General features: G+C 35.8%; 2 protein-coding genes and 1 pseudogene across 7 annotated transcripts; all 3 read left to right on the top strand.

The window, feature by feature from the left end:
* The first annotated feature begins 55778 nt into the window (after positions 1 to 55778).
* Positions 55779 to 60485, top strand: LOC308338379 (annotated as a pseudogene). The gene is made up of 4 exons: positions 55779 to 55961; positions 57148 to 57292; positions 59512 to 60182; positions 60339 to 60485. The product of its transcript is annotated as an uncharacterized misc_RNA (transcript).
* Positions 60486 to 73286: 12801 nt separating this feature from the next.
* On the top strand, positions 73287 to 97095 carry SULT1E1 (sulfotransferase family 1E member 1). 5 transcript variants are annotated; one of them, XM_080797819.1, is made up of 10 exons: positions 73391 to 73432; positions 73962 to 74034; positions 81790 to 81849; positions 83042 to 83204; positions 85715 to 85840; positions 87514 to 87611; positions 91173 to 91299; positions 93208 to 93302; positions 94442 to 94622; positions 96518 to 97095. In XM_080797819.1, the coding sequence occupies exons 4-10, from the start codon at positions 83057 to 83059 to the stop codon at positions 96628 to 96630; spliced, it is 888 nt and encodes a 295-aa protein (XP_080653945.1). In that variant the 5' UTR covers positions 73391 to 73432; positions 73962 to 74034; positions 81790 to 81849; positions 83042 to 83056; the 3' UTR covers positions 96631 to 97095. The 5 variants fall into 5 exon arrangements, with proteins under 5 accessions (XP_080653944.1, XP_080653945.1, XP_080653943.1 ...); XM_080797818.1 differs by lacking the exons at positions 73391 to 73432; positions 81790 to 81849 and adding an exon at positions 73287 to 73320; XM_080797820.1 differs by lacking the exons at positions 73391 to 73432; positions 73962 to 74034 and adding an exon at positions 74970 to 75025.
* A 10284-nt stretch (positions 97096 to 107379) lies between these two features.
* LOC308339296 (sulfotransferase 1 family member D1-like) lies at positions 107380 to 141706 on the top strand. Its single transcript, XM_080797816.1, has 8 exons — positions 107380 to 107507; positions 126830 to 126987; positions 130799 to 130924; positions 131726 to 131823; positions 134088 to 134214; positions 135086 to 135180; positions 138604 to 138784; positions 141337 to 141706. Exons 2-8 carry the CDS (start codon positions 126840 to 126842, stop codon positions 141447 to 141449), a joined length of 888 nt encoding a protein of 295 aa, XP_080653942.1. The 5' UTR covers positions 107380 to 107507; positions 126830 to 126839; the 3' UTR covers positions 141450 to 141706.
* The last annotated feature ends 2473 nt before the right edge of the window (positions 141707 to 144179 follow it).

The following is a 144179-nucleotide window of genomic DNA, read 5'->3' as shown; positions in this document are numbered from 1 at the left end:
TTAAACTGATGGCTTTATTTATTAAAAAAAAAAAAGACTTATTTATTTATTTGAGAGAGGAAAGAGAGAGAGCAAGAGTGGGGAGGAGGAGTAGAGGGAAAAATCTTCAAGCAGACTCCCCACTGAATGTGGAGTCTGACGTGGGACTCAATCTTACAGCCCAGGAGATCTGAGTGGAAACCAAGAGTCAGACTCTCCACCAACTAAGCCACCCAGGTGCCCCTTAATGACCTTATTTCTATAGGATTCATGACACAAGAGAAATAAAGTATCCTTGAGGGCTCAGGAAGTGATATGATGACAGGAGTTGGTAGATAAATTTTACAAAGACACGGGGGTCTACACTCCCCATTAATTTCTTGCTGGTCCAGTAGTCTGAGTATGTGATAAACTTTCTCTAGACAAAAAAACAAGTTGTTTCACCATGTACTTCTTAACACTGAGAGAAGGTGGAAGACCCAATGCTAAATGGCTTTCTTTTCATTTTCAAGGCAAAAAAATTCATGTTTGGGTGTTATGCATATATAATATATATTATAGGTAAGATGCAGAGACATTGATGGCTTAGGCCGTGCTACAGGAGGCCTTCTCACATGTATGTTATTGCCTGGTAAATACAATAGTTCTTAAAGGGTCATAGCATGTTGGATTGGTTGGGAATCTGGAATATACCCCCAAAAGTACATCTCACCTGGGGCTTTTAGGATATCAGAACAAGTGAGGATTGTTGTCTTGAGAAAGAGCTCTTCCTTGGGCTCTGGAGGATACTATTCAGCCCACCCGAGCTACGAGGTGACTGTGTGTGCTGAGGTGACTCTTTAAATGGTTATGACCTAATCTACCTACATATAAACTCAGCTATGATTAGGTGGGTTGGGCCCAAATAGGTCCTGTTGGCATAAATAAATTGTACAACTGGGCTATTCAAATTCCCAGTGCACCCACAAGTGCCACATTGCTGTCCTTTCTGCAGCCACATCTATGTTCTCATGGGAAATATTCTGCAAACAACTGACTTCGAATGAACGATCTTTATCCATGTTTATAATTTGCCAACATCAATCAGAAGTGACATTTTAATTTTTTTCATTAAAATGTAATTGAAAGTATCATTAAAAAATTAGTGAAAACAAAATGTTATATACATACTCTTAAAAGGATTGTGTAAATACTGGTGGATGGAATAATGACAGAAAATATGGACTGTGCTTTAAAATTGTAATTTATTGGAAAGAAAAGGAAAAAATCTCAGTCACTGCACACAATTATATGGAATGATGGCACTTACAAAAGAAGTGATTCAAAGGCTTTTTACACAAAATTTCTGTACTAGAAACTTAGTAAAGACTTCAATACCCTCTGATTCAGTGGCCTTCAGACTGGCATGATACAACTGGAATTTAGACAACAAACTGTTAGGAAAATTTAGATTAAGGAAAATAATGATAATTCTATCTAATACACAGTAGAGAACTGAAAAAGAAAGATTGCCCTCAATTTGGGATTGTCCTATTCTAACATAACAGTCAAAGCCTTTGGATAGGATGGTTTTACATGGTAGATCGGAGAAATTTAGAGAATGGGATTTTCAGTCACATCTGTAAATAGAAAAAGAAATACATGGTTAGCTATACTACATGTTAGTTGAAGAGACACTTTTATGATATGCAAATTTTAATTGTCATTTTCTCTTCATTTTAAGATAAAGTTCACAATGTTATTTGTGCTTTCCTGTTGCTAACAAATATAACCATTGCTCCTGATTTTTAAGTTTTGGAAATAATTTATTACCAGATAGAATTTTCCTTTGCAATAATATAAAAAATACAACAAGGCAATTAGAAGAAAAAGCTTTCACATGGGTCAGAGTTTTATCATTTTCTTTAGTTTGATCTGTTGAAAAGGAAGTTTCCGCCATTGTGAAGGGAAACACATATGCACACACAACTAAAAGCTCCAGTATAATGGATGAAGGCAATTTTAAAAAATTTGTTGACATTTCAGTCTGTTTGCCTGATGAGAGATAATCATTTGGTTTCACTATGTGACTTGTTAAGAATTTCTACTGCAGTGACCACAAAGAACAGGATACAACTGTTGGGTTCACCATTTTCATGGAAAATTAGTAAAAACCATACTCCTATACTTGTTTAGGAGTTTCAATATGATAAATTATATTAGTTAAAATTAGGTAATTTTTAAATTGATGTTTAAATATAGTATGAGTAGGACAAAAAATTCACAACTTTCTAAGCAGTGTAATTATTTAAGTGATAATGTGTTCAGAGTAGCTAGACTTCAGCAAAAAAAAAAAAAAAAATTATAGCCTACAATCATATCTTTGTACTTTGTCTTCAAATGGAAATGAGATTAGTTGTTAGTTAATTTCCACACTTACTCATAGCCATAATTGTGGAGTTCCTGAGAATTTATTAACTTTTCTGAAAGAACAAAAATCATTAAAATTATGTGATCAAGGTAGTCAGCAATAAAATTTTATTAGGTAAAAAAAATGACTGCTACTTATTTTCTGTGTTTATTTTCCAATCGCTACACTTTGCAAAGATGATTAATCATCTTCAGAATTATGAAAACTAAGCATTGTTACATTATTTTAAGTAAGCAAAAATGTCAGGATTTGAATTTAGGACTATTGGATAGCAAAATCTATGCTCTATTTTTATGTATATCATGGGTATAACCAAAAGAAAGTCATTCAAAGATTAATAAAAGTACAAGGAGAATAAAATTGAGTTTTATATCAGCGTTCTTTTTATTTTTAATTTGGAGAAAAAGCTTTCTTTTCCTACCATCATAAAGAATGAATTTCACTTATAGAATAGATAGCACTGCTCCACATGATTCATTGGTTTAACATTAGCCATAGGTACCACAGAAGATATCAATTTTCCATGTCAGTTTATGAGGCACTAAACACTGATTTGTCATGTTGATTCTACATCTGTTTCTTTGGCATGTTCTGTAAATGATTTCTTTTATGTCTTTCGGTAGAACACTAATATGCAGTAATTTAAAGGAACTTACCACCACTCTGGCACAACATCAACGTTTTCAGTACTCTCAGAGGCAATGGGTTTAGTGATATCGAGGGATGGCGGATAAGCCACATATGGCATGATTTGTGGAAGAGAATACCAAGCGGCAAAAGGAAAAGCTTCAAGTTGGTAGAATTGTTGGAAAGGCTAGAAGGAAAGACCATTCATTGAAAAACAACAATGTATAAACAGTTGCTGTTCTGAATCTCTGAAAAGGAATCATTTCATTTCTGACATAGCTATTAGCAAAAAAAGAATGATTACTCTGTGAGATCTCTGGAAAGAAAAAGAACCAGAGTTACTTTAGAAGGCTGAATAAAGCTTCAAAGTTGGAAGAAGTAACCAATTTGAAATACTTTTTGTGTTAGAGATTTGGGCAGTGACACTGATTTTGCCAACCATACTACCTAGAGTCAATTTCTTCTGGGACATATGGAACATCCTCAACAATCTTTATAAGATTCACTAAATGGCAAGTGGTGGTTGGAGGGCTCCATGGCTGGTATGGAATTGGCCAGTTCAAAATGTCGAACTGTTATGGCGGCACATAGTTCATGATACTTGCTTATTGCCTTAAAAATGAGATCAGAATCCCTAGGAACACTGAGAAATCAGTGGAATTTAGGGCAGAGGAGAAACTGGCATCTGTTATGTATTACTGAGAATCTCATTTCACAGGTGAGAAAACATGATCAGAGTGTATTTGGGCAGAGACATTCAGTCTCCCTCCAGATGGTTTCTTCAGAAGAAAAGTGTGTCAACCAGCTTGATAGTTTGAGATTCCTAAATATAAGCTGAATTTTAGAAACAGATCATGGGCATAAAAATATAAAATTAAGAAATACATTAAAAGAGAAATTAATGTAACCATGGAGATTAACACTTCATAGTGCTTATAACTCTAAATACAATGTTCCCATCAGCTGAGACACAGACTGGCACAACTTCCATTCCAAAGAATAGTAACAAGTAGTTCTAATCTCTCATACCAATTAATATAAATTATCACTGAAGTTGGGAGTGAGAAGTAACTGCTGGGGAAGAAAACAATCACTTCTGAAGTGTGAGGTTATTTAAAAACAAACATATTTAAACTTGACAGTATTGTATTATTACTGTGTAATTTATTAAGCAAAATATTACCAATTGGAGGAGGTTGTTTTCATTCACTCTGAGAAGTTGTTGCTGTATAAAAGGAAATAAAGTACATTCTGAATTACTTAGACATTTGGTACAACACATTCGTTTTACAATGCACTAAGAATATAACATCATCTGTGATATTTAGGATAAACTGTACTCTATGCCAGAATTATGAAGAAGTATCAAAACCCTTTTTATTTTGCAACTTTAGAAAAAATGTTCAGGTAAGGCTAGGCTTACTATAGTTTGGAAAAACAAAGAGTTTTTAAGGTTCAAATACTGGGGAAAATGACCTACTAATTTTCTAAGACTACATATTTTCTGTTCATGGCTATTTATTAATCATCTATTTAAATGTGATCTTTGGTAAATTTTTAAATATTGTCAGGTTTGGTTAGTAGAACAATTTATCTCTTGGGATATATTTCTGTTAAAAAAAAAGAGAAGCACATATTATAAAAACATAACACATGAAGGAAATATCAAAATATTCTTGATTTAATAAATAATCTTACCTGGGCATGAATAGCTTCCTAAGGAAGAGAAAACATTTTATTTAGTGTATTGATTTTATTCATTTATGAATAACAAATATTTAGTAGGTACTTTCATTCATTCAGGAATGACTATGCAAGCACTGAAGACACAACCATGACATATGATGAATACTATCAGTGAGACCAATAGTTGTGAAGGTTAGGGTGTAGTCACATCATAACTAAAATAATAAAAAAAAAATCATTCCAGTAATTTCTTAGATCAGTAATGGTGAATTCCAGTGGGGGTACTGATATATTTAAATTTATTTGGGTTTTATTTTAAACACAAGCAACTTGGACACCAATATAAGAGTAGCAATTGGGGCCCAAATTAAATTCATTATTGGCTTGACTCTTCCTACACTGATAACAGAAGGAAATGAAAAATGTAATTTTGCTAAACTAGGCCAGGGCTTTTTCCCTAAAGTCCTAATTAAGTTGATTTGCTGCAACTAAAAGTGAAGGGTTTTTTTTTTTCCCTCCCAAGTGAGTGACTTTATAATAATTAAAAGGATCAAAACTAAATAGTTGTGCTGATTGATATGTTTCTGATCTATTCATACACTCAGCAAAAGGAGTTTAAGGCATTATAGTTCAAATGCATATCTTGATAAAAGACCTTCATAATGCTGTCAAGAAGTTCATGAGGACAGCAAATTTTACAGAGACTGATAAGTTGAGGCAGGAGGAGAAGGAATGGACATTTTATTGGACTTGCTAAAAGCCAGACTCGGCTAGCTGAATAGGAGATTGCTAATTCAATATTCAGAATAACATCAAGAAGCGAGAATAACTATATTTCAATTTCACACACATAAGGAAACAGGTCCAGAGACAGTTAAGTTCAACTTGACCTTTCTTTGAGAGCTTTAACAAAAACAATTTGAAGGTTTAGGACTTATGATTCCTCCTACAGAGTCTATACTGTTTCCTTAAATGAAGTGTTTAATTGGCACATCTGTGTTCTCATAAGCAGGAATGTTTATGGAGTTCCCCACCAGGGCTGGACTTGGGAAAATAAACACATGATAAAGTCCTACTATAATGCATTGTCAGAAAGACTATAAAAGGATTTGAAAAAGGGGCTCCTGGATGGCTCAGCACTTAAGTGGCTGCCTTTGGCTCAGGTCATGATCCCAGGGCACTGGGATCAAGCCCCGTATCTGGCTCCTTGATCAGCAGGAAGCCTGCTTCTCCTGATCCCACTCCCCCTACTTGTGTTCCCCCTCTTGCTGTTCACTGTGTCTCTCTGTCAAATAAATACATAAAAACTTAAACAAAAAGAAAGAATTTGAACTGGAATTTAGTCAAAGTAAATTTCTCCTTGGTTAGTAATTACGGATACAATAGACAGCATTACGGATATGATAGCATTAGTCTATGCACAAATTGAAAGAAATGGCTTTGACAGAAAATATATAGGCAATCATATGAATAGTTTTTCAATTATTATTAATGACCAAGGCTAGAATAATTTTTTGAGAAAAATGAATAAATCTTTTGAAGTGAACCTAACCTAAAATTTAATGTATTTTAATTCTGCAGAAGATGATTTTACATTATAATAAATAAAATATTACCATCTGTTGTTGGTTGTGTTTGCTCAGTCTACGAAGCTGTTCCTATTCAAAAGAAGAAAAATTCTCAGTTGCTTGGATACCATTCAGTACAACCCTATCATTTTCAAGTAATGAAGCTAGAATCCTACAATGTTTTTCCCAGAAGTAAAGAATGAGGAAATACTAATCGTATTTCGGTGTTATTTCTACCACAAATAATTTGGACTAAATCAATTATTTCCTTTCAAAACAATAGAAAAACTACTTTCTTAACTTATTTTAAGCTTAAAATAAGTTAAAGTACAGTCAGATATAAGTGAGTATTCAGGAAATTTTACTTATAAAGTATCTTGTTTCAGAATTACTAAGAAAATTAAAAATGATATTTGCTTTCTGACCAAAGATTTAACCTTGGTCAAATGAAATAAAAATATTAGATGAACTAGGGAAAAAATGATGTTTCTGATATTAGCCACATTTATTTATCATTTACTTTGCTTTATGGATTGTATTAACTGCTTTCACATCATTTAATATTTATTATTGTCATTTTAGAATTTAGATTATAGACTTACAGCAGGTAAGTAAACTGTCTAACATCACATTCTGGGAAAAGCTAAAACTTAGGGGCAAATTCAAGTCTGGCCAAATTCTATAGACAGTCATTTAAATACTAAGATATTCGGATCCAAAGCAGACTATACAATAAAAATATTCAACTGAAAGTGTGAATTAAATACCTGAGATAAAAAAGTTGTTAGTGTTATTTTCAGAGAGGAACCAGCCAACATCTACAGTCCATCAGACTACTTGTTATGGGTTTAATTTTAGCAGATAATGAGAAGGAGAAATAATTTATCAATCTAACATTCTTATTCCTTGGTACATTTGCCTTTGATAAGCTTTTAATGATATTTTACCAGATGGCTTTGGGAGAGTATGTCTTCTCTTGGAATTTGTTTCTGCTAACCAAACAAACAAATAAATATATTAAGTAAATTATAACATATCTTTGATAATAGTATATTTTAAATTTAACAAATATATCTTACCTCAGTGTTATTGGGAACAACTTCCTTCAAAAAAAATAGAAACAGGCACACTTTTAATTTTATGACTTACTAATTTATATTTAAGGTAAGAATACTAATTAATCAGCCACTGTTACTAAATAACTGTGGTTAATTGATTTTAGCCACAAATTCCTGAATAACTGAGACAGGATGAATAATTTGAAGTACATGTTATATCAAGAATTCCTTTTCTCTTCTCCCTGCTTTCACCAGGGAGGTTATTCAGAATGTTGAAGGTGGATATAAAATATTCACCTTTACTGAATTCACAGAAACTCCACATAATTGGGTTAGTTTTATTCTGTGATCCCAAAGTTAATGACAGGACCTCAACACCTTTTATGCCTGTAATTTTTTTTTTTTTCTATACGTTAACAAGAGGCAAAGAATTTATGATTAATTAACCTAGAATTGGTTGATTTCTACACAGGATATAACATGTTTACATATTTGATTTAGAAGCATAGTCATTATTATAATTTTTTTTTTTTCATTATTATAATTTTTAATGACAAGATTGAGTTCTACCAAAATCTGGTAAGGGCAAAACAAATAGGAAAAAGAAATGTCTGGACACTACAGATGGCCAGATATGATTGTTTGCCCAAAAGCAATTCCGTAATTTTGTCTCTGACAAAGAGTTGTTTTCTTAAGTCTGTTAGGCTGATAGTCACGTGTTAAAATTAGAATCAAGTGATATACATAGCACCTTGTACAATGAGACCTTATAAAATATGTAACCTTCATGGTGCAACAAGCTTTCATAAATATTTCCTAACTAATTTGGATATTGAATTAACATAAAAATCATTTACCTCACTTGATGAACTGCTGCTAGATAGCCTTTGCTAAGAAAAAGAAAACCAGTGTTACCGACCGTGCGACTTTTATAATTGGAAGGAAACTAGTTACACTTTCATTCTGGGTTGCTAACTCTTGGTTTCAGGTTTGAAAAAAAGCAATTGAAAAAACTCAGGGCGAATATAATGTATTATTTTGTGTGTCAGTTTTATTTAAAATATATGGAGGGAAGAGAACAATAACTTACACAATAACTTAAAATGTTTTTTTTATTAAAATAAACACAGATGTATGATGGAGTAGCACGCAAAGTGTATGTGGATTTTTGTGATAAAAATGAAGTTTAATTGTATATTCTTGGATATAATAGGACTGTTTGAGAAGTTTAATCTTGCTCACTTTGAGAAGACAGTTTTGTCAAAATAAAGTATACAGCATATACTACATATGATGTATAAGTGGTGTTTATAAAAATAAAGGTGTCTTACCTCAGTGTGTTCCATGGTCTGTCCCTTAGGAAAAGAAAAAATAATTTTATGTTTCATGATAAATATTCAAATGCGAAATAATAATTACCAAATAATTTTAAAATAAAGGATCATTCTTCAGTTGATTTATTTTTAGTATTCTGCCAAGAAAAGATAATCATTCAGGTATGAAGGGTAGGAGATTCATTTATTTTATAAATTTTGAGCACCTGCGTGGTCTCTTGATACTAAATCTATTAAAAATCTAGTAGACAATCCAGATTTTAAAAGTCATATTTAAATAAAGTAAATCATCAGTCATGATAATGGAAAACATTCCTGGAACAGATATACTGCTTCATGTAATACCCAGAATGAAGCATTTCTGTAGCTTTGGCAACAGGTACAAACAGTTAGCTGTCTATAAGTGCATCCATATATGCACACATTCCTTCCTTCCTCCCTTCATCCATCCACTCATTCATTCATACCAATGTTTTTTCTCCTCATAGATATAAAATAACAGCAATAAGATCAGTATTCTTTAGAATTCTCAGCAGAATTCATTAGTTAATTGAATGTTTGACTGAAAAGTTCAAGGAAACTATAAATGCCATAGAAAAACTAATTTTTTTTTCTAAATTAAAACAGGTTTTCTATTGCAAGACTACATTATTTTTTGCCACATTATTTAAAGAAAATTCTTGTTACCTTAATTACTTCATTCTGTTTTTCTCTCAGAAGTTCTTTCTGCTGAAACCAATAAAAGCATAGCTTATGAAATCTAATTTTGAAAGGACAAACTTTTAAAATAATTTAATCTCATTGGTGTTCCTTACCCTTCTCAGTTCACTGAGGTATTCCTGAGGGATACAAAAGAAAGAGAAACAACATTCATGAACAGAGACATAAATGAATGAACATCTGTAAAAAAATGTACTTTGCATTGTGCTGCTGCAAATTAAAATATAAATGTTTTTATGAATGTACTAATATTTCTTACTTTATCACTTCTAACACTAGTTTCTCTTTGCTAAGCTTTTGTTGCTTAAGCGGTACATAAATATGCACTTAAAATAATAAAAAAAAATTTGTTTCACTACACTTCATTGTTATCTTTCATCCTGTTTAAGTCATAATTCTGAGTTCTCTTGATCTTGTCTGTCTGGTTCAATAAGAAATATCTATTTCCATAAAAAAGCAATAAACAAATGGACAGCAGAACACTTGCTTCTCTTGGTTAACTTGACAGTGTATCTTGTGGAGACTTCCTTACCTCTCTTAGCTCTTTTGGTGTAGGCTACAAAAAAAAAAAAAAAAGAAAGAAAGAAAAGGAAGGAAGGAAGTAGGGAGGGAGGAAGGAAGGAAAGGAGAAAAGGTTAAAAATCACTCAAAGTTGGGTTGCCTATTAAACTTTTTTTTTTTTTTTGCCTATCAGACTTTTAAAATAGCAGTCTTGAAGTAAAATTTCTATTTGCATTTTATTTGACAAGTCACAAAACTACAGAAAACAATACATAAAGGGGGTATGATTTAGAGATAGAGAATGTTCCATCAGAATGTGTATGGAAATTATGTGTTCCAACTAGGTTATGTAAAGGAAAACATGAGTGTTTGCAAAGAGGCAAATGTGCAGGCACAAATTAAATTTAAAACAGCTTTTTAGTATTTGAATATCTGATTTTAATATTCTTTGTGGGTGCCTGGGTGACTGAAGGGAAGATTTGATCAAGCCAAGTGAAAAGACTTATAAACTAAAACTAAAGTAAATTTCCCAGAAAAACATGTTTGTCTTTTAAGAAGAATAAAAGGATAATACTCACCAGAGGAGACCTGGGAACCTGTCTTTCTTTGAGAACTTCCTGTAGAATTAAATTGTGAATGATAAAAAAGTGAAGAACGCACCCAAAAAGGATCATGTTTGTCCATTTGACAGCAAGTTATCAATTTTAATCAGGTAAACCAGCACATTTCTTAGGTAGAAGAGAAGATAGTTTTAGTCTTATGATCTAATTTTTAAAACTAAAGAGACACCCTATTTGGTTTCTTTTTTTTACCAGGCCTAGAGATTTAGTAAGTCTATACTTCGTAAAAAGTTAAAGGAGGAATCGAATAAGGATTTAATCAAAACAGAGATTTGAGAGAGTAATCCAAGTAGCTGAGTACTTGGATACTCAGAGAAATAAAATTGGAGTGAAGAAGACATTCGTCATTCATCACAGCTAACAAAAAAGGTTGGGGGCTGTAAGAGGCGGGGGACAAGAACCTTACCTCTCTGCTGTCTGGTTCATTCTGCAAAGAATAAAAAAATCAATAAAAACATTAGTTCAATCAGTGGACACAGTGGAGGATCAATGGCTCTTGCAGAAATGTGTGATAGAGGTATCTAATTCAAGATCCAGTGTGTAAAATGAAATCAAATTATAAATCGCATGTTAGAGTGCAAGCAGAAGAGAAAGAAGCAAGAATACATTAAAATAAATCATGTTAATAAATTCTGTTTAATATAATAAATATATTCTGTTTAATTATTTCTCTTGTGTATTAAGGTTTTTATTAATAATAAATTTTTATGTAAGTCCATGTTCCCTCTCCTCTAACAAAGTTTGTGAAAACAAAATTTGTCAGCACATCAACAGAAGATATTGTATCTCAGTAAATGTGAAACTGTTTTATAGAGAAGAGAGGAATAGGTTTAGAGTCAATGTGTTATCAATACATCATCACTTAAACCATAGTTAGAGGGAGTTCTTGGAACACAGAATACTCACTTGAATGAGTTCTAAGTGTCTAAAAGGGAGTTTCTGTGAAAAACAATAGAGAATTGTAAAACAAAGCAAAAAAAGCAATCAAAATACATAATAACAATATCACAATACACATATACTCTGAATTTAAACATTGTTATTTAAGAAAGTTTCATATTTTAATAGTAAAAAGAAAAAAAAAGGACCATAACTATTTTATTAACAAAAATCAAAGCAAGATAGGTTAATTATTTTCTCTCTTTAGGAAATGGCAGAAAATTGAGAAAACTATATAAAAAGACTAAAAAACATTCTTAAAATTAATCCAGAGTGATAAATAAGTGATTTAGTTTCCTGGACTACTTAGATTACATGATAGCTCTAAAGGTGATTTTAAACCATTATAAATTTGTGGAACAAAATATATGTTTTTCTAATTAAATGTTATTTGTCTGGATATTGTTTTTATCATCAATTTCATTATACAAACATTTTTCTCAATCTGCATTCTGACCTGGAGATAAGACTTAGATTGATTAAATGATAGCATAAAAAAATCTGATATTTTCTTTGGAATAGGGGAGTAGAATCTGTTTTCTGAGGAAACTTTATTCATTTCATTTGTAGAAGGACAAGAGAACTACTCCAATGACACATTTCTGGGGACTTGGGTCTTTTCCCCCCAGCTTTAAGTCAGAGATTTCTTTCTATTGGTGCTTAAAGTGTACCACAAGCAAAATTCTATTGGGTAAGAAGTTGAGTTACTGGTGATTCTTCATTACCCTAATAGAGGTTTAGAGAGGCAGAGTCTCACCAACAGAATCATGTGTCAGCCCTTCGGAAATGTTTTCTTTATATTTGATAGTTGCAATGTCCAAATACCACAGATCATTATTTTATGAGTTGTTTTCTTGTCAGGTGGTCTTTGTTTATTCCTTCCCCCTTCATTAGTTCCACATTGCAAGGGAACAGAATAACATGCTGCTTCATGTAACTAATGGAATTGCTTTTTAAAAAAAATTGTTTTTGAGAAGAAAGCTTCTTTTCATTTACCTTATCTAGTTTCACTATCTATGGTGACCATAATAACTTGATCTCTGAATCAGAAGAATCAGCCTCGTTTTTTATGCACTGGGAAAAAATTGGTTGACACAGTCTGGCTCAAATGAGGGTTGACTTTGGTTCCAAAAGTAAAATGCACAGAACATGTGTCTTTATGTTATATTTTGTAAGGAAATACTGAGACCTATTATATGTCTATAAATATCCTAATTCTGTGATGGACCCAGGGAAAGAGCCCAATTCTATTCTTTGACCTTATTTATTATGTTATGCAATACCTTTTTTTAAAAAATTTTCTTTAAAATTTTTTTATTGACTAGTGCTTATATTTCAAGGCAGACATTTTATTGAGTTAAGACTTGTGAAGCATTATCACGGTTTTACTATTCAGACTTTAATTAGAGATCACCCCATGCTTTAAGCTCATTATTCTCTGTATTTTATATTTGGTAAGATATCAGGTCATTTATAACAAGAATCTACAACCTTCTAAGTTCTCTACTATACTCACAGGCCTGGCAAGGGCAGCAGCCACAAGGCAGGTAAGGATGAGAAACTTCATGGCTGTCAAGACCCCTGTAAGAGAAATAAAAAGAGTTAGATCTTCTAATAAGATGAAAAAGAAATCCTTGATTTTCCAACAAAGGAAAATTGACGCTAAGATATGTTACTCTGAGAAGTGATATTTTAATTAACATGATTTTTAAAATGTTGCTATTCAATATAAATCCAGTTTCTGGTTCCAGTTATCTTGATCAGTGCTTATTTTAAGAAATACAAATTTCTTACCACTATTTTTATCCACTAACATTCTATAGCAAAACATTTGATTCTTGAACAGGGTAATATGGTTTTGTCAGAGGAATAGGGAATAATCAATATTTAAGCACAATTTTAAAAAAACCCAAACTTTTCCTTCTAGGTCATCAGATTTGCTGGCGGGGTGGGGGGGGGGTGCTGGGTACTGAACTGAAATCCAGTAAGAGCTAGCATTTAATTTTATCTGAAAATTTTGGAAAATATCTTCCTCCTTTAAATCTACTTCAAAGCATCCTTCTCTTTCAGAATCTTCATGAGAAATTATATCAGTGCATTATGTAGAAACTATTAATCTCCATCAGTAATTTTTCAAAAGAATCTAGCTATCACTTCATGTTTTGCTACGCTGATATATCCATGACATAACTGTATGAAGGTGATTAGACGGAATCATAAGATTCAGATATCTTGTTATGTTGATTTCCAGAGTCCCATCAAATTGCAATAATCTACAACTACTGATATTTAAATGTGATAGGAAAGTGGTTCACAGAGAATGTTTTTAATAAATCATTTTACATATGCAATTTGTTGATGCCTCCGTCAACAAATTAATACTGACATTTTTATATATACTGCTTCAGTTTACAAACTGTACAATCTAAACACATTAGTAAAGAAGGCATATTTATAAGCCCAAAATGAATTTATATCTTTATGCATTCACATCCTTCCAAATACCCAAATTAAACCATCTTTACAAAAAGTAGTCTTTTATATCTATCATTGATATACTCTTTATAGAATTAATTTTTTTAGCCAAATGACATGAGATAAAACTTGCCTTGAAATACTGTACCAGAAATGGCCCTTGTTACAGTAATTAAAAAGACCAGAAATTATTTTGCATAATGAATTTCCACGGAATGGTTAAAATAATTCAAACTACCTCCCCACAAGTCTCTACTGAAATTATGTATTTACTTTTTCAATATATAAGGTTTTAGTTACTAAGTCATGAAAAAAATGATTTGTTCTTTGTAACACTATATTAATTTGTCACCTAAAGATCTGAGATGGATGGTGACAAAATTTGCAAATGCATCTTTAAACTATCAGTATCAATGTGTCAAGAAGGTATCGTTTGCAAGCACATAGAAAATTAACAAATGCATCTTAATGAAGAGTGAAAGAAAGATAGGCAATGTGAAATCATAGATTTTGTCAAATGTTAAAATCATACATTTTGTTAAATGTAAAGACAATACCTTGAACCCAAGACTGGGAAGAAGAAGCAAACTTGGTTGATGATTAAGGTGATGACAGATATCTTTGCTCCACAGCTATTTAAACCTAGTGATTAGTAAAATGCTAATTTTGTGGTTTAAGTTCAACCCATAGGTCTATTTAAATTCTAAGAATTTTCTCAAGTAGGAAATTAATTTTCAGTCTAATTTCTCTCCCCAGAAATTCTGAGGAGAGTTTCCAACAAAGAAGTGATTCATACTATAACAGATTATAGAGGAAAGGGAATAACAGTATTCAAAATTAAAATACAAAAATTTCTAGATTTATGGTTATGGTAGGAACATGATTTTATCATGATTTTATGTTAAATGGATAATTGGAAAGACTAATATAGCAATAAAATTCTCTTTTTTATCTTTTGAAAAATCCATTATCTATAAAGAAAAGTCTTGGGACAAATTAGGGTCTTCAAAATTTTTCAGTTTTTGCCAACATACTAGATCATGAGGAGAATTCATTATTCATTTCCTCTTTTAAAACTCAACTTGTCATATATTATTTATTTTAATTATTCACTTTATGGGGTAACTGACATAGTATGTGCTCACATCTTTTTTTTTCCAAAACAAAGAAAAATAAAATGATCCTATAAATTTTGGTAGCATTTTAATTACATCACATAAGTTTTTGTTTGTTTGTTTTGGGAGTACTAGTTGTGATAGCATTCATTAATTCAGTTATTAGATTGTTTAATTAAAAGTAATAATTATTCAAGAATTAAATTTTTAAGTGTTGTAAAAAGTAAACCATATCTGTGATTTCTCCATCCCTTAAAGTAAATATAAGGGAAAAAAATGAAAGTCCCTCTCTCTAATCCTTAATTCTACTCCTAGAATGAGCTGGCATTATATATTTTAGAAAAAAATATTATGGTTTTTAAAAGTTACTACTTTTGATTATCAGTGAGTTTTTCTTCTGGAAAGGAATCATACCATATATTTTTGAATTAAAAAATAAGCTACAGTAATATTTACAGCCTAGTCACAATCGTAAGACAGGGACATTATTCAGAGTTAAAAGAAATACCGAAGAGGTTCAGTCTCTCTACACCAGGAATCAGAGGAGACAGTGGTTTTCCATACTGAAGCTCTCTTTGCATAGTATCTTCCTTGTTGACTACATCATATCAATTTTAACAACTTACTAGTGTTTTCTATTTACAGGCCTACCTTGGGGATATTAAGGTTGGATTCCAGACCACTGCAATAAAGTGAATATTGTAATAAAGCAAGTCAAATAAACTTCTGGTTTTCCAGTACATATAGCAGTTATGTTTACACGATGCTGTTGTCTGTTAAGTATAACAGCAGTATGTCTAAAAACAAATGTATATACCTTAATTTAAAAAAATACTTAATTGCTAAAAAATACTAACCATCATCAGACCTTTCAGTGAGTCATCATCCTTTGGCCAGTGGAAGGTCTTGCCTTGATGTCGATGGCGGCTGACAGATCAAGGTGGTGGTTCCCAGTGGTTCAAGGGGCCGTAGTTGTGCCACATTGGTTGACTCTTCCTTTCACACATGATTTTTCTGTCTTGTGCAATGCTGTTTGATAGCATTTTACCCACAGTAGAACTTCTGTCAAAACTGGAGTCAATCCTCTCAAACCTGTTGCTGCTTTGTCACCTAAGTTTCTTAATATTCTAAACCGTTCGTTGTCATTTCGACAATCTTCACAGTATCTTCCCCACGAGCAGATCGCATCTGAAGAAACCACTCTCTTTGCTCATCCATTAGAAGCAACTCTTCAGGGGCACCTGGGTGGCTCAGTGGGTTAAGCCTCTGCCTTCGGCTCAGGTCATGACCTCAGGCTCAGGTCATGATCTCAGGGTCCTGGGATCGAGCCCCGAGGGGGGCTCTCTCCTCAGCAGGGAGCCTGCTTCCCTTCCTCTCTCTCTGCCTGCCTCTCTGCCTACTTGTGATCTCTGTCTGTCAAATAAATAAATAAAATCTTAAAAAAAAAAAAAAAGAAACAACTCTTCATCTGTTTAAATCTTATCGTGAGATTGCAACAATTCAAATACAGTAATAAGGAAAAAGTTTCAATTATTGTGAGAATTACCAAAATGTAACACAGAGACATGAAGCCAACAAATGCTGTTAGAAAAATGACTGATAGACTTGCTGGGCTCGGGTTTGCCACAAACCTTCAATCTGAAAAAAAGGAATAGCCACAAAATGCAATAAGGTGAAATGCAATAAAATGAGGCTTGCCTGTACTCTGATTCATTCATGGCAGTAAGGACAAGCACCCTCAGCTACATTGTAACATCATATTTTTTGTCTTTTCTCAGTAGTGTATCCAGAACGGTTGACTTATTTTATGCCTTACTCAGAGTCGCGCTATAGAAAAATCGGCTGTAATTTATACAAAGCTACTGTATCTTCGTTTGCTTATTTATTTTTATTCACTTATTTATTCATGGAGGTGAAGAAACTGGGCAAGGAACTGGGGATATAAAAGTTGAGCAAGACAAGATCTTTGGCCTAGTACTATGGTGAGTAATTAACACACAAAAAGCCAATAATTTTATTATTTTTGATAGTACAAAAATAGAGATTTGAATAGGACATCCAGAGTACCTATGAACAGTTCTGTATGGGGGCCATACTTTTTGGAGGCATTTGATAATAATAAGGCTTGTCATCAAAAGGAAACAATCAAATCTTTAGGAGTGTCTAATCTGCCTCATAGGACAAGGCATCCCTCAGTGAATTTGTGTATCAACCATGGGACTTCTCATGAACCCAAAATCTAAATTTTTCTATCTATAATCCCCAGTGGGTAAGGATTAATCTCTACTTTGTCTGAATTAGGTATTAAAGATAGTTAATTAGGTTTTAATTTTTAATAAATCATTCTAGTCATTGTAAAATATAATCTGAGAAAACATGGTATCATGTGTTCGTTGTAGATTTGTACAATGCCAGGTCCTACAAAATTTTAGCCTAAGTTCACTTGCTTTTATTGACATTTTTCACTTGCTTTATCAGTTAATTTTGACCAGTTCTAACAGTTAAAACAAAGCTTAGATCTGAAACATATATTTGGACCATTTATAGTCCGATGGGCATTTGCCCGATGAGTAAAGAAAAAATGACATTGTTACCTGGATATCAATTTTCTGTTATAATAGAGTCACATTAAGGTGAACATATAATTGATCATTCAACAATGAACATTCATAATAATGAAATGTTCTGCTCTTAGTAATTATAATAGAAAAACAGACATAAGCTAGGACTATTTTAGGCACAGAGTGGTATGGCCACTCTAATGATACCACACAACTGGTTTTGAAATTCCAGGAGTCCCTAAGCAAGTCAAAGTGGAAACAAGTTCTAAGGGACAACTAAATAGAAAGCTTTTTTGTTTTCCAGTTTTTTGATATTGGAAAAATTATTTCTTTCTTGAATTCATATTTATTAGGAAAACTAATTAGCATGAAAATGAAAAGAAATATCATAGCAATAGACATAGGTTTTGAAAACTTACTAAGTGGTAAATTTACTATGCAAGGTTTTGTGTCTTATTGCAGCATGTTCTCCTCCAGACTCACATCTCTTTGGAGGACTCACTTGCCTGAGACAGTCAATAATTCAGAACATAAAGTTCCAAAATTAGTTTGTCGTGATTCTCTCAGAAACATTTGGCTTTATGGCTGGTGAGTCTTCTAGGAAAGTGCCTTTAACTATGTAACAAACAGCTAAACTTCCAGAAGGAAATCTACTGAGAAATGTGAAAGATACTTTTGTTTTTCTCTGGAAACCCACACATCACTTGGAACCTACCAGAGGATTCACAATGGATGCTTAGTAACTGTTCTCAGGTATAGTATGAATAGAACCTTGGCACCCAGAAATTGAATAAAGTTCTTTTCAGGAAGTCGTTGTCTAGTATGACTATATGGTATCACTAGAAATATGGAACCTATGTTTACTTTTGTGTTTGTATTTAGAAAAATCTCCTTTTCAATTCTTCAGGGGCCTGTCAATAGGTTTCTGGAGATCTAAAATAAAACACACAGTCTGAGTAAAGTGGTGTAAGGGGTGGTTGCAAGACAAGGCTTTGGGGTCGAATTGTAAGTTTAAATCTTGGCTCTTATTAACCTGCTGTTATCTGGGGTAAATCACTGTGCCTCGATGTTCTCATCTGTTCAGTAATATCCACTTCCTGCAGGAAGGAAAAAAGTGAGATTACACACTTCGAAGTGTGATATACCTGAAATAAGGTGCTTGTTTAAAATTATCCATGATTGGAACATGATTTTTAAAGGCCTCAACTAATTATTTTGTGCCTAAATTATCTTCCTACCTCATAGATTTGTAAACTTTTGAGAATTTATGACTTACATTTGTAGATTTGCGTGTGCATAGAAAAAGTGTAGGAAGGTAAAGACAAAATTTCTAACAGTGGCCACAACTAAAGAATGTTTAGGTTGGGATATGAGAAGAGAGTAGAAAAGAGAGCTTAGAATATATATATATTTTTTAGCTTTTTAAAAATAAAGTTAAATTTAATTTTTTTCTATGTGTTCCAAAATTCATTGTTTATTTATGACACCCAGTGCTCCATGGAAGGAGGGCACGTGTTGCATGGAGAGCTTAGAATTTTTATTAATAAAATCTTGTCTTATTTGATATTTTCACAGAACAGTGAATTAGAAGGTGCTTCTCAAATTTTAATGTGCTTATGAATCATTAGAGTATCACGTTAAATTTCAGATTTATGCTCAGTAGGTCTGATGTCTGTCCTGAGATCTTGCATTCTTAACAAGTTTTCAGGTAATGTCATTGCTGGTGATCTATGGGACACACTTTGAGTAGCAAGCAACTAGGAGATTTGAAAATGTAATGTATAGCCTTCTTCTTTAAACTTACCAACAGTGAAAGTTGGCATATAAAAAAATTTTAAAAATACTTAACAATGTGGAAAAATTATAAAAACATGTAACATACATAGCAAAAACAGATGTTTAAAAATGTTGAATAATATTTCCATGAGATTGTTTACCTTCATACCAATGTTAAGAATAAAGCATTTTCTTACCAACCCTAGCTTTTTGTAGGTTGGATGTTCTATTAGTAACAATTTGTCTATGTAATACTGATATTACCATCTTCCTTCCACATCCAACCAGAATTCATTCATTTTGCCACTGATGAGTCTTTTACTTACTCAAGATATCTGGGAAAATTGAGCTAAAATTTAACTAAATGCTACCTAGTGAGTTATTTCTAAAAGACCATGAAATTTGATATGTAAAGGGAGTTTTACCTATAAGAAATATATCTTCCTCTGGCTTTACAGAACATAGTTTTCATTATTGATATGCTTTCCTGGGACTCATCATTAGATGTCCTTGCTTAATAATGTTACTATAGACAAATAATGGCTTTGACAGACGTATTACTTATCAGAACCAAATGTAGTTTCCCGGACAGAATAATAAGCCATCCACCAATAGAATGGAATATATTCATTTGTTAATTTATATGGTTCTTAACAATGTTTAAAGTCTTACAGTTACTATTCTATTTGCCCCTCACAAGAACCATGCAATGTGGGGATAGCAGGATAAGAATACCAAACCTTCCCTAAGTTAAGTGATTTCCATACAATGTCATGCATCAACTAATGAGTAAATGGTGCCTCAGATCTTCCAACACTTGAGCCTGTGTTCTGACTAATAAACCACTCAACAGGAACACTTCATATATATGAGGTATTGTATCTGTAGATAAGCAATAAAGAAAGTAAAATCCTAGCAAGAGAAGAATGCCTTACATGCATGTGAGATGAACTGATTTAAGCCATCAGAGGATAGTGTGAAAGTGAGAAGAACTAGCCAAATAAAAAATGTCACAGTGTTGCTAAACACAAGCTTCACACTACTTCTGGAGAAGTCTGGCCACTGTCAAGATATGCAACTTCCTAACTCCAGCATTATCCAATCACATTCTTCTGATTCTTTTTCCTTTTAGTAACTGCGACTTTATCAGTATTAATGTTTCTCCATTGATAAGATAGGATTTAATAGCTAGTAAGAATGTTTGTCACTTATATGGAAGTACAGAAGTGCCCCAAGGTGAAAATTACAGCAGAGAAGAAAATATTAGAATTGAAAAAATTTAAAGGTAAAGTTCTTGCTAATGGCAATAAGAGGCTATCTGGTCAAGTGAGGTGAAGGTCTTCTTTATAACTGAAATATAGTTGACATATGTTGATATATTAGTTTCAGGTGTACAACATAGTGATTTGGCAAGTCTATACCCTTCTCAATCTCACCACGATAACTATAGTCACCATCTGTCACCGTACAACATCATTACAATATTATTGACTACATCCCCTATGTTGTACTTTTCATCTCCATCACTTTATAATTAAAAGTTTGTACCTCCTAACCCCCTTCATCTCTTTCACCCATCCCACCACTCCCCTCCCCTCTGGCAACCGCCAGTTTGTTCTCTGTATGTGTCTTTTTGGTTTTTGCTTGTTCTTTTGTTTTGTTTTTTAGATTCCACATGTAAGTGAATTCGTAAGATCTTTGTCTTTCTGTCTGACTTATCTCCAGGTGAAAGTCTTTTAAGTTAAAGTCTTTAGAGTTAAAGTCAGGAGTTGGATTGGACTATTTGTGTGGGCCCTAATACAGCCCAGGATCATGACAGGTTTCAAGATGGAATGAATATGAAACTCGGAACAAGGATAGCACTAGGGAGCCCGATGGACAGTAGATGGCAGCAGTGAGACAAGGAAGAGGTCGAACTGCAGAGTAGGAGACTTCAAGGTCAGGAAGCCTATAGAGTCAGCGCAGGAGGTCCTCCGCAAGTGGAAGTGGTGGTGGAAGGACCATTCCTTCTCTTTCCGACCTCCAGACACAGGTGGCAACAGGGAGGAGACACCTTCTCCGACTTGAGAGAGTTAGAGGGTATTTTTATCTGGGAAGGTTCAGGTTCAAATTTGTCTTGGAAGTCAAGGAGATGAAGGAGTTTCTAGGAATATAACTGAGTTTTTTTAGACACAGTTTTTTTAGACACAACTGAGAAGCTGCGGAGCTGTGGTATTTCAGAAGAGGGATACCTTTGAGTAAGTGAGGAGGAGCCTAGAGCAGGCGGGAGATTTTGAACATGGCCGGTGATTAAGTTACAGCCCTGAAGGGTGTACCAATGTGGAAAAGATTTCACAGAAGCATGTGGAAAGTCATAAAAGCTTGACAAGTAGAAGTTATTTTAAGATTTAATTTCTAGACAGCTGATACAATAAGGGAAATACAACGGAAATCCAGAAGACAGACAGCATATGATGGGATGAGATGGTCAAAAATTTAAAACAACGACTAATATCAGGGTGAGATTCGGAAAATTGAGAAGTGAGAGAGGCTGACAGATGAGGGCAGTGCTAATGACATGTGAATGGAGGAGTTAAAACTGTAAAATAACTCTGTTGGGGAAACAAACTTATAAATTATTAAATTTTATCTATTGAAAAGTGCTATGGTTGTTGAAGAATACAAGAACTTTGAAGGCACAAAAGAGGATATGTTCTTCTTGACATGAAAAGATCAGGAAAGGAGTCTTGGAAAATGGGTAGAAGCCTGTGAGCTGAGGAGGTGAGGGAAGAGGGGAGGCAGGGAAGTGTGTTAATGGCCATGGTTGGAAGTGATAGTGCACATCGCAAGCAGGACACGGAAGGCTACGTGGTACCAACAGGAATTTGGACTTGATATTGAGAATCGAAATCTCTCCTCCTTAGGAGGAAGGCAGAAGCCTGAAAGGCTGGCACTGTCTTTGCGGGCCTGGCAGTGAAGCTCTGCCATGTTCTTTATCTTTGCCCAGCCCTTCCCACACCAGCTCTTTCCAGGATGTTGTTAACTTCCTCTTGTGGCTTCAGATCAGGATGGTCATGGATTGTCCCAGCCTGAGCACCTCCAGGGCCTTCCTCTTCCTCTGAGAAGGGTAGAAGAGTTCAGTCCTGCCCTGGTCCAACAGTTCACATGCCAGGTTTCTGGCTTTCAGGTTCTCTCTTTTCTAAGCACTTTGCTAAGATGACACAGAAGGACATCGACTCTCCTACTGTTGGTTGTAGAGCCCGTCTTCTAACGCAAGCAGATTCTTCCAACAGTAATAAAACCTGACATTTGTTTAAGCACTTTTAATAAGCCAGGCACTCAGGCACCATGTTAGCACTTTTTTTTTTAAAGGTTTTTAAGTTTTTATTTAAACTCCAGTTAGTTAATATACAGACTGTGTTAGCAATTTTTAAAGATTTGCTCATTATGAAGATTTTTCACATGACAATCCAAGGAAATGAATATTATTTTAATTTCAATTTTAGAGATGGAGAAACTAAGACGCACAATAGTTAGACAACTTTCTTGCTCTAAGACAAAAATGGCTAATCTGGCTTGAACCAGCCTATTTTATTCCAAAGTGCCCCCTTTTAAGTACTGTGCTTTATTGTTAAAAATTCACCCCCAAAAGACTTTCTGTGCTCTAGATAAGAATCCAACAAATGACCTTATCGCACTGTTTTATTATTTAAATTTTCATAATCAAGTAGATTAATGAAACACCGAGGTCAGTTTTACAGGTTTCTGACATTCAACTTGTAAATTGAGATATATTAAGTGACAGCTTTCACTTTTGTAGGACAGTTGCAGATTCGAGTTTAGTGGCTATTTAAATATTTACAGAATTTTTAAAAAATCAATAAGAAGAAATGAAAATCTGTTAACCCGCAACCCAAAAATAACCAATCATTGGTTAAAAAAAAAATGCGAAGTATGTTTTGGCTATATATATGAGTGTCATGTATAGTAAATTCCATTGATTTTATAAACTGTTTTTCCACCTTTTGTTATAGCATCATTTTCTCACACTGCCTTAGATTTATAGATTACATTGTAATATTTAACACATTTTAAGCAGTTGATCCTGTTCTTCAAAGTTCAAGACCTAAATTAGGTAAATGTGAGTTTACCTGTTTGGAATAGTTCCCCACCTGATGGAATATTCTCCTTTCCTTCTCTGGGACTCTGGACCACTGGTAGAAAAAAACAATAGTTCTATGTAATCTTCTATAATGGCTCCACAATATTTCATCTTATTGACATGTTACAATTTATTTAGCTATAAAGGGGCATTTATTTTTTCATAGTTTAGGTTTTGTTTTCTGCTATTATACATACGTATGGTTGTAACATGCATACCATGTCTGCTCATTTGAATTATTTCATATCCTTTGTCCTTCTCTTGGGAAAGGCTTTTATAGTTTTATAGATTTTTATTTAATCATAAATATATTTTTCTTTTGCCATTAATTTTACGGACATGTTTTCACAAATGCAGTTTGCCTTTCGTGCTATGACGGGTTTGATGTTGAGGAGTTTTCAATATTTAGATATATTGACATTTTCTTGTTTGGTGTTTCTTTTTTTCTGTATTACATCCCTCTCCCTCTGCTCTTCTTCCCTTGGCCCCCTCCCCTACTCTTGCTCAAATAATAAATAAATAAATAAATAAATAAATAAATAAATAAATACATTTAAAGGAAAAAATGAGGAAAAGTCATGGAGCACCTGGGTGGCTCAGTTAGTGAAGGGTCTGACTCTTGATTTCAGCTCAGGTCATGATCTCAGGGCAGTGTCATATTGAGCCCTGCATCCCTCTGCCCCTCCCGGCTCTAAAAAAAAGGGAGGGAAAAAATGAGAAATGAGTCTATCTTCCTAGAAGATTGAGGACAGTCCCCCGTGGATCTCTTATTTTTCTGAATGTCTTACAAGTGGAGACACTGGCTGCCTTTGTTGTGAACTATCTTTTCAAGAATGTTTTTATAACAAACACCCTAGGAAGATAGTCTTCCTTCAGAATAAAGGGCAGGTTTGTTTGCTCTTATAATAAAGACAATGACTCTCTTCAGAGTAAATATCAGCTAAGCTTTCGTGCTCATTCTGAAAAAACTGAGTTCCTGAAGTTGTGGCGTTCCTCCCCTGTAAACACACAACCTGCTGTGTATGCAGGGATCACCTGCCCCCTTCATGGTAGAAATGGGGAGGAGGGACCAGTGCAGATACTGAGACTCTACGGTGATTGCTGTGTATAATAAAGTTTGTTGTCTTGTGTTCAGGAGTCTGTGATACCTCTGTGGCAGGCTGTCTCCTTATCTTACAGGAAGAATAAAGTCACAGACCCTTGAAGTTTCTGAAACTGAAGTTCAGAGACATTTTGAAGTACTTAAGAGTTCACTCCATGGGAATCTTTTAAAGCAAGCTAAGTTTGCAAATCTTGTTTTGGGCCCTTGATTTTGGGAAAGAAGAAACTAAGGAAGGAGACGAATACCAGAAAGACCATAAAAAATGAGGTCAAGCTTTTCTCTGATGGATGACTCTGGAAAAAAAAATAGACAAAAGGAAAATAATGAAAGAGCCCAAGACTGAAGGTGCCACCGGACTAGAATGTCATTGACTAAAGTCAATTACCTTGCAAAATGATAGTCATGTAAATAATTTCCCTGAGTGTTTTGGAATATTATTGATATGACAGTACCAAATCAATAAACCAGTAAAGGGGTTTTTCAATATGACTCAAGAAATTGTCAATCTCTTGACATCTAGAAACTAATATGATAAGTGTGACAATTTAATAAAATTTTTAAATAGGAAACACTCAAAAAAGTTATCAGGACTCTTCAAAAAGTTATGAATCAAGACTTTCAGTTTTATTCATAATTATATCACATTTGGTCAGTTAGAGTTAAGTTTTAGGGACCCCACGACCTTAATTGTTTTTTATATTAATATGAACAGAAATGAGAATGGAAAAGTCTTAAAATGAAGGCTAGAAAGAAGCAATAAAAGAAAACAGGAATAGGAATACACAAAGGAGGATTTTTAAAAGGATTAAATGGGCCATGAATTTATAGTTGTGAGAAGGCTTTCCTTCTATTTACCTTCTTTGGTTGTGTGTCTTTTTTTTCCCTCCTATTCTACCATTGGTTAACCTATAGTCCTTGCTTTTTTGTATTGCTTTCAGTTACTTTGTTTCATTTTTTAACTTTACTCTCTTTCATCCAAAATTCTGCATGAAGGGACCTATAAATACAGAAATGTTAGGATTAGTACTGAAAACATATAAAAACAGCAAATTCATTAAACAAATAATAGACATATAATTAATAATTAAGCCCTATATAGCTATAATAATGTGACATAAGCATGGACTCCCCCTCCTTACAACTTTACCTATTTTAAATTCTGAATTTTGGTAAAGGTATCTTTCAGCTAATCACTCCTATTAAGTTATAGATTAATTTTCTATACGCAGTAAACTTTGTTTTGTTTCATTTTTTTAGACTAGATAATTTAGAAGAAATTGAGTTATGTCAATGAGAGCCTTAGGGCACCTAGAATGTGGTGGACAGGAACGATTTCGAAAGGTTAGTAGCAGAAGGAAGGGGCTGGGTTGTGTGGATTTGTCTGGGGTGTACTGCTCTGGGAGTACGGGATAATGAAGTTATTCAGTGTTTGGTGAGACTGGCAGAATAATGTCACCTATGTGATCAGAGAAAGACTGGAAATGTGTCTAACTTGAAATTTCATCATTTTGTCGAATTCTAGCTAGTCTGAGCCCTACACAGCAGCTGGGTCAAAATATACAAACTTGTCTCCACTTTGGGGTTATTCAATCAAGAGTCACAATTCCAAGTGAGAAGTTCTGATTATCCCACTTGGGTCATGTTGGTTATAACAAAACATAAAGAATTAAGATCTCATTCTTTGAGCTTCCATAGTGAGAATCAGGTATGTGCACATGCCCTCACACTGACTATGTGCACATGCCCTCACACTAAGACTAAACACAATTGAGGAAAGAAACATTTGCAAATGGAATTCAGAGAGCTATTTAACAGTGGACGTTTGAAGATTTACATAATATAAACCCTACTCAAAAACATGGATGGAAATGATCTCAGTTGTACCGATAAATCAAATAATCAGTAGCTTTATATTTCTTTTTTAAAAAATATTTTATTTATTTATTTGATAGAGAGAGATCACAAGTAGGCAGAGAGGCAGGCAGAGAGAGAGGGGGAAGCAGGTTCCCTGCTGAGCAGAGAGCCCGGCACGGGGCTCGATCCCAGGACCCTGGGATCATGACCTGAGCCGAAGGCAGAGGCTTCAACCCACTGAGCCACCCAGGTACCCCAGTAGCTTTATATTTCTATAATTATCTATATTTGATGCTTGTAGCAAATCAGGATGCATCCACTATAGCTAGAATTGCATTTATCGGTAAAGGGAGTAGCTAGAATTGCATTTATTGGTAAAGGGAGTAACTAGCACATAAAGAAATTTTAATATAGATAACATACATCTGCATGTTACTTATAATCTGTTAATCCTGATATATGTTTATTCAGTTTTTATTTCCTGGATTCTCTATTGGAATGTAGGCAGGAACCTTTTTTCATCTTAATCTTAGTAGCTAACAACATGCTTGGAAGTGTATGTGCCAGATTCAGAGGTAATTCATCTCCTGGATAGATAAGAAATAAATAATAAGTTCTTTGAATTTCATTTGCTGAGTTCTTCTGATATTATGCAATAATACTCTCACTCTAATTACTTTAATTAACTTGAAAGAAACTGAAAGTCCCCCCAAATCACATATGCTTTTCTGGCTTTCTGGCTTTCATTCCCACAAGAAACAGTGCTCAGGAAGTGCTTTGATTTGAATAAATGTGGTTGCTTTTCAAATCTATAAAAAGAAATCACTAAAACAGTATTTATAGATTGCATTTATTATAGAAAGTTTTTCTTATCCTTATAACTGTGAAAGTAATTACCATAAGATGGGGTTTTCTCCAAATTCCAAGAAGATTAAAAGCCCCGGAGAAACCTAACAAGGTTTGACACAAGAAGGACCTTCTTTCTTGATTGTCAGGGTTATTTCACTTTAAGAATCATGCATAAAATAAATAAAGTTGTGGCACAATCAGTGGTTTTCTAGCAATATTGGGGAAGTTAACACATTTTTTCTGCCGAATTCAGCTGATAACGCTTAATTTGCATTTTGTAAACTAAGTAGCACTTTGCAAAATGTTACCAGGTAAGAAAAGAAAAGAAGAAAAAAAAGATCTGTGATCAAATATACTTGGTAAGTGTTAGTTGAAGACTATCAAAGTCGGGGCTCCTGGGTGGTTCAGTTGGTTAAGCACCTGCCTTTGGCTCTGATCATGATCTTGGGGTCCCGGGATCAAGCCCCTCATCAGGCTCCCTGCTCAGCAGGAGCCTGCTTCTCCCTCTCCTCCCCTCTTGTGCTCTCTCTCACTATCTCTGTCACTATCTGTCTCCCTCTTTCAAATACGTAAATAAAATCTTAAAAAAAGAAAGACTATCAATTGATAGTCTTTTTTTTATGGCAAAAGTTTTCAGATCCTTTAATTCACTAATCTGCCCTACAAATTTCCAAGAGAAGGTTATACAGCGCAATATTTGTAAAACATGTTTGATAAAGGAACTTTTTCTTTTTTGACCTACCGATTACAAGTCCTTGAAAATTTGGGGAAATACCAGTACAGATAACTAAAAAGAGGCCTTGTTGATGCATCTTAGTTTTTTAAATTAATTATTTGCTTTAATTATTACACACTCTCACCCATTGCCACAAATTCTGCACAGGCTTCTGTTTTGATAGTGATTTTCCAGCTCCTCAGTGGTTTATATGGTCCGTTTCCAGGTTGCCAAATACATTTTCAATGGTTATTCTGAAATAAAATGATGAATCCCCCAGTGGGATAAAAAAAGTTTTAGTTAGCAAGTTGAGGGTTTCCAAGATATAGAGTATTCTTTGGCCATGTTGTAATCCAAATGTAGAATACACCACAGACTACATAAGAGCTTTGAGAATTTGCTTGACATGATACAGAACTTTACTTTTCCAGGATCTGTTGTAGTCTATAGGCTGAGAGAAATTATAATTCTGATGGCAATAAAAACAAATCAGTAGTTGTTCAATAGTTGTCAATTACTACACAGGGAGATTCAACTAATATGTTACTGTTGAATGAATCAATAAATGCATGAATTGAAGCCCTGTTAAAATACTGAGATCATAGCCCCTGAGAACAGAAGGTCAAAAGAATGTATATGATAAAATTGCTTATAGGGATTTAATGTCTAGTACTCATATTTGGTCCTTAAATTTAGTATTCAAAGAATATTCCAGCTATAATATTCCAACAATAACAAAATTTTATGTGATATTATCATAGTAATCATAGTAATAGAATATATTCACACAATGTAGCAATAAAATTATGTCGGATAGGCAAAAAGAGTAGAAGTTATTAATCCACTCTATAGAATATTCTTTTAACTTTTAAAACAAAGTTTCCTGGGGTGCCTGGGTGGCTCAGTTGGTTAAGAAGCTGCCTTCAGCTAGGGTAATGATTTCGGGGTCCTCAGGATCCCTGTTGGGTGAGGTGTCTGCTTCTCCCACTCCCTCTGTCCCTCCTCCTGCTCGTGCATGCTCTTTTCTCTCTTTCAAATAAATAAGTAAAATCTTAAAAAAAAAAAAAACCCACAAAGTTTTCTGGCAAATATTGCAGAGATAATGCTGATCTTCTTTGCAAAAGTAATACCCGTAAACTCACACAATACAAAAAACATTGTACAATGATCATTTTTTCTTAGGAAAAATTTTGTAATCTACCAAATGTTCCTAGATTGCCACTACACCATTGAGTTAGTTAAATTTTTTTAAATGTGGCATTTAGTTAATAATTTTCCAAACTTTTGAAATGGGAAATCTTACAAATCTTACAAAAAACATAATGTCTAGACTTACTAGTAGGACCATAATACTCCCCTTTTCACAAAGAAAACTAAGAAAACACACACACACACATATTCTCTTTTACAAAGGTAATTTAGCAATACCTGAATAAATGTTTCTAATCTAATCCAGAGGTTTTATTCTATTTGATTGTTTGCTTATTTCTATCAAAGCAGCAATGGCAGAGGCTTCACTGACATTTTGGACGGTATTAAGATGAAGACAATGTTGTTGACATACTCTGGGAAGGGAAAAGTAGAAAAGTTCATCCTGACTTTTTATGTTATTGGGTATATTACGCTGAATTAAAATAATACAATTTCATCTCCAAATTTTGATATTATATTAAGAGGTCTGAAAGAACTAGAACTATGAAGGTTAAGACTTAAAATTATAAGCAAAAGCATGGATATATATTTGTGCTTGAGCCCAGTTTATTCTATAGTTAAAGTAGGTAAAGAAACTGGTTAAGGAATATAATGAAACAATAGGGCATACAGAACCATTCTGAGGAAGCCTAGAAACCATAGTTGAAAAAAATTGAAGAGTTTAAAAAAAATTAAAAATTGAAGAGATCATTTTTTTTAAAAAAGTAACTGAACACTTAAGCATACTGATTTAACACAACTTTTCTGAAATGAAGCACACTGCTTCATTCATTATTCAATTTTCTGTCCAAGGCTACTGGTTAGGTAGTCCAGGGCAATATTGGGGAGCGAAGTACAATCTGAATCCTCTAGTCTACTATGGCAAAGATAGAGTAGGTACTAAATCCAAAAAGAAAATATTTCACTAGTGCCTACACTGTGTATAGACTATTGGTTCAAAAGTTGGGAACAAAGGCAATGGGATCGGTGTGCAGTTACATGGGATTCCATGGATGAGCGGATACTGCTCCAAGCTGGTGGTTTGGACACAACTGATACAGCTCCGAATTCTACGTTAGGCCGTGGAACTTTCACATCCAGCTTCTTGTATCCTCGCGAGTTTCTATTTTGTTGGCTACAAAAGGTATTAAATGTGGCATTTAGTTAATAATTTTCTAGTTCTTTCAGACCTCTTAATATAACATCAAAATTTGGAGATGAAATTGTATTCTTTTAATTCAGCATAATATACCTGATAACGTAAAAAGTCAGGATGAACTTTTCTACTTTTCCCTTCCCAGAGTATGTCAACAACATGGTCTTCATCTTAATACGGTCCAAAACTTCAGTGAAGCCTCTGCCATTGCTGTTTCGTTAGAAATAAGCAAACAAACAATCAATAGTTATAGAATTTTTATTTTCTTAGGAAAAATTTTGTAATCTACCAGATGTTCCTGGATTACCAAGACGCTGGGTTTTACACCATTGAGTTAGTTAATTTTTTTTTTTTTTAATGTGCCACTGTGTTACATGGCACCTGGTAAATTATGTCAAAATATTTCAGTTTTAATTATTCACATATGGAGTAAAACTGAAATTATCTTTCCAACCAATTCTCACAATACTATTCTTAATGGAACCTGTGTGTCATTCAACTGGCCGGCTGTTATTTCTCAAACGTACCTTTGGGTCCCCCCCCCCCGCCCACTTGTGACTCTTTCCCAAACCATTGAAATATACTTACCTTCCTGTGAAAGAAGTAACTTAATGAAAAAAGAATGAGATCCGAAATACACAGACCTCAGTTCAGCATCAAGCTCCATAGAGGGCCATAGTTGTTTTTCATACAAAATTAAGTGCAGACATTTCTGCTTTCCTTTGTCATTCCCCAAAACGTGTTTAATTTCATTTACTTCAGTAAAATCTTAGGAAAATCTTGATTGGTCAAGTTTAGGTTAAAGAGGTGTTGAACTGTTTTGTAAAATGATGTAAAAGAGTATCTGTTAAGGGTGAAAAACATAGAAACATGCTAGTTCATTTTATGGCTTCCATTAGGCACCTTAGGACAAGGATACAAGGGCCTTGAATCCAGCTAAGTATGACAGGTGGTGAGTAACTCTGATTTCAAAAGAGACAAACAACAGCATATGACAGCTGATTGGTGCCAAGACAAATGAAGTCTTGTGAAAGACTTTGTTGGAGTTTACCTAATGGATGTCAGGGTCATTTATGATAACCTAGTTTCAGAGGTTTTTTCTTTTTTCTTTTTTTTTTTTTCCTTTCCTCTGCACTGTAGTCCCCTTTGACATTATTAAGTGGTAAGGGAATTCTGACAAAGCCAACAACCTTGTGTAATTTACATCTCTGGGAGCAGAGGAAGCATGTGTTCATGCTTGGACGAAAATAATAAGATAAGAAGAATCCAACATGAAGAAGGTTTGATGCAATCACCCGGGGTTGATGCCAGCAACAACAGTTCACAGTAAGGATTTTAAAATGCTTAAAAACCATCAGCAATATTCTGGAGGGGTCTCAATTTCCTATAGTGATACAGGATGTGATTTTGTGGTGTCTCATTAAGATATTTTGAGAAAATAATAGTCTTTGAAAAAGAGAGAACTCAGTGTGTGATTCTGGGAAGTTAGAGTTTATGAATCTCCACTGAAAATTGGAGGTAATGACGACTCTTAGTGTTGTTATGCAGAGGAAGGGAAATAAAATAAAATGTAAGTTCTGGAAACCTTTCATGAATGTGGAGGTGCTCAATAACTTTAAATTCATTATTCCTCACTCCTCTCCCGTTGAAGAGTGTTGTGTTCTCATTTCCCTGATTGCTTCAGTAGGAAGGAATTTATGCTCACTTTCAACTTTTAAAGCACATTGAATTTCTCTTAAGGTAGTTAAAGAACTGTAACATTTATAATGATCAATTTTGTGAAACTTGTCTTCAAACTTCCCCTTCTCTCCTTTACTACCACCCTCCCTCCCTTCCTCTCCTCCTCCTACTCCTGGTCCTTCTCTCTTTCTTTCCCTGAAAGGTTAAACATTATCATTTATTCTTGTCACCCTCATAGTATGTTGCTTCTAATAGAGATGCAATATTTCTAAACAGATATGGAAATAAATATATTAAAAACTTGGAAGTATTACATTTCCTGGAATGAAATATACCATGACTTCTGTGTCTCAGAGACAGCAACTACCAAGCCATAACTATGGATTTGAACTTATAGGCGTAAAGCGAACGTGATAATACTGTGCAGACATAGCTATTCACATATTTTCCATCTTTAGTGCATGTCACTTTTATCAACCAGAATTATTCAATGATTCAATCATTTAATGATGAACAACCTGAAACCTGGTAGGTGTGTTAGCCAATGAAGAGACAGAGCAGGAAAGTAAGGTGAGAAGAGATACAAAAAATAATAAGTAGATAAGAGAAGTAATCCATTGTAATCTTTGCAAGTTCTAGTCAGCATTCTACGAAGACCATTTAACTATTTTGTTATAAAATTGAACTGCAGAGACGAACCCAATTGATGATACCATAATTAAAATTTGAGTTGTGCTATTGGTCAAAAAATTTGCCACTCAGAACTAGATTCTAGACTTTGTTAGATGGGTAGATAAACAGGAATAACCCTCTAGTATTTATTTAAAACCAAACAGATACTATTTCACATGCATATACTTAATCCTAGAACTTGAAAATAAAATATAAAAGTGATAACCTTTGAAGTAGGAGTCCATGTGATCAAATCTACTCTTTCATAAAACATTGTTTACCCTGGTGTCAGACAGACCTAATTTTACAGAAAGACTGTGTTACCTGAAGTCATAAATAATTGGTAACAAAGGGAATTACATTTACCATTTGACAAATGCCTTCTGTGTGGCGGACACCTCATTCTCACAAGAGTCCTTCACAGTTTTCTTCTTCCCTGACCATCTTACTATAGTGATCTCCACCAGCCTTTGTTCTTTCCTTTTCTTTTTTCAAAAGATTTAATTAATTAATTAATTTGAGAGAGGACATGTGTATGCGTGTGAGAGGCGTGCACAAGATGGGGTGGGGGGCGAGGGCAAGAGAGAATCTCAAGCAGACTCTGAGCTGAACAAGCTGAGTGTAGAGCCCAACATGGGGCTTGAGGTGGGGCTTGATCTCACAACCCCGAGATCATGGCCTGAGCCAAATTCAAGTTGAACACTTAACCTACTGAGTCACCCAGGCATCCCAAGTTCTCTTTTTTTCAACAGCTTGCACCATACTCTAATGTAATGTATAATTTTTATTATATCTATTAAAAGTTTATGGTCTGCTACGTCCCTGTAGAATTCAAGTGCTAAGAAATGGGCATCTTTGCCAGTGCTGTTCACTAATGTATCCTAAGTACCTAAGGAAGTGCCTGACCCACAGTACATAGCCAATAAACAGAATTTCAGTAGTTAAAAGAAATAAAACATGGTTATTAAATGGTAATTTAGAGATTCTTAAATAATATAAAGGTTACTTTTCCCTATACTGATATGCCATACCTTACAAGTCTATTCTTATTCTAAGAAATCATATTTAGTTTTCTCTTTCTTTTTTTTTTTAAGATCTTATTTATTTATTTGACAGACAGAGATCACAAGTATACAGAAAGGCAGGCAGAGAGAGAGAAGGGGAAGCAGGCTCCCCGCTGAGCAGAGAGCCCGATGTGGGGCTTGATCCCAGGACCCTGGGATCATGAGCTGAGCTGAAGGTAGAGGCTTTAACCCACTGAGCCACCCAGGCACCCCAGTTTTCTCTTTCTGACTTATATTGCTTTAAATAGTGTTCAGCAATGGGCAATGCATGAAATTGTTGAGTCGCTGCATTGTACACCTGAAACTAATATTATACTGTATGTTAACTAATTGGAACTTATACAAAAACCTAAAAAAAAATAAAGCAGTGTTTAGATGTGTGCATTTCAGGAGTACACTAATTGCTTTGTGATCTCTAAATACATTAAGTTTATGGATATCTCTTTACAAAATCATATGAGTTTTATAAAAAAGGGTTAAAATTTAGATACATGATGAGGAAAATAGTGTATGTTTTTAGGTGTTTAAACATTCGTGAATTTGAAATAATAAAAAAGGTTAAAATGAGGCATTAGGAAATTAAGATGTCACAGATAAAGTGCCTAGAAAGTAAACACCATACAGTTCTGAGAAATGCTTTTTTTTTTAAAGAGGATTTTATTTATTTATTTGAGAGAGAGAGAGAGAGAGCACAAGTGGGGTAAGAGGCAATGGGAGAAGCAGACTCCTTACTGAGCAGGGAGCTGGATGTGGGGCTCAATCCCAGAACTCAAAGATCATGACCTCAGCAGAAGGCAGATGTTTAACTGACTGAGCCACCCAGGTGCCCTTCAATAAATGTTTTGAACTAACTGGCAACTATTTAAATAAAGGTGGAATTAGAACCAGGGGATTCTTTGCTAAGCATAGTTCAGTGACATGAGGTCTATGGTTTCAATATCTTTCTTCAGCCAAGATTAATGTGTAAATGTCAATAAGAACATACCAGTCTTTGACACTATAACATAATCTAATTATACTATAATCTAAAGGCAGACTACAATCATTTCACACGTGCTCTTTAAACTTGGAATCTCAGAATATTGGAAAGGAAAGGACTAGAAAATTATTACATAATTGAATTATATGGTGTGATGGAATTCAGTTCTGTTACTGATCTGCTAATATTGATATATTAGTTCTCACAGTTAAAAAATACAATTTGGTGAACTTTATAAATACTGATCCTTCTCAAGATTGGAAGCCATATTGAGCTCAGAAAAAGAAATCTATACTTAATTCTTTAATATTTGGAAAAGAAATAGAGGCACAGAAAAATGTTGATTGTAATAGAAAATATTATTATACCTCATGATATGAATATGGGCACTGATGAATGGCTTAGCCAATGGGAAGAGAGACATTTGCATTTTGAAAATATAATTCTAAAAGTGATATTTATATTTACTATTCATGAAACAAATGTGGTTGTTAAATATGGTTGATATTTCTAATTAGCAACCATAGATCATACCTAACTAGTCAATATCAAACCAGTAAACGGCTAGCAAGGAACCACAGCAGCTAGGAGGTCCCTGGCAGTTTCAATCAGAAATCAGTTCCACTGAGTTCTGCTTTTGGACTTAGTTTTTTTTTTTTTTTAAGATTTTATTTATTTATTTGAGAGAGAGTGAGAGAGAGAGAGCACAACCAGGGGTAGAGGGAGAGGGAGAAGCAGCCCAACGCAGGGTTCCATCCCAGGACCCTGGGACCATGACCTGAGCAGAAGGCAGATGCTTAATGACTGAGCCACCAGGGAGCTCCTAGTTCTTTGTTTTTTGTTTTTTGTTTTTTTCTTTTTAATTCAATTCAATTTAATTTTTTTAGTTCTTTGTTCTTAAAATGTATTTTTCCTGGGTCGCCTGAGTGGCTCAGTTGGTTGGGTGACTGCGTTTAGCTCAGGTCATGATCTTGGAGTCCTGGGATTGAATCCCGAATCAGGCTCCTTGCTCAGCAGGGAGTCTACTTCTCCCTCTGGACCTCCCCTTTCTCATGCTCTCTCTCTCAAATAAATAAATAAATAAAATCTTTTAAAAAATCTGTTTTGTCCTGATCTCATTGTTTGGTCCATGGGGTTCAAACCTATCCTTTCCCCTTACGAACTAGATGAAATTTGTGCTGTGCTTCATCCCCTCAATTCAGCTGATGATCCCAAGTCTTCCTTGTTCCCTTGAGACTTCATCCTCAAACTCCTCTTTTGGAACCACCTCTTTGCAGATCATGTATTCGATTTTGTGTGTGGCTAAATGGTCATAACGACCCTAAATAAGCTTACTATCCTTTTGGGCTCAAACTAGAAAATATCAGAGATGGAAATAGAGGGAATTTAAGGGAAGGGAATTTAGAAGAAGAGAACGTATGGAGTGGGAATCATGGGGAGAAGGCAGAAGGAGAGGAAATGGGGAAGATAAATTTTTGAGCTTCTGACTTACTCAGCACACTTACAGTATCTGAGATGGCTATCTGGTATCCCAAAGGCTGAGTATTTTCTTTCACTTGAAATGTTCAAATGTTCGCAACATTAAAAACTTTCATACATAATTCAGTAATTGTAGCCTCTCTTGATATGGCAGATAACTTGACAAAACTGGGTCTACGTTCCTACAGGGTTAAACTGACAGATTGGGTTGTGAGTGTGTGCTTTATAGAGGGTATGACTTTCATTTTACACACGAACCACTAAACCCTTTTAAGCCTCTATAAGACTATCAGTATTAGGCATTAGATGAAAGTAATTTAGGTTAATTTATAGGATATGTATATTAGTATATCATCTGTATATAATTTATGTGTGCACGTTATATTTATATGACATATTTGTATGGTCTATATAGATACAGAGATTATATTGATATTAATCAGTCACGCATCTGGGTCTGTGTATGTGTGTATTGGAAATTTTATTGGAAAATCTCCAAGGTTTTTAATGATTATATTGTACTCTCTTCCATGAGCCTAAAGAAACCCCATTAGATTGTTTATTAGAATAATTATACATGTTTGTTGAATGAAGTTCCAAGTATTTTATATAAATTACACTTTTTAATCCTTACAACGACCAATGAAATTTTGTCTAGTTTATAGATGTGGAGTCTGAGTCTAAGAGAGGTTAAACAACTTGTCTGTGGCAAGATAGAAAGTGGTAAAGCCAGGATTTGACCTAGATATGGAGCCCCAGAGGTAACAGTACCATGATATATAATGACTATATTTGCAATAGTAATTTCTTTTATCAGTGGAAAAGAGAAAGCATTCAAATACAAGACCATCATAACTCAACAACTCAAGGACACATACTTTTCTCATCCAGTTTGTTAATATCTCTTGAACCTTCTTCTTAGAAATGAATAGCACCCTCATACTCCCCTGAATTCTCAGGTGAATGTGATTAAAAAATAAGTAGGTAAAATATACAGGAGTTTGAAATATTCTGGAACCTATCCTCTTAAACATTAAATTATTCACTTGAAATAAGAGGAATTACATCTTAATAAAACATAATATGGCATGTTAAATAAATGGAAATTTAAGGAAGAAAATCATGTATTTTATTAATCAGCCAGGTTAGTAAAACTGTATCCTTTGTGATACTATTCTTTTTAAAAATCATATTTATTTAAAGTAATATTCACACCCAATGTGGGACTTGAACTCACAACCCTGAGATCAAAAATCACATGCTCCTCCAACTGAGCCAGCCAGGCACCCTCTTTATGATACTATTTTTAAAATTTAGCATATATTTATTGATCCATTCATTTATTTCACGTATTGTAGGTGATGTTGAAATACCAAGGAACAGGACAGACATGGTCCTAACTTTTACAGAGCTTACATTTTATTTGTCCAGCAAAGTGGGCTAGTGAATTAGTGAAAGCCAACAGTGAATTTCAATGTCTTGGTGGCTTGGTTATCAATCTCTCTCTCTCTATCTTTCAATCTATCATCTATCTATTTAAATGAGTAATTGGACCAAGCACATAGGTTGCTATAAGAAGTAGGCTTAATTCTCCCTGTCTTTGCATCCCAACCTGGAGCAGGGCAGTAGGAAGACTAGGCCAAACTGGAAGTGACCATTTTTTTAGGACTCCAGAAAATAAGAACACAGAGGTAGAGAAAGGGCTAGCAAAAGGGAAAGGGTTACAAAATTGATCAGAAAAATTCCTTTGGAATTAAAGCCAAAGACTGTTTGGTAATTCTTTTTTTTTTTTTCCTCTCCGATAAAAACAAGTAACTCTCAGCAATATAAGTTCAAGATAAGAGAGCAAATAGTTGGGTAATTTATTGATGTTTCATCATTACCTTTAGAGATTTTGGAGCCTAAAAACTGGAGCCTAAAAAGACTGGCAAGTGCCTTAATTTATGGTAATCAAAATATATTTACCCACCAAGACAGAAAATGAATTCGACTAAATAGATTCTTCGTTTTTACCTCCCATGGGTTTTTGCCATATTTCTAGTTATGATGGAGAAATCAGAATGCATGTTTGAAATACTGATATTTCTGGAACTTTTTTATTAACATATAATAAACTATTTGTTTATTTTATATATATATATATATATGTATATATATATATATATATACATATATATAAACTATTTGTTTCAGGGGTACAGGTCTGTGAATCATCAGTCTTACACAACTCGCAGCACTCACCATAGCACATACCTTCCCCAGTGTCCATCACCCAGCCACGTCATCACTCCCACCCCACACCCCAGCAACCCTCAGTTTGTTTCTTGAGATGAAGAGTCTCATGTTTTGTCTCCCTCTCTGGTTTCATCTTGTATATGATCACTGACATGAAGAATTTGAGAAACAAGACAGAGGATCATAGGGGAAGGGAAGGAAAAATATGCTATTCTTAACAATGAATGTCCTCAGGAGGCCAAGGGATCTTTGATTTATCACTTTTCAGTAATCCCTACATTCAATTAAATACAAATTTATCAGAGCTACTGTTTAGTCTCTTGCAAATCAGCCTCCTCTCCATTCTCTTCAATGTAAATTTCCCACCTTTCCACAGGCTCCCTTTCTTTCCAATTGCTGGAGTAACCTCCTGACTGGATTTGACTTTTTCATGGTGTGGCTTCGGTGCTGTTTCTAAAGCTTCAATATGAAAATGTCACTCTCCTGCCTAAACTCCTAAAGCTTCCATAATCCCTAGGCTATTTAGGTGTCTCTCCTCTGTACTCTTTAACTTCTCATGCTTGTCCTTATCACAAGTATCTCACTCCAGGACTGTGAATTTCTTTGGAAGAAGCAGAAACAAAGTCTTCTTTGATCCCATATTTTACTGCTAGGGCTCCAAAAGTTTCTTGGAATGATGTCCTACACTTATGCTGCTTGCTTACATTCTTACCTCCCATTCCTTATGTACTATAAATTCACCCTTTGCCTCATTATCCCCAGTAACTGCCTCCTCACTAATGACCTCTTTCTGGTTGGTTCCCAATGGATACTCCTAGACTACCCTGCTAAATTTCTGTGCAGTATTTGTGTCACAAATTCTCCTATTTTCAAAGAACACCCTCTTCATATGTCATCTCTAAGAGTACATCCTTCTGATTTTCCTCTTCTCTCTCTAGTTTCCTTAGCTGGTTCTATTTCCTTAACCATCTCTTATCTATTGGTATTTTCAGAGTTTTGTTTTTTTTTGTTTGTTTTGTTTTTGTTTTTTAATGAGCCATTGTAGGAGATGCTTCTTATGTATGAGTGATACTCAACTTCTTTGGAATCTCCATATTTTGCTAATTTCTCATGACTCCTCATCTTCTCATGATGGAAACCTAAAAATTTGCTTTGTGAGCCTCCCTAGATACTACCGCAAGGCATGTGACCTAGGTTCTGCCCATCCAATTAACTCTCAAGGTACCACAGTTGGAAATTCAGCGAACATGAAGAAGCAGGTATCTGAGGAATTAACCTCTTAGTGAGGATGATGGATGAGGGCTCTAGCTCTTTGCTGGCTGGGTTGGTAGAACTTCTGGTGTTTATTCTCTAGTATCGTCTATATGAACTATAAGTCCTCAGGGGACTGGCATACACTGTGTGAGCCTCAGTGTTTTCCCAAGAAATGCCATGTTTTAGGTTTTAGCACTGCTCTTGTTTAGTGCTAGACTTGGATCGCTGGACCAAATTCTGTAAACTACTAAAAATCTTTCAATGCATTCCTTTTCTGCTTAAACACAGAATAGGTTTTTATGTCAGCAACTGAGAATAGTGATCAATACAGCCTTGATTTTCATCCTTCTTCCCTCCCTTCCTACCTTTCTTTCTTTTCCACTCTCTGTGCATTTTTTGAGTGATCCAATTCACTTCCATGACTGTGAATTTTATTTTTGTTTTAAAGACACCTGAATCATATGACCCATGTAGACTTGTTTCTTAAGCTTCACATCTGTCTATAAAGTATGCTCTGTACCTCACTGCTTCATTGCTCCATTCAGCAAGTAAGAAGTATGTGTTCACCATCTGCCAACATCAGATTGGGTTCCAGAAACCCAAAGATGAGTTAAAGTCAGACTCAGTCTTGTCCTCGTGAAAGCTGACACTTAGTGGGTCAGGAGACACGATCAGCATAAACATACGCAGAAGTGCAATTTTGACAAGTTTAGCAAAGGAGAAGTGCACGGTGCTCTGGGTGATGTGAAAGAGGTGCTTGATTTAGACAGGTCAGTCAAGGCGTCTTTCCTGGCAAACTGGCTTTTACAGCTGCAGTCAATGGAATGAAAGAGTTGAAAAGAGGATTGAAGAGCATTTCTGGCAAAAACAGAGCATGATGTGCAAAGCCTGTTGAGGGAAGATCAAGATGCAGCTGAGGATGGACAGGACCAGTGGTTGGTTGGAGTGAAGGTAAATGGGGGAATGGGAAGCAGAAAGGGGATGTATGATATATGAGCTTGGCCATTCGGGGATTTGTGGGCTAATTTAAGGATTTGGCTTTAATCCTGAGAACAACAGGAAGCTATCGAAAGGTTTTAAGTAGGATTACGTTGGGAGGTGACCAGATCAGATTTATACATTAAAAAGCTCACTCTGGCTTCAGAGAGGAGTGAAAGCAGGTAGACCAGTTCAGAGTCTTTGAAGTTATCCAAATAAGGGATGATAATGTTTAAATAATAATGTTGGTGGGAATGGAAAGAAGTGAACAGATTAAAGAAAGCTCGGAAAGGAATACGTGTATTGAACTTTGCAGAAAGGATATGAAGGAAAGGGGGAAATAACACAAATGTGGATGTTAGAGCCTTTCATTGACCCAGCCATCTTTCTGAGGAAAAGATCAGGAAAGCCTTACAAGCATGTCCAACTCAGTGTCTAAAAGGAACATACCACCTTTTGCCTGAGCCTAGCTCTTGCTTTTTAGATCATTCCAATTGTTCTGTTCAGACACCTCTATCTCTCTCCCCAACCACCAATCTAGCACTAAATGGTTTTGAGTGTACCTACCAAATGTCCCAGGTCTAGGTGAGGGTCATGAGCATGCTATGAAGGCACACACATGAGTTGTGTCTTTCTGCAACATCAATTTTATTCAGTCATAACGCAAAGTTAATTGGAATTATAAAGCAGGTTCAGAATTCCAAACTCAATGACATTTCACCATGTGGCTGAACTTGGCTTCTTACACAGCACACAGAACGGGGCACAAGACAAACCACATAGCCAACGGCATAACAGAAGGGCTTAGGAAATTAACGAACCAAAGGTGGAGTCGGTCTGTGCGCAGGCAGTTGAGATAAGACCTCTGTAGTCTGGTCTGGGTCAACTCTTGGCACTTACTGCTTTTTATGGTCAAGCAATGAAAAATCTTGGTTCTGTTCAGAGAGCAAGTGAGCAGAGCCTTGGGTGGCAGATGCCTTTTTTAAGTGGTCAGACAGAGAAGTCACATCTGAAGAGTCTGACAGTTTGCTGTCCAAACTTCCCCTTTTTAAAGGGATTTAGTGAGTCTCAGGCCCCTACAGACCTCTTCCGGTTCTGCTTGAGTGTCAGCTGATGCTGACCCCAGAAATATATGGTAGCTGTAGAACCTTTAACTACTTGTGTCATTGCTTGACCCAGGACCCTTCTTGACATGAAAGACTCCATTTTTCTCTCTACAGTGAGCCACCACCAACTCCCTGGAGCGGCCGTCTCTTCACTCCTCTCACTGTCTCTAATGTTGCTCCTCTCTGATCTGTGTTCCACACCTGAGCAGCAATGAGTCTCTCAAAATACAAAGCTGATCATGATACCTGTTTTTCCACTGGCTCTCCATTGCTTATAAAATAATTGTTCACCTACACTCACCTATAACCCCTGCATGATATGAGCTTTGCTGATTTAGCTCCGCTTTCGCCAACCAGCATAGTCATCTTTTCTGAAGGACACATCCACAACAAACTTCTTTTGGTTACAAGAATGCATGAAGCTCTTCCTCCTCTATCCCTGGGCACCTCGCTTCCTTCACATGGACTATTTCCGTGTTCTATTACTGCGCTACCTCCCTGCTCTTCCTGGCCTACACCTGCTTTGTCATCACCTCCCTTCCACTGTTTAAGTGACCCTTCTTTGAGTCTTTTGGACAGTGTTTAATTCCTACGTGAGCAGTATTGTATTCCATCGGCACCATATTTTAGTTGCTTACTTACACTTTTGTCTTTCCTTCTCTTTTGTGAGATCTTGGAGGGCAAGGACAGACATCACTGTTTCATCAGCAACGTGCAGTACTTGAAATAGAAATGGAACTGAAATGGAATTAGCTCTTCATCCCTAACCCCATAGCCTTGACATAAACTCAGGAAAACAAGTAAGGACATTTATGAAGGTAACAAATTCATTTGTTCATTTTGATGTCTAGTAACTAATGATTTTAAATATCTAGGACCTGATCCATTGATGATAGAAATATCTAGACAAATTAAAATTAGTAATGCTTATTTTTTAGCAAACATAAAATAATTTAGGGGTCCCTGGGTAGCTCAGTGGGTTAAGCCTCTGTCTTTGGCTCTGGTCATGATCTCAGGGCCCCTGAAATCAGGCCCTGCATCGGGCTCTTTGCTCTGCATGGAGCCTGCTTTCCCCTTTCTCTTTGCCTGCCTCTCTGCCTACTTGTGATCTCTGTCTGTCAAATAAATAAATAAAATCTTAAAAAAAATAATTTATATGATAAAGTCATATAGGCCTTGTGGAATTTTTAACTGAAGTATTGTTATGATCTTTAGTGATTGACAGGTTATCTTTCAGGAAATTTTAATAAATCTGTTTAACCTTATTTCAGTCCAGTCCTGCCTGCCTAATTAAAGATGATTTATTACAGGACTTGTTCTGCTTTTCTCTTACTTTACATTTATCTGAGCATATTATGTTGCTCTTTGGTGACACCTAATGATCAAAGGAGATACTTCTTTCTTGAAAAGAATGGAATCGAAATAAAAATAGATGTCCCTTCTCAAATCCTAGAAGGTACAGAGGGGATTAAGTCTCCCTTAGTTTTGTGTGTGTGTGTGTGTGTGTGTGTGTGTGTGTGTGTGAGAAAGAGAGAGAGAGAGAGAGAAGGTAAAGAGAAGGAAGTGGGAGGGAGAGGAGGTAATACTTCGTAATTTCCCCTAAGTCCATTCATTCAACATTGCTTTGCCACCACAACTCTTCCCAAGACACAAAATTTAAACATCTTTATTTAGAATGGTCAGAAAACACCTAACCTAGAAAGCAAAACTTTGTACTGCATCACGACTTGTAGTATGTTTGACAAAGGTGTGTGGAATTAAATCTTAAGGCCTGGGTTTCACCTTAGCTTTCAATGTTTCTTCTCTGATGCTTCCATTTAAAATCCTTAGGTCTTACCTCCTCCTACTGGAACAAAAGAGAATATCACTTGCAACACCACTAGAAATTGAAGTATCAATTTTTCTTTGAATATTTAATAGACTTCTCCTGTGAAACTGTCAAATCTGATACTTATTTTCCATAAAGTACTAAATAGCTTATTAAGTTTCTTTAAAGGGTATAGTATTATTTAATTGGTTATTAAATTATGAAATTTCTTAATGTGGTAAATATTCAATAATCATTAAAGGAACTATAATCAAAACAATGTTTTTATGTTTTCTCTGTATTTGCTACTAATTAAAATCAAATTTTATCAAGGATGTCCCCATTTTGTCTATTTTTTAAATTTACTAACAAAAACACAGGTGTTCATAGATGTCTTCATCAGTTTCATGTTACAAATCACTTGTTCTCATTTCCAATATTGTTTATAGGTGTGATATTTTTATCTTTGTCCATTTTGGTTTGATTTCTTCCATTTTAATCTTTATCTTAAAGACAAAGATTGTATGCCTTTGCTTTTCTTCTCTAAGCAGTCTTCCATGCTCATGCTCTTGTTTGTAATTGAGTTCTCCATACTTGAAGTCTATTCTGATATATTATTTTTTCTAACTTTTAAGTTGAATTATTACTTCATTACTTATTTTAATTTTAGAACAGTTTCATATTTATAGAAAAATTGTGAAGATAGTAGATTTCTCACATAACCCAACCTGATTTTCTCTTCTAGTAACATCTTGCTTTACTATTGTGCATTTGCTACACTGACTAGACTAGAATCGATACCTTATTATTAACTGAAGTTCATATTTGATTCAGATTTTCTTAGTTTTTATGCAATATCTTTTTTCTGTTCCAGGACCCTATCTAGGATACCAGATTACATTTAGCTTATATGTCTCATAGGCTCCTCTTGGCTATAACAATTTTTCCTGTTTATGATGACATTGATAATTTTGAGGAATAATTGTCAGGTAGAATGTAGATGTGGAATTTGTCTGATGTTTTCTCATCATTAGACTGGGTCATGAGTTTTGGGGAGGAGCACCGCAGGGTAAGTGCTATTTTGATTTCAGCATATCAAGCATATACACTATTAACATGATTTACCACTGTTGTTGTTAAGTTTAACAAATATGACAAGTGCTTTGTGCTTTGGATCTCATCCCCTCCTGAGTTTCTGATTTGATAAGACCTGAGTAGACTAACAAGTTTCCAAGTGATGCTGACACTGCTAGCAAGTCCGGGGACCACACTTTGAGAACTGTTGTGAAGGAACAGAATGGATTGTGAGCAGTGACTGGCCCATAAAAGATGGTGAATTTCTCTGTCTATACCTTATGCTTCAATAAGCTGATTTAAACAATTAAAACAAACAAAAAAGAATTTTAAATATTATTTAGAAAAACCACTACTGTGGAATCTGGAATAATTATCCTGGCTCTCTTACTTTCTAGGTGAAGAATGTTGTGTGCATTCCTTATCACATCTGTGCCCCTATTTCCTCATATACAAATGTAAATGATAATTCTGTTGGCTTTATAGAGTTTTTCCGAGGATTGAAATAGTACTTGGCACATGGTAACATTCAATCTACGTTAGATAGTAATATGATACAGTGGTAATGTCTCATTAAAATGAAAGGAAAACTATTATGTCAGTACATTTTCCTAGTAAACCTCAGAAAAAGAATAAATATGATTTCTTTTTATTTTTCAAAGACAACCAGGGTTAATAAAATGATAGAGCAGATTACTAACCATGATTTTATTCCTAATAAAATAGATGTGAAAAAATGTAAATAAGATATCTATTTATAACCGAGCTGTATTCATGGAATTGTTTATGTCTGAAATTGCAAATAGCAAGTTTTGCTCAAGCTGTGTGATGTCATATAATTTGACTTAATATATGATATAGATATTCACAAACAACTCCAATTGTCACGTTGATAAAAAGTATTATTATAACACCTTGAGTGGGTTGATACTAGGCCTCAGTTTGTGCCTCTACTTAATTTATCTGTTGATGTGATCTTTGGATGAGTTAGACTGGTGGTTTTCAAATTTAATATGCTTTGGAATCATCCTGAGGAATTAATTAATTTTGAGGGCTAATTAAAACACAAATCATGAGCCCCACCAAGAATTTGCATTTTTCAAATTGGCTGATGATATTGATGCTGCCGGTCCAGGGATATCATATTTTGAGAACTGTTCGATTAAAATTATGTGCGAAGACTATTAGAAACCTGTGGCATCCTACAGTCCTTTAATAACTCATGGATGCCTTTTAAGTTATGGGGTCTTTGAATAAAATGCCATATCAGAGAGTTGTAAAGACTTACCTTATTCACCTACTGTCACAACCCTTTGGGAGAGAGACTGGAAGGTAACCTTCCTGACATGTTGTTACTGTAATGGGGGTATTCTCTCTGTTCTCACTTACTCGTCAAGCTTTGCTCTCGCCGTTGCTCCCAGGAAAGCCGTCGATAAAAGCGGCCGATGATCTCAGCTCTCTTTCCCTGAACCCACAGTCACATCACAAAGGAGTAAGGGTCAAGCCTTCCTCCTCCTACCTCAGACTTCTCTATTCTGTCCAGAAATTGGTCCTGGAGCCACTTAAAAAGTCAATCTGAACATTCAACTTCTTGCTTAAAAACCATAAAACTCTCCCGAATCTCCTGCCCGTGCAACAGACACAGACCACTTCACATTTTGTCTTTGCTCCTAAGACTCGCTAGCCTTGTCTTGCATTGTGGTGATCCAAGATGTGTGAAGTTCCCTTTGTGCCCTGGTGTAGTTTCCTCATTGCCCCTTATTCACACTGCTTCATGGCCTAGGGTGATGTTTCTCCCCCACTCTCCATCGGACAGGTGAGGGCCTTGGATGCCGATTCTTGGCTCAGACATCTACTTCATGATTCTCAGTTTGCCAGGTAGAAGTCACCCGACCTTGTGCACCTGACCATGCCCAATCTTAGATCTGTAACACTGTATTTTATTTACCTGCATACTTGTCTATCTCTTCTAAAAGGAATGTGGACACTAAGTCCTGCAAAGAGGACTTCTTTCAGATAATAAACACGTATTTGTCCACATTTTCAATTTTGTGAGCCTGTGTATCTTACCAATGGAGTATTTCTGCAACTTTCAATAGTGTGTTGAATGTTTCTGTTTCTTTTTTTCTGCATAAACCAGTTTCTTCAGCTATTAATGCTTCTTTTTGTAACTTGGGTGTCTCTCTACCAAGCTTTTGTGTGTCTGTTTATACTAGAACATGATTCACTATGTTGCATATCATTATTCTCTAAAGTATATTTAACAGTATTCTTGAGGTATATTGCACAATTAACAACTAGAGAGAATAAGACATGTATTCATGTGCTTTTCTTTACGGTGTACATCTAACTTCTGTTTGACAAAATCAGTTTGTTTTCTTTAGTGGTCTTTGTTGGGTCGGAGCTCTGGGAATGCAGGAGGAACAGTAGAAATGACCGCCAGGGCCGCCATCTTCCAGCTCCCCCCTTCCTTAAACCTTGACTCTCCCACCAAAAGGATGTATGCCCAGGTCACAGTCTTCATAGGTAACCCGATACCTATGCAGGAAACAGGAGTATCAGGAGCCCCCACCCCATACCCTCCCATCACTAACCAAATACCTTACCATGTATGGATGTGAGCCCATGCCCTGCCTTGGCCCGATGAAAGACCCCCGCTGACTCCCTCCCAGCACGACTTCCCTGATTTCTCTCCGGAGTCGCAGAACCTCACCCAAGGGTGCTGACCTCCTCCCGGCACAACTTTCCTGGCTCCACTTCTCCTGAGCCCCGAAACTTCGCCAAGATGCCTTTAATAAATCTTGCCTTGCGCCTACCTCGTCTGGTGTTGTGTGTTCCTTGCCTGCAAAACTTTACAGTCTTGTTACTAGGGTTGTGCTTCTCCATCTATAGTATTTGTTCTAGAAATTTCTGTTACCAACTAAAATTTGGTTATTGTAAACTCTGTTGTCAATTGAAATTTCTGTTGGAAAAACCCATTTTAGATAGCTTCACTCCCAGCTTTTGTCCAGGGGAAATCTCCACAATCAGAAGTGGAGCGTTAGAACAGCTATTTGGCTACCCGTAGGTTAAATGCATAGGTTAAAATGCATAATGTTAAAACACAAATGTTAAAATGCATAGGTTAAATGCATAGGTTAAAAGCTGCCTTAACAGGCATCTCCTTCTGTGCACTTCTGCCCTGTCTGATCTTGAGGTTGTCCTGTTCTGCTGAGATAACTCAATATCTTTGAAGACTTGTCTCCAGAGGATTGTAATTCTGCTGATAATATGACCTCACTTGTTTTATGTACTCCATCCTGATAGTTGCCCCTGTTTTGGTCATTTGGTGCTTATCAGAATTTGAGGGAGTGTGTGCTTATAGTTATTCTATGATTTCAACATTATTTAAGGAGAGTGAGTACATAAAGCTATATTCTCAGTCAGCCTTCCTGACTCAACAAGTGTTCATTTCTTTTCCAGGTGTTTAAATATTTTAACATTCTGGACATAAGACATACAAAAGCTTACAGGACTGATTTTTTCATTCTGCTTACATACACTATTCAATGGCTCTGGGACATAATGCATACCCCCTGCCAACTGAAGCTACAATAGAAGAATTGGGCTGTAATAGTAATCACCGAATTTTATTTCTAAAAGGATTTGCCTTCCAGGTAATCTCTAGAAATCATAAACCAGAAGTTAGTTGTTTCACCATTTAACAAATAACTGTACTACTATCTAGCTAAATATTGTGTTCCTTTTCTCTCCTTAAAACATGAGATTCCCCTCCTTACACACCACACCACAAACCATCATAAATAAGTTCACGTCCTTCTTCCTTCCCATTTCAAATCTTATGTTATGTTATGTTATGTTATTTTTATGATATTATGTTATTTTAATGCTTTGACCATGCTTTTTAAAAATTCTGATTCTATGCTTTGTTCCTCAATCTCCCCTAAACAAAACAACTCATGATATTTTTATGGCAATAAAAAAAATTACATGTGCCTTACATTGAGTATAAAAGACAGTCTCAGTATCAGTCTTGAGAAACAGTCTCCCACTGGTTGCAAGTTCTTTCATTTGGGCCTGAATATATCCCCAAGGACTTTTCTGTTCTAGCAGATAACCCATTGTGGTTCCGAATATAAAGGATGCGATCTTTACTTGCCATTCAAGCATCTGAGATTATTTTCTAGACATATTTAGGACTGGGAAGGATAAGCTTACACATCAAGCTGATTTCAGAGTTTTGGAAAAAATGTTTAAGGAAGTTCAGTATACCTTCTGAATTAATAATCTTTGTTAACAGATAACTGTCAGTGCAGTCAACTCCTGAGGCTCCAACACAAGTCTAAACAAGACTGAGAGTGTTCTAGAACATATAAAAATCTTAAACACAGGGGCACTTAGGTAGCTCAGTCAGTTAAGCTTCTGCCTTCAGCTCAGGTCATGATCTCAGGGCCTGGAATAGAGCCCCGCATTGGGCTCTCTGCTCAGGGGGGAACCCGGTTCCCCCTCTCTCTCTGCCTGCCTACTTGTGATCTATCTCTCTCTGTCAGATAAATAAATAAAATCTTTAAAAAGTTAAAAAAAAATCTCAAACATAGGTGTAGAATCAGCAAAAATACAAGGTTTGTGTAAAATTAAGAACATACCAAATTGAATGGAACTAAGATTTTTGGAAAATGCCTTGGAAGTAAAGCAAAACTAAAACAATGACTGAAACATATTATGGAAAGTGTTAAACACCAAAGATTTTTAAAAGTATATAAAATGAAAAATTAAAATCATACTCAAAAGCAAAGATACAGCAAGTTCCATCTACCTACCAGCCATCCACATTTTTCAAACCTTGTTTTACCTCCCATCCTCAGTTTGATTCTTCTTGGAGTAATTTTTTTTAAGATTTATTTAAATTATTTATTTATTTGAAAGAGAGAGAAAGAGCACAGGGGAAGGGGCAGAGGGAGACGAAGAGAGAGAATCCAAGCTGTCTCCCTGCTGAGCGCAGAGCAGGTTGCGGTGGAGCTCAATCTCAGAATCCTGAGATCACAACCCTGAAAACATGACCTGAGCCAAAAATCAAGAGTCGGACACTTTGCTGAACCACCCAGGTGCCCCAATTTTTCTTTGAGTATTTTAAAGCACATCTCAGATATCACACCATTTTGCCCCTAAACACTATAGTGTGAATCTCTAAAAAGCATTATAAAAAAGTACAACCACTGCTATAGACTGTTTATATACTTCTAAAATTGTTGAAATATGTTGAAATTTTAATTCCTAACATGATGGTATTTGGAGGTGACTTTTGGGAAGTGATTAGGTCATGAGGGGAAAGCCCTCATGAATGGGATTAATGCTTTATAAGAGAGGGCCCAGAGAGCTTTCCTGCTCCCTTTGCCATATGAGGTCACGGCAAGAAGACAGCCATCTATGATATGGAAGAGGGCTCTCACCAAACACTAAATCTACCGGCACCTTGATCCCGGACTTCCCAACCTCTAGAACTGTGAGAATTAAATTTCTGTTGTTTATAAGCCACCTAATCTATGGAAGTTTGTTATAGCAGCCAAAATGGACTAAGACAACCACAATGCCATTTTATACCCAATAAAAATTAACAATCTTTTAATAAATGATATTTAATGTCAAGCACTTATTCGAGTGTTTCTGATAACCTTTAAAAAGTCATTTTTTGAGCCTATTTTTCAAATCAGGATTCAAACAAGTTTCATTTTTAGTATCTCAGTTTTTTTCTTGAGTTCTTTTTTAAAATTTTTTTCATTTTTTTATAAACAAATAATGTATTATTAGCCCCAGGGGTACAGGTCTGTGAATCGCCAGGTTTACACACTTCACAGCACTCACCATATCACATACCTTCCTTTTTTTTTTTTAATGTCTAGAACAGTATCAACTATTTTCATCATTGCTACTGAAATATGGAAAATTATTTTTAATTATTCTATGTATTTTATTATATAGAATGCAAATTTTTCCTTAAAAATACTCTGAGTTCTCTGCCACCGATAACATGATTGAGATACTTATTTTATATATTCAAGTCTTCTTGTTATCTAGTACCATTTTGTTATAGTGCATCCCAGAAATGAAAATAAACAAAGTAGTTTTAGGAACATATGTATTTCCACCCACTAGCATATTTATAAATCATATGAGATACATATCGTCAATGAAATCAGTTCATCACATATTTACTAAGATAATGGAAAGAAAATTTTATGGAAAAATAAAAATTGAAGGAGAAAAATTATTTTCAACTTAGATTTTTAATGTCTTAAAATAACATCAATTCTACAAATCACATCGTTCCCCTTCCAATCAGTCATGTTAATAACAAGACATAGAAATGGCTCTGAATTTGATAAATGGATTTGTTATATTTTAAACCATTTTCTTAAAATAAAGCACAATTTAAATCCAATTCTACATCTCTGCTTAAGTTAATATTGCATTAAAATGACTTTACATGAAACACTAGTTCTATCATAGTGGTAGTATGCCTAAAGAAATATTCTTTAGCATTCATAGAACTATGTTACAGATACCTCAAAATTCATTTATGTCTTTTAGCATATACGAAACCTTCCACTAAAAAAGATAAAATTTGACAATGTTAATCTCTATCTTGAGAGCAAATGTATTTAATATTTATTATTACTGCCTTTGGAAAATACACTTTCAAAAACATATGTAAATCACCCATAGTAACTAGTAATAAATTTGAGTAATGCTCAAAAATTTATCACTTGTGGTTGAATTTCTACAAAGCTACTACTTTTTGTTTGTTAAATGGATGACTTTTCAAAGAGAATTTCCTAGGTTTCCAGAAAAACTGCACAGAAAGTACATAGAGTTCAAATGAATCCTCAGATAGTTGGAATCATACAGGTTGCATCGATTTTGGACTGGTTTCTTTCAATTAGCAATATGAATTTAAGGTTCCTCCATGTCTTTTCATGGATTGATGGCTCATTACTTCTTACTGCTGAATAATATTTAATGGTATGGAGGTGTCACAGTTTCTTTATCTGGTCACCTATTAAAGGACATCTTGGCTGCTGCCAACTTCTGCTGATTATTAATAAGGTTGCTATAAACATTCATGTGCACATTTTTGTATGGACATGTTTTTTAACTCAATTGCATAAGTACCTAGGATTGTGATTTTTGGCTGAAATGTTAAGATTATGTAGAGTTTTGTAAAAAACTGCCAACCTGTCTTCCAAAATGACTACATTATTTTGTATTCTTACCAGCAATGAACAAGAGTCCCTAACGCTCCACATCCTCACCAGCACTTGGTATTTTCATTGTTTTGGATTTTTGTTACTCTAATAGGTGAGGAGTAGTATATCTCACAATTGTAATTTATAATTTTCTAATGTCATGTAATGCTGAACATCTTTTCATATGCTTATTTGCCATCTATATGTTTTGTTTGTGGAGATGTCTGTTCAGATCTGTTATCCACTTTTTTTTTTTTTTTTTTGGAACCAGGTCATTTTTTTTTTTAATTTTAGGTTTTGAAAGTTCTTTGAATATTTTAAACAATAATTATTTACATGGCTAGGTTTTATTTTATTTTTTAAAGATTTTATTTATTTATTTGAGAAAAAGAGGGAGAGAGAAAGAGCTTGGGAGCTTTGGTAGGGGAAGGAGCAGAGCGGGAATTAGAGGCGGAGAGAGAAAGAATCCTCAGCAGACTCTGCATTGATCTGTGGGGCTTCCTGGCTGGCTGTCATGACCCTGAGTTCATGACCCTGAGATCATGACCTGAGCTGAAACCAAGAGCTTGGCGCTCAACCAACTGAGTCACCCAGGCACCCCCCGTATAGCTAACTTTTAAAGCAATATTTACTTTTGCTAAAAATGTTAAAAATATTTTTTAAAAAGGTATTCTTTTATCTAATGGGGTACAATTATGAAAACAAAGAATAGGATTTCATTGTTGGTTTGTAAGCTGTGTTCTACTAAACTTAAAAATTCAGCACTCACGTTTTTTTGTTGTTGTTCAGCTCTCATATTTCTGTGCAACATAACCATAAGTATTTATTTTCATATGAACATACAACATCAGAATGTTTTAAAAATTGTGACTATCATGAAAATCTTGGAATAACATTATTTGCTAATGGCAACAATTTGAAATTCTACTTCCACATAGCACTTCAAAACTTTTTTCTAAAAAAAAAGAATTATCTGGCATCAACTTAAGGATTTTTCAATATCTTAAACTGCAACTTTTGGATTAAAAAAAGTATAGGAAATATGTTTGATTTGTGAGGAACAAAGAAAGGAAGAATAAAAAGGAAAAAAAAATGAAGGAAAAAAAAGAACTAAAATAGCGGTGGTTCCTATAACCTGGTAAATATTCAACTAAATGTTCCATCTAAATAACATCTTATTTCTCTCTGACAGCTTATTAACGGGGTGTGGGGGTGGGAGGCAGGATATTATTTCTAGTCACGGTGAGAAAACTGCTTCATGAGTTCATATGTTATAAGGTCAAGCTTGCGAGGGAATGCCCTGAATGTCATTAAGAGATAAACCAGGTTATAATCTCTTTGGAATTCCTTGATGTCCATAGACATAGCTCATTTGTTTCTCTCATGATAAAACACTTCAGACTCTGCCCAACAGTTCTGAATTGCATTTGCCTGTGTTCACGTCAAATGCTCTAGCAGGACCACAGCAAATCATTCCTACCTGGCGGCATTCCCCCTTCACTTGCATTGCTAGTACTTCGACCATGGCAAGAAGAGAAGTGTCATACCTCGTGGATCCAGTGATTAATCTGTACCCATAACCAGAAATCCCCACCTTTGTAGTAGTGAATGTTTTATAATGTTTGGATGCCAGAATTTGGATTGAGCTATAGGGAAAGATTAGAATCATAATTGCTTCATTCCCTTCCTATGATGTCAGGTCCTGCCTTTTGGGGAACAGCTCACAAAGCAGAAAACACCAGGAGTGGCATCATGGGAGGGGACTAGCCACTGCCTGGGCTGCTGCCAATAGGGAACTGTAGTTCTCAAGGCGTAACCCAAGGCCATGGTTACCGGCTGCCTACTGCCTGATGGTCCAGACAACTCACTTACCATTTCCCGATCCCATTAGCTCTATGGTCATTTCTTAGCAAATCCCTCACCTTAATTTTCTCCAAGTAAATGGATCATGGCCTGGATAGTTGCAAAAGCTCCAACTAAATTTCTGCTCTGCTCTCATCTCACCTCCAAGCTCATCTTTGTTTTCGACACAGTGGTGGATCTCTTAGTCCTCTGCTTAGATCCTTGTGATGAATTCTCCCAGAATAGCCAAAGCAGTCTCCCTGGGCTACAAAACTCTGCATCTGGCTTCCCATCTTTCCCACCTCATGCCTTCATTTTTGTCCCTTTTCCTCCTGAATCCATACTAACCTTGTTATTCCCCAAACATACCGGCCATGTCCTTGACTTGGCTCATTTGCATTAGCTGTGACCTCTTTTCTGAAATGCTCTTCCCCAAAATACCTTTAGGACTCACTCAATTTATTTGGATCTCTATTCAAAATCGACCTCCTCAGAAAGGGTCTTCCTGATCACCATATTTAAAATAAACTCCTCACCCTACTACCCTGCCTTCCTTTAAAAATTAAAGCTAATCACTGTTTGACTTTCTAAATGTTTACTGTTTGTCTTTTGTCTACCTCATCCCAAAAGATTTAGATTTAGGTTTAGGTTTTGGTCTGTTTTTTGGTGCCTACTAAGCCCTTAATAGATACATGTGAAATAAATCAAGTGAAAACAATGTCTTTAAATCTCTGTACTGAAAATGATGGGATTTAAAAAACCAGCTGGGAGACAGCCACCTTCAACCCTACCACAGAAGTTTTACTCTTCAATGGAATGAATATTAGTGCTGTGGTAAGTGTTTAATACCTATATTTGTTTGTGCTCTCTGAAAGTAAACATGAAATTCTTGGTGCAGAGATCAGAAGTACTATTAGGGTGACAATCCCACCAGTCCCTTCTGCCCCTTCTCTCTGCCTTTCTCCCGAAGCAATGTGACAGGCTGTAAATGCAAAGGCAATTTTTGCATTACAGGAGAGGAACCCTCCCAAAAGGATACATTTGGGAGTTTATATACGTGTCATTGTCATCCTTCTCTGGTGCTGAGAGATGTAAGGAAGCTTAATCTTCCAATCGAAACAAACTATAACTGGGACATGAATAAGAGGGTTTCAAGGTACTTAACCTTTGGAATGCCAAGTCCTGCAGTTCGGCAAACCCAAGAAAGTTTCCTGATTCCGGATTTTATTCACCTTTGAAATGTAAACACATAAGTCCACGGGAGAGTGAATCTCAGTTCTCACTCTCTATTCAGCCATTTTTAAACTTTCAAGGCTCGTGTCTTAACCTAGGTCCTAGATTTATTTATTCAGAAACCCTTAACCACACAGAAATACAAAAATATTTTCTCTCCATCCTGCCATCCAAGCATCTTTTCATCTATGCTCTTTTTTTCTACTGAGCATGTTTATTCTTTCTTCTCTACAAGTTGTTCTTAATTTCCCAAGGAATACACTAATACACACACACACCCACACACAATTCTATTCTATGACAAAATACAAATTCAAACAATTAGATAAAGCAAAGTCACTATTTGATACGGCCCAATTTCACAACTTTTTTGGAGGTCCTTGAAGATCAATTTGCAAAACTTTGCTTGTAATGTATGCATACAGTAAGACACGTATACATATACCAAGAAATATGTAATATTTTATTTTACATTAAGGAGAATACACTCTATGAATTGTTTCTCCCCCAGTTTTTGTCACTCAGGAATATTTGGAGAAAATTTATTTCAATAGACACACATCATTAAGGACTAAGTCATCAAATACCTTGGGTCCGCTCTTCTCCCTCATTAAAATGCTCTTTCTCCCTTTCCTTCTTTCCCTTTTAAGAGATCTGAGCTGCCCTTTGAAGCCACTCAAAGATCATCTTTTTTATGAAGGCTCTCCTTCGCACTCCGTCCACATTAACTCCTATTCTAACAGGCTGGGAGGCAATGAGGAATAGAGGAATAACCACAGGATTAAGGGAACTGAACCCTGTGCAAGGTTTGTCCTCCTGGATGAGTGTTCATAAATCAAGGCGCAGTCTATTGGAGCAGGACAAACTGGCAGGTGGTTGTGGGCAGTACACTTACCCGTGGGGGAAAAGGGTTTTAGGTGGGGAATCTCCAATAGTGGTACTATTTCTAAACGGGGGGAAGGTGGGGTGTTTGGGTTTTAGGGCTATCCTTTTTTGAAAAAGGGTTTTTTCCACTAATAGGAGTGACTAGGGAAAGCACTGGGTCTATCTCCTTCTCAAGGAGATAGAATTGAAGTACATGTCAGTCTCTTCTAGTTAATTTGAAGTTCAGCACAGAATACCAGTCCCCGCTATAAGGATTATGGAGGAAGTAGTTTCTTGTGGATAAACTTTTGAGGTTAATAGAAAAGGCTGCAGGAAACACAGTGAATAATGGGAAAAAACTTTTCTGAGTATTAAAAAGCAAAGATGTAATTGATTAAATTTGATGATGAAATTGACTTTATTCAGCAATTCATGAATCTAGCAACACCCCATCTAGCAATGAGCTATAGAAAACTGTAGAAAAGGAAAGACTTTCAACAGTGGAAAGGGGGCAGAAAAAGGAAATTAGTTGCAAAAAATGTATTGTCTCATGAAAGGTTGCCTTCCTAAGCAGAATGGAGGGCCTCTGGAACGGGTAACGTCACTAGTGCTAACAAGGTAATTTCAGGTTGACTGGTTAAAATTTTACATTCCTGGCTGGGCGGGGGGAGGTCGGAGGTTGAAAATGCAATTAGCTTAGGTAGCAAGTCCTTGGTTTGCTGAGGTGGTGTTTAGTAGAGGTGACTCTGTTCTGAACCTGTATCTCCTCTTCAACATAAGGAATAACATAAAACAAGAAAAATAATTAAAACCCTCTTCTCCTCTACCAAGTTGTAGCAGATTTGGTTCAAAAACTAGACATTGTTGATGAAAATCTTTTATCTGTAACTGATCAAGGATGAGGAGAGTGAAGACATTTACTCTTCTTCTCTGTACTTCCTTTGTACTTTACTGTTAAGATAAATGACCTTTTCTGATAGTGTTTTATTACTGTGTGAGCTTCTTAAAGGTAACATCTACTGCTCACCAAACTATGTGTGTCCAGTGACCAACATGATGTCCAGTACTTAGTTGATGCTAAGAAATTGTTCCTTGGATTAATTTTTAAATAATTACTTGAATTGCATAAAAAAAATAAGCCTTAGATTCATTTGCTCTCAACACAGCTTAAAAAAACCCCAAAAACAAAAAACAGAAAATTAACTGAATTGACTGCCTTCAAACTTTCTGATCATTTTTGGTTTTTATTGGGCTCCAAGCCCGAAATTCAAAAGCAAATTAATGCTTCCTTGTCAATCGTCACAGATGCTCTGTGTGACTGGAGAGTAGCACGATCCTATCCTGTCAGAGTGACGAAGCCGCTCTCCCGGACCGAACTTCCCTCAGGCTCCTCGGAGCCCCTCAGTGAGACCTGGTCTTGAGCTTCATCTCAGTGCTTGTGGAGTCTAGTTTTGACAGGAATCCTGCCAAATCAGTTTAGTAATATCTGATCACCCTCAATATCTGACCAAATTCCTCATCCCCGACTATCCCCCAGGGTAACACCTGGTAACTTTGGCTACTTTCAGCAAGATTCTTGTTCGGTTAGTTTAGCAAAGAATGGCATTCTACCGTCTTAGTAATTTTCCATCCATTGACCCCTTCCCACATAGTATGCACCTTATAAATCCCCATCCTGCCTTGCTGTATAGCAAGGGGGCTCTCTCCCCTACTGCAAACCCTCGTTGCACGAATCTCTGTACCCACTGCAATCGTCTGCATCTGCCTTATAGTCTTTAACAAGTTTCATGAATAATCTTTTTCTTTAAAACTAGCTTAATCCAAAACCTCAGGAAAATCTGGAGTTGGTCAGGTGGTACAAAGTTTTCAACAGTAAATTCTTTCCCTCTTTCTTTCTTCCTTCCTTCCTTTCTTTCTTTCCTTCCTTTCTTTCAGTAGTCCCCATGCCCAACATGGGGCTTGAACTCACAACCCAGAGATCAAGAGTCACCTGCTTTACCAACTGAGCGAGCCAGGTAGCCCTTCTACTTCTATATATATAGAAATGTACTACATGGATAAAAAAAAAATTCAAATAATGAAAAGATATAGTGTTTACCCTCATAGAGCTGATATTTATATAACTAACCAGTGAGCTTTTCTTTTTGTTTTGACCTTGCAACAATCTTGTTCAAACCTTCTTGGATAGTGAGACTTAAACAAGATCCTAAATACTGAAAGTATAAAAGACTTCATATTTGTTTATTCATGTGCCTTCTTTTTCTACAATATATATCACAGAAGAATAAAAATTAATTAATAAGGGACTGTTTCTAGGAAGTATAAAGGATGTTTTCATCTCATCTATTAAAATGTTTTTGGTTTGTATGTTGTTTTTTTTTTTAATGCAGTGACCATGCATGTCTTTTTAAGTTAAAATATAAACGAGGGGGAAATGCTTATGACATTTGGTGCCAACTTGTTTGTTTGATAAAAGGGCAAGGAGAGTGCTCACTGGTGACGGCTTGGTAACCACCACCAGTGTTCTACCTTCTAAGATGAAAGGTTGGCTCCAAAATTCAACTATCAGTGCAAGAACTTGCAAATAATCACGGAATCACCTGCTAGAAGAGACAATTAATTAAACCAGCTGTTCACCTGGCAATAATAATAACGAGAATAACCAAGATGAAATATGCCTACCCATACTGCTGGAATCATGTAAGACTTAAAGAAAAACAAACAAACAAAAAAACAAAAACCAAAACCATGAAGCCTACAGAAGGATGCACATGAAGACTTATGTAATTGAAAGATTCTATAATTTTACACAGGAAGACACAAACTCATACACTTGACAATTTTTTGTAAGACAGCTCATAAAGCATCCAATCTAAAATAATTCAGTTTAAGTACATAGCTCTTTGATGGCTGGCCTAATCCAAGGGTAACGTCTTAAATATCCAGAGGAACAGATAGAACCCACTCCCTTCAACAACTCTCCATAAATATTGCTTATCCTAACCAGGCTTTTGATAAGTACTGGACAGCAGAGATTTCAAAATTACTATTTCTGGCAAGTTAAATTTAATTTCTTTTCTATTTGAGCAAGATGTGGAGGCAAGCATAAGGCAGAGGAAGCAACGTGTTCTAACAAACTAGCAAAGAGAGAACACGGGGCTCTTCTTGTCCCCTTGTATCTCTACAGCCAATGTTCATCCTACACATATTAAAATAACATGTGTGATGTTTTTCAGTTTACAGAAATTTTTAATAATAATTACCCTTTTCCACTTAGTAGGGGAAGTAAATGTTGTAATCTTTTATGTTAAGAGATACTAGTTAAAGTAATTACCTGGTTAGCTCAGTTCATAGCAAGTAGGGCAGGCAGCCTCATTATCAGGTCTGTTTTCATTCACTATCCTGTGTTATACAGTATACCATGGAGGGCACTGTGACCTCTTGAACATTTCATTCCTTATCTCAGTGTATTTATAATTTTGTGATATTGCTGATGATATTGAACTTTACCTGAACACCACGTTCCTGGAAAAGAAGGGAGGTTGAAGGAATTCCTTCACCATTTTGTGTCCCAGAAAAGGACTTACTGCAAAGAAACCCCTTGGGAAGGGTCTGACCATCAGTGTCTGCATCCGTGTCTACCCATGCAACGGCTCCTGGGAGCTTTGCCTCCAGTGACATCTCAACATCCTCAGCGTCCTCAGCCCCCTTGCCCTCCACAGTGGGGTCGTCCGGGCTGTCTGGGTCTGAAGAGCCAGGTCTGAGTTGCAGCGCCATCCAAGGGCCTCGCGGCCACCACCCTGGGCTGCGCATGGTCCTGGAGGCACTGCAGGCGGGAGAGCAGCGCCGGGGCATCTCTGTGGCCGCCATCAAGCGTTACATCCTGCAGAAGTACCCTACGGCGGACAGCCTCCAGTTCAAGCACCTGCTGAAGCAGGCCCTGGCCACGGGCGTGCACCGTGGTCTGTCATCAGGCCCACCAACTCCAAGGCCAGGGGCGCCACTGACAGCTTGATTCCCATGCTTGGTTCCCAAGCATGAAAGGAAAGTCTAGCCCAGGAAAACATCCACCACGGCAGCCCCCAGGAAACCCAGTGAGGCCAAGGAGAAGGTCCCTAAGAAACCAAGAGAGGCAAAGAAGGACCCTCCCAACCCAGCTGAGGTGAAAAGGGGACCGAGGAAGCCTTCAGAGGTGAGGATGGCTCCTCCCAAACCAGGTGCAGCCAAAGAGAAGGCCCCCAAGAAAGGCAGCCAGACCAAAGACCAAGAGGCAAGAGTGAGTGAGGTCAGGAAGGTATCCCAACAGCCAGACTAGGCCCCATGGGCCCTTCCCAGTGCCACTGGGCTCAGTGGGAAGTCAAAGGTCAAACACAGAAGGAAGAGCCAAGGTGGTGAGGCCCCCAGGAAAACAAAAGCTGGGAGTCAGAGTGTAAAATCCATGGTCCCTCAGGGCAAGAATGGTGCAGTTTCTCCAGCCAAAAAGAAGGACAACCACATCCTTAAAGAGGTCATTGCCCATGTGGCCAAGGAGGATCCCAAAGCCAAGGTCTCTGCTCTCCCAGGGGTGGCGGGTCTAAGACGATACCTGAACCCCTGACCAGGAAGACAGAGGCCCCCAAGGGCCCGAGGAGGCCGAGCATGCCCACCAAGGCCTCATCATCCAAACTGGCCAGTTGGAAGGCGGAGGCTGAAAGCTAGAGCTGGGGTGGAGACACAGAAATCTTATCTGAGTTTTTATTCCCCAAAAAACTGTCACTCTATTTATTTCATTGTAACCTATTTATCAATAAAGACTTCTTTTTCCATCATAAAAAAAAAAGGTCATCTTTTTTTCTCATAAGAAGAGGACTTCTTCCCCATAGGACTCAGATTAAGACTCAGGGATGGCCCTTTGTTTACAGACAAGCCAAGACACAGACATTCTAGTTTCCTATTCTTTGCCATGTAAATGGTGTCCCATTGATCAAGGGGAGCAAAATATTTGTTAATTAAACTTTGGTTAAGATTCCCTCCTTCCATTATGAAATAATAGAAAATATATATTGGTTTCTGCTCCTGGTTCCTGGCATAGGGCTCTTAAAACCTTTATCATTTCCTGAGTGATGGAAGCATCTGACATACATCGACTAAATCCATTGGAATTTCCCGGGTGATTGGAGCATGTTGTTTCTAATGATGTGAGTCTGGCCGGGTTCTGGATGGTTCGTGGATGGGGGGCTGTTTACCAGAAAGACCAAGCCATGATTAGAAGCTTGGATCTTTCAGCCGCATCCCCCATCCTCTAGAAGGGAGAGTAGGATAGGCAATTGAGTTAATAATTGATCCCTGCTAAGTGATTTAGCCTCCAGAAAAATCTCAAAGTAGGGGGCCATAGAGCTTCATGGTAGTAAACACATTCACCTGCTGAGGGGGGCACACCTCAAATCCATGGGGACAGAAGCTCCTGTGCTCAAGACCCTTCCAGAACTCACCCTGTATATCTCTTCATCTGGCTGTTCATTTGTATCCTTCCCAGGTGGCCAACAGACACATGAAAAAGTGCTCCACATCACTCGGCATCAGGGAAATACAAATCAAAACCACAATGAGATACCACCTCACACCAGTCAGAATGGCTAAAATTAACAAGTCAGGAAATGACAAATGCTGGCGAGGATGTGGAGAGAGGGGAACCCTCCTACACTGCTGGTGGGAATGCAAGCTGGTGCAACCACTCTGGAAAACAGCATGGGGGTTCCTCAAAAAGTTGAAAATAGAGATAACCAGCAATCGCACTACTGGGTATTTACCCTAAAGATACAAACGTGGTGATCCGAAGGGGCACATGCACCCAAATGTTTATAGCAGCAATGTCCACAGTAACCAAACTATGGAAAGAACCTAGATGTCCATCAACAGATGAATGGATAAAGAAGAGGTGGTATATATACACAATGGAATACTATGCAGCCATCAAAAGAAATGAACTCTTGCCATTTGCAACAACGTGGATGGAACTAGAGGGTATCATGCTTAGTGAAATAAGTCAGTCAGAGAAAGACAACTATCACATGATCTCCCTGATGTGAGGAAGTGGAGATACAACATGGGGGGTTAGGGGGGTAGGAGAAGAATAAATGAAAAAAGATGGGATCAGGAGGGAGACAAACCATAAGTGATTCTTAATCTCACAAAACAAACTGAGGGTTGCTGGGGGGAGGGGGGTCGGGAGAGGGGGGTGGGGTTATGGACATTGGGGAGGGTATGTGCTATGGTGATTGCTGTGAAGTGTGTAAACCTGGCGATTCACAGACCTGTACCCCTGGGGATAAAAATACATTATATGCTTATTAAAATAAAAAAAAACAACAAAAAAACCCCCATAGATCTCTATGACATAAAGTGTTGAACAAAGACAATAAAAAGTATACTAGCTTTCCAAAAAAAAAAAATTAAAAATAAAATAAAATATCCTTTGAAATAAACTGGCAATAGCAAGTTAAAAAAAATGAAACAAAACCATTTCCTCCTTCCCCTAGGAGTCTGAACTTTCTCTTACCTTCAGCTTGAATCAATTAACAACCCCTCCCTTAACAGTCCATTATGAGAATAGATAGACGGGCCTCAGGATAAACATTCTCTCATTGGCTCTTACCTCAATGCCACCCTCTCACCCAACTATTCCATACATGGATCTTTCTAGCCTTGCTGACTTTGTATGAAAGAAAATCCCTTTTGTGTAACTCCTCCCACCCCCATTCTCAGCTTTAATGAGGCATAACTGACAAACACAATTTGGGTATATTTAAGGTGTGCAATGTGATGATTTAATTGTACACTGTGACATGATTACTGTAATCAAGCTAATGAACACTTATATCACCTCATATAGTCAACCCTCCCCCTCTTTTGTGTGTGTGTGGTGGGAACGCTGAAGATCTGCTCTTTTAGCAAATTTCAAATATACAATACAGTTCTAGTTACTATAGTCACCATCTTGTATGTTAGATCCCCAGAATTTATTCATTTTATAAACTGGAAGATTGTACCCTTTGACCAATGTCTCCCCATGGCCCCCTAACTTCCAGCCCTCTGGTAACCACCATTCTCTCTGCTTTCAATTCACGTATAAGTCAGATCATACAGTATTTATTTTGCTTAACTCTTAGAATGCTTGCTAATCTCATAGTCAGAATGTTCTCCCTAGTGTAATAGACCCTCCCCCAACCCAAGGCTCCCTTGCACCTTGCAATAATTCTTTCAAATAAAATCCCTTCTTACTAAGTCCAGATTTTTTTTTTTGGTTTGGGGGGTTCTTTTTGACATTACAATATTACAATCTTGAAAGATCATTCTCTCTGTCACTGCCTGGGTAAATGTTTTTTAGTATTAATCTGACCTTGATATTTATTCACATATTCTTAGCTCTAAATATTGGATTACTTGCTGTTGCCAAATCATCAAAATATCAGCTCTGAACTTTCATAACATTTTATAGCTCCATACTTCTAAGTACATATACCTTATAATTCTTAGATAAAAGAAACTTTTGACGTACTATAGAAATAAGTTTTCTTTCTTAAATCTGTGCAAAAGCACATAAATCTTAGATTACTTTAGTGTCCTCTACAATATTTTGCTAAAATGCAGTGTTCTTCCCTTAATCTACAGTACATACATTATGGCCTATGTTGATGTGACCATTATTTATTTAATCTTTTAAATTCATTTGGAAACTTAATCTTTTAAGTTCATTTGGAAAAATTTAACTTTATTTTTTAGGACTCCTATTTTAGTTGGCATTTTTGGAAAGAAAAGACAATTACAAAACATCAGTGACTTACAATGAGAAAATTAATTTCTTTTTTTTAAGATTTTATTTATTTATTTGACAGAGAGAGAGATCACAAGTAGGCAGAGAGGCAGGCAGAGAGAGAGGGGGAAGCACACTCCCTGCTGAGCAGAGAGCCTGCAGAGCTCGATCCCAGGACCCTGAGATCACGACCTGAGCCGAAGACAGAGGCTTTAACTCACTGAGCCACCCAGGTGCCCCGAAAAATTAATTTCTTGATCATGCTACTTGAGGACTGCCACTCAATCATGGCTTAGCTGGGCTCTGCTGAATTTTACCTGTCTTCTCATTGGGGGACTGAAGGTGAAGGAAGAATTATTATCTGGGACATTGTGTTCTTATAGTAGATGATTAGAGCAAGACTGACAACCAAAACACAGAAAGACTTCCCAAGCTTTTGTTTAGACATAGCCTATTGTCATGTCTGTTCATATTCAATTGAACAAAGCAAGTTACATGGTCAATTTGAAGATTATCGGAGCAGAGAACTATATTCTACCTGCAAGTAACAAAGGCAGGACGTTAATTTCCTTGGGCTGCCATAGCCAACGACTATAAACTGAGAGGATTAAAACAGCAGAAATTTATTCTCTCCCAGTTCTGGAGGCTCAGAGTCCAAAATCAAGATGTCATCAAGACCATGCTTCCTTTAAGACTGTGGACAGAATCTTTCCTTCCTTCTTCCTTCTTTCTGTTGGCATCTATCAAGCATTGGTGTTCCTTGGCTTGCAGCCCATAACTACAATCTCTACCTCTGTCTTCACCTCATATCTTTACCATTGTCTTCTTAGAAGGACATTATCATATTGGATTAGGAACTGCCCTTCACTATAGTAAGATATTATCTTGACTAGTTGCATCTGTAATGACCCTAATGTCACATTCTGAAGTCCTAGGGTTAGAATTTTAATATCTGTTTTGGAGAGACACAATTCAACTTATAACAGGTAGGGAGGGAAATACCTTCTTATAAACATTACAAATCTACCACCATTTTTCTTCCTTCTCCCCTGTCTCTGACCTTTCAAGAATATAAACTATAACCTACAAGAAATTGAGGAAGTAGGGAATGGATTGAGATTCAAAATGGAATCTTTTCCTAAGAAGTGGCTGAAGTAATAGAAAGTGGGCTGACTACAGAGTGGAGATCAGAGCAGAAACCCACAGGTGCTGCGGAACTGCATGAGTGTAAGCTATTTCCGTAGCTTCAGATCTTCAGGACTTGCCCCTGGAGTACCAGTCCCCTGGTCTTGTTGGATCTAAGAAAGGGTCTTGAGAGGGTGGGGTGGGGGGTGGGATGCAATTCAGACATGGGAAATACCCAAGGCTTTCCACATGGAAGCGAAAGCACTTAGGTAGGTAGGTGAGAATGATTCTGATGCTATGTCTCGCCCCTTTCAAAACTGACTCAGGTCTAACTGGGTGATTTCTTCAGAGATAGAACTATAGGGAATTGGAACAAGATAAAAGACATGATGCAGAAATTCAATATTTTAAATGTCACCAGGTGTCACCAGGGTTGAGAATTACTGGACTAGACTAAGCAACTGGGAGAAGTCTAAGAAGCAATCTCTTCTGACCCCCCAAAAGGATTTCTGTATCATCGCAAAGATCAGCAACAGGAATCTGAGAGAAGTTCTATAACGACACCCTAAATCTCAGGTCTTTCTGGTTTCCACGTGGCATCTTCCTATGCCCTGAGGCCAATCCCACTGGGAATGAGGAGGAAGTGAGAAGTGGAGGGACAAAGCTAGGGATGGTACAGGGAGATTAAGTGTACTTAACTGCTACAGTCCTTTGGTACAGGGGTCTACGATTGAGTTCTTGGATTAATTGATTTAGGTTCAAAACCCAAGTCAGCCACCTAGTGGCTATAAATTTGTGCAACATAACCTACTCATTGGGCTTAATTTTTGCATCTTACAGTGAGGATAGTAGTACTAATTTATAAGGCTATTGTTGTGGGAGGCCTCGCAGTAGCTTGAGAGAGAACCAAACCAGGCCCTGACTCGCGCCTCCTTGAAACCTAAGGGTTAAAGCAATCCTGTGGTTCATAAGGTGAGGTGCTTGAGAATGGGCCTGTGCTATGGTTATCACGCTCTCCTATGCAACCACCCTCTGGGGCTTATCTGGAACAGGACTTGCAGGCCTAAAGCCGTGAATCAGTAACTTGACTTGCTGTTCCGCACCTGATGCCCTTTGGCCCTTCTCTGTCTACTGATCTATAGGGAACTCATCTTTAAGCAGCCCTCTTGGCGTCAGGATGTTTGCACAAGAGCCTTAAGAAACCTTCTAAGGGGAACCGGTGGAAACTATTTTAAGAATGTAATGGATCACTTCTTCCTTGTGATTGTCTCTGTATGATATATATATATCAGAGCACTCTTCTGAATAAACTGGCATTGCTTGGACATCATTCACTTTGCCCCTTCTGTCCCCATCTCTTTGCTAACAGATTTTAACAAATAACACAAGCTTATTTGACCAAAGTGAAACTTTGATTGAAGTGTCATGTTTACTGTTGATAACTTAAAAGACATGTCTACCTTAATTAAACCAACAAACTTAGTTCAAATACTGATTTACGTTCCACCTGGGCCCACTCCACTTTGAATGTTTACTTGAGACACGGGTGGGAAGATCTGGAGTGGGGGGATGTTAGGTCCAGGGGGTGCTCTTCTTGCTCTTTGACAGTGAAGAGGGAAGGAGCTGTGGTACATGATTTAGAGGCTAGTCATGCAGGCTGCACGCACGTTGGTGCAGAAACACGAGAAGGGGGAGACAGAAGAAACAAAGTGCTGCCAGGAGGCAGAGAAAGGATTCCCGGTTTTAGAGCTCATCAGCCCCAACAGAGGAGCAGACGCCATGCTTTCCCACCAGTAAGGGGGGGAGGGTTAAGCAGTCCAAGTCGGGCCAGAGAAGACAGGGAAACTTCCCTGAAACAAAGAGAGTTTCGGCAGCTGCTTGGGAATATTCCTTATGATCTCTGTCTTGAGTTAGACTAACCCCAGTTGGCTCCAGTTATAGACATTAACACGGGAAATGAGTGAGGGAGAAGCCCCCACATCTATTAGGAGGAACAGAGAGAGAGAAAGTCAGAGGCCCCTTTGGAAGATGATTAGGGAAAGACTGCGGGTAGCCTGCTATAGGAAACATACAAATTGAATGGCTTGAGGAAGGACGAGAGTTCAAAGTCTGTTCTATAAGCTCTGTGGATGGCAAAGGTAGATCAGCCATCAAATCCTTTGTGTCCTCTGTCCCTTTAGGTAATATCATGGACTTCAAGCTCATCTGCAGGTTCTTGGGAGGCTATCGAGATTATCTCAGAGGAGTGTTGAGGGTCTAATGCCTCTCGAATATCTTCCCAAACCTGCATGGTACCTGGAGGGCAGGCGGTGGGGACCACGTATTTTAATTTGATTTTTAATTTCTTGTCCCACCTTCTGCCATGCATCTAAACTTACTGTTCCTTCCTTTGAAAACCAAGGACACAATTCTGAAACCATACAAAAAAATTGTTGCAAGGCCTTTTTAGAGATCTTGGACCCCTTTTGCTTCCTAAGGGCCTGCAAAGCGGTCATAAAGAAGACCTGTTCCATAGACTGCTACTGCCCCATAATTTTTTTACTCCTGTTGTGGCCCTGAAAGACCGGGCTCCTCTTACCTAAAATGCGGTAACTCCTTACCTAACTGCGCACTCCACTTGATCATACTCAGGTCCCTGTTCGGGTGCCACTTGTCACAGCCGGTGCGACAACACGACCAGGGTCAAGAGGGTAAGAGGATGGTGAAATGAAGATGAGATGCAAAGAGATGGGGACAGGAGGGGCAAAGTGGATGATGTCCAAGCAATGCCAGTTTATTCAGAAGAGTGCTCTGATATATATATCATACAGAGACAATCACAAGGAAGCAGTGATCCATTACATTCTTAAAATAGTTTCTACAGGTTCCCCTTAGAAGGTTTCTTAAGGCTCATGGGCAAACATCCTGGTGCCAAGAGGGCTGCTTAAAGATGAGTTCCCTATAGATCAGTAGACAGAGAAGGGCCAAAGGGCATCAGGTGCGGTTTATGGCCCCTGCAGGGACGGCAAGTCAAGTTACTGATTCACGGCTTTAGGCCTGCAAGTCCTGTTCCAGATAAGCCCCAGAGGGTGGTCGCGTAGGAGAGCGTGAGACCCATGGCACAGGCCCATTCTCAAGCACCTCACCTTATGAACCACAGGATTGCTTTAACCCTTAGGTTTCAAGGAGGCGCGAGTCAGGGCCTGGTTTGGTTCTCTCTCAAGCTACTGCACGGCCTCCCACATATTGTGAGGATGAAAAGAGGTAATCCATGTATGGTACTTAGCAGATTCTGAGAAGCAATAAGCCCTTGTGAAACATTAGGTATTATTATTGTTATTTAGCTATGATTTAACAGTTTAACAAGTAAGGCACTTTTTCTTATGACCCCAAACCTGCTTTGTGTCCCAGATTTCTCACACATTTTTTTTCACATATCCGAATCTTCATCTGAGCCCCTTATCTCCTCTCAGATAGGAATTAGACTTGCATTTTTTTCTGTCGTTCTCGGATTAGCCCTGCTCCTGAGCGACAGGCTTGTGGCAACACCTCTGTCACAGGCTTAGCACTTTCCCAACCTGTCTGGAGGCTGTCCTGCCTGACCCTTAGAATACCACAGATTCTTCCACGCTCCGGCTCCTGGCTCCTGACACACAGACACCTATTACCTATGACACCGTGCTCTCTCCATTCCATGGTCCTAGCACCTTCTGCCTGTCTGCTGTGTCATTATTCTTGCTTATTTTTATCAAGATATCTAATTCAAATCTAAATCATTTTAAAGATGAAGAATATACCTTGTTGGAAGGGTTTACAATTATTCTGTCTTCTCTCTCTCTCTTTACTCTGAAGTTTCTTCTTAGAGCTGGATTCCAGTATCACAATATCATCCTTCCAGTATTCACCTGCTGACAAAGTCTCAGAATACAGTTCTAGGACCTACCTCCAAATGATAAATGTGATGATCACAGGTAACTATACATAAACTGCATGACACATAGTAGGTATATTTCTACTTTTTCCTCTTCCAATCATTGTTGCTGTCACAGATGGATGAATAAAGAGCGAGCCCAGTAACTAGTTATAGGTTAACATGGTACCAGTAACAAGGTTGAGTTATTACAAAATAAGTATACTGGGTCACCTGGGTGGCTCAGTTGTTAAGCGTCTGCCTTCAGCTCAGGTCATGATCCCAGGGTCCCGGGATCGAGCCCCCCAACAGGTTCCCCACTCAGCAGGAAGCCTGCTTCTCCCACTCCCCCTGCTTGTGTTCTCTCCCTTGCTGGGTCTCTCTCTGTCAAATAAATAAATAAAATCTTACAAAATAAGTATACTATTAATATTTTTTCAAAATATTTTATAATTTGCCAAGGATTTGGAATGGAGAGTTTGAGAAGGATTAAAATGAAAAGAACTTAAACCTATGTATTGGTATTGTCTTTGAGGATTAGACTCACTGAGGAGGAAAGGAATCAAAATAATAAAAGAAAAATGTGATTTCACAATCTTCCCACATGCTGATACTTGCTTGAATTCAAGAGAAGGAAATCCCTACAAAATAAATAGACCCACAAAAAAATAAGTGGTGAGGATTTTCAAAAGTCTTTACCAAATGATCAGTGCCATTTTTAAAGATACAGCAATGATACACTAATTGTGTGATGGTACAGGTAGTAAAAGAATACAAATTATAGCCTATTTTACACATAGTTTATTATTTTTTAATGCATGAATTTGTTAAAATAACTGGATAAGTCTAATTTGGAATCAACAATGTAATTTATAGGCCCAAACTCCTGTTTTTAGCTTTAAGATTAACTCTAGGGGCGCCTGGGTGGCTCAGTTGTTTAAGCATCTGACTTTGGCTTAAATCGTGATCTCGGGATCCTGGGATTGGCTGGCATCTGTCCTGGGTCAGGCTCCAGTGGGTAGTTGGCTTCTCCCGCTCCCTCTGCCACTCCCCCTGTTCATGCTCTGTCTCTCTCTCAAATGAATAAATAAAAAAACTAACTCTAATAATTGGATAACAAAACTGTATCTGATAGGAATGACAATGAACGATAAACTAATAAATTTGACATTGACAAAATATGAATTTAAGATTTTCTTTTGCTAAGATTACATGAAGATGTTGAGTTTTGTAAATTATTTCAAAATTCCCAACATTAAGTTATCTGGCATTTCAAAGTACCCATATGCTCAATTACATGCTACTAAAAAGTTAGTGTTCATGTCTTTCTTTTGTGATAAGACTCCCAGGGACTTTTCCTGAGTGAGAGAAGATTGTAGTCACTTACTTTTTTAGGCTCATGGAATATTAAAAAGTGAGGCTACATCAATGTATCAGGGCATAATAATGGTGTCCCTAGTTTCAGCTATGGCACATAGTGAACTTTAAATAGTCCCTTGCAACGATGACAAAAATGGAAAGTGAAAGGGGGTCACAGGGAAGACTGCAGCTCCAAATACATAGAATGAGAGCCAGTGAGAGTAGAAGCCTGTGGGACCTTAAACTGGTGGGAAGAGTTAAATGAAAACTGGTGAAATGCTAGAGGCTAAGGGTGGATGAATTTAAGACTTAAAAACTCCAGGAGGCTCAGTCTTAAATCCGCTCCATGTTTCCCTGAGTTTGACTGCTTGGAGTCTTACCAGCTTATGGTGGTGAAGAATGAGCAGAGAAAAATCTCCTTGAGCTTTGGGCAGAAGGAGGGGGTTGGGGGTAGCCATTTACAAATAAACCTAATATCCTCTCCACCACAAAGTCTTACTCACTATGGAAAAAGTCATTACCAGAGACTTATCTAACCCAGAAGAAAAGAAATACTTAACTATAGCCTTCCTGGCCTTTCTGTCTCATAAATGGGGAGAAAGCAAGACAAAAGAGGAGATAGGTCAAGGACATTAGAGAAAACTGAGATCTGTGAAACTACAGCACACGGTACCCTAAACTGAGAACACTAATGCCGGTGACGATGTGGATCAATAGTAATTTCTACTCACTGCTGGTGGGAATGCAAAACAATACAGCCATTTTGGCATTTCCTTACAAAACCAAAAGTAGTCTTACCATATAATCCAGCAATGGAACTCCTAAGTATTTATTTACCTGTGAGGTAAAAACTTCTGTTCACATAAAACCCTACGCATTAATGTTAGTAGCAACTTTGATCATAATTGCAAAAATTAGAAACAGCCAAGGTGAAGGGATAAACAAACTGTGGGGTATTCAGACTACTGGATGATATTGAACAACAAAAAGAAATTAGCTATCAAGTCATCAAAAGACAGGGAAGAACCTTGAATGCATATTGCTGAATCAAAGAAGCCAGTCTGAAAAGGCTATATAACAGATTACAATACTGTGACATTCTGGAAAAGGCAAAATTACAGAGACAGTAAAAAAATCTGTGGTTGTCAGAAGTTCAGGGGAAGGGAGGCAGGATTGATTGGTAGAGCTCAAGAGTTTATAGGGGATTGAATCTATTCCAAGTGATAAGGTAATGGTGGGCCCATGACATTATGCATTTGTCAACACCCATAGAACTTTACTGAACAAACAGGAAATCTTAATGTAAACTATGGATTTTATTTAATATTAGTGTATCAATATTGGTTCATCAATTCTAACAAATGTTCCACACTGATCCAAGATGTTAATAACTAGGGAAAACTGTACAGGGGAAAAGAGCTATATCAGACCTTTCTGTATTATCTGCTCAATTTCTTTGTAAACCCAAAGCTATTCTAAAAAATAGTCTATTAACAATAATAGTTTTTAAAAAAGTCACTTACCTTTTCACAATTAATTCTGAAATCTTGTTTATAAAACAGACCCTCAAACTTGACCCAAAAGAAATAAGTGTATGATACAGAAGGAGAAGAAAAAGTTTAACAGTCACACATAGGGAATAAGTAACTGTTGCCTTGGGAACACTTGATCACACAGGTATTCCCATCCCATTTATTTTCAGTGTTTTAGAGAATGATGGTGGTATGATGGCAATTCTACCCAAATTCTACTAGTCAAGATAAGTATTAAAAAAAAAAAAAAAGGTCCTTATCTGGGTTTTTATTTTCCTAGCATGGGGCTACAGAGGAAGAAAGCTCAGACCAAGGACCCGATCACTCTGTAAGTTCTCTACTCATTGCTCCTGGAGAAGGATGAAAGGGTAGTTAAGGTGGCCATTTTGCCTAATGTTTTATTTTGATCAGCAAGTGAATCCTCATTTATAAGATTTTCTAAGGCTCAGTGTGTTTTTGCCTTTGGAGTTTACCAACATCACGTGATTCTGAAGCATTTGTAATCTTCCTGTGGCCAATTGTCTACAAGAGAAGGATAAGAGAGATGGCCTGAGGTTAAACCTGCTCAAGTTAGCTTGTATTTGTATCCTGACTTTTTGAATAAAAGATTATTTTTGGTAAACAATAAAGTAAGTCTCACAGATCCTTATTATTATTATTATTTTAAGATTTTATTTATTTATTTGACAGAGAGAGACACAGTGAGAGAGGGAACACAAGCAGGGGGAGTGGGAGAGGAAGAAGCAGGTTTCCTGCTGAGCAGGGAGTCTGATGTGGGGCTGGATACCAGGGCCCTGGGATCATGACCTGAGCCAAAGACAGACGCTTAATGACTGAGCCACCCAGACGCCCCCAGATCCTTATTATTAAAAAATAATAATTAAAGGTTAAACTATGCAACAGGGTTAAAAATTATCATCTCTATTAAATGTGTATATTTAATGATTACATTTTTGAATGATCAAATCCTTTTAACACACGTTTTATTTAACTCAAAAATAGAAATATATAAATGACCAACCACAGAAAACCAAATAATATAAAATCTGTATTCGAGCCTCTGTTACTCCTGTTGTACCTTGATTTTGTATTGTGAAAAGCCTCATTTCTCAAAAACCATGCAACTGTTCTTTTTTACTTTTGGTAGGGCTAGATATTAGTAACTTATATAACTAACAATTACTTTTTTTTTTTTAACTTCTGCTGTCTCGAACACACCGGCCACTTTCATTCAGTTAGTATGCATTCATGCCAGCAGCATGCTAATCACTGAGTAAAAACCCTCTCTCTAAGTTGTGTACTATCAGAAAGCTACGCAAGTAAATTCTAATTACAGCATAATGGGTTAAGCATTAATGAGTAGTGTAGGGTTTGAAGGTCACTTAAAGGGTTGCTCATTTCTGCAAGAGTCGTAACAAACCTTCTAAAGGAAGTGTCTTCTCATTATAATCAAGAGACAAATGAAAACTAATGAGGTTTGGAACTAACTGGGTTAGAGGTATTGATTAGGGTAGAGGGGTGGGAGCAAGGGAAAATTTCCTCAGCAGGTGCAGAGGCCTAAAACGAAGAAAAGTGAAGGATTCTTGGGCTCTAAAAATCTTTAGAGTTTTGTTTTTCATATTCTCTTATCTAAATTGGCGTCAAAGGTTAACATCACATGGAAATACCACACTATCCTGTTATGCGTGTGACTGGGTGCAGAGAGCAGTGAGATTTTTTAAATAATAATTCAAAGGTGAGTGATGTCTACATTCTTTCTTCAGCTGTCATCTGTTTTTGATTTTCAGGTCCGCTTCAGAGTTGAAAGTAGGAGGTGTTTTCCAATTGACTTGTTAGGACACAACCAGGTACTACAAAGCCTTCTTTGACATCCCTCAGGAAACTGAGCTATGTCTCCTGATCCGGGGTCCTCACTGCCGTCCTGGTTTTTCCCTCCTTTTCTTCTCTCTTCTCGCTCCCCCAAGAAGTTTATTCTTTTGAAGGTCAATCTCATTTTATTATTCAGCAGTGAATAAATAAAGAACCTCCCCTTCCTAGCATATATTTTGCTCCAAACCCCTTCTCCCTCATTTCCTCTTCACTTCCCCTCCCTCCCTCTCCCTAACCCACTGATTGCTATTGGCAAATTTAGGAATTTGATTATGAGCCAAGAATGAAAACTAACAGCAGAGGCTTTTCACATCCCTGTATGAATGAGCATGACTCTGTGGCTAAATCCATCAGCAGGTATGTATATGTATTTCTGATCCTCATTGCATCACAGACGCTAGAAAACCAAGCCCCACAAATTAATCTCCGCCTCCTTCTCTGGCATTGGGAATAAAAGCTCACCAGAAACATTTCAAATGCTTAAGTGGTTCTCATCTTTTTTGGCAGCCTAAAACCTGAGTGGAGATCGAAGAAAACTAAATTGGATCACCCAGTTTTTTTCCCAGGATCATCAGGACAGGTTGTATTTTTACTATTATTATTGATGTTAATATTTATATTTTTAGATGTAGGAAATTTAGATACAAAGTGTACATCACAAAGCTGTTAGAAAAAGAAACACAGAGAGAATAAAGTCCTTATTAATACTTCAGTTACTTAATAATGTAAAACATTTCGAAGCCTTTTTAAATCACTTGTAACTAAAAATAAATCTTGCATTATATAGTGCTTTGGTGTTTAAAGAATTTTAACATAAAACTATGGTATCATAGCGACTCTGCAAGTTCTGCATGCTGGACATGTTCTCCATTTCACTAAGGAGGAAACAGAACAAGCAGGGTAGAAACAGTTAAAGTGGAGACTGACTTCTAGTGTGGTGATCAGTTCTGTGAATCGTGACAGAAGTAGTTGAATGCCACCATGGGCCTTTATGTATATTACTGTTACTTTTAAATGAGAATATAGCAGAAACCCAAGTCCTCGGCCTATCATAGACGGGTAGATTATTGGCAAAATAGTAGCTATTTTATCTAGGACTCCTTAATAGAAATGAGAGAGAGCAGAGAGATTCGATTTGGCAATTAAATTTAAGAAGTATTTTTGAACATCTGCTTTGTGACATAGTATAGAGGCCGGATGTTCACTGCTTTCAACAATTTTTCCCAAATCTGAGTAAGTAGAAGACGGTGAGGACTAAGTGAGCTCTAGTCATCTGCACTCACCATGTGTCTCCGACCCTTAACACTGCATCTGAGGTAGGTGCCCACACACCTAATAGCTGCTGGATGAGGCAGATTAGGGGATAGAGGAGGGAAAGATAGAGAAAAGGAGAAAGAAATAAAGAGGAAAAAGAAAAAATTCTTTCTGAATTCTATTGAATTTACAAGCAAAGTTCTAATGATTTTTCTTGGTTGGTGTTTCTAGACGACAGTAACCTTTATACTCAGAAAATAAAATCGACAATTTCTAACAGAAATACATCTTTTGAGAAAGAAGAGAGTAGCTGGAGGGTGAGTCCATACATTGTGATATGAGATAACTTACTAAGAAAAGTTAATAAGAAAAGAGATTTTATGATTTTATTATATGCCATTCAGCTTAACTCTGACAAAAAAATTGACCATGAAGGGGTAAGCAGAAGCCAGCCAACTGCTGAATGATAAAATCGGCTACTCCCAGTTGACTGTAAGCCAATATTTGCAAACTTGGCAGAACACCAAGAAAGTTGTTCACATGAATAAACAAATCAATAGGCTGGGCAAGTAACATCTGCTATACACATTTCTTCTAGTGAAAGATTTCTGTTTCTGAGAACAAGAAAGGTTTAGGGAACAAGATGATTTATTTTATTATTTTATTATATTTATTTTATTTATTTTTATAGATTTTTAAAAGTTTATTTGAGAAAGAGAGAGAGAGAGAGACCATGAGCGGGGGGTGGGGGGTAAAGGGAGAGGGAGAAGGATACTCCTCTCTGAGCAGGAAACTGGATGCAGGCCTCCATCCCAGGACCCTAAGATCATGACCTAAGCCTAAGGCAGACGCTTCACCGACTGAGCCACCCAGGCTCCCAACAAGCTGATTTATTAACAAGACTAATTTTTCATCAAAATCTCATAATTTTGGTGAGATGACATCTAACCTACCTGAGAGGGAGGTCTTCAGAGAGTTGAATCTGCTATTGACTGGGATTTTTTTAACTTTTAGTAACAACATGCAGGACTAGTGTTGTTCTGTGTTTCCAAAACACAGGCTAAGCCATTCTTTAGTCAAAAACAAATGAAAAACTCTCTTCCATTGTGTCTGTCTTCTGGTGTGTAATCTGAGGCCAAATGAAATAAATATATTGGGTTGTCCCAAAGAACTTAAGAGAAGCAAACAAATAGAAGTCATGTGTTGTAAAAATCATATTGGACATTTACAGATTTTACCCTCTCCAGTGAGAAAACAGGTTATTGATTATCAGTTTCTCCAGGTAATTTTGTATTTATGAAATATAGTCTTGGGAATTTTTAAAAAGATTTTATTTATTTATTTGGCAGAGAGAGACACAGCGAGAGGGACAACACAAGCAGGGGGTGGTGGGAGAGGGAGAGGAAGGCTTCCTGCCAAGCAGGGAGCCCGATGCAGGGCTGGAGCCCGATGCGGGTCTCAATCCTAGGACTCTGGGATCATGACCTGAGCTGAAGGCAGATGCTTAATGACTGAGCCACCCAGGTACCCTTATTCTTGGGAATTTTAACAACATATATTTCCTCTGCTTTTAAAGGAGATATTACCGTGTTATGCATATTATTTCTAACTGAGAGTGTCCAAAGTGTCTGGCTCCTTATCATGAGCATGCTATGAAGGTGACACATTATGTCAGCTTTATTCAGTCAAAAAGCAAAGTTAATCATAATTATAAAACAGTTTCAGGATTTCAAACTCAATGACATTTCACCATGAGATTAATGTGGATTTTTACACAGCACATAGAGCGGAACATAAGACAAGCCACATAACAAACAAGAGAACACCTGGGTGGTTCGGTTGCTTGAGTGTCCAACTCTTTTTTTTTTTTTTTTAATATTTTATTTATTTATTTAACAGACAGAGATCACAAATAGGCAGAGAAGCAGGCAGAGAGAGAGGAGGAAGCAGGCTCCCTGCTGAGCAGAGAGCTGGATGTGTGGCTGGATCCCAGGACCCTGGGATCATGACCTGAGCCAAAGGCAGAGGCGTTAACCCACCGAGCCACTCCGGCGCCCCTAGTGTCCAACTCTTGATTTCAGCTCAAGTCATGATTTCAGGGTTGTGAGATTGAGTCCTGCGTCGGGTTCCTCACCAAGCACGGAGTCTGCTTGGGATTTTCTCTCTCCCTCTCCCTCTGTAGTCCCCTACCCCACTTGTTGTTTCTCTCTTTCTCTCTCTCTCTCCTAAACAAAAACAAAAACAAAAACAAACAAACAACAACAATAGAAGGGTGTAGGAAGTTAATGAACCAACCTGAAGTCAGTTTGTGGATGCGCAGTTGAGATAAGGCCTTGGTCCAGTCTGGGTCAGTTCTCTGCACTTACTACTTATCATATTCAAACAATGGAGGGTCTTGGTTCTGTTCAGAGAGCAAGTGGGCAGAACCTTGGGTGGTGGCTGCCTTTTTAAAGTGGTCAGACATAGAGAGATCACCTCTGAAGATTCTGACAGTTTGCTGCCAAAATTTTCCCCCTTTTAAAGAGATTTAATTGGTTTGGGGGCCCAGAAGACCGCTTCTGGTTCTGCTTGTTATCATTTGTGGGATGTCAGCCAATGCTGGTCCTGACACCTGACATATCTCCTAGATGCAGTACCTTAACTGCTTGCATCATTGCTTGACACAGCCCCCTGCTTGACATGAGAGACTCCATCTTGCTCTCTACACTCCTCCATATTACCATATGGATTTGGTATAATAACAATATAAGCTCATAGTTATTAAGAATTTATAATGGGAATTCATAATTTCCATTCAGTGTTGCCGGTAAGTATTATCATTTTTATCATCCTTAATTTATAGATGAGAAAATGGAGCATAGTTGACCTGAAGTAATTTGCCAAGATCATAAATTTCGAAAAGCAGAACTAGGATTTAAACATGGTGGTATACCTTAGGACCCACACGCTGAATAACTATATTCTATTCTCTGTTGTGTACACATTAATCCTTTAAACTAATATGATTATATAAACTTTAAACATATATATGTTTCTCATTGTATGAGCACATTTAAATATTTAAGGAACCATACCAACCATAAGGCAAAAATTTGACACGTTGATTATGTGAGCAATAAACTATGCAACTGTATCAAAAGAGTTCTTTAAGATAGTTTAGGGGAGGTTGGGTGGCTCAGTTGGTTAATTGTCTGCTGTTGGCTCAGGTCATGATCCCAGGGACCTGGGGTCCAGCTTAGTATCAGGTTCCCTGCTCTCTTCTCCCTTGCCCACTTCCCCTACATGTGAGCACTCTCACTCTCTCTCCGTCAAACACATAAACAAAATCTTAAAATAAAAAAGACAGTTTAAAGATTACTGACATATAAAACAGAAAAAGCACATATATCTTCAATATAAAATCAACAATAAATTACTAGCTATAAATCAGTTAGGAAAAAGCAAAACTCTTGATGGATAAAATAATAATAATAATAAGTTTAATAATTAATTAAATTTAATTAAATTAAACAATTTAATCTATTTTATTTAAATTAAAAATTAAATAAATTTAAATTAAATAAATTAAAATAAATAAAATAAAAAATAATAAAGTTATCAATTTAATAAAATTAAAATAATTAAAATAACCAATTAACTTATGAAAGATGAAACATGAAAAATTATAAAATATCCCTGAAACACAATTTTAAAAACATATCTTCAATTATGAAAGATTATAACAAATAATTTCTAATACTGGTGAGGATATGAGAATACAGGGAATTGCATAGAGTGTGCAAATTGGTATAATTTTAGCAATTAAAAATATTTAATGATATTTTATATGTGCATACATTTTACTTTTGCAATTCCATTGTCACTGCAGAGGTAAGTGTGAAAATACATATGCTTAAAAACATTCATTGTGGTGCTACTTATATCTAAAAAATGGGGAACAACAGAAATTTCCCTCAGTAAATAATTGTGTTATCTATGTTACACCCATACTACGGATTGCCATATGTCATTTATAAGAATAAAAACAGAATTTATGTATTAATAGAAAATTTTGTTCACACTACATAGTGAAAAAATAGAGTGCGAAGAGAATGTAAACTATAATACAAATTAAATTAGACATGTAAGTATATAGGCTTTATATACATTTAAATATTTGGAAGCATAAATATAGTGCTATTAGGAGGGATTATCTCTTTAGAGTAGAATAAAGAGGGCATTTTCATTGTCTCTATATTGTTTAATTTGTTTTCACCAATCATGTGTCAAAAATAAGAATATTTATATATGCACATTTACATGTATGCATAACTGTGTGCATATTTGCCCTCCCTTCAGTAAGACAAATACAGTTTCTGTCTTCAAGGTCTGTTACAGGACAAACTTAATAGATAATGATGTCTGCTTTTTCCTATAATTTTATGACATATAAATAAGATTTTAAAATAAGACTTCAAATCTGGCACAAAGTAAGTGCCTCGTAAAGAATATCCATTCCTTTTCTTCTGGTGATTGTAGAAAGAAGAGATTTGTACTTTTCACAGAAAGGCCAGTTGAAAGGCTACTCTCATATTCAGTCAACAGTTGGGAGAGGCTCTAAACAAGGGCAGTGATCACAAAGATAGGAATATGATTGATATGAGAGGGATTGAGTCTGTGGGACTTAGTGCCAGGTGCTGGTGATGGGGAGTTAGGAGGCAACATCTGAAAGTCTCCAGCTATAATGTGCAGCCTAGAAATATAGTAGGGAAAACATGACGGGAAAAAACCTTCAGAATAAGTCAATGGTCTAACCATTTGGTTTAATTTGTAGGATTTATCATCCTAAAATTTTACACCAGTTATTTCTTATGTTGGGATAATCGATCTGTCACGGTAACTGAAATTTCATTTTTTATAATGCAGCTCTCATGAACTGGGATTCTTTGTATTAAAGGAAGCACATTAAGTGTCTAAAAGAACTACTACCTCCAGAAGGCTCTTATTATACTACAGGCTCTCTGAAAAAGACAATAAAAGTCATAGTTGTTACAAATGGATAAGCATATAACTTACCAGGTGGCTTTTGGGCAAGGGCGATATTTGTGAAAGGGAGGTACATGAAAACAACCTCTAAAGGCCAAAGAAACCATAAAACCAAAGAAAAAGACCAACTCCAGCTTAACAAGAAATGGTTTTATTAAGGGGCCTTATGGACTGAAGTGTGTCTTGGGTCATGAAGGATGAGTAGATCTCTGCAACCCCACCTCCCTTAAGACTTGCTCTTGTAGACCTAGAGGCTGGGAGTACTGCGAGGGGACAACCCAAGAGGAGAATGTTTAAGAATGTGTGTGTCCAAGGAGAAACCTCTTTGACTTCAACCATAGCAACTTCTTACTAGACACATCACCACAGGCAAGGGGAACAAAGCAAAAACGAGCCCTTGGGACTTCATCAGGATAAAATCTTCTGCACAGCAAGGGAAATAATCAACTACAGTAAAAGGCAGCCTCAGAATGGGCTGATAAATGACATATCTGGTAAGGGTTAGTATCCAAAATCCACAAAGAACTTATCAAACATAACACCCCCCAAAACAGGTAACCCAGTTAAGAAAGAGGCAGAAGACACATCTAAAAAAGACATCTTCATGGCTAATAGACACATGAACAGATGTTCAAGATCTCTCAGGGAAATACAAATCAAAACCATGATGAAGGATGCCTGGGTGGCTCGGTTGGTTAAATGTCTGTTTTGGTTGAGGTAATGATCCCAGGGTCCTGGGATGGAGTCTCGCATTGGAGACAGGGGGGAAAAATCTCTGCTCAGCGGGGAGTCTGCTTCTCCCTCTGCCTGCCACTCCCCCTGCTTGTGCTCAGTATCTCTCCTCTTTCTCTCTCTGACAAATTAATAAAATCTTAAAAAAAATAAACGTGGTGAGATACCATTCACACCTGTCAGATGGCTAAAATTAACAGCATAAGAAACAACAGTTGTTGGCAAGGCTTCAGAAAAAGGCTAATCATCTTACATCATGGGTGGGAATGCAAACTTGTGCAGCCACTCTGGAGAATAGTATGGAGGTTCCTCAAAATGTTAAAAATAGAACTACACTATGATCCAGTAATTGCACTACTAGGTGCTTATCCAAAGGATACAAAAATACCGATTGGAAGGAATACATGCTCCTGTTGTTTATACCAGCATTATCAACAATAGTCAAACTTTGGAGAGAGCCCAAATGTCCAATATCCATGGAAAGATGAATGGATAAAGAAGATGTGATCTATCTATCTATCTATCTATCTATCTATCTATCTTGGTATCAAAAAGAATGAAATCTTGCCATTTGCAACAATATGGATGGAGTTAAAGAGTATAATATTAAGTGAAATAAGTCAGAGAAAGATAAATATCATATGATCTCACCATATGTGGAATTTAAGAAAGAAAACTGATGAACATATGGGACGGGAAAAAGAAATAAGCCATAAGAGACTTTTAACAATAGAGAGCAAACTGAGGGTTGATGGATGAGCTAGATGGGTGATAGGTATTAGGAGGGCACCTGTTATGAACAGCCCTGGGTGTTGTGCATAAGTAATGAATCACTGAGTTCTACTCCAGAAACAAATATTGCACTATATGTTAACAACCTAAAATTTAAGTTAAGAAAAAAAATTTTTTTAAAAGAATAAGTGTGTGTCATAGTCTTATCTCCAGAGCAGACCAAAGACATTTTGCCTTGAGGGTGTACTTAAGGGTGTGGTTATACAAAGGGAAAGAATGTAGGGAGGTGATGTGCTCAAGAAGGTTTCAGATCACAGAGTAGTCATCATGGCACATGTGCACTAATCTGGTTGACACAGATGAATAAAAAGGAGATCTAAAGAGGCTAATATCAAAGGACTAAATTTGTTGAGATGCTATATCACAAACTCAGAATGGAAAAGGAAAGATAGTGGAAGAAGTTGAAAGTCAATGAAGGAAAGTTTGCTTAATTAAAAATCCTGTGACCAATGCTGAACATGAAATGAGTTGTCATGGGATCAGGAAATGAATTATCAGCGATAACCATCTTGTTTAACCTTATGTGTTTCAGACAAGTCATTCAATGGGAATATGTACTACTTTACTGATCAAATGAGAGAGAAAGGAGAAGGTAATGTGAGAGGTCCCAGAGGAATCTATTATATCCTCAAGAACCCCTGTGTTAGATATATCCATTACAGTGTCATTAATTTCATCTTTTAAATACACTTATCAAACATTTGAATTTTTTCATTAAATGAAACATTCAAGAACTAAGGAAGCTATGACTTTGAGATCGTGCAGTGGCTATCAAATGTGACCATCCATCTTTTCATGTTATTTGATGTATACATGATTAATCACCATGATTATTTGCCAAAATACTGTTGTATTTTTTAAATCTCTTAGTCTTTTTATATACTCCATCAATTTTGACAAAGAAATGGAAGGTTCTGTTTTTATTCATCATGGAATTTGCTATGCATAAATATAATACAAATTTTTAAAAAGATTTTATTTATTTATTAGAAAGAGAGAGAGAGAGAGAGCGCATGAGTAGGGGGAGGGGTAGAGGGAGATGGAGAAGCAGGCTCTCTGCTGAGCAGGCAGCCTCATACAGGCTGGATCCCAGGACCCTAGGATCATGACCTGAGTGGAAGGCAAACACTTAACAGAATGAACTACCCAGGTGCCCCCTAGTGGTGCTTTTTTAGGTCCATGGAAGAGAGTACAATACAATTGTTAAAAATCTTAGAGATTATCCATGGGTGCCTGGGTGGCTCAGATTTTAAAATCCTTAAAAAAATTAACATAATACAGGCACTTCACATTATTTTTTACATAGGCTTATTTTTTGGGGGGTGGATTTATTTATTTATTTTAGAGAGAGAAAAGAGAGAGAGAGACCGTGGAGGAGAGGGGTAGAGGGAGAGAGAATCCCAAGTAGACTTTGCACTTCATGCAGAGCACAATATGGGGCTTGTTCCAATGATCCCAATACCATAACCTGAACTGAAACCAAGAGTCAGACACTTAACAGACTGAGCCACCCAGGTGTCCCTATTTTTGTGTGGTCTTAAACACTTTATAGTGCCTTGTATTTTCTTACTCTTTTATATTGTTAGACTTACCTTCTGAATGGGATTAGAGATTCTTAAAGCACCAAGACTATGTTATATACTTCTTAAACATGCCTTTACTCTATATACTCAATAGCTAAGAGATGCTAGAAACCCAAGAGAACCTCAATGTACAGAGCTATTATTAATTTTAAAACATTTTAAAGTACATATAAGTGGAAAAATATACATTTTTTCTTTCAGTGCACGACCCTTAGGATGGATTCTTCCAAATCTGACTATGATGCATACTTTGGCAAAGTCCACGGAATTCTAATGTATAAAGACTTTATAGAATATTGGGATGATGTGGATACTTTCCAGGCAAGACCAGATGACATCGTCATTGCTACGTATCCCAAATCTGGTAAGTTTCCTTATTATCTCAGTGCTGTTCTCTTTTCATCTAGAAATGACAAACCCACCTTGAATGGTGAATATTAAGCTGTTCGCTTCTTCCACGCTGATTCTTCATATTAAAGACAGACATAGTGGTTTTGGTATAGACACAGAAAAAGTGGATATTATAGCTCTGTTCTAAGAGCACGTTCTGTACCTGTGACTTGAGCAGCACAGATTCCATGTACCTTTAGAAAATTATTAATATAAATGCATGAATATAGAGCCATATTGTCATTTTGTATAAACAAAGTACAAACCATTTTTTCCAGACTTTTAAAAAATTGTTTTTTCAGCTAACTAGCTCTCCTTAAGTTTGCCCCCAAACTCCTTTTTTAAGTAACATATTTTTTCCTGAGATTAGCTCAACTTAATCATAGTTCTGGAATCTCACAACCATAGATCTTTAGAAATTAGAAAGATCTGATTGAGACTTCTCTATTTGGTTGTTACATTTAACACTTATATATGTGTTAAATTTATTGTTATCTTACTGAAGGAATTCTTCCAAAACAGAGTCCTCATAATCTTGCTCTCTTGCTTAATGTATGTCATTGCCTTTCCAGAACTTCTAAAAAACTCGAACTCTAATATGAACTCCAAGGCATTTTATGCTTGCCATCTGCTTGCTTCTGCAGCCTTCTTCCCACCCATTTCTTCTTCCATTTAGGCTTTATAATGTATTTCCAATTCTTTTCCTCATCACTATACTATTCTTAAGTATCTGACCTTGGTGGGGGGTTGGGGGGAGATGGTTCTGCCTGCTAGAATCCTTTTCTCACAAAACTGGTGAACTAATGCCAATAATGTGTTAAGTCTAAGTTCAATTCTCATATTGTCTTGAAGGCATTTCTTGTTGATACGTCACAGCAGCCGAAGCACACTGAGTTAAATATTCTTCCTTTGTAGTCCTTGAAATTCCTGTGCCCACCTGTATTATAGCATCTTAAGAAAAAAAGAAGTTTTGTAATTATTGTGCACTGTTTCCAACTCTTAAACATGACTTTGAGCACCAGAAGGCAAGGATCAAGTCTATTTTTTTCTGCTTCCTCTGTACTGGGGCTCAGCTTGAGGCATCAGAAGTTAACAGTAACTTGGTTGAAGCATGCTTGAGTGCATCATCTATTATTCAAGTCTCTTTACTTTTTTTCTTTTTTTCAAAATTAACAATTTTATTTTCATGCAGTATTTGTAGGTATCTAATAGACCAAAAAGATAGTTCAAATCCTGTGCTCAAAATACATGTCTTTGGAGTATAAGTCTCCATAACACATGAAACACTAGCATAGTGAACTGTGTATTCTTGACATTTAACATAATGACCAGCATATTCTCAATATACATGTGTTGAAAAGAATGAATGAATGAATGAGACCTTCCTATGCACATTATCTCCCCTGAAGTACAAACCCTCTATTCTCATTGACCTGCCTCTTCACCATTTCTTTGCATGTTTTTCCCATTTCTGTTTTTTTCAGTTGTTCATTCAGCAAATTTTTATTGAGTTTCTGCTATGTGTCAAAGGTGGTATTAGCCACTGGAGATAAAATGGTGAATAAAACACATCTCATCTCTACCGTCTCAGTGTGTATAATCCAGAGGGGAATATAAATAAACAATCCAGAGGGGAATATAAATAAATAAAGTGGCAGATATGATATAGTATGAAAATGTCATGGGTGAAGGAGGTCCATTAGGGTATTGTGAGAACATATAGCAGGAGTACTTTGCTTGGGGCACTTCAGAGGCTTCTTGGGGTAAACAAAGCAAAGATGTGAGAGATTCAGCTCCTAGAAGATTGTTCCGGGCTGCAGGAATAGCACGTACATGATGTGGGAGCCTCCGAGGGCATGCTTGCTCTCTGGATTCTCCAACTTGTTCAGTTCTTCTTTCTTGCCCATCTGTGTTTAGTCCATTCTTCAAGACTTACCTGAAAGCTTTCCTCCTCCCTACTTGAGTACTCATCTTTCCTTTCTTTAAATTTTAAACTCAGGATTCAATTGTGCCTTATTTTCACTTGTATGACTTTAGTCAGCTTGAATATATTTATGGTTAATGTGTCCTAGATGCCAGGAACTGTATCTTATTCCTCTTTGTTTTTCTTGATAATGTCTAATTAAATGCAATGCTTTCTATGTAGTAAGAATTCAATAATTCAAGCATCCTAACTTTTTAGATGTAAAAATTTAAATCCCAAACTGTTACCAGCTTGCACAATGTCCCAATTCACTGTGAACAAATTTGGACTCCTACCATAGGTGTGTCTTACTATAATATTCATCTTCATTTATTGAGGTTATTTTGAGATCTTGTAAGATTAAGTATGAGAAGAAATATTTCTTGAGTTCTAAAGTTATTCTGACATCTTTAAAATTATATTGCATTAGGACACTTTTGCTTTATCCAGCTATACAAACACTACTTGCATTGTCAACCTGAATGGTCGGTGAAACACTGAGATTTGTCTAATTTTTACAGGTACAACCTGGGTTAGTGAAATTGTGTACATGATCTACAAAGAAGGCGATGTGGAAAAATGCAAAGAAGATGCCATTTTTAATCGAATACCCTATTTGGAATGCAGAAAAGAAGAGATAATGAATGGTAATGTTTTAGTAGATTTTTTAAGTTTAGATTTTAAAAACTATGTACGTATATTCTAAAGTGTGGATATAGACAGTGCAAGGAAAGAGACTGTAAACAAAAGTGGCAATTAGTATTATGTCTTTTCCATGAAAAGCATGTAAATTTAAATTTAAATCTTGACAGAGTTTACATTATAACATTAGACTGAAATAGATTGAATAAGGATAGCTCTTACATGTCTTCATATGAGAGCCTAGTAATATTTAAGCATTTGTCCCTATATGGGTTGAATGTGATAATACATTAAAAACTAGAAAAATATCCATAAATTTTTCAAGGATATATCTAAAAAGATATTCATCACAGATTCTTTTAATATTGTGAAAAATTAGAAACAATGTGTTGATCAATAAAAGAATAAAGTGACATAATAACTCTTTGATATCATTAAAAATTTTAGGATGTCTTATGTTTCTTCACATTGCAGTTTCAGTATAATATATTGAGGAAAAAATCAATTAGGAGGTATTAAAAATTCTATCTGCATGTGTGGTATTTAGATGGCTCTGAGTCTAATCATACGGATCCACAGTTGACCCCTGAACAATCGTGGGGTTAGGGATGATCACCCCTCACACAATAAAAAATCTGCATATAACTTCTGATTCCACCCAAATTTAACTACTAATAGTGTACGATTATATTGGAAGCATTACCAATAACATAAACAGTTGTTAACACATATTTTGTATGTTATATATGTATTACCTACTGTACTCTTACAATAAAGTAAGCTGGAGGAAAGCAAATGTTATTAAGAAAATTATAAGAGGTGCCTGGGTGGCTCAGTTGGTTAAATGTCTGCTTCAGCTCAGAGTCCTGGGATTGAGCCCCAAGTCAGTCTCCCTGCTCAGTGGGGAGTCTGCTTCTACCTCTCCCTCTGTCTGCTGCTCCCCCTGTTTGTGCTATCTCTCTCAAATAAAATAAATAAAATCTTAAAAAAAATCTTAAAAAAAATAAGAGAAATTATATGTATTATATATAATACATTATATTTATTTATTATATTTTATTATATGTATTATATATAATATTAATGTATTATATATATTATACATTATATATGTGTATATATATAGTATATATATACTATATATGTATATATATAATGTATAATATATATAATACAAAGTGTATTTATATTATATTATAAATTTATACATCTATTTGTACCAAAAATTTGTACAAAAATATATTTATACATATATTTGTACAAAGTGTATTTATATTATATTATAAATTTATATATAAATATATATTTATATGAATAAATATATATTTATATAAAGTGTATAAATATAAATTTTATATTTATAGTACTACAAAAAAAAATCCACATATAAGTGGACCTGTACAGTTCAAGCACATGTTCAATGTGGAATGTTAATAATGATTGTGTTAATATCTTACCAAAATGTTAATAAAGATTTTTCCCAAATGGTGAAATTTTACTTTATCTTATTTTTTCTTAATAATTTCCTCTACCTAAACTTCTGTCATGATATGTACTATTATTATTACGAATATATTTAGAATCTTAAAGTTACTTTTATTTTTTAAATGTCTATAAAATTCATATAAATATTTCTAATTTTTTTAAGTTATATAACCTTTAACTTTTTAAAAATCAGGAGTAAAACAATTAAAAGAGATGGCATCTCCTAGAATAGTGAAGACTCATCTGCCAGCTGACCTTCTTCCAGCCTCATTTTGGGAAAAGAACTGTAAGGTAAGCAGAATCAAATATTCTTAAAACTTCACATTTGTTTATTTGTTCTTTTATGGAATCTACGGACATTTAATAAATAAATGTGTATTAAGGTCAATATAGTCAGAGTCTAGCTTTCAACTCCAACTTTCGAGGTGATTTGGAAAAAAACAAGTGAACTCCAAGCCACAGCTTCCTTATGTGTAAGAGAAGGATAATAATACAATCTTCCTCGTGGAGTTGTTATAAGGATTAAGTAAAAATAATTCTTGTTATATGTTTAACACGGTATCTAGTATATTGTAAACATTCACTAAATGGTAGCTACTTTTCTATTTGTTGCTATTTTTTTTTAAGATTTTATTTACTAATTTGAGAGGGAGAGTGCGAGTGCCCAGGAGCAGTGGCAGGGGCAGAGGGAGAAGCAGACTAGCTGGGAGCCCGATGCGGGGCTTGATCCTAGACCCTGAGATCAGGACCTGAGCTAAATGCAGACACTTAACTGGCTGAGCCACCCAGGCGCCCCTGTATTTGTTGTTATTCCCAATGATGCTGAATGTATTCCTTTTTGCAAACTATTGTGCTTGGCGCTATGAGGTGTGAAAGTGAACTAGACAGAGATAAACCAGACAACACATACAGTAATTATTTACTGACTGCCTATCATGTGCCAACAATATAACAATTAACAAGACCCATGCAATCCTTGCCTTCATGATCACGTGGTCCAATGTAGGACGGGACAAATAAGCAGACAATGAGGAAAGTGCCATAAGTCAAGTAAGAGAAGAATTCTAACTCAGACAATGAGGGCGGGGGAGGTATCTAAGAGCAAGTAACATCTCGGGTGATGTTTAAAAGATGTGTAAGAGTTAGTCTGTACAATCCCAAAGGCAACCCCAGTGGGGATCTGAAACAAGTTCAGTTTAGCTGCAAGTTTGAGTGTACACATTAGCTGAATTAATGAAGGGAGGTAAGCTAGGATTTGATCACAACAGACATTGAAGCTGAGTTGAAAAGTCTGGACTTTATTTAATGGTAATGAGTTACAGACATTTTAAATTGATGATTTACATGATCAGTTTTGCTTTTCACAAAGAATGATACATGAAACCCTAAAACATTAAGTCTTGGATCATTCATGCTGTTTCTCAAGACCTTTTAAGTTTTTTTTAGGATATACTATGACCCATATATGCTATACATATGAGATATTAAAGTACTATATGTAGTCTTAATAACAAAATAAGGGGTTTATCATTGTCATGAAACATTTTATTTTGTACTCTAATGTTACCTGGTGTATTTGACATTTTTCTGGTGATCCATGGTCTAAAATTCTGAAGATTCTATTTTTTGTTTGTTTTTTTAACTTTTATCAAAAGCAATACTAGATAGAACATATGCATCCTGCTGACATCATTCCATACATAAATATTCTCTCATTAGCTAATGCTATTTATATATTTGGCAGGAGATGTGTCATCACCATTTTTTCAAGAGATTCGTAAAGTCACTTTTTTCCTTTGGGGAATGGGTTGTAGCCCCTTCACTTCTCAAATGAAAACAGAAATATTTACAATAGTCTAAGTCTTCACTAAACTGTTCAGTCTTCACAAAACTGCCTACCTTAGGGATTCATGAAACAGTTAGATGGATTCATTTCCTGAGGATTTCTGGGATAATTCACTGGGGGACAGGAAGATAGATGGATGGATTGAAAGTACTAGTAAAAATGTATTTGGAGTGGTGAGCTAGAAACTATAAGTGATTTTTTAAAAGTGGGGGGAGAGGGATCGAACTAATAAGAGAAACAACTGATGCCAATAAATTTGAGGCTTTGGAATTGTTGCAGGACAAGTATATTGGGAATAACTGATAAGGAGGAAGGGAAGAGTAAGACTGTCTTGAGAGAAAACATGATGTTCCAGAATAAGGCTTCCGAAGTAAAACCTTTAGAGTGTTAACAAGATTCATGATTTGGACATAAAAGTGGTTAGCTGAAATAAAATAAAAGCGAAAATCAATGAATATAAGAAGCTCGAGAATCAAATGGTTCACACATACAGATACTAAAATTATGCTGGATGAGGACAAGATTAGGAATGGAGAATAATACTATGAGGCAGACCTTCACATTTTCAGTTAAAGCCAGGGAATGACCACAAGCTTAGAAAGGCTTTAGCTTTCTAGAGGTATGAACTGAGAATCACAGGAACAGGGGTTTTTCAAGTGTAGGATTTTTAACATGGATTATGATCCCAAGTGAATTGTATGTCAACTAGAAATTTTGACTTGAGAGAGCTGCGGGACTAGCTTTTCCTCGAAGACAGAGAGAGCATGTGGGGTAAAAAGTTTGAGGTATTGAGTGGTATCTGCTAAAATGGAGATAAAATAAACTAATGGGAGTTTAGGGGAAGGAGGATGGCTTTTGTTCACACCTTATCCCCATCTGGGGAAATAAAAAGTTTCATGGAGACCTGGAACCAAGCTTTGAATATGGACAGCATTTTGAGATGTAGAGAATATTCAAGACAGAGGGAACAGCCTGCAGAAATGCAAGGAATGAAAGTGCTGAAGGATATAGTGGCAAAGAGTTCCATTCAGCTAATAGGCAAAAAGAAGTAGGAAGAGTATTTAGTTAGGTTGAAAAAGTTCAATATGGTTAATGATAGCTTTGATAAGAAAAGAAAACTCACTTTTTGGGGGGAGGGCAGAAATTGGAGGTTTTTCTAGCAGGAACTTCGGAATGAGAACCATATATTTTTTTGGAGATTTTATTTATTTATTTAAGAGAAAGAGATAGTGAAGAACCACATTTCTCAAAGTAAACTAGAAGATTTCTTCAAAATAGTTTGAAAGTGTAGAAACCTGCGAAGTTAAGACAGGCTAGTGAGCCAAATGAAAGCCAGTAAAGAGTGCAGAGTCATGAGTAGCCTTCCCTGACAGCATTACTCAGGTGGCTGAGGGAGAGAGTGGAGACCACAGGACATTGGAGTTTACTTCTGCAGACTGACTAAAGACCCCAACTCACTTGTTTATTGGAGAGAAAATTGGATTTCTATTGGATGGAAAATTTCTATTGGATAGAAAATTTAGAACCAAAATTGGTGCTTTGCACAAGATGATAGAACTTTTTAGTGCCAGACTGACAATGAAAACAAGGCTTCCTGATTGCTGTGTCTGATTGGTGCTTCTTCTATATGTAATATGGAAACTCAAAAATATTGGTGAAGATTATATTTTTACTGAGATAATTGTGCATTTAAGTAAACCCTCAGTAAACATGTTTTCTCTCTAAGATTGAATGAAATTTGTGACATTAAAATAAGTTATTATATGTGAAAATGGCATGAAAAATGTAAAGTGAGAACTAGCCCTGAACAACCGTACAAAAGATGCTATCATTTCAGGTTACTGAAGAATTTTTCTTCTATATAATTTCATATATTTTATCCGCTTTCTACAATGAATGTGGATTATATTTGTAGTTGAAAACATGAATGTTTTCTTTTTACATCTTGAATGAGACTATGTTTGAAAAAAATTAAAATGATTTCATATATAATTTCACCATTTTAGATGATCTATCTTTGCCGGAATGCCAAAGATGTGGCTGTTTCTTATTATTATTTCTTTCGAATGGTAGCTGCTCATCCAGATCCTGGATCTTTCCAAGAGTTTGTGGAAAAATTCATGGAAGGACAAGGTAAGAGGAGCTTCTTTACTCGCAGCTCCGTCAAGGTAAATAATGCAAGACAAATGACATCTCTGAGCAAAAATTTTTGTTGTCTTGTTCTGGTCTGTCATCTTCTCTGATCCTTAAATAAAACACAGAAATTCCAGAAGATTCTGAACTCTGAAGCAAGCACAGGGTTTCCAGATGTGGGTGGCAAATTGCAGAATTTGGACATTCCAGTACAGTGCCTAAAGATAAATATATGAAAGTGTGTTTGGAGGTTGGATGTAACAGATTTTCTGCTCTATGACTGAGATTCAGTGTCCAATTTTCTCTCATTTCTTTTTATTAGCAAAGTGTTTCACAGTATTACAATTCTACTGAATGAAGGGCAAGGAAATAGAGAAGAGAGAATGCCCATTTGTTTCCAAGGAAAATTTCAAGTGTTTTCTGGGGTCAGAATTCATAAAGAAGTCTGAATATCTACAAAGTTCTTATTCTTTCCACCAGGGTACAGTCTGAATGTGTCAGCTAGATTTCTTGGAACCATACAAGGGTTACTTGAGCTGAAATTCTGGGAAATTTTACCTTTTTCTTTAACTTCAGACTACAGCAACTATCTAAGGTTGTGGAAGAAAGAGTTCAGCAGAGTCCAGTATTATCTAAAGAAGGCCATTCTGATCCTTTAATAATAATTGCAAGGAAAATAAGAATAATATCATCTTTATAGTCATAGAAGATAGTATTGACTTAATAAAACTAGAACACATATACTTTATGTTTGTTACATTTTGGGAAGAAGTTATGCTAAAGCGTCATGAATTAAACAAATGCCACAAGATCATCAAAATCCCCATTGTAAGGCAGAGAAAGACAGTATTACTTTTCTGCAAAACGGATGAATGAGGCACTATAAATATCATTGTGTGATTTTTTCTTTTAGGAGCAATTGTGAATAGAGTCAAAGAACAGAAATGATAGGCAATGACAACGCAAAGCAGAATACTTTGACTCAGACAACATTATATTATTCTGTCAGCTTTTTATTGGGTAAAACATTGAGATATGCATGAAACAAGATAAGGGAAGAGAGAGTTAGACAGAGACAGCATTTCAGCATGTCATATCATATCATCTTGAAAATCTTCTAACTTTTTTGAAATGAGAATAGCACTACGGCTCCCTAACAAAACACCCCTGCTATATAAACTGCAAGTAGTGTAATAAGAAATTATATAATTACTGGATTTAGTTGCCAAAGACTGTTTGTAAATGGTAAATTTGAGACCTAGACTGAATTCGGATTATAAGATTATTAATAGTTCCCACTCCACTCTCCTCACGGACAGCTTGATTTTACACGCACACACACGCGCGCGCACACAGACACACACACACACACTTCAAAAATCCTCTTATAAGTTCTGAATCAAGTTAGTGGGAGGGGAATTTCTTTTACTTTTTCTGTGTCATTAACATGTCATAATGATGAAAGTTTAGAATATGTTTCTGCACGCAAATTACTCAACATACTTTGCCTCTCTTGCTGCAGAGAAATTTGCTTAAGATGTGTGACAAAGGGGCACCTGAGTGGCTCAGTTGGTTAAGCATCTGCCTTCAGCTCAGGTCATGATCTCAGGGTCCTAAGACCCAGTCCTGCATCACCTCCCTGCTCAGTGGGGAATCTGCTTCTCCCTGTTCCTAGGCTCTCCTCCCGCTAGCGTGCTCTCTTTCTTTCTCTATAGTGCTCACTCTCCCTCTCTCTCTCCAATAAATAAATAAAATCTTTAAAAAAAAAAAGATGTGTGACTGATCTCTTGTTTTCATCCCATGATAATTCACTTATATTTATTTGTTGCTACTGTTGTTTGAATACTCATTTTCAAGCTGTATAAAGATGATACTATGCTCTTACATTGTTTTTATCTCTAACTTTAGTGCCATATGGCTCCTGGTATAAACATGCAAAATCTTGGTGGGAAAAAAGAAATAATCCACAAGTGCTATTTCTTTTCTACGAAGACATGAAGGAGGTGAGAAATTGAAAACATATGGGATATTGTACACCTGAGACTAATATAACACTTTATGTTATTAAAATAAATACTTTAGAAAAAGAAAACATATGGGCAACTTAGTAATTTCTAAAATATTAGCATTTGACAACAATGTAGTTACAAAAATCTGCCTTTAAATAGATGATGCAGCTACCTCCCCAAATCATAATAACCCAGATACTTTAGCATAGATTTGAAGCTAATAAATAGAACTCTTCTGTGAATGAATATGTCAAAACCCAAATCTCAAAAAATTACCAAAGACAAAATTTGGAAGAACTTGAGTTCATAAAATAAAGAAAAATAACAGGCAGACAAGTAAATAAAATTATGAGAATAAAGACTTATATGGGAATTTACAGGAGAGAAAATAGGGTCATCTCACTCAAACTGAAGTAGTCGAGGAGATCATGCCAAAGAAGGTGATACTTAAGCTGAAGTTTGATAGGCAAGTTGTAATTTGCAGGACAGAGAATTTGAGAATAACATTCTTTGTAAAGAGAACTATATGACAAAATAAGCATTATAGTTGGTATTGTGAATATTTGTATGAGTGGTTTATCTGGATAATAGGGCACACTATAGATATGACATGTAGGGCTGGGATGCTTGAGCTATGGTTCATATACATCTGATGTCCCATGTTGGATATTTGAGTTTTTATACCTTTTCTTAATCTTTTTGGTTACTTTGTTTCTTGGTATGTACACTAATAAATTAGAAGAAAAAAGTAAAACTATGTACATATTTTCAACCCCAAACTTAATCTTTCACAGGGGACGCTAGTCTTTGAGAGTATATATTCATACTCGTAGCTAATAGTTATTGGGTATGTACTAAGCATCGAAGTCTACAATAAATATTTTATAAACATCATCTCATTTAGTATTATAACAATCTTTGAAGCAACTTCCATGTCCATTTTATGGATAAGAGAAATTATGCTTAGAGAAGTTGAAAAAATACCACTTCTCCAGGAAGTGTTTTTCTTCATTAAAAGTCTAATTCCAATACCAGTGGGGACAAAAGGGAAAGAATTTCTCTCTCTCTCTTAATCCAAATAGTAATGAATTTAACGTTAGTAATTGAGTCCTCAAAATATTTTCTCTTCCTAGGATATCAGAAAGGAGGTGATAAAAGTAATACAATTTCTGGGAAGAGAGCCATCAGAGGAGCTTGTGGACAAGATTGTGCAACACACTTCATTCCAGGAGATGAAGAACAATCCATCTACCAATTATACAACACTACCAGATGAAGTCATGAACCAAAAAATTTCTCCCTTCATGAGAAAGGGTGAGAGAGTCATATAATTTGCCTCGATTGCTCTACAGAGTCACAAGTTGAACTAGTTATAGGCAAACTCCTGTTGAAGTCTATTCTTGCCTTTGCCCCAGCTTGTTTTCTGCAAAGCTCTTTCACATTTGAGCAATATTTTTCCTGAGTTACCAGTTCTGTAGTGAGATTAAAATGGTAGTGTTACTACTACTACTACTACTACTGCTAAATTGCTACTATTTGCTGGTTATTTAGTATATGGAGCATATTAAGAATTGTCAACAGCCACCCAAGCCTCACTATTAGCACTAATACCACACACTACTAACTGTCATTTATAAAGCCTGTGTGCCTTGGTGTTGTACCACGTATGTTATATAAATGTATATAATTTAAAAATTCTTATTCTCTTCAAATTCAAGTAAGAAACTCAAAAGAAAACTTCTATAATTATCTCACCTTGAGATGAGGAAAAAAGTATAGAACAATGATCTTTTCCTTGACTAAGCGGCATTTTTCAAAACCAAGTGCCAAATACCCAAACTCATCAAGCTATACAAATATGTAAAGTTCTTTGTAGATCAGTTAACCTCATTAAAGCTGTTTGAAAAGATTACGTTTCAAAGCACTTACTGCCAAATATAGCCTTGTTTGGCAAAATATCAAAATACAATGAGGTGACATTTTGTTGGGAGGAGGAATGATCTGAGGAGTTGTGATCAGTTTATAAATCCAAAGGCATGTAGAATATGTAGACTGTTGGGACATCAGTCTACTAATATGTGAAGCAGAAACAGAATAGAGAAAATCTTGCCCTTTGAACTGAACTTTCAGTGACAGGGCCAGGAATTTTTAAGATAATAAGAATAACAAACCTGCTACTGACGCCCACAGAAAGCCCCCAAAAGTGAGTTAACGTATGGATTATATTTTAATTGTCTAGTTCTCAGATGATCTCAGTCTTCTTTTTCATGAGGTCCACATGTATTTTTAAGATTAATGGACTTAAAATAGTTGTCATGCTTGTAAAGGGCTGCTTAGTGCTATACCCTTAGACCCTACCTAATTCTGAAGACACACGTTTTCTCTCTTTCGGGGTTATTTCATTGGAAAAGTTTAGAGCTCCTTTAACTAAGGGGGTAAGGGAACTACTAACTTAAGATACTCCTTCTGCTGGGGGAAGGTTGGATGTGTTGGAATTCAAAAGAAAAGGACCTGCTAGTCTTGCAATAACACAAGGTAGGAGATGCTGAGAAGCTTACCTGTCAGTGGCAGCAAAAATGGAATGGAAGAAATGGATATGAAGAGAGTCTGAATATGAGTATAAAATCAAATATTGTGGTTGAGGGACAACTTCCCAATTTATGCTTTGGATAAATTTGGATAATGCTGCCATTAATCAGGTTATGGAAAAGTACACACGAAAACCCCACAATTTGGTGGAGAAGAAAATGGATTTAATTTTGAACTAGTTGAATCTGAGATACTCTTATGGAAATCAGGAGGCAATAGGCTATGGATACATAAGCCTGGATTTGAGTGTTAGTATGAAGATGATATTTAATATCTTGACAGTGTGGCGAAACATGGGTCTCATCTTAAGAACTCCAATATTTCAGGGGAATTAGGGAAGAAAATTAAATAAAGTAGCAAAAGAGGAAAGGGTCAGAGAAAGAAATTTGCTGGGTTTTGTTTATTTGTTAACAATCAGGACACATCTTTTTTGCAAGCTCAAATATATATATGTGTTTATACACACACACTCACACACTATTTATAGTATATATTTTATTTTTATAATTGAAGATTATAAGAATAAAATTTGATTAGGTGTTAATGAAAGTATGAATATTAGAAAACATCATGATTCTGGCTGGAAAACATAATATTTACTGTTTTCTCTTTTGTTATAGGGATTGCAGGAGACTGGAAGAATCACTTTACAGTAGCCCTGAATGAGAAATTTGATATACATTATGAGCAGCAAATGAAGGGGTCTACACTGAAGTTAAGAACTGAGATCTAAGAAGGGTTTCTTAATATATATGAGATTAAAGCTTTCTTTTCATCATTCTTCACTTTTTTCAAAGTTTGACTTGGTAGAGGGGTGCCTGGGTGGCTCAGCTGGTTAAGTGTCTGACTCTTGATTTTGGCTCAAGTTGTCATCTCAGGGTTGTCAGATCAAGCCCAACATGGAGATCTGTGATGAGTGTGGAACTTGGTTAAGAGTCTCTCCTTCCTCTGCACCTCCCCCAACTCGTGCTGGCTCTCTCTCTTAAAAAAGAAAAAGGAAAAAAAAATTAGATTGGTAAAGAAGTCATATGAAAGGGGCGCCTGGATGGCTCAGTGGGTTAAAACCTCTGCCTTCGGCTCAGGTCATGATCCCAGGGTCCTGGGATCGAGCCCCACATCAGGCTCTCTGCTCAGCGGGGAGTCTGCTTCCTCCTCTCTCTCTGCCTGCCTCTCTGCCTACTTGTGATCTCTGTCTTTCAAATAAATAAATAAAATCTTAAAAAAAAAAAAGAAGTCATATGAAGGATCATGATCAGATTCACATGATTATTGAGATATTCATATAAAAAAGATTTTTCCCCATTACAATCTTTTTTCTTTCTTCTTCTTTTTTACAAATATTACACAAATCTATAATCTATAAATTATTACAAATCTATGATCTATGTGTATGATGTAGGAACACACATACAGTTTGAATTGTCAGAGTCTCATTTAAAATAACAAAGCATTCCAAATTATTTTTGTGATTACTTTTTTCCATTTAGTAGTACATTTAGTATATGAATATATTTATATACACATATACACATAAATATGTTTATTAATAACTCTGCATGGACTTTGAAGACCTTGGGAGAAAAACTAAAGAATAAATACATTTGGAAGCATAATTATGCCTATTATTTCCTTCTTAATTTTCTTTCATTTTCTGCAAAATCACTTAGGGATTTACCTTAGTCTAATACAAATTTTGGGCAGAACAGAACTGATTTCCAGTTCTATAAATAATCCTAATGAGTACTATTTATGTTTGAATGCCTTCAGCTAATCTGAAACATTTTGCTGTAGAGGTCCTTCTTTCCAATATACAATGTATTGAATGTAAGCTCTGTGAACTAAAGTATTAAAGAATGTGATATTTGCCAGTAAAACAAAACAAAAACAAAAGTAAGAGAAGAATAATTATTATTTTCTATTTAAGCAATGTTGTTTTGGCTTATGTCTCCTATTTTTCTATATCTTATTGGTGATTTTCTTTTCTATACTATGCTTATCATAACACTCAATGCTTCCTTTCTCTAAATCAGAAGACACACAAAGTCATGAAAAATTCACCACGTGTCTTTTGTAGAATATTGTATCTTTAATTAGTAAGCTAAAAAGCCAAATCTAGGGATAAATTGATATGATTTGTATTCTTACACCTTGGAGAAAAGTCTTGGGATTTCTCAGCACTCTGTTCAGTAATTATGAATTTTCAGAATCAGAGTTATTTTTAAAAAATGTGTAACATAGTTATACATCATGCAAAAATTGGAAAGTCTCAAAAACAGTTAAGATTTGTTTGGGGTGGGATGAGAAGTAGAATTTCAATCTCTGACAGGAACAATTTTTAATTTAAAAAATACCCATTTTCTGATGATTTTTTTTTCATTTAACATTATAGTTTATAATAACAGAAGCTTTTTAATTTTGTAGTTTGTAGAACTGACAGTGGCTGTTGCCTGATGTATAACTAAACAAGAATAAACCCACGTATCTCTCTGACTTTAGTTCTTTAGTGAACCAGTGTATTCCAAGTTGGCCTGACTGAAATTTAGATCAATCACATTCCCCGATAGCTTGTCCAGAAATCTTTGTAACTTTTTTTGAGAAAGAAAGAGATTAGGATCTAGTTTGAAATTCAGATAGGAACTTCAAACCCTCTGAGATTTTTTGTCATCTTCCCTGAGCCGGGCTTCATGTCTGTGTGAGCTGGAGACAACTGAGCCTTGGATAGCATCATGTAGCGGGGCCACAGGTATAACCACTGTAGCTTTGGTTCTGTGCTTCCAGGAAAGTTAGAAATTTCTGGTTACCTTAGAGTTTAAGGTTTCCCAATAATTAAATCTCTAGAATGATGCCTTCAGGACAAGTGCTAAATATTTAAAAGCACTAATGCTTGTTGACTGACTAACTGATTGATACCATGTTAAGACCAGAAAGTGCTTAGTAAGCATTTATTTATGACAGTTGTAACTGCACATAACTTGAACCATGGCATAGAGTTCATTTATATGGCTAAAACACCTGAGAGTTCAATCTGGGCAACAAAATAAATAAAATAGTACTAGATTAAAACCCACTATATAAAATAAATATCCACAAATTCATGTTGATATAAATTAATTGAATAAATAATTATGTAATAATTATTTATTATGTAATTATTATTATGTAATTATTAATTATGTAATATAAATATCCCATACAGAAGAATTCTAGCTATGTATAACTCCCCATTCCATCCCTTAAGTGTAGGATTCAATAATGACTTCAAAAGAGTATGGAAAGGGTCAAGGCTAGAGTGGGGGAGGGGAGAGTGACTTTACAGTGGAGAAACCTGGCAAATGCTAGCTCAGCTAGTTGATCAGGGTTAACATCTTCAATGATAAGACACATTCATAGAAAATACCTCTGGCACATGATGAAAATGTCCCTAAACTTGCTGATCTTTTCCCCCCAAACTTATAACCATTGTATAACCACAGAAAAAATATCAGATAGGGATGCCTGGATGGCTCAGTTGGTTAATCATCTGCCTTTGACTCAAGTCATGATCCCAGGGTCCTGGAATTGAGTCCCACATCAGGATCCCTGCTCAGTGGGAAACCTGCTTCTCCCTCTGCCTGCTGCTCCCCCTGATTATGCTGTCTCTTTCTCAACCTCTCTCTCTCTCTATGATGAATAAATAAGTAAAAATTTTTAAAAAAATCAGTGATGCCTGGGTGGCTCAGTGGGTTAAGCCTCTGCCTTCAGCTCAGGTCATGGTCTCAGGGTCCTGGGATCGAGCCCCACATTGGGCTCTCTGCTCAGCAGGGAGCCAGCGTCCCCCTCTGTCTCTGCCTGCCTCTCTGCCTACTTGTGATCTCTATCTCTCTGTGTCAAATAAATAAATAAATAAAATCTTTAAAAAATAAAAAAAAAATTTTTTTGTAAAAATCAGATAAAACCAAATTGAAGGAAGAACAATACAAAAATACCTGACCAAGGCTCCAGTTTTACCAAGATCATCAAGAACAAAGAAAATCTGAGAATCTTGTCATAGTTAAGAGGAGTCTAAAGACACATGACTCCTAAATATAATGTGGTACCCTAGATGTGAATTCGACTAACATCTACAAAATTCTGATAAAGAATAGCCTTTAGCAAATAATAATATATCAACTTCAATTCATTAATATGTAATGAATATACCATTGAAGTATAAGAGGTTAATAATAGGGGGAAATGCATGCTGATCGTACAGAAACTCTTTGGAGTTCTTTCTTTCTTGCAACTCTTGTGTTTTGTTTTGTTTTTTTTTTTCTGTAAAAGTACAGACAGTAAATATTTCCAACTTGCAGGCTATATGGTTATCATTGCAACTATTCAACTCTGTCACTGTAGCTTGAAGGGAGACAGAGACGACAACACATAAGTAAATAAGTGTGTCACTTTGTTAAAATAAAATTTGTTTACAAAAACAAATGGAAATGCAGATTTGGTCTGAAGGCTGCAATTTGCCAGCCTCTCTCATTTTTTTCTTTCTTCCATTTTTGGAAGTGTAGAGACACCTTCCATTTTTAGGAAGCCTAGGAATGTACCAAATGGTATATTTTATCCATAACTTACTTGCTCTTTGTTGACTGCCTTTCAAAATATCTACATAACCACATTGCTAGAAACAAGTGTCTTTTAGCTTATATTAAATATACAAGTATATTAAGACAAGTGTTGGAAGTTAAAATCTTTATCTAGGGTTAATCTGTACCAAAATTAAACAACACGTTTTTAAAAAATATGAGTACTGGAATTAGAAAGAGTACTTTAAGGATTTTTGCTATTTCTTCCAATTGCAAATAAAAAAAATAGCTTCTCTACCGTCAACAACAAAAATGTCTCTCCTTAAAATCTGAATTTTCCTTTACTGCAGAGGAACAGTCCTTGGTGTCTGACTAATGCCAACCTCTCTACTTGTGCACTCAATTCTTCACCTGTCATCTAGTTTAGCAATTGATATTTCTCTCTGTATCCTCATTATTTTCTCTTCTTGCATGATCAATTCCTATCAGCAAAAATGTTGAAATATCTTACAATTTAAAACACAACAAATATTTGCATCAAACATCCTCCAGATAGTCCTACATTTTTCTGTTCTTCTTTATGTCAGAAGCATTTGAGAATTGTCAATAACCACTGTATCCAGTTTTTCACTTTACCCTTCTCCTGTGTCTTTTTCTGAATGTTTCATTAAATTTCACTATGCATTCACAAATACAAAGAACATAGATATTCACACACACGTGTGTTTTTATAAATACATACATATTTCTTTCTAAGTCTGACTATACAAATTATAAAAAATGCAAGTTTATATTAATACCTACAAATCCAAAACCTCAAGGGATTGTATAGCCTTCTTATTTTCCAAAATTGTAAATTTGTTCCCACTATCTTTAATGTACTTATTTGTTTGCTCAGTTCCCCCAACCCTATGATCATCCTGGCCACTTTCTCTGTCCTTCCCCTTACTTGACCCCTGGCCTCATTGCCACTTTCTCATTCTCCAAGCACGCTTTTGCCTGCCAGACCCCAGTAGCTTCTTAGCCCTTAGCAATGCTTCCGCTTTCAAGGGAAAGAAATAAAAAGAGGAATTTGCATACTTTTGTGGCCTAAAGTTTTCAGGACTCATTTAAAACACAGGTTATATAAGTCTTCCTAATAATAATAATAATTCTGTCCTGAATATTTGAAAGTTGCTAAGAGAGTACATCTTAAAAATTCTCATCACAAGAAAGAATTTTGTACCTATGTATGGTGACAGATGTTAAGCAGATTTATTGTTGTAATTTTTGCAATATGTACAAATATCGAATTATGTTGTATACTTGAAATTAATCTAGTTATATGTCAATTTCTTTTCAACTAAAAAAATTATCCCTTTAACATCTGGAAATCAAAAAAAAAAAAAAAAAGCTGTCCTGTCCTAAGTACACTTAGCTCTGTAGACAGACCCTCATGGCACATAAATGAGGTCATCTGTCATTGACCAGAATGGAGCTGAGGCTTCTTGCCAACAACGATGCAAGTCAAGCATCTTAAAATTGAATTCTTGAGTTCAAATTGAGCCTTTAGATTTTTGGAGCACCCACATTTTGACTATAAACTTGTGAGAGCTCTCACACCGAACCGTCCTGCTAAATCATTTGAAGCTTCCTAACCTTCAGAAACTGTACAAGATAATAAATGTTTGTTGTTTTAAGCCACTGTATTTTAGGGTAATTTGTTACACTACAATATGTAACTAACCCAGTGTGGAACAGGATATTGCAAATACTAAGTGTATCTCTCCAGAAAATACTAATCAATTACAAAGAAAAAGAAATGGTAAAATTAAGATGAAATTATGGTAAAATGGTAAAATTAAGACTCCAGTTTGACCAAGGAACCAAGGATAACATTTTTTTTTTTTTGTCTCTCTCTAACCCAAATCAAATTAAACTCCATGGAGACAGGGAGTTTGTGTTATTCACTGATCAAAACAAAGGGCATAGAAAGGAGACTTATTCACTGTAGTACTGATGTGTATTTGATGAATGAATGAATGTCTATCCAGGTACATATGTATATCTGTTATCAGAAGAATTTTTTAAAAATTCCTTACTGATTTACCAATGAAAATGCTATTTTTTTATTTATGTCAACTCATGAAACTGTTGAACATTAATTTTAATTGAATTATTTAGTAATTTTCCAAATCTCCAAATATCAAAACCAAAGTTGTCTCTAAAGGGCCAGATTCATTTATTTTTCTTTTTTTCCCAAGTTTTTATTTAAATTGCAGTTAGTTAACATACAGTATAATATTAGTTACAGATGTAGAATTTAGTGATTCATTACGTATATACCATAAACACCCAGTGCTCATCATAAGTGCCCTTCTTAATCCTACTCACCCATTCAACCCATCTCCCCACCTACCTCTCCTCCTGTAACCCTCAGTTCATTTTTTATAGTTAAGAGTCTGTATTCTGGTTAGCCCCTTTCTCCTCCACTCCATGTTCACCTGTTTCGTTTCTTAAATTCCACATATGAGTTAAATCATATGGTTTTTGTCTTTCTCTGATTTATTTCACTTAACATAACACTCACTAGCTCCATCCACATCATTGCAAATGGAAAGATTTCATTCTGTTTAATGGTTGTGTAATATCCCATCATTCATACATATGTGTGTGTGTGTGTGTGTGTAGATAGATAGATAGATGATAGATATAGATATAGATATAGATATAGATCACTTCTTCTCCATTTGACTCTTTCCATAGTTTGGCTATTATTGCTAATGCTGTTATAAACATCGGGGTGCATGTATCCCTTCAAATCAGTACTTTTGTATCCTTTGGATAAACATGTAGTAGTGCAATTGCTGGGTCGTAGGGTAGTTCTATTTTCAACTTTTTGAGGAATCTCCATACTGTTTTCCAGAGTGGCTGCACCAGTTTGCATTCTCACCAACAGTGTAAGAACATTCTCCTTTCTCTGCATCCTTGCCAACCACTGTTGATGCCTGTGTTGTTAATTTTAGCCATTCTGACTAGTGTGAGGTGGTATCTCACTGTAGTTTTGATTTGTATTTCCCTGATGATGAGTGATGTTGAGCATCTTTTCATGTGCCTTTTAGCCATCTGTATGTCTTCTTTGGAAAGATGTCTATTCATGTCTTCTGCCTAATTTTTAACTGGATTATTTGTTTTTGGGTGTTCAGTTTTATACATTCTTTATATATTTTGGATACTAACCTTTTATCAGATATGATTAAATTTCTTTGCTGATTGTGTCTTTTCAATTTTCTATTTCTTCCTGTTTCAGCTTTGGTAGTTTACATGTTTCTAGGAATTTATCCATTTCCTCCAGACTGTCTGATTTGTTGGCATATAGTTTTTTTTCAAAGAAAAACATCTCCTAGTTTCTTTTTCTTTCTTTCTTTCTTTTTTTTTTTTTTTGTATTTCTTTTCAGCGTAACAGAATTCATTGCTTTTTGCACCACACCCAGTGCTCCATGCGATATGTGCCCTCCTTAATACCCACCACCTGGCTCCCCCAACCTCCCACCCCCCGCCCCTTCAAAACCCTCAGATTGTTTTTCAGAGTCCATAGTCTCTCATGGTTCACCATCTGTTTTTCTCTTTTTTAGCTTCTATATAATTTATTTCTGCTCTTGTCTTTATTATTTCCCTTTTTGGCTGGCTTTATGTTCCTTTCTTAGCTCCTTTATGTGTAGGGGTAGGTGACATGCTTGAGACTCTTCTTGCTTCTTGAGGTAGGCCTATGTTGCTATACACCTCCCTCCCTTGACCTCTTTTCCTGCATCTCAAAGATTTTGGATTGGCATATTTTCATTTTCACGTGCTTCTATCTATTTTTGTTATTTATTCTTTAATTTCCAGTTTGAGCCATTCATCCTTTAGTAAACTGTTCTTTAACTTCTGTGTATTTGTGATCTTTCCAAATTTTTTCTTGTGGTTGACTTCAAGTTCCATAACGTTGTGGTCAGAAAAGATGCATGGTATGACCTTAATCTTTTGTACTTGTTGAGGCCTGATTTGTAACCCAATATGTGATCTATTCCGGAGAGTGTCCTGTGTGCACTTGGAAAGAATGTGCATTCTGCCGCTTTAGGATGAAATGTTCTGAATATATCTGTTAAGTACATCTGGTCCAGTGTGTTACTCAAAGCCATTATTTCCTTGTTGATTTTCTGCTTAGATGATTTGTCCATTGATGCAAGTGGGGCGTTAAAGTCCCTTACTATGATCGTATTATTATCAATAAGTTCCTTTTTATTTGTTAATTGTTTGATATATTTGGATGCTTTCAAGTTGGAGGCATATATGTTTACAATTGTTAGACCTTCTTGTTGGTTAGTTCCTTTATTATGCTATAGTGAATGGCCATATTTATTGAGATATTTTAGAGCAACTGCTCATAGGAAGAATATTAAACTAGTCTCCAACTTAGCAACCATTTAGGGAAGTTCTGTCAAAAGAGATTGTATTAGCTTTACTAAAGAAGTGTAATAATCTCAAACTTCTTGTTAACTACAACAAAGGGTTATTCCTTGTTCATGTTGTTTTTAGTCTGCGATGGTTCCAGAATTTAGACAGGCTAAGATTCTGACACATGTATTTTCATTTTGCGTCTCAGGGTGAAGGAGCAGCCCTTTTATGAGACATGTTCATTTGCATGGTAGACAAAAACCAAGAGATCCATGGTAAAACGCAATGCTTCTCATAGCATCACTGGCATGTTCTTCCTTCTCACATTTAATTGGTCAAAGAGATCATGGCCTAAATCCAAAGTTGCTGGGCAGGATAATATACTTCTTTCAGAGGTAAAGTGGAGAATAATGAATATTTGCCTATATTAATATCATCAACTCCCATGGTCTTCTCTCACCTTTTTCAACCTTTTATTACCAAAAATGTTGACATTGATTTTATATCCTACAGAAAGAATTTCATAATGAAGAGTCCAAGCATTTCCCAGTTTCGCTCTTAACCCTCTGCCACACTATGGCTCAGTCAGTTAGTCATTTTCTTCTGGTGAAAGTGCTGAATTTATCACACAATGCTGAGTTCATCACATAAAGGCTTGTGAAATGCACAGTACCATACATTACTATACCATACCTTACCATACGATAACTTCTCATACCATAACTTATTATACCATGCCTTGCTCCATACCTTAAAGATCATCCAGAGAATGTACTATATACACACTAACACAGGCATAAGAAACCAGAGATTTAAACTTTGAAATATCTTGCCTTAAGTTTCAGTCCTGTCCAAGAGAGCAGGGTAGGATGAAATCCGCTGATGTGTTACCACCATTCTGGTTATGCATAGTCATATATATGTATGTATATATAGGATATGTATGTATATATGTATATACATATGTGTGTATATGTATATACACACAATGTTCTGCAAATTTGTAAAGTTTATTCTTAAATAATATTTATTTATGAAATGTAACCCTACAGAAAAGAATATTTAAAATATTATTTCAGAAATCAAATTGACAATGCTTTTTAAACAAATAATAATTAGAGTTTGGGAAAATAGACCCTCTGAAAAGTAGGGCAATTTTACTATATGGGATATCTTTAGTTTATCCCTCCAGATTTCATCCTGTTTTCTGCCCTATGAGGCTGCTGTGTATGGATTACATCAACAAGATGCTGGTGTCTCTGGTTTCTATCTGACAGAAGATCTGAGAGAAGGAGGAGAATGAACTTAAGTTGATTATTTCCCTCGGTCTTTCCTATGAGATCAGATTAGGTGGGCTGCATCCTTCTTATCAAACTAACTTGAAGGGTCTCATCACTTAATTCCCTTCTTTTCATTAATGACACATTTTCTTCAGCAGCATCTAGTGACCTTAAATCCCGAATCCCTAAATTGCAATTTTTCTAGAACATAAATCTCTAATCTCTTTTAAGGGACATAACTGGAGACATGATAAGAGCCTGAGGATCATTTTCTAGCTGTAAAGCCTGGGGGAAGGCAAACTAGAAATATTTCCCCCTGTTTTTCAGACTAAGCTGTGAAAAGTATCTAATTGTCTCCAGTTGTTTTGTCTTCCTATAATTCCATAGCAGTGTGACATTCAGGTTATTTCTTAGTTTCTTCCCTGAAGCAGACTACAAGATAAAATCTTAAGATTTTTCCAGTACAGTCAAAGGCACTGGGATGTTCACAAAGGATAATGATATATCTTTATACTTTAGATCTTCATACTTAATTACATCTTTATACTTTGTTGAATGAGAGGTTTCAACTTTGAATTCCATTTTTGAACAGACTGATAAATTCACAGATTGAAATAACTTTGCCCTTGGTCAGCAGCATGTTATAAAGATCTAGAGACAAAAGAAACCACATCACAGATAATATTTTGATCATATGGAAAATGGCAATCGTTTCAAACCGTTTTTTTTTTTTCTATTTTGAAACAGAATTTTTACCACAGTCATCACTATTACCAGCAGCTTAAAAAAGTGATATACAGATCTGCCTCTGGATAGTACAGGCATCATTTAAGGAAAAGAATATATTACAACTTTCCTGGGTTTCCCATCCTTTTCCCCGTTTCTACCCAGGGAACATGTTCTTGCTGGTCTGACTTGCCCATGCAGTTCTAGAGGTACAGATAAAGCACCTTTAAATAAGGGTTACTAATGAGAGCACAGGAGCCTTGAAACAGCATGTGACTGTTTTGTATGGCTTTTACAGTTGGAGTCAGAAGCAAAAGTAAAAATAAAAGGCTTCTATTTACTACACATAATTATTAGATAGGAATTAATTCTGAATGCCAGGCTTAGGAGATTTCCATGGGCTCTTTGTTTCTATCTACTACCACAAGTAATAACAAAGAGCCTTACTTAAGCATTTAATACTTAAACCAATAATAGATTTTCTACAGTTAATCATTGACCTCATAACACGCCACAGACTTTAACGTTTGCCTTCTTCATGCGTGTCTTGGTTGCCTAAACAATATACAGAGGGAAATTTTTGGTACTCAATTTCTGTAGAAACAAAATCTGGACTTCCAGTTCCTCAAGACAGGCATCTGGTAAGTGACTTGTCAACTCTCTCTTTAAAGTGCCCATATTTTGTATACAACTAATTTAACAACTGAAAAATTAGAAAGTGAAAAATGGAAAATTTTACTATAAGAAGGGAAATATTTGGGGTTCTTAGGTCCAGATTTTCTGTCAGAAACTTACAGGATTATTTTCCATATTTAAAATTGTGTTGCGTAGTCTACTCTACTAACTTCAGCTTTGTGAAACTAAAAAACAGTTTTAAAGGTTATTAGTCATCCAGTTTCTGTTTAGTTCAAAGGAATATTCTTGTATGGTCCACTGCTAGGCAAAGATACAAGTCAGCTTTTGTGTACTTCTTGAGATTCCCAAATAATTGTATTGCACAGATGTTAGATAAATGCATTTTCCATTGATGACTGCTTTATTTCTTTTTTTCAAATATAATTTGACTATATGGCATGTTTCATTACAATATATGTATGACCTTCTTTTAATTTTTAAATTAGAGAACCACTAGAGCGATGTGTTCTTCAATTTCCATAAATTTTTGGTAAGAGTTGAGCTATGTTGTATTTTTTTTTTCACATGCACACTTCTATTGTCACTTTAATGAATAGTCACTTCAGAATGGTCTCTTCTATAGCTCTTTGACTTTTCCCCTGAATTTATTATCAAAGCAATAGTCTAAGAACCCCATGTCAGTAGAGAAAGTTCTAATGAATGAAGACTTACTTGATATCATTAAATTCTTATTGTAGTAATGAGAATATTAAGCATTACATTTTAACAACAGATGAAAAAGCTTAATACACTTTAAATCCAAATATTTTGATTAAAGCAATTCTAGTTAAGTTGGATTAATGTATTTAAATCAATGTCTGTGACCAACCAATGCAAGTTTTTCAATGGATAAATGTTTATAGTCATTTTCTTTTTTCTAAAAAGATACAAATATTTTCCTCAGATACATGAAAATTTGTAAGTCAATGTTCTGAAAATGTTCCCAAAAATATTTTTACTTTAATGTTATGTAGATTTGTTAGCTATCAACATGTATAAAGCTATACAGAACTTTAAAATCACTATATCCCCCACTGAAAATGGGGATAATGTAATTGAAGCCTGTAGTATCATATGATACCTAAATATCCAGATATACTAAAAGAGGTATTTTATGTGGCTTAAGAAAAAAAAAAAGTTTATTTGCGGTCATATGACTCGTTTAGTATTTCATGATGGCTGAGAGTATACAGAGGGTATTTTTCAACAACAATTAGACTCTGTTTTCTCTGGAATATTGACAAATTTTTCTTTCTTCATTGCATTTAAAAGCAACTTCCTCTTATGTTCTGAAACTTGATAGAAATAAAAGAGTTTGAAACTGATCTCAAGTCAATAGGCAGTAGCTTTCCAAAGCTTTTAAAATTTTGCAAAATACTTTTAAGGATCTGTGTCCAGGCAGAACCTAACATGTTCCTGTCTAAGATACACAATTGAGCCAAAGCCATCTACTTCTGTAAAGAACTGAAGCTTTGCTAAGCTTCACAACGTACATGTTATATCACATCTCATAGCACCACTTCTTAAGAATAGATTTTAGAGAGGAGGAGGACAGAGAAGAGAAACTTATTGTTTTGGAGAAGATTTGAATAAGGGATCTGACATTGCTCAGATAAATTTCTGTAGGTCTGATCCAGCCCACATGGGCCACTGTGTCCTTGGCAATGTGGATTTAAGGCTTGATCTACCTCCATTCTTCTCAACTCAGCAGAACTCAATGCTTTCAGTCTATATAAATGTCATTATTTCTCAAAGACACTGAATTTTGTATCCTAGCCTCCAAAGAAAGTTGCGCTGTAAAAATCACAGTACCCATAGAAGTTGTAGACAGATAAGAAGGAAACATTTTAATTTTTATTTATTTATTTATTTGAGAGAGAGAGAGAGCAAGCACAAGCACAAGCAAGGGGAGCAACAGGCAGAGAGAAGCAGACTTCCTGCTGAGCTGGGGGCCCGATGGGGGACTCAATCTCAAGACCCTGAGATCATGACCTGAGCTGAAAGGAGACACTTAAGAGACTGAGCCACCCAGGTGAAGAAGGAAATATTTTAAAGGAAGATGATGAAATACTTCTGTTAACGAAAGTGCTCAAGTTGGTTTGAACATTAAAACAGAATAAACATACATATATATGTATATGCACAGATATACACACACATATCTATACACCAGTATTTCAGTACTCACACACATATATATCAATTTTTTAAAGGATGAGTTAAGAAACAGATAACAAATATAGACCAAGAAGACAAAAGTAACAATGCTATTGTCTCATAAGATAGGAATCAAAAGGATTAAGTGTTAGGTGAATCTATGATAATAAATATTATATTCCATAATAAACACAATCACAATTTTAGGTTTTAGGAAGCATATGTCCAAAGTAAAAAGAAAAACTCATATACTGCATATATTAAAAATTTGAAAGAAATTGATAGAAACATGTACAGAGGGAAATCTTATACAATATTAATCTTCTAATAGATTAAATTTTAAAAAGATTTTGGAGATTTAAAAATATATTGATATTGAATTCATTTGTACATATGCATATATATATATACACATATTTATGCTTATACTATCAATAGACAACATAACTTGCAACAAATTGATCATTTATGGACACAGAATCACAATCAGATATAAAATACAAAATTTATGATGTTTACATGCTTTAGACCAGCAGATTAACATAGAGAATTTAATTTAAAAAAATATTGTAATATGCAACAAATTAAATTAACAAATCAAATACATTTTCTTTAAAATAATCTATAGGTTAGCAGTCATCATATAATTAAATACAAATTATGTTGTAAATGTATATAAAACCTGGAAATATTAAAGTCTCTGGGATTTGGCCAAAACTGACCAGGGACAAATTCAAAACTTTAAATACTTTCCTATCAAATTAAAGAAGAAAACCTAATTATTCAACTGAAAAACAAAAAAACAAAAAAGGAACAAGATGGTCTTCAGAATCCATGAAACTAGTTATGATTTTTTTCTGAGTATAGATGACACACAGTGTTATATTAATTTCAGGTGTACATCTCAGTGATTTGACAAGTTTATACATTATGTTAGGTTCACCACAAGTGTAGCTACCATCTGTCCTGTTACACCACTATTAAAATATCATTGCCTGTTTCTTATGCTATGCCTTTAACTCCCATGATATATTCATTCCATATCTAGAAGCCTGTGTTATCCCTCTCCCTTTCACTATTTTGCCCAAACCCATACCCCTCTCTCTGGCAACCATCAGTTTGTTCTATTTATAGTTCTGATTCTGCTTTTTGTTTGTTTATTCTTCTCCTTTTCTTTTCTTTTTTCTTAGAATCCACTTTTGAGTGGAATCATACAGTATTCTCTGACTTATTTCACTTAGCATAATGCATTCTAGGTTTGCCCATGATGCCTCAAATGGCAGAATCTCATCTTTTTTACGGCTGATAAGTAGTCCATATCTTCTTTATCCACTTGTCTATTGATGAACACCTAAGTGGCTTTCATATCTAGGGTATTGTAAGTAATGTTGCAATAAACATAGGATAAGCATGTATCTTTTTGAACTGGTGTTTTTTTTCCTTTGGGAAAGTACCCAATATTGAAATTATTGGAAGATATGGTATTTCTATTTTTAATTTTTTGAGGAAACTGAGTACAGTTTTCCACACTGGTTGTACCAATATATATTCCCACCAACAATGCACAAGGCTTCCTTTTTCTCCACATCCTCATCAACACTTGTTTCTTGTCATTTTGATTTTAGCTATTCTAACTGGTGTAAAGTGATAGCTCATTGTGGTTTTGATTTGAATTTGCCTGATGATTAGTGAGGTTGAGCATCTTTTCATGTGTCTGTTAGCTATCTGTATGTTCTCTTTGGAAAAATGTTTATTCAGGTCCTCTGCCCATTTTTTAATCAGTTGGTTTGTTTTTTGGTATTGAGTTTATAAATTAGTTATATATTTTGGATATTAACCCTTTATTGGATATATCATTTACAAATATCTACTCCCATTTAGTAGGTTGTCTTTCTGTTTTGTTGATGGTTTTCTTTGCTGTGCAACAGCTTTTTGTTTTGATGTAGTCCCAATAGTTTGGTTTGGGTTTTGTTTCCCTTGCCTTAGGAGGCATATCTAGAAAAATGTTGCTATGGCTGATGTCAGAGAAATTACTGCCTGTGGTTGTGATTCTTTACTTCACTATGTACATGTTGTTTGATATTGGGAATTATAACATCTCCAAGCTTCAGTTTCCTTTTCTGAAAGACAAGGATAAATAATATCTATCTCAAATATTGTTATAAATGTAAATTATTATTAAAGTTATTTTTATTGTTAATATTCTATTGATCTTTACTCTATGTCAAACATTGTTCCAAATACTTCCTTCCTTCTTTTTTAAAGATTTTATTTATTTGAGAGAGAGAGAGTGTGTGCATGTGCACACATGCGCACATGAGCAGGAACAAGAGGAGGGGCAGCAGAGAGAGGAAGAAATAGGTTCCCGCTGAGCAGGGGCCATGGGGCTCAAGCCCAGGACACTGGAATCATGACCTGGGCCAAAGGCAGATGCTCAACCAACTGAGCCACCCAGGCATCCCTACTTATTTAATTCTTACAGCTATTCAATGTGATGGGACATGAAATAATTCCCATTTTACAGATGAGAATAATCTGGCAAAGAAAATTTACATAAATTATTCAAAATCACATTTGAAAGGTCCTTTTGAAAACTGGCTTCAATCCATTGTAGGTGCTCCTGAAATGTTTATTTCTCTACCTTCTCCCATCTACCCCTGCCCCTTTTGATCTTATAAAACAGAAACTTTTGTTCAACTTTTTTCCAACTCTGTAGATACTATCTCTCTGAAGGAGAAATCCAAATCTCCTACTTTTCAGGTAAAATCATACAGCACCATGGTGACAGAAAAACCAAATTTTAAAGAAAGAAACAAAGACAAAATAGACATAAAGAAAAAAAACAACCTATACACAAGCACACATGACACAATTATATTTTTAAGGAAGATACATGTTTGTTACCCTATTCCTAACATTTCATTTAGGCTTACAAACAAGCCGACCCAATTTAAAGCAGAATTGTTTATGCTTCAGGAACTGAAAAGATGACCTCACCATTCTCTTCCATTGCTATGGTACTGGAGAGCTGTTTTCTGGATTTTATTAGGCCCTGGGGATTGCAGATGGAGAAGAGTATAATTAACTCTTCACCATCAAATTCTTATATAAAAGATTTTGGTGATAAAAGAGTGACTGGTAGCAGATGACATCCAGTACTTCCTGCCTATGTACAAAGAGGGCCTGAGGATATCAAGTAATAGGGTCCATCTAACTTGGGAATATCTGTATGAGATGGAAAAGACAGGCAGATGCAATTATCTCCACTTAAAGGCTAAAGTTGCCAAGCACTTTTAGGGTTAATTACTTGCTCAAGACTGATTATAAAGCGTAGATTAGGTTTAAAAACCTTGACCCATAATCTCTTTTCATGGGACTGAATCAGGGATGGAGAATAGTTCTCCAGGTGAAAGAGAATCTCTTTTTTTCCTGATTTGAGTCAGGGTTGAAAATAAACAAGAGGATGAATTTTGAGATTATGATGGTATAAATGGTGATAATATGATAACTCTTTTAGAAATACATGTTAGCATGTGGCATTTTCATACACATTAAATTATTTCATTTATGAGATTTTTTTCAAGTTTTATTTAAATTCTAGTTAGTTTCATTTATGAGATTATAACAATGACCATGACACAATGACAATGATTCTATGAAATGGATACTATCTGGTTAGATAAAGTGTTCTATGCTCAAAAAATGTTCACTTGCCCCAAACTGCATATTTGGTAAGTTCTAGATTTTTCTAACAGTGGCCTTTCCAGCAACAAAGTGAGTGATTTCACCATTAGATGTGTTAATATCCAGGATTTGAAATCTGACTTTACCATATATATATTTTGTGTCATAGGGCAAGTTTCTTACACTCTGAAAATTTCCAATGATACTACGAATTTCAAAGCTATTAAGTTGAAATGGAAATACACAATGTGGAAATTATAATGACTATAAGTGCCCATAAATCTTAATATTCTTCATTTATTATGCCTTAATGTTAAACCATATTATCTTAGCCATTTAATTTGACAACATAAGCTACAATCATTTCTAAGATACAATGTGTGGGAAAAGAACATGGCCTCATTTCTATGTATACAACAAATAAACAAAAAACAACAATCGAAAGGCAACTAATTGGATAATTTATTACAGAGATAAATTGCCACGGTCATGTGAGAAATATAGAACATTCTGTATTATTTGAGATTTCATGAGTGGGAAGCTTTTATAAACGTGCACTTTGAATTTTGATAGAAGTGAAGCAGTGTTTTAATTATTGGCCCCTAACAGAATTTTTTAGCAATAGAGTGTTCTGTTAAACATCTTCCTCCTTTCTTGTTTCTAATTTTGTGACTTAAAGCATATATTCATTTTAGTTAGAATTATGTAATGTTAGAAGTGAAACAAATAGGAGTGACAATTTTGTGCATTTCCCACATTTTTTAGACCGGTGAAATACGGCTCAGAAACATGAGATGAGTAGCTCAGGGCTCTACTGCTGATACAGGGAGAGCCGTGAGAGAGCCGTGTGTGCCAAAATGTCTCTCTTCAGGTTCCTTGTATTGTTGAAATAGTTGAGTTTCTACACATTTAAAAAGGAGTTAATAAAATCTGTCCCATTTAGGCCAAGAATCTGTTGAATATCAAAATATTGTCACTTTCCAGGAGAATAACGTATTGGTTATTGTGACCTTAATATTAATATGTTTATGATTAAGGCACATCATATCCTCAGGTTCAAGATTTCATTATTTTAACTCATTATTGGGCATGAAAGTCAGTTGTTTTGTTCAATTAACATGGTCTAACATTGGCTTTTATCAGTGCAAAGAATATTAAGTAGTTTCCAAGGGCTTATAATGACCTTCCAGAGGAAGTTATATTTCAAGGGACATTTTCAGAGAAGTAAACAAAAGAGACCCAAGGGAAACAATCATCTTCTTTCAACATATCCTGAGCTCTCATCTACTCAATTTCTCTCACATAGTAAGTTCTGTGCAACTCAAATATACCATTCTTTTAATGATTTTTTGGCTCTGATTCTTAACTTGAGGATATTCATTTAAAGCTCTCAGGAGTTTAAAGGTAAGTTAAATATGACTGCATGTTTTACACAAATACTTTTGCTTAGAGCTTTTTAGGAGTCATGATGCTAATTTAGAATATTAAGCTCATGCAAAATCTGAATCAGATTGAGGAAATATTAAAATACACACACTGATCACCTTTAATATATAATTTATAATAACCAAATATTGTTAAAAACACAAATACTGCAAAAGTTACAAAGAACTGTATATAAATTAAAATATTTCATTATACAGTTTCACACACGAAACAAAGTTAAAAATGTACAATTTCTCCCTTTAGAAATTGTTCCAAATAAAATTTTAGATGAAACATATGAATAAATGAGGATAAATATTATTAAAACAAATCATTAGCATGATTCAGTTTTTCTAAAAATCATTTCATATGCATTTTAGTAGATGATATCTCTATGTAGTTATAAAGTACTTTAGTGTGTGTGAGACATTGGGGAAAAAGGAATACTGTTTTTTTTCTCTCTTCTACTAGAATAGTCTTCTATATCTATTATTAGCCAAACCTCACAGTCAAAATCAAATCACACCTTTTGTTCTACAGATTAGATGACTACCTCCACATAGTTCGGCACTTTTTAAATGTCACCTTGTATTAGGAATTAAGTCTTCAGTGTCTAGACTTAGAAGGTAGTATAGAATCGTGCTTAAGATCACTGGCCTTGCAATCAAGACTATCAGGGTTCAAACCCAGTCCTGCTACTTACTGACCGGTGTGATCTGGGCAAGTTCCTCTATGTTAATTTCTCCCTTGATAAATGGGTATAATAGGACTAAACTTAGAGCATTTTTATGAGGAATTAAATAATAAAATAACAAAATGCTTCATTAAAGCAGGGCTGTGTATGTGTGTGTCCACGTGTGTGTCTGTGTACATCGGTGTAAATGTGTGTAAATGTGTGTGCATTTTGAGTAATAATTTAGAATGCAAGCTCCTTCTCGATCGGATGTATGACTTACTGATACTTTTCAGGACATCCCAAAGTGCTGGCTTAATAATTATAATTACAGTGGTAAGATAAAATAATTTAATCCCTGATTATTCCACCTAGAATATTGCATAAGCTTCATTTCATTTCAATATGCTTATCTATATCAATAAAGTAAAGGTTTTGGGATTACAAAATCAAATATTTGTTCCAATATTGGGACAATGAATCTAAATTCTAATCAAGGAAACAGACATTGTAAACAGATAATAACAACACACTGAAATATGTGAAGTAGTATCAGTCTATTCAGGATATGAAAATGGAGAAAAGATGGTAATCGATTTTGTCTTTAGGTCACTAGGAAGTCTTCTCAGAGGATGTGAAATGTGTGTAAGATTTTGAGGCATGAATAGGAGTTTTCCAGATACACAAGAGAGGAGTATCAGCTCCAGGACAGAAAATGCTGGTGCTATAGCTGGATGTGAGGGGTGGAGCTATCTTTACAGATGGAGATATAGATAGAGAGATAGAGATGGTTTTTTTCATTGCCTTGTTGCTGGAGGCTAACGTCCAAGTGAGGAAGAGATAAACAGGGTGGCAGAGATTAAATGTGAAAACCAGGAAAAAGTTCTTTACACTTTATCCTTTTGACTTTGGGGTTGTGATCAGGTTTTAAAGATCATACTGGTGGTTGGCAGGTGGAGGGAGAGGAACTGAGCTTGGAGATAAGAAACTAAAACTAATTTTAAGACCATTGTCACAGTACAAGGTGGATGACTGAAAGGACATAAAGAAAGGCAAATTTGGGGGCACTCATAATAATGAGATATATTATATACATATATATAATGATATATATTATGATAATAATTAATAATGGCTACCTCTTACCAAATATACCCTATGTTTTATCAATATACACATTATATGCATCATCTTGTTTCACTAAGATAGCTCTATAAATTAAATAAATAATTAACTCTGTTTTAAGATTAGGAAATTGAAATTTGTCTTTATGATATGTCCAGAGTCCCACTGATAGTACATGACGGATCTGGCATATGAACTCTGAATCCACAGACCTTACAGTGTAAACCACTAAGCTTGTTCATAAAGAAAAGCTCTTTTCCCAGGAATACTTCAAAGATGAAAATAATCAGATTTATGAGCCATCTGGATTAAGGAGATTCAAGAAGGAAGGTATCTAAGATGACTCACAGATTTCTGACTTGAGTAGTGAAATGAATGTGATATCACCAGAATATGAGATACACAAAGAATTCAGGACAAGAACTAGTTCAGTGGTGAGCAAAGGTAATGAGTTAAACTGTGGTTACTGAATTTGAGAAGTTGAGGAACTTCTGGGGAACTAAGAGAGCCAAATATGGGACTCCAAAGAAAAATGACACTTCTGGCCTAAATAGATAGGAATATTCCTTTGGGAAATTGAGAATTAAAAAAGAGATAGGAGATCAGTCAGAATGTGATAACATGGAAATCAAGAGAGGAGAAATTCAGAATATATGGATTTAATCACTTACATTGTGTTTGATCATTGCAAGGGCACCGGAAAGTTATAAGGAGAATTATATAAATTTCCTTATTTACATTCATCACTTCTTAACTCTTCCTCACGTTTCTATATTAGTTCAATTACATGATTCCTCTGTTCAAAATCTTAAGTGGCCCTTTGTTTCTTTATTAATTGAGTACAAACTGGGCAGTCCAACATTCACAGCTGTCCACAATAAGGACAATTTTTCAGTCATGTCTTTCATTACCCACTAGATAGCAAATTTTATAGAGGGAAAAAGCTTTACTCTCCTTTGCCTGGCCAATTGTTGGCACAGGGATGGCACTTACCGGGTATCATTAAAAGAGTCAATGAATGCACGAGACACCTTCCTAAACCTATAGCAACTTTCAGTCAACATGATCTGCTCATCCTTTCCTGAACATATCTTATACTTCTCTTCTCCTTTACCATTGTTCATGCTTGCACACTGTCATGAATAATCCTAATGTCTATGCTCATTAAAATACTACCAACCCCGCATATATTATCTCAAATGTTACTATCCTTTTCCAGGTCTTTCCTAATGTCCCCATTTGTTGTCTTTCTTTTTTGAATCTTTATAAAAAATATTTTATGCTACGCATATTCATTCAGATTTGACATATAAACTTTTTTTTCTTTTTTTAAATGGTTAACCCCATCCCTCCTTCCCTGACTTAGCAATGACCTGGGAGATACAGATGAGGGCATTATTTTTCCAGGGTAATGTTAGAATAAAGGAAAGGAAAAGGAGAAAGAGTTTCATTTTTAAAGTATGAAGTCCTTATGGACATTGGGGAGGGTATGTGCTATGGTGAGTGCTATGACGTGTGTAAACCTGGCAATTCACAGACCTATACCCCTGGGGCTAATAATACATTATATGTCTATAAAAAAAATAAAAAAAAATAAAGTATGAAGTCCTGACTTTTTTTGTCTTGGATAGAAGCAGTCTATCTCAATGTCAGCTACTTCTCTTCCTCATCAATTTGTTGTAGAGGTCTTCAGGATCTCCATGACCAGGTGTCATATGGAACCTTCTTCAGCTATGTGATGTGTACTCAAGGCTGAATACCTTTTAGTTTTGTAGCAGTGTCAGTGGTCAAGAGCACTCAGTAAGGTCCTTTTTGATGGGGCTTGAGGGCTGTTTTCCTCTGAAGATGTTCTACAACACCCAGTCATTGAGATCCAGACTATGACCAGCAGGATCCCATGAATTTAGATCCAAAAGCCTTCTTTAACCTGCTGGTAACAGGCTCAAGCATAAGATATTAGAGATTTACAGTCATTGGTCATACTAGCATAAGATGACAAGGGACCAGCAGAAGGTTTTATACTGAAAGAATTTTAAGAACTTTGTAAAGTTTTTGTTAAGGCTCATAAGATTTATCTAGTGAGATGGGTGTCTCCATCACTGGAGACCATGCACAGTATACTCCAAGTGGGGAACACACTTTCCAACAGTTTCTTTGCTACGGTGGGGCCATTAGCCTTGCAGCAGGGGAAAATTTCAGCCCCTCTGGGAAACACTCATCCAATAACTAGAGCATATTGATAACCCACACTAAGAGGCAGTTGAATGAAGTCCAGCTGTGGGTGTTCAAAGGGTCCAGAGAGAGGAGTCTGAGGCCTCTGGAGACAAAAATTATTTTTCCAAAATTAAGGACATGAAAAGTCAGACATTGCTGATAGACTGCTTTTACAGTTTTGCAGAAGACTCTCCACCAATGTCTGTTCATAATTTGAGTCATCTTAAATGCATTATGGTGGGTAAAAAAACTACAAAAACTGAAAAATGGGGTTTGTTAGGGAACTGGGAAAAACCAAACAGGTGTCCTGGTTTTCCCAGAGTCCTAACATTCTTTAATTTACAACCATTATTTATTCATTTTACTTTCTGATTTTGAAACAGACCATTGCCATGTTTCAAGGCCATCAGGATGGCAAAAGTCAGAAAACGAGGGGTCAGTTTTTGCAGAACCAGAATGAGCTTTATCTACATGTGCCACAATCTTACAAATACAGTATAAAGAAGGCTTAGTATTACTTATTTGACAATGCTTCTCTTGTAAATTACATATCAAATAAACTTGATTAATTTAAAAATCCTTTGAAATATTCCAGTGAGAGGCATCTGGGTGGCTCAATGGGTTAAAGCCTCTGCCTTCGGCTCAGGTCATGATCCCAGGGTCCTGGGATTGAGCCCCGCATTGGGCTCTCTGCTCAGCAGGGAACCTGCTTCCTCCCCTCTCTGCCTGCTTCTCTGCCTACTTGTGATCTCTGTTTGTCAAATAAATAAATAAAATCTTAAAAAAAAAAATAGCAGGGGACCTAGATGGCTAAGTCAGTTAAGTGGCTGCCTTTGGCTTGGGTCTGTCAAATAAATAAATAAAATCTTAAAAAAAAAAAAAAGAAAGAAAAAAAGAAATATTCCAGTGAAAAAGACTTCATTTAGAATTTGATTTGCGGAAATTTGTCAAAAATATTATAAACAACCTTATAGCACTTCACTAAGTGAGATCACAAATTATTATGATCATGACCTGAGCGGAAGACAGATGCTTAACTGACTGACTCACCTAGGTGCCCCCTAGACATTAATTAAACTTAACTCATCATTTAATTTAGCATAACTTTAAGGTTTTAGCTTACCAAAAGGATCTAGGAAAACTAAGCAGACATAAATACTGCTGAAAAGAATAGCCTGTAGAGTTGACTTTTGTTTTATAAGAGGGTGTATAAGATAAGGATAATTTTTTCTCAAGTCCTCAAAGAATTGGGTGGTAACTTAATTGACATTATAGGTTGGTCTACCTATCCAACTACATTATCCTTAATTTGCTTCTTTCACTCTGCATACATATTTTTAATTTTAAATATTTCTGGCAATATTAAATAACCCCACTCAGGTGTAAGATGGGTTCCCAAAGATGGTTCAAAAAAGATTACCTTCTCAAAAACCAGAGTCACTTACAAAAATAGCAAACAAAAAAAAAAAACCCACCAAAAATAAAACACCAAAAGCCAAAAACCAAAAAAAACGAAAAACAAAACAAAACCAAAAAAACCCCCAACAACCTACATGTTCCAGGCAGGCAGAAAGCCAAGCACAATTATGAAAATGAGACAAGCAAGAAGGCCATTGCTATCTCTGGGAGAGAAAAGTTCAATTAACAATGGGCTTTGAATTTGGAAATGAAAGGTCAATTTGACATTTTATTTTATAATCTCTACTGAGCACTACAAACAGAGATTAGGAAGAATTGATTCTAAGAGAAATAAGAGTCAGAGAAAGACAAATGCCATATGATTTTACTCACATGTGAAATTTAAGAAACAAAACAGATGAACATAGGAGAAGGGGGAAAAAAAGAAGGAGGCAAACTATAAGGAACTCTTAACTGTAGAGAACAAACTGAGGGTTGATGGAGGGGAGGTAGGCAGGGGGATTGGCTAAGTGGGTGATGGGTATTAAGGAGGGCACTTGTTACAATGAGCACTGGGTGTTATATATAAGTAATGAATCACTAAATTCTACTTCTCTGAATCCAATATTGCACTATATGTTAACTATTTATTTAAATAAAAACCTGAAACCAAAACCAACCAACCAACCAACCAAATAAATAAATAAATAAATAATAAATTACAGGGATTGCAATATTAATATTAGCTTATTTTATGACATGCTGACTTTTGAGTAAGATTATTATACTACTGCCAAGTAGAAGATATTGGAATTTAGGGTATTTAATAGTAATGTTTAAAAATACCATATATGCAATTCATTATGATAAATTATGCACATTTGTCTTTCTTATTTTTGTATTCAATGTATTGTCATAGAAATTTGGAATCCATTTTTAGTAAATTTATATGCAAATATAAAAAAAAGAAAAGGAAGAACTCATTCTAGTAAGAATATTTATCTTTTGCCAAATGCAGAAGAATGAAAATGGACCATTTCCCTATACCATACACAAAAAATAGACTCAAAATGGATGAAAGACCTAAATGTGAGACAGGAATCCATCAAAATCCTTGAAGGGAACACAGGCAGCAAGCTCTTTGACCTTGGCTGCAGCAACTTCTTGCTAGACATGTCTCCAAGGACAAGGGAAACAAAGGCAGAAATGAACATTTCGGACTTCATCAAGTTAAAAAGCTTTTGCACAGCAAAAGAAATAGTCAACAAAACCAAAAGACAACCAAGAGATATATGCAAGTGTCTTATTAAAGGGCTAATATCCAAAATCTATAAAGAACTTACCAAACTCAACACCAAAAGAACAAATAAACCAGTCAAGAAATGGGCAAGAGACATGAACAGAAATTTCTCCAAAGAAGACATCCAAATGGCCAACAAACATATGAAAAAATGCTCAACATCACTTGGCATCAGGGAAATAAAAATCAAAACCACAATGAGATACCACCCCACACCAATTAGAATGGCTAAAATTAACAAGTCAGGAAATGGATGTTGACAAGAATGTGGAGAAAGGAGAACCCTCTTACACTTGGTGGAAATGCAAGCTGGTGCAGTCACTCTGGAAAACAGTATGGAGATTCCTCAAAAAGTTGAAAACAGAGCTACTCCACCATCCAACAATTGCACTACTGGGTATTTACCCCAAAGATACAAATGTAGTGATCTGAAGAGGCACCTGCAACTCAATGTTTATAGCAGCAATGCTCATAATAGCCAAACTGTGTAAAGAGCCAAGATATCTGTTGACAGATGAATGGATAAAGAAGAGTGGTATGTATATGCAATAGAATATTATTCAGCCATTACAAAGGATGAATACTTACCATTTACATCAACGTGGATGGAACTAGAGGGTATTATGCTAAGCAAAATAAGTCAATCAGAGAGACAATTATATGGTCTTACTCCTATATGGAATTTAAGAAAAAAAACAGAGGATCATAGGGGAAGGGAGGGAAAAATAATTTCTAAGATGAAGTTAGAGAGGGAGATAAACCATAAGAGACTCTCAATCATGGGAAATAAACTGAGGGCTGCTGGAAGGCCAGGGGAATGGGGTAACTGGGTGATGGACATTAAGGAGGGCACATGATGTAAGGAGCACTGGGTATTATAAAGGACTGATGAATCACTGAACTCTACCTCTGAAACTAATAATGCACTATATGTTAATTAGTTAATTTTACTTAAGTTTTAAAAAATGAGAAAAAAAAATTTTTACCTTTTGCTGACTTCTACTTCAACCTGTGCCCACTGATTTTTGCAGATTTTGGCCTCCAAGATTCCTTTAACAAAGCCTTTATTTATATAAAATAAGACAAACTAACATGTGCACCTTAACACACATGCAGTAATCAAAACATGTCACTGTGGACTGACCAAGAGAAGTCCCTATGCACGCCACCAACAATCCCCAATGTGGACTAAACCAGCAGACTCCATTCAGGGAGACTTTGGACAGGAAATGGGGAAGAGATTCCAACATAGAATTGTGGACTGAAACAAGGGCTAAGGAGGTGCTCCATTAGAGCCTTCTGTGAGTCTAGACGATCGCTAACCTGGACTGAAAAGCCAATTAGATAAGTAGCTTGAATGCAACAGAGCTGAAACCAAGGGGACTTACCAATAGCCTTCCAAAAGGGCAAGAAAAACAATGGACTCAAAAGGGCTTGAGAGTGCCACACCCATGTTTCTTGTTGTCCCTGAATATCATTTACTTTGGATCTCAAATCTGCTAACAAAATTCAACTGAGCAAGTCTTAAGATCTAATTTATTAAATGATTCATGATTTGGGTAGCCTCCCATCTGGCAAGTAGAGAGGAGCTCCCTTCTGTTGTTACTGGTGAGTTTCTAAAGAGATTTACAATTAAGGTAGGGCCTAGATAACATAGTAAGAAAATCATATTTGGGAGGAAAGAAATGACCTCGGATTTAAATGTTTTAAATTTGTGGAACAATTGCGACACTCATGGAAATGTTCAGATATGTAAGTCTTTGTCAGGCTGGTGATATATATGTGTAGATCAGCATGTGGAGTGTGTTTACAGAGTAGATGAGAAGGCTGAAGCTACATTTGAGGCTTATCACATTAAAGGTGTGGACACTCACTTATCTGTCCTTTCTGTATGTATTCTAGTTATTATTTTTCTCTTACTACTTAACTCTTCATTCCTTATCACTTCACCATGTTCTATTTTTCTTCATTGTACTTATCCCCATAGATTGTCTATCTTCATTTATCTAATTGCACATTGACTGTAAGCTCCATAAAAGTAGATATTTCATCTGTAAATTTTCCTGTAGCATCTGTAGTACATTGGATGATACAGTATGGACTGTATACTACAGTTAAAAAAAAAAAAGGAAAACACCAAAATACCAATGGCTTAACATAATGAAGAATTTATTTTCACTGTCACAGTCTGAAGCAGGGTGGGAAGATCACCTCAGTCTTGAGTCTGGGCATCTGAACACACAGACTCGAAGGGCTCTGTGACCATGGGAGGGAGGACTGGAAGGAAAGGATTTACATCACCCACAGCTCAGGGACCAGAACTTAGTCACGTGCTCCCAATCCAGCTGTAAGGGAGACTGAAAAATATACTTTCTGTACTTAGGAAAAAAAAAAAAAAAAGGTGTTGTAAATGCATGGCATTTCCTCTACCCCAGTCCTTGCCTGCAAACAGCATTTGGTACCTAGTACTTCCCAGCAAATATTATTAAAAAAAAAAAAAAAATCAGAATTTGTTATTTAGGAACAGAGGGGAAGAAGGGGGAGACAATATCTAACTATGAGCTTTTAAAACTTTGTTTCTTATATTTTTTATGTTTTCTTTCACAGACAGATATCCATGAAAATTAGCAAGTATTAATAGGAAATATGGTAGTAGCAATACCATTAAATCATAACCCAGTGCTGACATAAATTTACTTTAGAGGTATAGCAAACCCAAGAAACAACTTAATATTTATTACCTATTGTATTGGAACTCTATGGCATTTATAAATCCCGAGACTTTTGATAAAAGCAAAATAATAATATTTAAATATATGCTTCTCCCCAGTGATGCTCATGAACATCCAGAACTACAATGTATCACTACCCTTTCATATCAGGACAGAACTATTGTTGGAACTGTGCATCATGGTGGGTCAGTGGACTTCCTTGTTTGGGTGGGGAATGCCTGAAACCCCAATATATTTCAGACACACTTAATTACACAGAAAAAATCCTGAAGTCTCTAGTGTCTTACCACATAACTTGGCAAAGTATTTAGAAACTCCTCATCAGCACTCTATGCTCATATGCCTTATTTCTCTCTCCCATTTTAGGGTCTGTGCACGTGCTTTTTCCTGGCTGGAAAGTTCGCCTCTTCTCCAAATTAACACTTACTTATTTCCCAGGGGAAATGTTTCTAAGCAGCTTGATTCTGTCAAGTTCCCTCTATTTATGGATATATCTCTGCTTCATAGACCTTATCACCAATGAAAATTTCAGTTTATTGGTATGATTGTTTGGTTGGTATCTATCTTTCCTCCTTACTTCTAAGCACCATGAAGACAGCCACAATTTTTATATTCATTAGATTCCCTCGTGAAAAGAGTCTGCCAGAAACTCAATAAATATTTGTGAATTAATTAATTAATTTTGCCTTCATGACATTATCCGTTATGTTAGTATGTACAAGTGTATTGAAAAACAAAATAAAACAAGTAACAAAATCAATAGCAACAACACCTTGTTCTAGAAAACAAACAGAAACCTGGTAGCTAGCCAAGCAAGGACTTGTACATTTTGTCTTTTGTTCTATGATACACTTTTTTTTTTAAAGATTTTATTTATTCATTTGACTGAGATCACAAGTAGGCAGAGAGGCAGGCAGAGAGAGAGAGAGAGAGAGAGAGAGAGAGAAGCAGGCTCCCTGCTGAGCAGAGAGCCCGATGTGGGGCTCGATCCCAGGACCCTGAGATCATAACCTGAGCCAAAGGCAGCCGGTTAACCAATGGAGCCACCCAGGCGCCCCAGTGATACACTATGTTACACTTTGACATAATGAAGAACATAACTGGGATTACTCTGGGTAGTATGAACATTTTAACAATATTAATTTTTATAATCTGTGAACGTGGAATATCTTTCCATTTATTTGTGCCTTCTTCAATTTATTTCCTTAATGTCTTAGAGTTTTCAGTGTACAGTTCTTTCAGCTCTTTGGTTAAATTTATTCTGAGGTATTTTATTATTTTTGATGCATACGGATTTGTAAATGGACTGTCTTCTTTATTTTCCTGATAGTTTGTTAGCATATAGAAACACAAAAGATTTTTGTATATCGATTTGGTATCCTGCAACTATTTTATAACCTTTTAAAATAAAAATTATTTTCATGGGGCAGGGTAGAGGTGGAGTTAGGAGGTCATGAAAAAAAAATGGTAAGAAATTGCATATCCGAAAGGTTCAAGAGAAGTTCAGCAAGTGCCAGAGGATCTCATGAAGCCTTATAAACCTGAGCTTGTTAGATAATCTCTGTTTTTCTAGAACTTCAGAGAAAGAAAAATAACCACTCCAGCTCCTGCAAAATGGGGAAAACAACTACATGTTTTGAAGTAGGACTTGGAATATCTAGTTCAAGTTCTTCTACATCTTACATACAATAGCAAAAGAGACATAAAAGTACCTTTATTAGAGTCATGCTCAGAATAGAAAATGACACGTCACCAAAGTTAAAAAGTTCATCAGAGCAATCTATTTCCGATGCTACAACTACCTCCAGTTTGTTTCTTTTACCCAGCCCTTTTGGTCATTTAGTTCCTCTTTCCCACCCTCCCTCTATCCATACTCTCCTTCTTGTGGACTGTTGCATATAATTTAGATGGAATAATTGACCAGTCCTACCTAGAAATTTAAAGGAAGGAAGTACTACGTTAGGCTACTCTTCGGTTTTCAGTTAAAAAGGCCCACTGCAGTTATAAGGCTTATTTAAATTTCCCTGCAATGAATGGGCAGTTCTGTGGTTGTTACACTCCCCTTCCTCCAAAATCCAATACTTTTATTATCTATCCCAGCACTCTTTGCCCAAAGCAATGTTGTGTATAATTCAAAATACCAGTGGAAGGTGTTGATATTTAACATATAAGTAGCGTATATAAAATAAGTTCTGCAAGACCTTATTAGTTTGTGTACTCGTTCTTCTTCCACTGATTCATAATGTACAGGAGAGTGATCTAGTGCTGTTGGATCTATAGTAATCAAATACTAATTTATTTAATAAAATATCAATTTATTTTTATTTTTTAATATTTTATTTATTTACTGGAGAGAGAGAGAGGAGAGAGAGAGCAGGGGCAGGGGAGAGGGGCAGAGGGAGAGGAAGAAGCAGGCTCTCCTCTGAGCAGGGAGCCTGCCTTGGGGCTCAATCCCAGGACGCTGGGATCATGACCTGAGCTGAAGGCAGATGCTTAACCAACTGAGCCATCCAGGAGCCCCATTATTAATACTATTAAAACAAAGACTCCTTAACATGCTTCCCTTTGTTTAAAATCTAGTTTCTGAAAAATGGACCAGAAGCTGGATATCTACAGGAGGGAGTTAGTGGATGTTCAGGGTGTCCCACTCTTCTGGAGCATTGCTGAGGAGTGGTCCCAGGTGGAGACCTTTGAGAGTCGACCAGATGACCTTCTGATCGCGACCTACCCCAAATCTGGTAAGATCTTTTAATGTATTTGCACGCATTGATTGCTTATAGATCCATATGTACAAGCCCACTGATCTTCTGATCATTGGTCAAGGGTACAAAGTAGCAGTTACTGGGACAGTTTTGTCGCAAATTGGATAAACTCACTTTCTATTCTAAAATGCCTTCATTTGAATGGGGGCTAACCTGAGGGAAAATTAATGTTGTTGTTTTATTTTCCTTTGTAAATTCAAATAAAAATTATTAAATAAATTAATAAAAATTTAATAATAAATTTAATAATAAATAAATAAATTTAATAATAAATTATTAAATAAAATAAATAAAAATTAAAATTATCTAAAATGATTTAGATTCTTTAGAATCTTTACATATCTATATTCCTTCTATGCATTTTAATGTTTACATATTTTGTCCATTGTATTTTAAATATACTGGGTAAATATTAATATTTTATTATTTTAAACACTTTATAAATGCATTTAGAAATATTTTGTTATACTGTTAAACAGCTACTGACTTTGGTATATGATCTCAGAAAGGAGGATTTTAGATGCTTCAGTAAGAATCAATAATTTTTATTTCTCGAGATCTTTTTATGGCAGAGTCTTCCATTTACTCAGTGATAGATGTACAGAGAGATATCAGAGAATGGGTTTTCTCCTGCCTTTTATCCACTTAATTAACTTAAGCCTGTAGCCAATCAACTGTTCCATTTGTTAAATTCCCTAAAGTCAACTTTCTTTTATATTTCTGCTTCATTTCTTAAAGAACTTAAGGACAAAAAGCTTTTAATAAGTACATTGACTACTAATCTTTTCATATGATAAATATTAAAATTCCTTCATAGGAATATGTAACAAAGCCTGGGAGGAAACATCTGAATTTTTGGAGATTCTAATATCAAGATAATAACACTTGTTATGAAAACAAAGAGATCCTCTCAGGAAAGAAACAAATGTATAATACAGACCTTTGAAGAAATAGAAAACAAGCTTGGTTTTTTTTTTTTTTTTTAAAGATTTTATTTATTTATTTGTCAGAGAGAGAGAGAGTGCGAGTACAGGCAGGCAGAGTGGCAGCAGAGGCAGAGGGAGAAGCAGGCTCCCTGCCCAGCAAGGAGCCTGATGTGGGACCCCATCCCAGGACGCTGGCATCATGACCTGAGCCAAAGGCAGCCGCTTAACCAACTGAGTCACCCAGGCGTCCCGCAAGCTTGTTTTCGTAAACACTTGTTTTTTCTTTCTTTTCTTACTATACACATTGTTCTCTGAGCCATCCACCAATCCCAAATTGTTTGGAACCAAAACTACTCTGCATCTCCTTGTTGAGATACAAATTTAGAAAAGGTAGGGCAGTTACTGAAAATGTACATGCTCTTTTGTTTTCACTATTTTAAAAAGCATATTCACAGGCATTAAGATCATCTTTGGAAGGTATAATATAATCATACAAACAGTTTATATGCGAAAGTGCTCTTTGAAGCTGGATTTCTTCTAAAAATAGCTGATGGCTAGATGGCTACACATAAAGTAATTAAATACTCTTGGTCATTTTTGTCTTTGATTTTTTTCCCTTTACAAACTGTTGAGAACGTGTTTTAAAGTTATTAATATATCAGTTCCCTGTTAATTTTGTTATAAAGGATTGAAGCTAATTTACTCCATATATGAGGTAAATCACGTGTTCCCCCCCCAAATTTATGGAAAATAAACATTCCTAATTTGAAGCATAGCTAAAGTGGCATTTCTTTCCATCAGATTTCAGTGACCATAATTTACTGACAGGAAATGAAATGTGTTCTGTTGTACTTTGGAATTTAGGTCTCTCTCTCTCACTCACTGTTTTTTTTTTTTTTTTTTTTTAAGATTATTTATTTATTTATTTATTAAGAGAGAGACAGAGGGAGAGAGAGTGAGAGAGGGAACACAAGCAGGGGTAGTGGAGAGGCAGAAGTAGGTTTCCTGCAGAGCAGGGAGCCAGATGCGGGGCTTGATCCCAGAACCCTGGGATCATGAGCTGAGCTGAAGGCAGAAGCTTAATGACTGAGCCACCCAGGTGCCCCACTCTTCTTCTTCTTTTTTTTTTTTTTTTAAGATTTTATTTATTTATTTGACAGAGACACAGCAGGAGAGGGGACACAAGCAGGGGGAGTGGAGAGGGAGAAGCAGGCCTCCTGCAGAGCAGGGAGCCCAAAGTGGGGCTTGATCCCAGGACCCTGAGATCATGACCCGAGCCAAAGGCAGACGCTTAATGACTGAGCCACCAAGGTGCCCCAGAATTTAGGTCTCTTTTTCTTAAGGCATCATTGCTTAAGACTAAGCAAGATGAGGCAACAAACTCTTCAAGGATAGTATTAATTTCACTCACCTTTTTCTTAGTACTGTAATTGTCTCTGTTAGAGGGATGAAGGAGATAGTCTCATATTCATGATTTAGGGATGAAAAGAAGGAAGAATTGTCTACAAGAAAGGACTAAAAGGGAGGCCTAAGGTACTCTAATTTGTGGAACTAATCCAAAGGTACATCTTTGTGAGGTCATTGGCCAAAAATCTATGCAGTACATAGATTAATTACTGAAGTTAATTTTGAGTTTCCACCCATGATTATTCACTTTACAGACTATCATTCCTTACATGTTTGATAAATGGGAAGAGAATGGGAACAGTTAAGAAGATATTTTTCTCCAATCTTAAAATTGCTTTGTCAGCCTATCCTCAATAACCCGATCATTGAATACTGTAGACAATTAAAGAGGCCATATCCTTAAATACAGACTTATGATGATGTTACTTCCCTATAAACTCATCATACTTTGAAAATGTATTTGATACCAAACCATCATAGCTTAGCCTAGCCTACCTTAAATGTGCTCAGCACAATCACACTAGCCTGTAATTGGGCAAAACTAATGTAAAGCCTATTTTATAATAAAGTGCTGAATAGCTCATGTAATCTATTGAATACTGTACTATAAGTGAAAAACAGAATGGTTGTGTGGGTATAGACCGGTTATAAGTGAATCAGTTGTTTATCTTGTTGACTGTGAGCTGCAGCTAGCTGCCCCTGCCCAGCGTCATGAGAGAAAGCTTCATATTGCTTATCACTAGCCCAGGAGAAGACCAAAATTTAAAATTCAAAGTTCAGTTTCTACTGAACACCGATGAGTTTCACACCATTGTAAAGTCAAAAAGTCCTAAGTTGAACCATTGTCGGTGGGTGATCAACCGTACTTTGGATCCATTTCTCAAGGTTAATGAGACACAATCTCAGAAGAACCAGAGGGACTCCACCCACTCCGCTCACTTAGGATCAATGGTCTTTTGTTTGTGAGTAGCACCTGGTCACCACAGATGCAAAGTTCTCTTTGTATCTTTCTTCACACCTCCACCAAATGTTTTTCCTCAGACACTCTTCAGCCCCCAAAGCCTAATCATATTTTTGATATTAATAAAAACTGTACAAGTTTCTAGTCAGACTACTTGAAATTGGCTTCTTCCCTCTGCATTCCACTCAGAAGGGTGTGCTACATGACCTACACACTGTCTCTTCTATTACCCACGTCTTACTTTCCTTTTGTGACTTACTTTATGATTATTTTAATCAGGCTTCCTCTTACTCTCTCACACACAATACACATATATATGTTCCAGATAGATAAGGATCTTCCTTCAGAAAAGTGGGAAGAGAAAAGGGGGATGGAAATGAAGAGCACCTTTTTGTTTTTGATATTATACAACTTCTCTAGCTATGTTGACTTTCTTATATCCTTTTTGACGGAGAAGTTTATAGTCGTTCCTTTTTTTTTTTTTTCCCCTTAGGAACAACCTGGGTCAGTGAAATATTGGATTTGATCTATAACAATGGGGATGTGGAGAAATGTAAGCGGGACGCAATATACAAACGGGTGCCGTTCATGGAATTGATTGTTCCTGGAATGGAGAACGGTATTTTCCCTCAATTTTCCTTTTTACCACAGGAATAAATCCCCCTATCATTTTGTGGTGTTTGGAGGAGTCATGATGGACTGCTATAGACAGAGCTTGGACAGTTGAATCCTGAGGGTTTCTAAAAGAAGAGTAAGAATTCGGTTGTACTTACAACCATATTATACTCCTCTTGCACCCAAACATAGTATCTGCATAAGAGGAGATTTTGACGAGTATGTATGTTTTCTTAATTGCACAGATGGACACCTTCAACATTTGAATGTACATTCATTATATACAGAAAATTGTCTGATCCAATATAAAATCTGTCTACTGCTTGTTAGCAGATGTTCACAGACTCAAGAAACAGAATTATGGATGATCTTGTATTATTAAAATTTTAAAAATTAGTTATGAGCTTTATGGCTAAATTCAATTTTATAATTTGAATATAAGAAAGCTGGAAAGGGGTTTTGAAATCTTCGAGTTCAGCTTCCCCATATAGTAAATGAGAAAAGAAAGATAAATGAAGGAAAAATTTGGATGTCTTGACATTGTCCTATTGTTGTTTCTGCCTCAGCGAGGTATTAGACCTGAAGATTTTACGGACAGTTATGGTCTGTTCTACACAGGAAATAAAACGGCATAACTAACAAGAATTTGTCATTTTTGATCCCATGATAGATTTTATATGTATCTGAAGCCAAAAAGTCATTTCAAGCCATATGGTGGAGTTAATGTTTACAACGTCTTAGAGTTTATTGCAATTGACCTTTATGATTCCACATTTATAATGTAGCTTAACTTCTCTGCTTATAGGTGTGGAGGAGCTGAAAAACATGAAGCCTCCTCGGTTAGTGAAAACACACCTGCCTGTTCAACTTCTCCCTTCTTCATTTTGGAAAAATAACTGCAAGGTAGCAACATTTAAAGAAACAAAAATCCTTATTTGTGTTGAAATTTCTTTTACTCATCATGCAGAAGTTACGGTGGGATATTACAACCCCTGAATAAATAATTGCAAAAATAATAGTGTGGTCCCTACATCCAAGGGTTGAAATAACACAAGTGGACAAAAATGCTATAGATATATAGATATAGACTTAGTGCCCAAGCACTGAGAGTCTCTCAGGTTTTCTGTTCTCGGAAATGCCTGCCTTTCTGTCTAAATCTCTTTACTCAGTATCTACTTTTAAATATTTAACATCTAAATATTTAAATAATGCTAGAACTGCTTCTTTATGAATTCAATATAATTATAATTTACAAATATGGGTTTGTAATTATATATATTTTATAGTATTTATATATATAATGGGTTCTTTTTTGGTTTCGTTTTAAAATAACCATTTTAATTCAACTATAACATACATGGAGAAAAGTACATAAATCTTAGGCATACAGCTTGATGAATTTTTACAAAGTGAGAATTCCCATGAAACCTGTACCCAGATCAAGAAAGTGAACATTACCAGCACCCCAAAAGCTCTGCTTCTTCACACTCTGGGCAGCAATGCCTATTTTCAAAGATAACCACTATCCTGAATGTTTTTATTATAAATTAGTTTGTCTGTAAAAGGAGAGTATATAATCTTGAATATTGAACTTATTTCATATAACAGAATATTTATGAGATCAATTCTTATCATGCTGTCACCTTGTTTTTGTTTTGTTTTCTTTAATGTAGCCTGCTGGATCACAAAATGTGGTACCCTGAGCAAAAGTAGCATCTGAGAGGAGCAAATCTCAGGCCCAATTCAGATCTATTCAATCAAAGATTTTAGGGATGAGGTCCAGAAATCTGAGTTTTAATAAAACCTCCAGATGAATTTGAATCATGCTAATGTTTGAGAGCCACTGATATAAGGAATTCCATTGTCTTTGTGAATATTTCCAACCAACTTACCCACTGTACTATTAATGACAGTTGGATGGTTACTATTTTTTTGTAATTAAAATAGTACTTCCAGCACACATTCTATCTTTACTGAGGCAAGTAGAAACAGTCCTCCCTAAAGAACTTAGAGGTGATGATCACAGAAGAAGACAGTTGGCTCATTAACATAGTCTCTTGGTATCAAAATAGGAAGTTATTAGAAATGTTTATCTCAAAAAATTACATAGCAGCAGTCTCAAATCTTAGAACTCTACACTCAATCTTTCTACCTACTCCTTTTTTATCCCAGAATATGAGAACTACTATCAGGAACTCAGGGATATAAAATTTCCTGTTTCCTTTTCCCATCAACTGAAAGAAAAGAAGAAAGGTGTTTCTAATTAGATGAAAGGAGATTTCTTCCTGAATACATTTTCCCTTAAGGTTTTATTTACTGCATGGATGCCTGGGGCCTCAGTATTATTATTAGATGTACTTCAGGGGAGAAGTAAGCTTAATGGATTTCAGTGGACTTGCCTGGAAACCTAGTTACCATCGAGACATAACGATGTCATTTCTATGGGAAAATATGCTCAAAATTTCTGTTTCCAAGCAGATTTTAGGGCTCTATACATAAATGAAATTTTAATCTCACACCAAATCATTATAAACAGCAATGATCATTATGTGATCATGAACAGAATGAAGAATGTTTATTCATTATTGATTAAATGTAACCAAATAATAACTTATTTTCAGTTCAAAATAGGACATTTTTTCAGCTTTAAAAATTTTACTTTAGGGGTGCCTGGGTGGCTCAGTTAGGTGTTCAACTCTTGATTTCAGCTCAGGTCATGATCCCAGGACTGTGAGATGGAGTCCCCTATTGGGCTCAGCACTGAGTGTAGAGCCTGCTTAAAATTGTCTCCCTCCCTCTCTCTGAACTTCCCCCCAATTCAAACAAGTGTGCTCTCTCTCTCTCTCTCTCTCAAAAAAACTAATAGTAAAAAAAATTTTTAAAAAGCTTATCTTTTTAAGTTTTGTAACTTTTATTGTCCTTTTTGTATGTTTTAATAAGTGATACAGAAAAATATTGTAAATTTAAGAATGATATTATCTCATTTTTGTTCATTTAGTATTTACTGTAATTCCTGATACTTAGTTTTCTGTGTTTTTAGAGATGTTCTTTTCAAAGGCTAAAGAGGAAATAGAAAAAAGAAAGTAAGCATTCTTACAAGATAAGCAAAAGTTTACAAACTATTAAATAATATAAATGAAATCATGATTTCCCATATCTCCCCACAGATGGTCTATGTGGCACGAAATGCTAAGGATGTGGCTGTGTCTTACTATTATTTCTACCAGATGGCAAAATTACACCCCGAGCCTGGCACCTGGGAGGAGTTCCTGGATAAATTCATGACTGGGAAGGGTGGGTTCAACTCTTGACTTTAATCAAGGAGTTCTATAAGGAAAAATCTTTTTTCAAAGAGATAGAAAGGTCAAATATAAATCTGTGTTTATTATAAACCTAATATGTGCCCAGGACTCTACTAATGTTTTAAGAAGACTATAGAGGAAGCAGAATACATAGTTGTCTCGTCCCTGTAAGAACTTTTGGGGAATATGTAATACAGATATTTCAGTCCCTTGCCTTAGTGTTTCATTAGTGCTTAGTGACAATTGTTTTCTTCTCTTGCTGTGCATCGGTTGCATTGTCTTGATTTTACATATATTTCTTCGACTCTCTTTTCTTTACCATTCCCTAATTTTTATTATATAAACTGAAAATTGTTGAGTAAAGATTTTATCTTCAAGGATCTCTTTCCCTACTTGTGCATTCTCTCCTTCAGGGAGACATATTTATGCCAATAGTAGCAGCTCTACTTAAAGTTCTCATATAAACATTCTTCTATCAAGGCAAGAACAGCTCAATGATTTCTTGCAAATTTTTACTACTCCTGCTACTTGGACTATTCTCTGTCCATAGAATATCTACTCATTCTTGTCATTATCAAACCCCAATTGTTCTTCCATCCAAATATACTCTTCTTCCTTCGCAGCCCTTTCCTAACCTCTCCATCCCTAAGATTTTCTCTCCCTTTCTCTAACTTCTATGAACTTTCCTGCCACTCTTTTCCAAGTAGATTGCAAATTCAGCGAGAACAGGGGGAATTATCCTACCATCCCTCTTCCTTGAACTAATAAGTGTGTTTGTGTTGATAATGATGACTTGGAATAATATTTAACAATTCTTTATGTAAATTTTTCTAATTTTCCAAATGTTATATCTTTCAATCTAGTGGCGTTTGGTTCTTGGTATGACCATGTGAAGGGCTGGTGGGAGAAGAGGAATGATTATCGTATCCTTTACCTATTCTATGAAGACATGAAAAAGGTAAAAGGCAATTATAATTTTTATTTTTTAAGGAAACCTAAGTTTCATCTTTTTTTTTGTATCACATTTTCCTTTCTTCTTGGTCTATAAATATTACTAATCCACTATCAGGGTAACTCTGCATTGAAAATCAATCTTTTATTCAATTTACTTTTTTTTTTACCACTACTGCCTTCTGCTCTAGTTGAGGCACCTATCTTAACTTTTTTGGAGTACCACGTTTTGCCTCTATTGTCCACTCAGAGAAAATGATCTTGAAATCTAAATGAGAGTATGCCCCTGCCTTCTTCAAATATGTTAATGATTTCTTTCTCTACCTGAACTATAAAATCATTAAGATAATTTAGAGGTCAGCATTATTTAGTCCCTATCTCTCTGGCGCTTCTCGTGTCACTTTTCCTCTTCTTACTAAGTGAGTCTGCCTAAAAAATTTTTTCTCCACTATTTTCAAATTAACTTTTTCTCTTCCTTCATGTCTTAATTTAAATGTTAACTCTCCGAGTTCTTTCATATCCATAGGGTCAAATAATTCACCTTATACTATCTATTAAAATCCCTTTTCTTAGTGTTTTTTTCATAACATCCACCACCATTCTAATTAATTTACATATGTGTTTCTTACATTGTCTTGGTTTCCTTTAGTATAATGTAAGTTCCTTGAATGTAGGGATTAAAATTATCTTATTGGTGGTTGTTTCCCCAAAGGACCAGCACAGTGGAGAAAACATGTAATTTAATTTATAAAACATCTAGTTTTTATTTTTTCATCTTCTATCTGGTTATTAGCATGAAAATTAATTCACTCTCCATTTTGATCAAAAACTTATTCTGATCTGATTATTTAAATAGTCCATTTAAGAAGTGTTCCATATCTCTTCAATTGACTGTGTTTCAGGAAGCTTGTCCACACCTAAATTCCTTTAGATAACTATGACTACCTTTCCTCTCTTAGTTGGGAATTCTGTTCTATAGCCTCTAGGAAAACCACCTTATTCAGCTAAGGTGACCCCCTCTGGGAGATTCATCAGTTAAATTCCCAGCTTCTTCTACATCCTGTTTAAAGCACTTTTTTTCCTGTTACTCTAGATTAAGGGGTGACATGTTACCCTAATTATGTGTCTAGAAACAACAAATAGGTGTTATTGTAGATGGATAGGTGTCATCTGGAAAGAAAACTTCCTACATTAAGTATAATAAGGTCTTTAAGCAAAAGAAGTTTAGTCTCCTCAAATATGGGAGAAGAATCTACATCTGCTGGTGGAAAAGGCTCAAAATTACTGAAGGGTTCCAGAGTGGCAGTGCCATCAAATCCACCCCAAATAGTCCCATTCCAAGCTTGAGCAGTTGTACCTTCTCCCCATCACTCTTCCATTTAACTTTCACAGGATAGACCTGATAGTATTGGGACTTCCCTGTGGTTCTTCCCCTTGAATAATTAAGATGTGTGTCTGATTTCCACCAAGTTCATATCTGTTTCTACAAGAAATAGATTATTTTAGAGCCACTATAGAAACTCTGGTTCTATTTCCACGAATTGAGATGGGTACCTCAATAACGCTAAATGGATTGCCTTCTGCCTGATTGCATCAGGTCACTAAGATTATGGCTCTCAGTCTCACTTTGGTTTGGATCACCAAGAAGATCACCTCTCCAGTGGGTAACAGGGCCCATACTATTTGGCCTGTGTTCTACTCTTACACTGTTCTTACATGCTATTCTAAGGAGTCTGAATCATTGAGGAGGGAAATCATAAGAAATACATCAAATATATCTCACCTCTTCATCATTGCCTCTTTCTCATCTCCACCACTCCTTAGGCTGGAAATGGGTAGGATTTTATTTACTTTCCACGTCTTATATTCATACTATCAAAAAATCTATGAAGGAGTGAGGTAGAAAGAGTATCTTCTTTTCCACTATAACTCTTGGGAATAGGTAATGTTTTTTTTTCTTCTCTTGTGACATAATTAACATATAACATAATATTACCAATGTAATGATTCAATATATGTATATGTTATGAAAGGATCACAGTAAGTCTAGCTGACATAGTTATTTTTTTCTTGTGATGAGAAGAAGAGATTTTCTTATGATGAGAAGATCTACTCTTTAGCAACTTTCAAATACACAATGCAGTATTGTTAACTATAGTTGTTGCTGACTACAGTTCTTGAACATAGAGGAAAAGCTTTCAGCTTTTCATCATCAAATTCATCATTGAGTATACTAGCTGTGGCCTTGTCATATACAGCCTTTACTGTTTTACTTTTGTCAAATGCTTTTTCTGCATGTTTTGAAATGCTCATATGATTTTCATCCTTCATTTTGTTAATGTGGTAAATTATATTGGTTTGCTGATATTGAACTGCTTTTGTATCACTAGAATTAATCCCATTTGATGAAGGTATACAAACCTTTTACTGTGCTGTTAAATTTTATTTGCTAGTATTTCGTTGAGGACTTTTGCATAGATGTTCCTCAGATATGTTAGCCTTTAATTTCCCTGTATTCTTATCTGGTTTGTGGTAATGCTGGTCTTGTAAATGTTTTTGGAATTGTTACTCCCTCTTCTACTCTTTAGAAGAGTTTGAGAAGAATAGGAATGGATATTAATTCTTCTTTAAATGTTTGGTAGGTGGGGATTCCCTGGGTGGCCCAGTCAATTAAGCATCTGACTTCCACTCAAGTCATGATCCCAGGGTCCTGGGATTGAGGCCTGCATCTGACTCCCTGCTCAGCTTGGAGCCTGCTTCTCCCACTCCCTTCATACCTCTCCCTGCCCCACCCCATTCATGTTCCTTCTCTCTCAAATAAAGAAATAAAATATTTTAAAAATATTTGGCAAATAATCTATTCTTTATATTAGATATGATTTTAGAAAGGAGATCAAGGATTTTAGTATATGTGCTGCCGAAGCGAGCACAGAAAGGAGATCAAGGATTTTAAAAATTATACCTCATGATAATTTTAGCTTGCACTATTACCATTTGTTATTCTACAGGTTAAGTCTATTTTTGAGTGTGAAAGATTGAATATTAACCTGGTTTTTCTTTTTTGTACTTTTTGAAACAAAATTATGGGTATTAAAGAAGGCACTTGCTAAGATGAGCACTGGGTATATCTATAAGAGATGCATGGCTAAATTCTACTCCTGAAACCAATATTACATTATATGTTAACTAACTAGAATTTAAATAAAAATTTGAAAAACAAACAAACAATCAAAATTTACTCTTCCTTTTAGCGGATGGTGGCCTGGCCAAGAATAGGACATGTACTTTGGAAAGCAAAATGAAAAGGGCACAAGAAATATAAAATAATTTCTTTCACCACATTGACATATGTAGAACCATATTAAATGTAGTGTCTATTTTATGACTAAATCTACCTGAAATAATTCTTTCTCTTTGTAATTTTTTTTAGGATCCAAAGCATGAAATTCAGAAGTTGTTAAAGTTTCTAGACAGAGAACTGTCAGAAGAAACCGTGGATAAAATCCTCTATCATAGCTCTTTTGATGTGATGAAGCAGAATCCAAGTACAAATTATAGCACTGTACCAGATTTTGATATGGATCATTCTGTATCTCCCTTCATGAGAAAGGGTAAGAAATCGTATACCAGTTTCTATACAGCTTGCTAATTACAGTCATGGAGGGTGTAGGTAGGAAACAAAGAACAATATTATAGGAAATGGAAAAAGATTGAGTATGCTGGCAAGAAAAAAAAATAGGAACAAAAAAAATCTTAAGTGAAATAATTTGTGGCAAAAAACTATAATTTCTGTAAGTGCAACATGTAAGACAAACATTCTAATGAGAAATGTTTAGTCAAGAGCCTATGCATTGATAAGCATGAGTCTTGGCATTCTTGGCAAAGCGTTCATTTGTCTGAACTTTCTAGATATTCTTCATATTCCTTAAAATTTTTACTGTGATGGGTAGCCGGCTTAAATGATGTTAAGCATACCAAATGAATAATGAAAAGTGGCAATTCTTAGAGGTTCTTGTTATGATAAATCACATGGTAAATCATTGTATCTCAGGGTATAGTTAGCATCTTGCAAAAAATAGTTCCTAAATAAAGATGTGTTGAATTGAATTGTGTGTGTGTGTGTAAGAGAGAGAGAAAAAGAGAGAGAAAGAAAAGAGAGATTCTGTTAGTTGTGTATGTATTAGTTTTTCTATAAAACAAACAACTCCAAGGGGCACCTGGATGGCTCAGTCAGTTAAGAGTCTACCTTCAACTCAGGTCCTGATCCCAGGGGTTGTGGGCTTTCTGCATGGCGGGAGCTTGCTTCTCCCTCTCCCTGTAACCCTCCCCCTACTTATGCTCTCTCATTCTCTCTCTCACTCAAATAAATAAATGAAATATTAAAAAAACAAAAACACAGTAACTCCAAGAATCTCAGTGGCTTAAAACCACAAGTTTTATTTTTTGATTAATGTTGTTGAATTCTGGCCACCAGCAGCTGTTGCAGTTTGGCTAATTCTTTTTGATTCTGATCAGTTTTGCTTGACTTTCACAGTCTCAGCCTCTTATGTCTTTTCTTTCTGAAACACAGGCTGAAAAAACTACCCATTTGTGGGACATGCCCAAGATCATAGTAGACAAGAAGAGCAGGAGAGGTGTTGGAAACTTGCAATGTCTTTAGAGTTTCTGGTTAGATGTGGTATATATTGCACATACTCAAATTCCATTAGCCAAACATATCCAAAATCCAAGCCAAAGGAAAGAGGGGAAGAGAGATCACACAACACATGTCAGTGGGCAGAGGTGTAAAATCTTACAGTACAGAGTGAATAATTATTAATATAATCTAGACAGCTTTGGAGAAACAAGTATTTGGTGACAGCTTATATAGGGACTATTAAGAGTAATTTCATGAATTATGATGTATCTTCATGCATCCCAGAGATTTTTTTTTTTTTTTTTTTAGAAAGTTAGAAAGTGGGCCAGGGATAAGTCTTTCTAGGAATATCTGGGTCTCAGATGGGTATGATTTTGCTTCCCAGGGAATGTCTGGCAACATCCAAAGACATTTTTGAGAGTCACGACTGAGGCTGTGCTATAAGCAGCTAATGTGACGAGGTCTAGGATACTGCTAAACACACTGTAATGCACAGGGAAATCTCACATCCGCCCAGCCAGTGGTCTAGCATTGAAAAATTAAAAAAAAAAACAAAAATGCCGAAGTTGAGAGATCCCGTGGCGGACTAATAAAGCTATTTTGGCATGTTTTCTTCCCTGCCCTTTTTTCCTCCCTCCTAAAACTTGGCTTGCAAGTGACTTCTGAATTACCTGTGAGAAAAGGCATTATTTTTTGTTTGTTTAAATTATTTTTATTAACTTATAATGTATTATTTGCCCCAGAGATACAGGTCTGTGAATTATCAGATATTCTTTGCAAATGCTATGCTCTCTGTCTTTTTCAAGGTTTTAGATACGGTTAGTGTTTTCAAGGTTTTAGATACGGTTAGTGTTCTGAAAACTGAGCAATCCTGAGTGGCTCAGTTGTTAAGTGTCTGCCTTTGGTTCAGGTCATGATCCCAGGGTCCTGGGATCAAGTCCTACGTAAGGTTCCCTCCTCTTCTGGAAGCCTGGAAGCCTGCTTCTCCCTCTCCCACTCCCCTTGCTTGTGTTCCCTCTCTTGCTATGTATCCCTCTGTCAAGTAAATTTAAAAAATCCTTAAGAAAATGGAACAATCCTGAAATAATACATACGTTTAATTACATTTAACCCAGTCATTTTTAAATCTTACTTGGTTATAGAAATTTTTTCATAAATTACCACTTGATATTGGAAAATACAGTCTTAAAAGGACTGAAAAATTCTCTATTTTTTGTTAACAATGCTCTTAAGGCCAAAGAATAAAGATTTTGGAACACTGGATTTTCTCCCAGTGACGTTTCTTGAAATCTTGAAAGGATTACTTATTTATATAAGATACTGGACAAATCCATCTTTGTTTGTTTTGTTTTGTTTTGTTTTGAAAACCAAGAAGGCCCAGGAGTTTGGGAGTGAGGAATGGATTTATGGAGCAGATACGAAAAAGTTAAAGGATTAAAAATACACGTGTGGCAATTCAAACGAAAACTGATCTAAGAAGGAAATTTTATAGTAGTCTCAAAGGTACCATTTTATCTTTCTTTTCAGGCATTTCAGGAGATTGGAAAAATCAGTTCACTGTAGCCCAGTATGAAAGATTTGAAGAAGATTATGAAAAGAAAATGAAAGGGTCTACACTACGGTTTCGTTCAGAGATTTAAGAAATCCTGTTCTTTCTCCGACTCCTTTAGCAAGCACTTAAATTAAAAAAAAAAAAAAAATCCTTGAACATTTAATGACAAAAATTCTGTATGTTAATATTTCTGTATTTACTAATATTCGTGCTTTGTAGCAGAATATTCAAAAAATTTCAAAGTCTGCAAATGAAAAACCAATACTGTCTGTACAATTTTAATCACCTTCCACAATGTTCTTACTATTCTTAAAGACAAAATAATAAACTGAAGTTTAAAATCGATATATGTATATCTGCTTTATTTTTTAAATTCAAGTTCTGGGTCTTTGGACTTGCAAAGAAGATATTTAGGGTGGTCTTCAAGATGGGTGGATTAGAACCAAAGTATTCTTTTAAAAGTCTTTAATTTCTTTTTGTTATATGCTTAGAATGATATCAGTGTAATATAAGGTTGGTGACATCTTTGTGTCAGCAGTTCACTGAAAAGTAATGGCCTAGAATGTTTTACTATAGATTACATTTTGGATAGTTTATCCATCAATCTTTGTCTCCTGTGTAGTTTATATGTTAATGATCTTAAACAACAACAAGAAAATAATCAACAAACATGTTACCAAATATTGCTTGTATAATAATGCAGTAGTTACTGTCAGAGAAAAAAGATCATTAGTTACCATAATATCAAACTAATAAATTGTGGGGCACCTGGGTGGCTCAGTGGGTTAAGCCTCTGCCTTCGGCTCAGGTCATTGTCTCAGGGTCCTGAGATCGAGCCCCACATCGGGCTCCCTGCTCAGCAGGGAGCCTGCTTCCCTCTCTCTCTCTGCCTGCCTCTCTGCTTACTTGTGATCTCTGCCTGTCAAATAAATAAATAAAATCTTAAAAAAAAAAAAACTAATAAATTGCGTATGAATCATGTACCTTGGAGGTAACAAAGTACAAAACATGGATCCTGAATTCAAAGAACTTTAAGCCAGGTCAGTAATAAAAAGAATATACAGAGAAATAATTGTAAGAAGAACTTAAAAATTAGCCTCAAAACCAAGAGCTGACATTTATGGAGAGGTTACTACGGACTAAACGCTGTGCTATACTAGATACATGGCTTTACTTCAAGTGATCTTCATTCAATTCTTCAAGGGTATTCTAATTTTTCCCAATTTTAGTGCACCTAACCACACATGTCAAATATTGAGCAAAAGCATAAAGAAAGGACACTTTGCTTTCTGATTGCTTTTTAACATTCACTCTTTTTTTTAAAAGATTTTATTTGTTTATTTGACAGATCGCAAGTAGGCAGAGAGTAGGCACTCTTATCTCCACTTTCCTCACTCACTTATCCTCTGTGCTCCCTCTTTCATGTTCTCAAATCCTTGCCATTGCATGTTAATCACACCTCATGACTTCCAGCTAATCCAGATGTGGTTAAATTTATAATGATCACTGAAAATCTTCTCTGATGGAGCATCTCAGATGCTCTCAAGTTTCATGAATTTTGAGACAATAAGAGAAACTATTTTGTTTCAAAAACGTTCAAGTTAGAATAAATAATAAATATTCTTGGATTTGGGTTTTTTTCTTGACTATGATATATACACACAGTAGAGATTTAATAATAAAAGAATCTGTATTAAATGCTACAAACCGAGTTTTCAAACTTCTTTTTATCCATATTTATTTCCTATTTTGACTTACCTTAGATCTTGAAGTGTCCTCACTTTTCTTCACCTTATAGATATTCTTAATAATTATGACTGGGACACCTTTTTATTCATAACTATTATAATCTCTTCTGATTTTATCAACCAGGTCTTTTATAAACTTCAACTATTCTAGTTTTATAATAACCATCAATACCTCTAATTTGAAGAGAGGAGATCTCAATTTACTGAAATTAGTAGTTGAATGATTGAACTTGGAATGTTCATAATCTATTAGGAAATATGATAATTATACCTTGAGAACCTTATATTCACCTAAAACAAATAAGACAGTTGCTGTGATACTACTCTAGACGGAGCTATGTGACAACTTTTCAAAATAAAATGAAAAAGAGTAGATATTTAAGATTAAAACTATAGGTTGTTGCTTTTATGTTACAGTAAATGATGTGTAATCACTTTTCTTGTGATATTAATTTAGCAAACTAATAACTTACTGATACATAATTATAAATAAACCTTTCCTGGCTGATTACATAATTTTAAAAAGTGTGAAAAGTATTTCATAAATTCACTATATTATAATAAAATAAATATATAAGATTATAAGATTATGTTATAATATAATTTTAATTGTTATATTATTTGTAAAATTATAATACCATATTATTATTTTATATGATGTTATAATGGTGTGTGTGTGTGTGTGTGTCTGTCTGTCTGTCTGTGTATGTATCAACCTAGGTAATATCTTGGAAACTTTATTGCTTATAGAAAGCCTGAAGAAAGAACAGAAGAAATTGTATTTCTCCTAGGGAAGAAGAATATGAATAAAAATATGTATGATTTGAATTCATGCATATTCTATTCAGAACATCAACATTTAGGGGCACCTAGGTGGCTCAGAGGGTTAAGCCTCTGCCTTCAGCTCAGGTCATGGTCTCAGGGTCCTGGGATCAAGCCTCACATCGGGCTCTCTTTTCAGCAGGGACCCTGCTTCCCTGTCTTTCTGCCTGCCTCTCTGCCTACTTGTGATCTCTCTCTCTGTCAAATAAATAAATAAAATATTTCTTAAAAATCTTTAAAAAAAAAGA

The sequence above is a fragment of the Martes martes genome (assembly GCF_963455335.1).
Source record: "Martes martes genome assembly, chromosome: 2".
Lineage (NCBI taxonomy): Eukaryota > Metazoa > Chordata > Mammalia > Carnivora > Mustelidae > Martes > Martes martes.
Note: the sequence above shows the minus strand (reverse complement) of the source record. Positions and strands in the feature narration are given on the sequence as shown.

What these genes read in the sequence shown, in the direction of transcription:
- SULT1E1 (XM_080797818.1), top strand. Translation starts at nt 83,057, where the DNA reads ATGGATTCTTCCAAATCTGACTATGATGCATACTTTGGCAAAGTCCAC. An exon ending in AAAATTCATGGAAGGACAAG is followed by an intron (nt 91,300 to 93,207) that starts GTAAGAGGAGCT and finishes CTCTAACTTTAG; the next exon opens with TGCCATATGGCTCCTGGTAT. An exon ending in TTCTCCCTTCATGAGAAAGG is followed by an intron (nt 94,623 to 96,517) that starts GTGAGAGAGTCA and finishes CTTTTGTTATAG; the next exon opens with GGATTGCAGGAGACTGGAAG.
- LOC308339296 (XM_080797816.1), top strand. Translation starts at nt 126,840, where the DNA reads ATGGACCAGAAGCTGGATATCTACAGGAGGGAGTTAGTGGATGTTCAG. An exon ending in TGTTCCTGGAATGGAGAACG is followed by an intron (nt 130,925 to 131,725) that starts GTATTTTCCCTC and finishes CTCTGCTTATAG; the next exon opens with GTGTGGAGGAGCTGAAAAAC. An exon ending in TCTATGAAGACATGAAAAAG is followed by an intron (nt 135,181 to 138,603) that starts GTAAAAGGCAAT and finishes AATTTTTTTTAG; the next exon opens with GATCCAAAGCATGAAATTCA.